We start from the raw sequence: 144,179 nt of genomic DNA, 5'->3' as shown, positions 1-144,179 counted from the left end.
ATGCTAAATCAAAGCAGCCAGTAACAAAAGATCAGTTATAGTATAATTTTATTTATATGCAATGTCCAGAATAGGAAAATCCATACAGAAAGATTAGTATTTGCCAGAGGTTGAAGTACGGGAGTGGGTAGTGACTGCTAATGGTTACAGAACTTCTTTTAGGAATGATAAAAAGGTTCTAAAATGAGATAGTGGTAGTGGTTACTCAACTGTGCACATATTAAAATCCACTTTGTGTACACTTTAAAAAGGCAAATTTCATAATATGTGAGCTATATCTGTACAATAATGCTGTTATTAGATAAATATGATGATAAAAGAGAAAAGACAATCTCCCAACTGAGTTGTTTTTTATATCATTATCATCCTCTGACAGAGTAAAAAACCTAGAAAGGATATGTTTGGTGTATCCACAAAGGTCAAGAAACCCAACATTTTATGCTGTTATCACTGCTTGTTACGGCATAGGGCACAGTCCACCTTCACATTGAGGGGGGCAACTCACCAAAGCCATGGCTTCCTTGCTCAACTTTATCTCCTACCATGGCACCCTACTCCATGTGCCTGCCATAAGGTCTTGAAAATATAAGGACCTCAATAAATAATAGGCGAGTAAATTGGCTAACTGGTGAGTGAATGCAAGAGGAATGTGAGTGGTAGTATTGATGATGATATGATGATGATGTCAATGATGCTGGTGGTGAAGGTGATGGTAAGATGATGATGATGGTGATGGTGATGATCATCATCTTTGTCTGTATTAACAAATGGTGATGATGATAATGATGATGGTGGCAATGATGGTGGTGATGGTGATGATGGTGATGATGGTGATGGCGGTGATGGTGGTGATGGTGGTGGTGGTGATGGTGATGATGGTGATGGTGGTGATGGTGATGATGGTGATAATGGTGATGGTGGTGATGATGGTGATGGTGATGATGATGGTGGTGATGATGATGGTGGTGATAGTGATGGTGGTGATGGTGATGGTGGTGATGGTGGTGATAGTGATGGTGGTGATGGCGGTGATGGTGATGATGGTGATGATGGTGATGGCAGTGATGGTGGTGATGGTGGTGGTGGTGATGGTGATGATGGTGATGGTGGTGATGGTGATGATGGTGATAATGGTGATGGTGATGGTGGTGATGATGGTGATGATGATGATGATGGTGGTGATGATGGTGGTGATAGTGATGGTGGTGATGGTGATGGTGGTGATGATGATGATGGTGATGGTGGTGCTGGTGATGATGGTGATGGTGGTGATAGTGATGATAATGATGATGACAGTGATGATTTTGGTGATGATGATTGTGATGATAGTAATAAGTGGTAGTATTATTTCTGGAGAGGCTGTCAAGATAGGCTTTGAAAGAACTCTTCAGAAATGTTTATTAGTGGTTTTCCTGCTGATATGTAAGAGTTGGCAAAGAAGGTGAACACAAGAAAGCAATTTTAAAACAAATTTTCAAATTTTACTACTCTTTGAGATTTGTTTCCTTTCCTTCCCTTAACATTAGTTTTTATATGTTGGAAGAAAGAGCTCAGGTGAGGACCAGATATGGTCCTCCTGTGTCACTGGGTTATGTCTGTCCTTGGCTACCAGCAAGGACCCCTGCTATTGGTTAGAATTCTGATGTACCCTACTATTTTGTCCTGTTCTCTAATATTTTGGGTAGAGTGAAGGAAAAGTTACCGAGTCTGCATGTTCCCAAATGTCTCACCTCAAAGCTTCTCCTCGTTTTCTCTCTCCACCTACTTTCTCTTCTCCCACTGTCTTTTTCTGTAAGAGAGAAGGGTAGAGGCAGCAGGGAGCCAGCCCCCTTTTCTAATCTCGGAAAACAAGGCTTACCAACACGCATAGAGAATATTTTTTAAAATAAAAGCCAGTATAGGAATGGGTGACTGAGAAAAAGGGATCTACATTAGGGAGAAGATAATCTTTGTCTCTATTAACATTGCCAGTGGCAGTAATTTAATAGCATTCTGTGCTATGTCTGTAGGAAGTTCCTGACATTTTGCAGGTATAAAAATGATTGCAATGGAACAGCAAAAATTAGTGTAAAAAAGGACTACAGAGGTTAAACAGGTGGAGTTGTCTGGCAGTGCCAAAAACAGTCGAGAAATACAGCCCTGGAGTGCAGCAAATTTAGCCTTTGAACAGGTTTATTGTTTTATCAGGTTTTTGTTTAAGAAGGGTTTCATTATATATAACGCTGAGATAAATTTTCGCATAGCAGATTTATTCAACAGGTTTATTCTTTTACCAGGTCTCATAGTATTTCACCATTTGGTGTGGGGTCTTTTTCATCAAGAGTTTATAAGTTATGAATTTTAAAAAAGTTTTACTAATAATGTAGGATGTGTTGGAATTTATAGGCAGTGCATTTATTCTATTAGGAGTTTTATTTTTGAGCTAAGATACACTGGAGGTATAATGCAAGTAATTGCATGGTTTTTTTGTAATGAACAGGCATGGTCTCTGTGGGACCACCTGCTACAAGCAGTGGATTTTACTCATCTTACTGTGGCCTGAGATACCTTACTGGTTTCTGTGAGTCTGGCCATCAGTAGATCTAAAGCTTGGCTTAAAATGTCTGTGGTCCTTTTTTTTCCATAGTGCAGCAGGGCTCACTTCACCCACTGGTGGGACTACAGTATTAGGTTGGCTCTTCCAATCGCTTTGTTCTGTGACTGCTTTAAATCACCGTTTCTTAAAGCAGAGAACATCATGACTGCTGTTTTCTGAGGTCAGCATCAATAATTTGCCCTGGTGATCATCCCTGATGGAGAATTGGCATTCAGGTGAGACCTTTACCTGGACCAAGAGACCTTTCTGAAAGGACACCTTCCACCTACTTAGGGTTAATGGCAGGTGTTTCATCTTGGCAACAAGGTTTAGTCCTTGTATGTGATTTCCAGCAGCCTTACAATTTCTGCAGTGCTGACCTGCCCAGGTGTCCATTATGATTTATTTGCAGCATTTGCCATGATTATCATCCCATCCTAAGTCATCATAAAAAAAAGTTCTTCAGTGTCACCAAACTTTTGTCTACACTCAGTATTACATCACTAGAAGAGTCACCTCCTTTTCAACTCTGTTCAGCAGACAAGTGGCCAAAATCCCAGCATAGCTCTGACTGTTTCAATCATTGAAGAAAAATCTGTGACAATGGGACAAAATTGTAGTGGAAGTGACTCCAAGTGATGATTGAAAAATGACGTAACTGTGTTCTCATTCCTAGGGGAAGTCAGCTCTGCAGGAAGAGACACTGCTTTTGTGAGGCAAGGTTGGCAGTTGGTTTTGTGATCTTGGTTTGCCATTGAAATCACCCATTCCTTGGGGACAAAAAGAGACTTGTGGCCAGTGACTGGTCAAGATTCATTATTCCACTGGCCCCATTTAAAGTCTTATCTCTCATGCCATATATATAGACTGACTCCAGGACCATCTCCACCTTCTGGAATATTCTCTGATCACTTAATTTCCTTGTTTGATTTGCATTTAGTTTTTGCAAGAAGAGCACTGGATAGGGTTAGTTTCCTCCTGAGGATCTCACAGTGGTGTTGCTTTCCTGAGTTCTCTCCATCACTGGTTGGTGCTCCTGACTCTGTAATGTTCCCTTGTCTTCTGCACTTTGCAGAGAGGGCTGTGGCTGGCTCTATCTATGACTGCACCAGTGTGGCAAGGCAAGCAGAGCAAGGAGATATTTGCATCTGTTTTCTCCAGAGGTAGCTCAGGCCAGAAATCCTCTAACAACTTCCCCATAGTTACTATTCCTCTTTCCTGGCCATTTGCTACCCCAAAGCCAGCAAATCTTTTAAACATGAAAGTCTTATGCCGTTCTCCTGATTTAATTCATTAATGGCTTTTCATTTCCTTTAGGACAAAGCTAAAGATCCTTAGCTAAAGCAATTAGGTTCTTCGGGATCCTGGCCTAGTCTAGCTCTCCAGCTCCATCTCAAGCCATCACTCTCCACTGTCCAGGAACACTGGCTTCTTGCTTCTGCAAAGGGAGAAGCTCCTTTCTGTGTCTGGGTCTCTGAGCCTTGGCAGCTGCCATTGCATTTTCTGCTAGCACTCTTGCCAGCTTGACTCACTCCCCAGGTCTCAGTTAACTGTCACTAAAAACACAAAAATTAGCCGGGCATGGTGGTGCGTGCCTGTAATTCCAGCTACAATGGAGGCTGGAGTAGAACTGTCACTTTAACCCGGGAGGTAAAGAGTGCAGTGAGCTGGTATCACGCCACTGCATTCTGGCCTGGGTGACGGAGGGCGACTTCACCTCAGAAAAAAATTGAATGGGGTAAATATATGTTTAAATAATATATGTTACACATATTTATGTATTTTATATTTATTATGTGTAAATATACAATGAATATATGTACAGTTATTATAGATTTATTGTAGATTTAGGGAGTACAGTGCAGCTGTGTTACATGCGTATATTGCATAGTGGTGAAGTCTGGGCTTTCACTGTAACATCATTAGTGTAACCATCACCCAAATAGTATACATTGTACGTGTTAAGTAATTTCTCATTCCTCACCCCTCTTCCACCCTCCTACCTTCGGAGTCTCTAATGTCTACTATTTAATAGAGTAAATACTGACAGATATAATTGACATAAACAAAAGCTTGATCATCTCTGGTCAGGGCTAATCCTATGGCTCTATTTATGAACCGTGATTGCTTTAGCCATAGGCCTGAAATAAGACACAGGAAGGAGTTTTGCTAGGCAGGAAGGTTACTTTTAGTGACACACGAGAAAGAGATGGTCTCTTTTGGTCCACTGGCCATCGCTGGGTTGGCGTGTGACAGCTAGAATTGTGGCAGTCTCTTCGTATGACCGCAAGCTGACACAGGGAAGGTAGTCAGTGGAAGAGTGTAAGTAACCTGGGATCTGGCCGACGTTGTTGAACTGGAGGATTAAGCAGCCCTGAGCTATCTTGTCCCTAGAAGTTTCTTTAGTTGCAATAATAGGGCTCCTCTATTGCTGAAGCTGTTTGGGTACAAGTTTCCCTTCACTTAATAGCCAAGAGCATTCTGATATAGGAATTTCTTCCTAAACTTTAAACTTATAAAGTAACTCACAACCAGAGTAGTCTTTTTTTTTCTCCTGTTGACTTTTTTTTCAGTACAGAGCTCAAATTCATATCAGCCTCCAAGATCATTAGTGCTATATGCCCAATCTCTTGGTTTTATATACTGCAGTTCATACGTGGGTATATGGCTTTTCCTCCTCATAGCCCTTCTCACCATCCAAACCAGCAGAAAAATAAATAGCCATATAAAAGAGGTAAATGTTATAGACAAAAAAAACTGCCGGGATCTATGCCGCACTTCCCCCAAAGAGTCATTTCAGTCTATTAGGCACATAATGCATGTTTTAAAAAAAGAACCAGTTGTAAATGCGTATTTGTTCAGATGGACTGCAGCACAACAGAGAATCTCCTGGGGAAAGAGGATGTATTTTACAACCTGCCAAAAAAGATCCTGCGAAAGGTAAAATCAGGACAAACGGAAAGGTGGAGAACCCCTCTGTCCCCGAAAGGCTGCAGGAAGCCCAGTCCCTCCACAGTGCTGTTATGCTTGGCCTGATATTCAAACGCCCGGACCTCAGAGGCAAATCTGGGAGCCACCTGTCCCCTTGATGTCTGAGGACCTTTCAGCCTAAATGTGGGATTTTGGGAAGGATGATGGAGTGAGTATTCAAGTGAAAGCTGCTCCGGGCAATGTTCTTGAGCCCCAGGAGGGAGCTGATATCTCAGGTGAAGCTGGAATGGGCTTTTTGTGGCTGTAGGGGCATGAACAGATGTGAAGCACCTCAACTCATCTGGGGTTGGTTCCAGTTGCCTCCATCAAACTCAAAGTAGCTCAAGACCTACATTTTGGGTCTGAATGAGGTGTCCTTATGCCAGACTACTGTCTGTTATCACGGTTTTAAATAATAGCTACAGCCAGGACCCCTAGTGCCTTACACTGTAACATGCCTAGGAAGTGGCATTAGCGCAATCATCAGTCCCATTCAGGAGGAGACCATCTTGATGCAGAAGCAGAGTGTCTAGTGCTGAATGTGAGCCCCCAGAAGTGGGAGTACCTTCTCCTATCTTCACTCTGTGGATATTCCATGCCCCCTCCCTTCTCCATTTTGCCAGGGTTCGTGACCTTTGGGGTACAATTGGAATCTCTCTAAGAGTACTAACTTAGTTGAAGATGTACATTTCTATGGAGTCAGGAGGAATGTGACTGCTGTTGGTCCCATTAAGTGATGATACTGAGGTTGTTCACCTGGTGAAAGCAGTGACTGCCAAGATAAACATACGTTTGACATTTTATCTTAAACTGTGTTTAATCTACTTCTTAACCCATTCACTAATTTTATAGACTACATTTTATTTCTAGAGCTCTATCAATTTGATTCTTTTTAAAGCATCTACATATTCTGTGTTCAGAGGATCTTGTCCTGCCTCCACCCCAGGAGTTTAATTCTTTTTAAAAAACGTCTTAAGTGTTAAAGATCATTTTAAACAAATTTACTTTATCTAATACTCTTTAAATTGACATTCCATTATCTCAACTTTGGGGCTCTAGTCCACCTGTCTATTGGTTCTGAGGACTCTCCTTTCTACTCTGTGCGTTCTTGTCTGCTTGGTAATTTTGGATTGAGAGCTCATTGTCACTGTCAGTGTGTTTTTCTCATGAGAAGCCTGCAGACATTTTGTGAAATATCATCAGATCTCTGTATCTTTCAAAATAAAACAGTAATTCAGATCTTAATATGAAATCTCCTGATTTGAAAATGTTGGCATCAAGAAAGGATTCAAAGGTTTAAAAAATGCTTTCAGGTCCAATAGCATATGTTCACCTACTACTGGTTTCACCAGTTTGCTAAACACAATTTGATGACTGACTCACCAAAATTACTAGTTTTATAATTTTACCAAAAAGAAAACTACTCTATGAAGCCATGGTGGATTTTTGCAGTTCTCTCTAAACCCCTTTGAAACAATTTACACATTTTCTGTGGGAAAGAAAAGAAAAGCAAATTTTTAATGGTTCCACTTTTCTTTGTTATTTATTTTTTAAAATACAGAGAAGTCTTTGATTCTAAAGGCATGTGTTTCTTTAAGGAAAATGATAAAGAATAAAATTAATTGGAAACAGCCGTTGCTTGACCCTCGAGTTCTGAAAACAGACGGAATACTCAAGGTCAACACTGAAACTCCGAATTTAATTTATTCTGTTGTTTTTCTTCTTTCTCCTTCCCCAGAACATTCCATATTTTGTTAGTGTCTGTCAGAGAAATATAGCTTCAATTTGATCTGCCTCTTTGGGTGCAGGTATTAACCAATTGTGATGCCGAAGAGAGGTGTGATTGCCAAGTCCCTCCGATGGCGCAGTGAAGGTGGTGCCTTCTTTTTTGCTGTGTAATAGGAAGTGAATCAACTTATTCCTGCACTCGAGGGACTGGAAGTCCTCAAAGAAGAGAGCTACTTCACTGAGACTTAACATGCTTGGGTAGCTTGTGTTTTTAGGGGTCAAGTCTGACCGCTATCCCTTACTGCAGGATGGAGGGGAGGAGGTGATGATTGCCCAGATAGACTATACTTGTGGTCATGCCACTTTCATTCCTTATGGCTCAATTGAAAAAGCAGAGAGCTCTAGATGGCCCTCACTGGACCCATCCAGCCTCTAAGAGATGATAGAGACACAACTTGACTGTATTTATTCATTTATTTATTTTTGAGACAGAGTTTCTCTCTGACACCAGGCTGGAGTGCAGTGGCATGGTCTCTGATTATTGCAACCTCTGTCTCTCAGGTTCAAGTGATTCTCATGCCTCCACCTCCCAAACAGCGGTAATTACAGGCATGTGCCAGCAAGCCCAGCTAATTTTTGTATTTTTAGTAGAGACAGGGTTTCACCATGTTGGCCAGGCTGGTCTCAAACTCGTGACCTCAGGTGATCTGCCTGTCTCAACGTACCAAAGTGCTGAGATTAGAGGTGTGAGCTATCACTCCCGACTGACACTGGTTATCTTTCTTGATATCTGGTTTCGGGCGGTGCCTCTGACAGAATTTGTCTTTCCAAAGTATTAAAGAAAATAATCTTTTGGTATAAAATGTATTCTACAATAAATATTAATCCCAGAGCATCTGAAAAAATAAATTGATATATTCGACTACCTTAAAACAAACAAAAATCTGAACAAAAAACAAATGATGAATTGGGAGAAATATGTATAACATATATAATAAAATGTTAATTACTATTCCTAGCTTGTAAATCACTCCTAAAACTCAGTAAGAAAATGAAATAATTCCATGAAAGGATAGACAAAGAAAGTGATTAGTCTATTCAGAGAACAGAAACTTCAAATAGCCAATGCTTACATTGGCTTTGGCTTTCTCTTTCAGAATATCAGAGAAATCCAAACGTAAACAAGATTGCCTCTTTGTGCACATTAGAACAGTAAAATTTTAAAAGTCTGGTAAGTCCTGAGCAGGCTGGAATACAGGAAAATATACTGTATTATCTACTATTAGGGAAATGTCAATTAGTCCTTTTAGCGGAAAGAGCCTGCATTTAAAATGCACACAGCTTTCAAACAAGTAGTTTTAATTTTAGAAATCTAGTCTACAGAAACACTTCCAGGATTGTTCAAATACTTAGATACTAGATTGTACACCAAACCCTCATTTGTAATAATGAAAAATATTACAAGCACCTTAAATATTTTGTGAGTTATGGTATGTCCATGGTACGGAATACTAAGCAGCTGTTAAAGAGAATAATGGATATTAGTTTTGAAAGATCTGTGAAATACATTAAGTGAAAAAAAAAATCAAGGTATAGGATATTATGTATAATAATGTATTCTCATTTATGTGGAAATCCAATTATATATGTGTATATATAATATATACAACATATTTATAGAAATGAGTAGGAAAAATTACTCCAAAGATGCACATCTAATTGTTTTATAGTGCTCACATCTGAATGATGGGCACAGAGGGAGGGTTAAAAATATATTTGGGGGCTTTCACATTTATTTGGTGTATTTCAGTGATGTTTAATTTTTTAACTATTTTGTGATGATGTATTACTGAAGTTAAATTTTTCAAAAAGGTATCCAATGTTATTACTAAATATTAGTTATTCCTAAATGTTAGTTATTCCTATTTTTATTATATCAATGCTGAACAAATGTTTCAACACATCAGTTTGAAGGGGCCTCTAATCAGTGACTTGCTGAGGGCACCTGCAGGTCTCCATCTGCCCTACTTACACTGGGCTGCCTCCAGGTGTGGCAGGCGAAAGGTATGTGGCCAGGCCAACTGACCAGAACCCTGGGGTGACATATAAGGCCTGGATAGACACATAGGAACACCTACTCGCAGGACACACACAGCACTCCACGTGGGTGAATGCAGGCAAGCACCATAGTGAAAAACAGCTTTTTGCTGACTCAAGACAAGCGAACCTTCCAGGGGTCACAGGTGAAGGAAGTGCCACAGCCCACCACCAAGCCCCTAGGAGTGGCTGTGCCCAGACTCCCTGTGAACGCAGAGTGGGTGAGACCTTCAGTGCTTCGGAGGCCATGACCCCAGGGGGGAGCCTCGTGGCAGGAGTGAAGAGATCAAAGACGGCACTTGGACCAGCATCCTTGATGAAACTCCTGCTTCATGTGGATTCGGTGCCTTGAACCCTGTACCATCCACAGGGCCTCCAGCATGTGGGCTGATTGATGATGGCCAGATGCCTGTGGGCATTTTGGGAAGCCCTGTGTCATTAAAGGAGCTGGGAGACAACAGAGCATGGAGAAGCATATTCTGTTTTCCAAAATGCTTTAAACATCACCTCTCTGCTTTGCAGGCACACAGAACCACCGTGTCCCTGCGTGAGTCCTTGAGAGCTGGCTAGCATCAGGGACCTCAGATGTCTTGCCCTCTCATTTTCTTTGGCAGTTTGGCAACCCAAACAGTCACACCTTCTAATGAGCTTGGCCAATAGAATGAATAAACTCTTATTTCTGACCTTAGCTCCAATTTTACCCTCCACATACTGGGCTTTCTATTTGCTCTCTCACTACGGAAAGAGATATACCTTGCTACAAAGAAACTTCCTGCAAAAGCTCACAGATGGAGACTCCAGAAATGCATACACGGATGTGTGAATTCTGCCCATTGCTGGCGGTGAGAGTTCAAGGGCACAGTATGATGTCATACTTGAGTCACGGGCTATGGAGTTCTTGAGACCAGAGCTGCATCCAGCCCCGCCCCTTGCAGACTCTGTAGCTCATGCAAATTACCTAGCGTTTCTGAAAATGGGGATACTAATTTCGACTCTTCATGGTTGGCGTTCAGATGACAGACAATGTGCAGGAGCTGCCAGCATTACCTGGCCCTCTAAAGCCCTATAGACCACGGCTGTTATGCTATTATGCCCAGGGCTGCCGCTTGCATTTTTAGGCCTCTTTCCATAGGCCAGATCAAGGCCCTGGGAAGGAAGACCAGAACAGTCTGAGAAAGCATACTTTTTTTCCTCTGAGAGACGTAGACATGAGCTTCTAAAAGTGGAAAAATGTTTCAGTCCAGGGCACTTCCCCAGGCTCTTTGGAACTCCAACAGATAAGCTCACAAGCAAACAAACAAAGAAAGCTCATTTGAGCCAGGTATTACTATAGCTCACACCTACAATCCCAGCACTTTGAGAGGCCGAGGAAGGAGGATTGCTTGAGCTCAGGAGTTCAAGACAAGCCTGGGCAACATAGTGAGACCCTGTCTATACACACACACACACACACACACACACACACACACACACACACACACAAACGTGGGCAACATAGTGAGACCCTGTCTACACACACACACACACACATACACACACACACACACACACACACACACACAAACGTGGGCAACATAGTGAGACCATGTCTCTGCAAAAATTAGCTGAATGCTGAATGTGGTGATGCATGCCTGTGGTCCCAGCCACTCAGGAGGCTGAAGTGGGAGGATCACTTGAGCCTGGGAGGCAGAGGCTGCAGTGAGTCATGATTGCACCACTGTACTCTGGGCTGGGTGACAGAGTGAGACCCAGTTTCAAAACAACAACAACAAAAACTCCTCATTCATTAGAACTATATGGTTTCTCATATTAATACCATTCATGTAATATTCTATTGAAAATAAACATTTTTTAGGCTGGAAACAGTGGCTCACGCTTTTAACCCCAGCACTTTGGGAGGCTGAGGTGGGTGGATCACCTGAGATCAGATGTTCGAGATCACCCTGGCCAACATGGTGAAACCCCATCTCTACTGAAAAAAAAAGGTATCCTGGTTTGGTGGCGGGTACCTGGAATCCCAGCTTCTAGGGAGGCTGAGGCAGGATAATCACTTGAACCTGGGAGGCAGAGGTTGCAGTGAGCCGAGATCATGCCATTGCACTCGTAAAATGTATTTTGTTTTGGGAGGGGAGGCGACAGCATAATGTTGCCCTGAGAATAAGGCAAGTCTCTCACCATCGTGTTTCTCTGACCCTATACTGAGAGGTAATGAGAACATGCAATTCAGTGGTGAGGAGTGTATCTTAGGGGAAGCCCTTCATGTTAGGAGGAAATTGTGAGCGTTGCTTCATTTCTTTGATTTTATGGAATTTTTATCATTCTTTCTCCATGGTATATTTTGAGGGTGGGAACAGTTTCAATGAACTCAACTTGTATCACATTTCTGTTTAGTGATCCGAATATGAAGCAATCATTCTTCTCTGATTATCTGAGTCTTTCCAACACTTAACAATTCTGTGGCCCTGCTCTGCTGTCTCCTCCCACAGCTATTAAATATTCCTCCTTCCTCTGACTTAGAGAAGATTTCCTGAATTTAAGGTCCATTTGGTAGGTGTGGTCCTAATAAGAAGTGTTTTGAGTACAGAAAACACAAAACTCCCCAAGCTTGCTTAAGCAAGACAGGGGTTACCTGGGGGTCTATAGAGATATTTTCTAGGGAACACGGGTAGAAAATGTCTCCGAAAGGCAAGGGGGGCTGGAAAACCCGAATTGAGATGGTTCAATCAGGAAATACAGCCACCTGTGTTGAAGCCAGCTGTTCTTGTATTCTGACTTCTCTCTACACATCTGGATTCTTTGTCTCTGTTTCTGTCTGTCTGCCTCCTTCTCTCTCTCTCTCTCTCTCTCTCTCTCTCTCTCTCTGAGACAGAAACTTGCTCTGTCTTCAATGGTTCGATCTTGGCTCACTGCAACCTCTGCCTCCCGGGTTCAAGTGATTCTCCTGCCTCAGCCTCCCAAGTAGCTGGGACTATAGGCAGGCACCACCATGCCCAGCTACGTTTTGTATTTTTAGTAGAGATGGGGTTTCACCATGCTGGCCAGGCTGGTCTCAAACTCCTGACCTCAGGTGATGCACCTGCCTTGGCCTCCCGAAGTGCTGGGATTACAGGCGTGAGCCACCATGCCAGTCATCTCTCTTATCTTACCCTCTTCTGCCTTCCCCAAACCCAGTCCAGCCTAGACCCTACTTACCTCTGAAACTAAGAGGCATAGAGACTCGACTGGGCCATTCTGTGCTCGACTTCCAAATCCCCAAGAAAAGGAACTTAAATTGCCTAACCTGTCCTTTGGGTTGATTCTTACTGAGTCAGAGAAGCTGCCTAATCTGTCTAATCAACAGCCACAAGGAGGGAAGGTGCAGTCCTGTTTCCCCAACTAGTAAAATTTCCTTAAGGGCAGGAACCAGTTTTTCCATGTGGCCTAACACCCAGTAGGTACTCCGTGAAATTGATTGATTGGTTGATTGATTATATACCACACACCCAGGCTTGAAAACTCCTACAGCGTGAGCACAGCTTTCAGGTTGTCACTTGTCCCCTCTAAGAATAAATGTCAGATGATCCAAGCTGGATAGAGTGTTGGGTTCATTCATTTTACTTTCTATAGACCTTCTGGGTGAAAGGCAGACTCATAAAACACGTGCAGGAGATGGAAAATTTGGGGTATTTGCAGGGATGAAATGTAAAGTGTAATTTAACAATGTTACACGTAGCTTACAGGCTCCTGGTAGGATGTGGTGGGTGCCCAGCTGCTGTGTGTTTTGATGTTGGAACTGCAGGTCCTTTAAGGAAGCAGTCCCAACCTTTTTGGCACCAGGGATCAGTTTGGTGGAAGATAATTTTTCCATGGGCTGGGTAGGGGGTGGATGATTTCAGGATACTTCAAGTGCATGACATTTATTGTGTACTTTACTTAAATTATTATTATATAACTCATCTTCATGTAGAATTGGGGGGATCCCTGAGCTGATTTGCCTGCCACTAGATGATCTCATCTGGGGGTGATGGAAGACAGTGACAGATCATCAGGCATTAGATTCTCATAAGGAGTGTGCAGCCTAGAACCTTCACATGCCCGGTTCACAATAGGGTTGGTGTTTCTATGAGAATTGAATGCTGCAGCTGATCTAACAGGAGGCAGCGCTCAGGCAGTGATACCAGCGATGGGGAGTGGCTGTAAACACAGAAGCTTCGCTGCCGGGTGGAGTGGCTCAAGCTCGTAATCCCAGCATTTTGGGAGGCTGAGGCTGGTGGATTGCCTAAGGTCAGGAGTTTGAGACCAGCCTGGCCAACATGGTGAAACCCCATCTCTACCAAAATTACAAAAAAAAAAAAAAAACCACCCAAAAAACAAAAAGCATTAGCTAGGCATGGTGGCGGGCACCTGTAATTCCAGCTACTTGGGAAGCTGAGTTAGGAGAATCGCTTGAACCTGGGAGGCAGAGGTCGCAGTGCAGTGAGCCGAATTTGCGCCACCATTGCACTCCAGCCTGGGCAACAAGAGGGAAACTCTGTCTCAAAACAAACCAACAAGCCAAAAAGCTTCGCTAGCTTGCCTGCCCACTGCCCATCTGCTGTGTGAGACACTGGTCTGTAGCATGGGGGTTGCAGACCGCTGCTTCAAGGTGCTATTTTCTCTCCCAGGTAAGATATTGAGAGAAGGGAAAGAAGTGAATGGTCTTTCTTAATCATCAAAAGGGGCCACACATTCCCAACCTGATCCTCTTCCCTTCATGGCTCCTCTGAACTTTGTAGAGAAAGAAGAAACAAGTAGAAGGAGAGAATAAGAAATGGCAGGGGAGGGCCGGGCACGGTGGCTCATGCCTGTAATCCCAGCACTTTGGGAGGCCGAGGCAGGTGGATCACGAGGTCAAGAGATCGAGACCATCCTGGTCAACATGGTGAAACCCCATCTCTACTAAAAATACTCAGCCTCCTGAGTAGCTGGGCGTGGTGGCGCGTGCCTGTAATCCCAGCTACTCAGGAGGCTGAGGCAGGAGAATTGCCTGAACCCAGGAGGCGGAGGTTGCGGTGAGCTGAGATCGCGCCATTGCACTCCAGCCTGGGCAACAAGAGCGAAACTCCGTCTCAAAAAAAAAAAAAAAAAAAAAAAAAGGCAGGAGAAAAAAGAGAGGACCAGAGAGGGCCTCAGAAGCATCTTCAAAGGGCTGGATTTACACTCCACCGCCTGTCTCAGTGCCTGGAGGCTGGGTGCAGTCAGGCTCCCAGATGAACCACAGCCCTTGGCCTCTTGGGTCCACACCTTCATGTTAGCCAACCCTGATGTCTCCATAGCTCCCAGATAAATGGAATCGGGCCATGGTGGCGTCTGAGGGCTAGGCAGATTAATCATGTGCTTGCTTTCTTTTTGGAAACCCCAGAGGAAATAACTGCAGATTTAATTCTCAGTTAAAGGTGGAAGTGTGGGTTTGAATCTTCTATCAGGCATTGCCCTTCCTGCTCAGCATATCTATGGAAAGGTCAACTCTGGGAAAGATTGGAGTGTCGATGTCTTCTCCCTGGTGCTGTATAAAGACTTCTGACCTTTCAACGGTCCTGATTCCTCCTCTCCCTTCCTTCTTAACGTTCACCTCCTCCACCCTTTTTTAGCACTATTATTTATTAAAGTGGAAAAGGTCTCGCATTCCCCACCCCCGCATATATAGATGCTAAATTTTCAAAAAAAAATGACTTATCATAAATGGCACATATGAGTACTCCTCAAAATTGGCAAGGTTATCGTAGACAAAGAAAGTCTGAGGAATGGTTGCAGCTGAGAGTCTAAGAAGACATGACAACTAAATACAAGTGCTATCCTCAATGGAATCCCGGAAGAGAAAAAGGACATGAGATCAAAATGAAGAAAATCTGGGTAAAAGATGGACTTTAGTTAATGGCTGTGTTTTAATATTGGTTCATTCCTCGTGACAAATGGACTCTACTAATGTAAGATGTTAATGATAGGAGAAATGGGGCATGGTATTCTATACTGTTTTCTTGATTTTTCTATAAATCTAAAACTGTCCTTAAAGCCTATTTTAAAATTGAAAAACAAAACAAAACCAAGTGGTCCATGCTGCAACCTCACTTCAGCTGGACAATCACGAAGTATCGCCTTGGACATGTGGCTGAGGTGACCAAGGAAGGGGTGAGGGCCCAATGAGCTAGTCCTCGGTAACAAGGAGGTAACTACGCAATGAACTCATTACGCACAAGCATTTCAGGGCTTGCTTGAGAAGCAAGAAATTAACCATTGAAGATGACTCCATATGGTCGATTTCCTTAACCTGTTAAGTTCCAGAGTGAAAACATGGCAAAAATGATTCCTAAGCGCAAGGAACTCTAGGATGAGCTGGAAAAGACAGGCAGTTTCTACCGGAGGGCGACTTTCTTTTCTGAGACATGAGTGATGCAAAAGATGCTAGAGATTTTCCCGCCAGTGTCAGGTAGGTAGCTCGGATGGGTTCGGGTAGCCCGAGGCATCTGAACTACCCAGTCTAATTTTACACATTCGGGATATTGAAGTGGGTCGCAATGGAAGTTCTGTTTATGTATGTATGTATGCATGTTTGTATGTATATATGTATGTATTTAGATAGAGTCTGTCTCCCAGGCTGGAGTGCAATGGCATGATCTTGGCTCACTGCAACCTCTGCCTCCCTGGTTCAAATGATTCTTGTGCCTCAGGCCCCTGAGTAGTGGGGACTACAGGTGTCCGCCACCACGCCTGGCTAATTTTTGTATTTTTGGTAAAGATGGGGGTTTCACCATGTTGGCCAGGCTGGTCTTGAACTTCTGACTTCAGGTGATCCACCTGCCTCAAGCTCCCAAAGTGCTGAGATTACAGATGTGAGCCACTGCGCCCGGCGTATTTGTCGTTTTTGAATGTTGCATTTCAATAACTCACTGATCACAAGAAATCTATAGCTTTTTCTCTCAATTCCTTCAACCTTTCCCAAATCGAGCACCTGTCCTGGCTCAGTCAGGCAGTACCAGGGTGCTGGCTGGTCACCTCCTTAGAAGTCTGCCTTGAACTCCCCTCTGTATGTGGTGTGGGGTGTGTGTGTGTGTGTGTGTGTGTGTGTGTGTGTGTGTGTGTGTTTCTTTCTCATTGACATTCCAGCCCTTGAAACAAGGTCTTGGCTCCTTGCTCATTTCAGGATTTCGTTTTGGGGGAGCTGGAACACCTGTCCGATGATCGCCTGCCACTCCGCATCTGGGCCTGGCTGACAGGCTTGTCTGCTTTGACTAATGATGTGATTGATGGACAAAATAAGGAAGAACATACAAAAAAACATTTCTGTCTGGTCTGGTGTGTCAGCAAGCCTTCATCAAGTGGCTGCTGAAGGTATATTTTGCTGCATGGCTCATTACACAGTAATGGCATTCCCAGGCAAAGCTGTTTCTTTTCATGACACAAGACAGCAGGCAGCTTTATGGGCGTTGGGCCACCGAGCCCGGAGGAAGGAGAGGCGTACTAAAGAGCGGTCATTTCCAAAAGTGCCTCAAGTTGCTTTTTTGTTGTCATGAATTTAATATGAATCAACACAATATGAAATGGGCATGAGGGATTTTAGTGACTAGTGATTTTTTAAGACTGCTGTCTAAACAGCCATCAAGAAAGAAAGGGGAGGGTGAAACCACAACATTTTCTTTCTCCAAACCTGTTGCAAAAAGGAGTCATCTGTCAATTTTATTGCATTAAAAAAGTACACAGAAGCATATAGTCCAAACAAATGTCTTCTTTCAGGCTAAACATGTGGGAAATGCCACATAGCTGATGCCAGAATCATCTCACTCAGCAAACGGAGTATTCATAACCCCCATTCCAATGGCCTGCTGTGGATGAGGGTGACATTCGTGAGAATTACGAATGTTACTCTGTTGCCTCTTTGTGCATATAATAATGATCTGAACATCAGTTCTGGCTGGAACAGGAGAGAAGGAAAGGAACTGCTTCATTCAGCTAACAAGATACCTGTGAGTTACAACCCAGTGCTGGAGGATGAAAAGAAATCATGATTAAAAGTAAGAAATAGAGTAGGTAAATTCTTGGCCTGATTTTTTTTTTTCCTCCTCTTTCTTCATTAGGTTACAGTTGAAAGTAGGAACGTTCAGTTTGGTCACAGAGTTCCTACTTCATTTTTGCAAAGTATTTTAGCTGTCCTTGATATGATTTCTTCTTTCATTTTTTTTTTTTTTTTTGTGGCAAATTTTCTTTGCCAAGGTATTTTATCGCACACACTCTTTTCTTTAACTTGTTGGACTGTCTCCAAAGAGAAACGCTTAAAATGAAGTTTCATTTTACAAACACTTTTTATTTCTTTCTTGCTAGCATGATGAGTCTTTAGTGGTGGGTTATTGTGAATAATATGTGATTTTAATGAGTTGTGATTAGACAAAACTCTCTTCCTATAATAAATACCAGATAATAAATTAGAAAATGTATATGAGATCTTTATTCCTATTTTAAAAGGAAGAAAGACATAAATGCAAAATCTTGTTATAATAAATATAAAAGAGAATCTTTTAACGTGCATTTAATTTACTATGCTTGTAAGAGGCGGCGGTTTGAGTTCTGTGCTGACGTTAACATTGCACAGCTCCAACCAGTGCAAACTGGCACTGGGATGACAGCCGCTTTTCCACCAGGGCCATTAGCCACCAGGCCTCCAGGGGGCAGGGTTTTTCATGCAGGGCAGAGACATTTAAGTTTAGAAATGAACATGTTATCAAATCCAAACAGTCAGATATATAATACTGAGTATAAAAAGGCAAAGAAGGAGGAAGAGGTATTTTATGTTTTGTTTTGTTTTTTCATTGAACCAAGGCAGAAGTAGTTTTTCAAAAGCGTTTGTTAATTTCCTAGATCCATCCATATCGTTCATTACGTTTCAATATCCAAATAGCAAACTGTAGCACAAAAGGGCCACGGTGTCCTGTTGTCCTAAAAGTTAAAGCGGAGGGACGTGTGCATCAATGCAGTCAGAGGGTAGGTTTAGCCGGAATGAGCACACACACCTGCCGAAGCCAGGAACTCGGCCATTTGGAATTGGGAGGCAGGTGGGTGGTGCCATGGCAGAGGCCATTTCATCAGGTACACTGTTCTCGGCTAATCTTGGAGTCGGGGCTTGGTGTCGGGGGATGCTGCGTACCCCCACTTCCTGCACTTCAGGTCTAAGGACCATTAACAAGTCCTGGGTTTTTCTAGAAGCCCCCACTCTGTGATGTCTTTGTGGTCTGGCAGGATGTTTTGCTGCCGCTTTCTTGAGTGACAACTTCAAAGCTAAGCAGCGATAGGCTTTAACCTACACATCCCCTCCCACTGCTTGGACCCAAAGGCTTCCTCTGCAAGTCAGGGCCTCACGAGAGACCCAGAACTTTTATTCCTGTCCTGACTTTCTGTTTTAGAATCAGGACCTTTTCAAAACCCCAGGAGCAGACAGCAGGGATGTGGCATGGGCTCTGTGTGGGGGGTCTCTTGTACGCGAGGTTGCCATCTATCCATTCTCCAGCGAGGTTGTTTGTTTCAGAGCCAGTGGCTCCAGGAACCACTGGGGAACAAGATCATTTAGCAGCAAAAATATTCTTTCTCAGCAAATTGCTTGAAGCCAGGGGGAAGAAGCTTCCAGGTTGGTGATGCTAAGTACAAGAGTGGAAGGGGAAGGAAACCCTAACCTGGGGTTATTTTCTTTAATCTTATACGAACCAGCCACCCGTACACAGACGGCCCTATATATTACAGCATACATTTCTTCTGTTCCTAATCAGGTTTGTGTATCTTCCTGGATTGATTTTCTTTCACAAAACTCTTAATATTTTTCCAGATGCCTCCTCTCCTACCTTTTGTCCTTCCCAACTGCCATTCACTAAAGAAAGGCTCTTTGGAACATTTGGGACTGGAATCCTATCTATTCCTATTCTAGTTTCCAGATCCTATCAACAATTTTTACTTGTGTGATCTCATGAGTCTTATTATTTTAATTGAAGTGGTGGCATTATGCAATTTGGTAAAGAACTCCACAAATCTGCTTGGTTCTGGTCTCCATAATGCAGAACAAGTATCTGATGGGTGTGTGACTTTTAAGATCAATGTTACGATTGTTGGTTTAATTTGTGGGATTGATTTGGTAGATGTTTTCATGTTGAAAGAAGGCTCATTGGTTTTGATTGGGAGATGGAATTCTATTGCTTTCCAGAGAGGCTGCCATCCAGGGCTGGGCAGCTTCCTGGAAACTCTGCCCCAAGCAAAGGAAAGTGCTTTGTCTCAAGTGCAGAGTCTGGGGGACTCTGGGAGCTGCTCCCAGATACTTGCCCTCACAGTGCCTTTGACACACTCTATAAAGCAAGGTGACCCTGAGAGAGGAGAGGTCCCCACCTGAACCCACAGGTTGGGGGATTCTGCAGGGAGAGGTTGACATGCATCTCTTTAATACATATACATTGAAACAAGGGTTGAGTGATAGGTGGATGCAGGTCCCCTGTCCCAGAGGACAACTGAAGATGCCATACACGATCCTCTCAGCCTGGCTGCAGCTTCAGTGGCTGGCCCTTCTTCACACAGGCGCAACTGACATGATCTCTAACCTCTACCCCAACAATTCTGTTTGTCCCAAATTGTGGAAAGATTTCGTACTTAAATAGCGCCTACATTTGCACATCCCAGAAGAGAGGGAGACTTAATATCGTGTGGGGCAAGTCTTCGAACACTTATTTCAAATTATTTCTTCCATGTCTGTGGTTTTCCCTGCTCCCTGCTGGTGGATGATCTTGAGAAGCGCTGTTATGAGGCTTCTCAGATGACAGTGCTGCACGATTAAGCAATCGGGTGTGCTCCGAGGTCACCAGCTGGAAAATGCACTCTCATGTGGGTTTCACCTCCTTTCTCGCCTCAATTCCCTTTGCTCTCACTTCTGCTTCCTAGGTGTCTACCCCGGAAGCGTTGGCAACACTTGAGCTGTGTGGGTGCTCTGGGGGTGACCAACAACTGGATGCCCCGTGGTATCAGAACTCCTGGGCTTGGCAGTTCCTAATCAGTTATTCTGTTGGAGCTTCCAGAGACTCTTAGAGGGTGAATGCTCCATGCCCAGTGTGTACATTTGGAAGGACTTCAGGATATGAGAAAATGGGTCAGGGAAGTGTGGTACAAAAAAAAATACCTTGTTTGTTTGTACCCGTGTCAAGATACCGCAGACCCAAAGGCTGCCTGGATCAAACATGTGGCTTGGTCTCCAGGGTATGTCAGATGGCAAGTGGGCCAACCCTGAAGAGGCCAAGACCTCCTTCTGCTCCAGCTGCACACATCTGCTCTCCACCTTGGAAGCTCCATTCTCATGGCTGCAGTCTTTGAACTCTGATGAGGTGTGTGAAACACCCCATCGACACATCATATCAGATATCTTTTGAAATAAAAATCTCTTAGATCAGTTTCAATTCATTCCAAATGTCACATGTATCCTCCAGGCTGGAAATCAATCTTCCCTCTACCCTCAGATTTGTTTGAAATGCCGTGTGGATTTTGGGTGAAAAGCTCACAAATGATGAGTTGGGGATTTGAGTCGGGGCTTGATTCTGCCAGTACCATGCCTACCAGGGCACTGTTCTTTCTCCATCCTATTTAGCATCCCTCTAGCTTCTCCTCTCTAAAGTCTGGGACCCTCTGTCAGGCATCGTCCCCATTTCTTGACCACCTCTCTAAATTCCCTTTGTCCCTCAAGGGTCAGCTCAAGCCCTCTCTTCTGCATCAGACTAAATATGATCCTTGCATTCCATTCCAATCACCCCCCAACACATATGATGTGAGCTGCACAACGCAGCCCTGCCTTGCCATATTCTTCAACTGGTTCATGTGTGTGAATCCATCTCTCCAGCAAGCATCTTTCTTCTGTGTGCCCACATCCGTGCCCCGTTTATCGCCAGGCCCTGGGAACTTGGCAAATCTTTATGAACTGATTTATAGGCATTTGGAAAAGGAAAGAGATGGTCTCCATATTTGCTCCCCCTTCCATCCCATACGGAGTCCCATGTCTCCCTTTCTATTCCTGCCACGTGTTTACTTGTGCGGATTTATGCAGACTCACCCCTGACCCCGGGGATGGCAGTATCAGACTCACTGTGGGAGAGTCTGGTTAATCACCTGATATTTCTCCAAAGGCACTTGGCATAAAACAAAACAAATCAAATGCACAAATCATGTCATATATAAAACAAAAATGAACACCATAAAAAGGGAGGAAAAAAAAATGTAAGCTACAATGCATACTAACTTTAACCTCTAAATAAGACCAGGGCTATTTTCTGATCCTCTTTTGCAATGAGAGTTATTGTAAAATACAGAAAGAAACTTAAAATAATAGCAATTTAAGGCAAAGTGTGTGTTATTAAAAGTTCGTGATGCTGAAGAGCCAAACTCCTATTCCAGTACTAAGATTTAATATGTACTTCACACAAAAATAAATCATGTAATATTTTCATGGCAGGCATAGAATTTTATGGCTTTTATGACTATCATGGAATTGGGATTCATATTTTATAGACAGCTCTAATAACATCAAGAAAATGCTCTGGGAGAAATGGGGGCTTAGAGAAAGACAAGTGATCACTCAACAGAAGCTGGAATCAAGCGTAATTAAAGCCCAAAGGTAAGGATGCTTCTCTACTGCATGGGTTCTAGGCAGGGCCCAGGGAAGAAGAGTAGGGTGTGGGAAGATGGTGAATCCCTGGAGAGCGATCTTGGCAAAACAGGACTCCCCCTGGTGCTGACTTGGTTGATCCTCCAAACGTCCACCGCGGAGGTGGGAGGATAGGCAGAACATCCCGCCCAAGACACAGATACATGAAGAAGGGTACTCTCACGTTTGATTTCCTGGATCTCTACCCATCTTCAGCAGGGGAATAGGCTCCATTTTTGCAGGGGGAGGATGCAATTCTGGAGGGGGACCGTAGGACCTCCTACCTCACCCACCCACCATCCCAGCAAGCTTCTGTTTCCTCGCAGCAGGACGGTCTGAGAAATTTCGGGAGCCAAAGATAATCTGACAGCAATCATCAGTGGTCAGGTGCTTTGCTGAGCTTTGCAGGGATGGTCTAGGAGAAGTCTCAGAGCCATCCCACGAGGTGGAGAGCTGGAGGTACCGCTCTGTCTCCCCCACCTGGGCTCGAGCTCCCTGGATGATGTGCTGATTGGTAAGCACGGTGGAGAACCTATGTCCTTGATGAGCCGAGCTTTGACACATGATTCTGGAATTCTTTTCCCCTCGGAGGCACAGATTGCAAAATAACTTCTAGTCCTGCGGCAGGCTGACCCCTCACTCTAGCTTCAGGTTGACTCTGACCCCTGCCGCGTCCCACCATTCTTCCGCAGGCCCCGGCAGAGCCCTCAGTGCGGTCCTCATGCAAGTACAGCTGTGGTCCAAAGTGACACCAGAGAACTGCGCCATGGCCACCCCGCATCTGTCTACAACGGATGCCACCTTTCCGTGATTCTCAGAAACCTTCCTTGCCATATCCTTTGGATGCGTATTTCTCTTAAAGCTTCTGAGGTGCCGAGCTTGTCCCACGTGGGTTCTAGACCCAACTCCATGACTCTGTGACCTTGGTCAGGTCCCCTCATGCTGCTCGGTCCCAGTCACCTCCCCTGTGAGAGGGGGATGACCTTCAAGCTCTTTCTCTCTGGGACATTGCTGTGAACATCAAGGGTTAGCCCAGGTGAAAGCTCTGTGTAAATTGTAATGTACTGCAGGCACAAAGCGTCCACATGTAATGACTTGCGTAAGTGTTCTTTTTAAGTTCTTTTTACAAATACGAATCCAGGCAAGCATAAGCCAGGCAGGGGTGCAAAGCCAGAGTATGCCTTGGGAAGCCTTTGCCTGGTGTTTCAGCCTCTCCAAACCATTTCAGATGCAACTCCTCTGCCTATCGGATACTGCTGTGCATTGGTGAATGGTATTTTGCAGCAATATTTGTGCTCTGCTCTCGGAACAATGTGAGCCCATGCCTATAACAGCATCCGTAGAGACGCACGAGGGAGGGAGCTTCGGCTCTGAAGGGCTGAGAGCCAAGCAGTCCCCTTCCCCAAGCTGGGCCCTGGCCTGCCTTCCCATGTGGCGCTCTTGTAAGGCCTGACCTCCTCATAACCCTGGTGAGCAAACCGTGATGAATGGGAGGTCATGGTCTCAGCAGAGGCGCTGGGCACAAAGGACAGCAGTGGCCCTCATTCCCCAGGAGCACAGGAATCACATATCCCCATGAATTGGATTCTAGAAGGGATGGAGTCCTGCCTGGGGCCGGGGCTGGGGCCAGAGGTGCAGACTCTTCTAGAGGCTGCAGCCCCGGACCTCTGCCTCCCCCAGATCCTGACTCCTTCTAAATAAAGGAAGAGCTTTCAATGGCTGGCTGGGTGGTATAGCTCTTTAGGATACTGAAAAACCTCTCTTTAAAGGTTCATGGTCATTTGCATTCTTATTAAATTGCTTGGATAAAATATTCAGCCACAACCCCCTCCCTTTGACTCGTAACTTGATAAGACATAATTTGCAATTGATTATTGCTCAAACATTCCTGGTACCACATTACGATCCGCTCATACATCTCACCCTCTCTCTGCCAATTTAGAATGAAGGAAAAATGGTTTATTTGACCTTTGACCTGTCTGAGGTGGGACTGTTAGGTCATTAGGGCCATTAGGAATCAAAACACCCCAGTCCATAGCCAACAGAGACAGAAACGGATGTGTGCAGCTCTCTCTCTCTTTTTTTTTTTTCTTTTCTTCCTCTTGGTAAGATACAGGTATTTTTCAGAGTTGGAAAATGTCTTGAATAAATGAGCTTCGTATATATATGCTTTTAATGTGATTTGCCTGTATTTATTTGGGTGATCACAATTTATGCCAAGTGAAAAGGTTAAGAGTCCTGGAAACTGAATTATTCCATTTATTTGCAGACATGATACAGTGCAGGGCAGCAGAAGGGCTCATCCTCATCTTGCCCTGCCCCTGACCTCACCCCTGACCTGGAGATGGGCATCGCTGCTCCGCACGGCCTCCCCGGGGCCAGAGCCATCACCTTCAGGGGCTGGCTCGGGAGCCAGGCAAGTCCCCGGGGCAGGCAGGGGTGTCCATCTGTCATGACTGACCTGAATAAGCTTTTATTGAGTAGCTTCTGTGCATTCTCTTCTTCCTATCCTAGGGATCATTCTCCCAGGCCTATGCCCCTGTGAATTCCCTTTGAAGCGCTGGCCAAGGAGTGACACCCACAATGGCTCATTCCTTCACTGCATTTCAGTTTGCAAACTTACCTTCCCATGGGTTATTTCTTTGCATCCACTTAACAGGCTTTGAAAACTGCAGGCAGGGTTTGGCCCTCACTGCACAAATGAGGGAACAGGAGCACAGCAAGATGTCCCACCTGGTTGGGGGGTGAGGTCTCAGGCCACCGTGGATGGGCAGGAACTCCGGTATCCCAGCTCCTGGCAGGGCACAGTGCGTTCTCTCCCCAGTCCTCAGCAGGGCCTCTAGCAGACACTGCGGACTTCTGACTCCAAGAAAAAGCTCTCATGGTGAAGGAATAGCTTAACAGGAGCACTGGTTGGAGACAGAGTCTTCGGCTGTGGACTCCCTGTGCCCCACCCGCCCCACTGTGCTCCATCACACCCACCTCCTGTGTGCTTAGCCCTGTCTCAGGGCTGGAGCCGAGCCTCCTGCTTCCTCTGTGTGCCTGATGGTCCCGGGGCTGCTCCCTGTTGGCTTGCTTGCCTTCTCATCACTTTCAGATTGCCCTGGAGTAATTGGATATTGGCAACCAATTTCTGAATTCTTCACATCAGCTTCATCGGTGACTCTTAGACAACTGCCTCAGAGTTTCTTTCAATGAAGAGAAGAATTAGAATAATTTGCATTCATGTTCTATGAGACGTAGAAAGCCGAGGGGCTCGGCCTGCCGAGCCGGGGAGGGTGGAGGCTGGAGGCTGGAGGCCCTTGGTGCAGGGGTGTCAGCACCCTGCCTCCCTGACAGTACCCTAACCCCAAAGCTGTGGCCCTCTCCGCCCCTACCAGAGCGCTTACTTTTTCGTCCTTCCCTTCTTCCTGAAGAGAGCAGGTGCCGCTGCCCCTGGGTGGAGGACTTGGGGAAGGCTTCCGCAAGTCACTACGTGAAACCGGGCCTTGGAGAGGAAGAAAGTGGACCTGCAGCTGAAAATATGCTCATCTGTTGTAGAAGAGGACACAATGCGAGGCAGGACATGGTGACACATGCCTGTCATCCCAGCACTTCGGGAGGCCGAGGCAGGCGGATCGTGTGAGCTCAGGAGTTTGAAGCCAGCCTGGGTAATATGGTGAAACCCCGTCTCTGCTAAAAATACAAAATATTTGTCTCTACTAAAAATGCAAACATTAGCCGGGCATGGTGGTAAGTGCCTGGAATCCCAGGTACTCAGGAAGCTGAGGCAGGGGAATCGCTTGAATTCACGAGGCAGAGGTTGTAGCGAGCCGAGATCATGCCACTGCAATCTGGGCTGGGTGACAGAGAAAGACTTTGTCTAAAAAAAAAAAAAAAAAGCAATGGAAGAAAAGAGTGGGAGCCGAAGACCTAGAGGGAGCTGATCTCGCAGGCCTCGGCACATTATCCCCAGGCCCGCCTCGGAGGGCACTGGCAGAGAGTCTTGCAAGCCCACGGCTTTCTGTGTCTGTGTTGGAGGGGGTTCTCTGGCTGAGGAAGTATGGGTGACCCACACCCAGGGCAAGCCAGAAGGGCATGGGGGTTAAACAGCCAGGGGTAAGGAAGGGAGCTAGTGGATAAACACCCCGGCTTCTCCTCTCTCCCTGGGGCAGTCCCAGAGACTGCTCCTCCCAGCTGCTCAGAGGTTGCCCAGCAGGATTGGGCCCCACTGACCCACCGTCTGTTGGATTTTTTCTCTTCCGTAACTTGGCTCCCTACCTTCTCAACAGTGCTTCCTGGCATCCTCTCCCAAATCAGCAAATTGCCCTCATATCCTTCTCTTAGGATTTGTTTCTGGAGAAACTTAAGCGAAAGCTGTCTTGCATGTCAAGTGCAAGGTGTTCCAGGTTGAGGTGATACTGACTAACTGGATTGCTGGGGACTTTTTAGCCTTGGGAACGGCCTCCCCTCGGATAGCGCAGGGGCCCCGCGAGCCCACCTTCCCCCATCCCACAGACTCTGCCTATCCGCTCTCCCCCAGCCTGCACGAAGTCCACACGTGCTTTGATGGTGGGTAGCCTGATTTATCTGGAGAGTCTGGGCTGAGGAAGGAAGGTGAGCACTTCTCGCTGGGAGGGATTTTCAGCTCATTTCACAGATAAAATCAATCAGATCTAAGCCACATTCACTCTGGCCATAAGAGGAGAGTCCGCACAGCAGGGGCGGAACGGGAGACCCTTTCCTTCCTTCCCATCTGGCTCTGCCTTGGCCTAGGGGCAGCAGGAGCCCCAGGCCTCTGGGCTGTGGGAGTTACTGTTACCTTCCAGGAGTGCTGCTGCGGAGACACTGGTCTCTGCCCCAGAGCAATTGGCATGACCCTGACTTGGGAAACACGGGCAGAAGAGAGGGCTGCAGCTAGGGCATGGGGACGAGGCCAGGCCTGTGGAACCCTTCCATCAGTCCCACCAACACGCATTTATTTTCATTTTCCAGATGGTAAGTTACCCGGGCATGAGGAGTAGGTGAGGGTACAACCACAGGAGCAAAAATGTACTAATTCCTTTTGCTTTCCTCAGTGATACCGAACGGCAGACAAGAGCAGCAGACGCTGGATGGCTGCATGGCAGTGCCTAGAGCCGCCCTGCTGGGCTGTCTGAGGCCTTTGGTTATTGAGTTGGGGGCGGGGGCGGATTTCTCTGTGTTTCCCAATTGTCCTCATTGAGGAAAAATGTTGGGCCGTCCAGCTCCTTTCTAGGATGGTTTGAGGTCAATCCTGCAGCTCAGGAAAGGCGTGAACTCGACCCCCTGTTAAGACTTGCGTCTCCCTGCCTGATCTCTCAGCGTTATCCGCACCTGGAACTGGTACATCTGGAGCATGCCTTTTCTCTCCTGCAGTTCAATGTCCCCAAACAGTGCAGCAACTCCAACCAAGCAGCTCAGGAGGCTGAGGGAGCAGGCACCCCATTTCCTTTCCCAGCTGGAGGATGATGGCCTTGGTCTCATTCCATTTCCAGCAGGTGGGAGGGAGACCACTGCTTCCGTGTGAATGATTTTCTCTATCGTTTCTTTATAGACCCAGATGGGCTAAGCTGGAAAGGCCAGTGTCTCCTGTTCTCATCTGGGGAAACAACTGTGCTCTGTTACTTGCACGTGAGGGGCCAGGGTTAGTGACCTTGAAGGCACCAGCCCAGTGAGTGTGCAGGGAGTGAGCTGCAGCTGCCTGTCCAGCATCCACACCCTTCCCTCTAATACCAGTACCCTGGTTTATTCTGCAGAACCACTGCTTCCCTTTCCGCTTCATCGGTTTCATCTGGACCGCCCCAATCATGGTCAGCTGAGCTCAGCCAAGCCAATCAGAACACGTGGTTCTTTAAAGGGAACAACTGAAAGGGAGAAGTCGTCTCTTTTCCAGTTGCTGGAAGGATTAAACGCAAGCCGAGTGCTCTGGCAGTCATGTTGGCATCATGAGGCAAAGGTCTGCCTGAGAATGGAGCTGAGGCAGAGGGAAACAGGGGGCACAATGGAGAGAGACAGACTTGCATAATATTGTTTGAGATCAGGGCTCCAGATCTGGTCTTGGACTCATATTATGTGAGCTTACAAATTCTTTTTTGCTTACAGCAGTTTGATGTTAAATATTCTTGTCATTTGTAACTGGTCTATGGGCAAATACCCAAGGCTCAAAGGTAGCCCATCATATTCCCATCCATCCGTTTCCATGAAATTTATTCCATTCCATTCAATTCAACTAACATTTATTCAGCTCCTTTCAAGGCCTGTTCTAGATGCTGAGAAAACAAATCAGATTTTTATCCTTAAGGAGCTTATAGTCAAGAGCAGGAAGCAGACACATTAAGAACTACCTCCAATCTAAGCAAGCAGATACTCCAAATGTGCTCTTAAAGGAGAGCATACAAATGTACATATTAATTAATACATGCTAATTAGAAGCTGAACACAGTATGGTATGGCACAGGAACACAGAGGGGTAAGAGATTAATTCTGACTAAAGAAACCTAAGAAGGCTCAAAGGAGGCAGGATTTAATCTTGGCTTTGAAAAATGAGTAGAACTTTGAGAAGAGAAGAAGGAATAAGTGAATTAATAACTTAATGCATCCTAGGTTTAAATGATCTATCACGTGCCTGGTTGCCTTGTGAAACACTAGTAATGAAGGGGCATTGTGTATAGGTCATGCCTGCTCCAGGCGTCCAATCTAGTAGAGCAGGTAATTCCTACTGACTATTTATTTATTTATTTGAGATGGAGTTTCGCTCTTCTCGCCCAGGCTGTAGTATAATGGCGCTATCTCAGGTCACTGAAACTTCTGCCTCCCAGGTTCAAGAGATTCTCCTGCCTCAGCCTCCCAAGTAGCTGGGATTACAGGCACCTGCCACCACACCTGGCTAATTTTTGTGTTATTACTAGAGATGGGGTTTCACTATGTTGGCCAGGCTGGTCTTGAACTCCTGACCCCAGGTGATCCACCCACCTTGGCCTCCCAAAGTGCTGGGATTACAGGTGTGACCCACTGTGCCTGGCCCCTGCTGACAATTTATAATGGAAAGTAGATCATGTGGAAGAACAGTTTCCAGCTAGCAGCCTAGGAAAGGCATCTGGGGTGCGGGAAATGAAGAGGCGTCACTCATTCAGAGATGAAGTGGGTCATCCTAAGATTAGAGACCAGTCCTGGAAAATATTCAGAATTGAAGAAGTGAGGGAAATGGGAAATAGGTGGCTACCTTGAGCTGGAAGCTGACTGTGAGAAGGAGAATGGTGGGTTAAGGGTCTCAGAGAGGCGTGAATGTTGGGCTAAGGATCGTGATGTTGTGTGATAGGCAATGGGAAGCCACTGGAGACCGTGACCCTGAGCACCTTGCTAGAGTCTGTCTGGGAAGATTTGTCTGTGCAGGGGATAAGGAGGCACGGAGTGAAGGAAGGCTGAACTCTTCAATGCAAGTAGGGGAAACCCAAGCCAGACTGCACAGGGAAGGAAGTAATGTTGCTGGATATTCCTGGCTGGGGGCCTGGCGAACTGGAGCCTTCCTTTCACTGGTGGCAACCCAGATTTCTCTGCCCAGTGGGTGGGAAATGAGCCCCCCAGCCCTTCTGCTCCCATATCTTCATTTCAGCACAAGAGAGAAAGGGATTCTCCTCGCTGTCCCAGTTTTCTGTCAGTCTGGAGAAGCGTACTGACAGGTTTTTCTTAGGTCTTGTGTCTACTTGCTGAGGGAGGAGGCACCAGGAGGGAGAATCGCTGATTAGCCCAGCTTGGGTCAAGTGACTACCTTTAGCCAGGACACAGCAACCAAGGATGAGGAGAAGTCCTTGCTGAAGACTCCTCTCTCCCTAAACCGACAGATCTCCCAGGCCTGGCTGCTGGGGAGGTTCTTATGAGTCATGAATCCCTGGTGATTTCTGTTTCCCAGACATGGGCTTGTTCTAGGAGGGAGTTAGTTCTTAGGAGGGGTCCTCAATAAGATTTGTGGGAAGGGGGACTGAGAGAAGTGAGGGCTAGGGAGGGGCAGGGAAGGTGGCAGTGTGGGTGAATGATGAGTCCTTGAAACCTGGTGTCTTTTCCCCCTGCCACGTGAGCCATTCAAAGTCTGTGATGAAGCTGGGCATCTTCATCTGCTGTGGCGTCTGCAGGTGCCTTGTTCACAGTGGAGGGGGCCACAGCTTCTGCTGTTTGCCTTTGAGCCTTTGAGTCCTGCACCAACAATTTTAGAAGGGGAATGAAACACTCTTGTTAGTCTGTTCAATATTTTGTAATATGACTTGGATGTTACTTATTCAATTAACGGAAGGGCATAAAGGAAAAATCACATTTAATGGGCCACCTCCTTATCTCATATGAGGCCAGTCTCCGTGGAGAAATGGCACTGTTTTAAACAGTAGGAGCCCTGGAGGAAACGCTCACCCATTTTGGGTCCTAGGGCCAGCCTTCTTATAGCATACCAGCCGGAATTATCCCCTCCATGTGAGGTACCAGCAATTAGGCCAGCACCCCCAGCCCCAGCCCCGAAACCTGCCTGACAGACACATCAGATTAATACATCACCAGGTATGAAAGCGCAGTTAGAATTTGACTGAGGCACTTCCAGCCTGAGAAAGGGAACGATTTATCAATGCAAACTTAATAACATCTATTTGAATCTAACTAAAAATCAATATTTCATTACCAAATTGTTAGTGAGAATGAAGAAAAATTGCGGAAGTCGGGCAGTTTGGTGCTAGGGAAGCGTCAGGAGTTCAATGTGAAGACGGAATGATTCATGAGGCCGAATCGGAGTAAGGGTGAAGGAGGACGAGTGAGTAAAACTTGGAGGGCCCCCCTTGCTCATGACCTTGGCCGTGACGGGGGGAGCACGAGAAAATAAAAGTGACTGTCAGTTCCCTTCAGGGATGGAGCCCTCCATAAATCACAGGGAGAGGAGAAGAGAAGGCTGGGGTGGGGGTCCAGGAATTGGGGGTGGCAATTTAACTCTTTGGATCCTGACATCTAAGTGGTGCTTCCTAGGATGGGAAGAAAAAAACTGACCGGGTAGAATCCAAGGGGTGGGGGAAGTGTTGCTTGTGGCAAGTTTCTGCAAAATAGAGAAGAAAGAGCTAGCCTGTGAAAGGTTGTCAAGCAGTAGACACAGCTAAACTCAAGACCAGCTCACCTTCCATTCCCATCAGAAAACTGGAAATGACAGTCTGTCTTGTCTGACACGAACATAAATCAGCTATTTGGAAGGTCTGTTCTAGGTGAGGGTTTGGTAAAGATTTTCGGCCTGAACATACTGATCTGAAAACGCTGTGTGGCACCACGACTAGCGGAGAGTCCTCATATGAATGAGGTCCTTGCATTCCTTCCCAAATCTGAGATGGGGATTAAACTTCAGGGCTTGCCTGTGCTTTGATTGTTGATCCCATGCTACCCTGTGTTCGCTCTCACTGTTCTGGCCATGTTTGGCCGGCAATTCAAAGAATATGCATTTGTCCATTAGCAAGGAATGAAGAACAATCATGTAAGATTTACGTCTTCTATGTAGTGCCCCATAAATTAAAAATTGGGCCTCTGCTCACTTTATTCATTGAATAGTTATGTGTAGGGGCCCAGTGGCACCTCAGATGAAGATCACAGCGTCCACTTACATTTTGGAAATCATGGGAAAGGAGATGTCATTGGTCCTATTGGCCTGAATCTCAGGCCCTAATTTCAGTATAATTCCTTTTAAAAAAAAGTGAGGCTTAGCCTCTTGGTCCCAAAAGAAAATAGGGTGTATTTTGACAGAAGATGGTAATGCACTGTTTTAGTCAGATTTTTAAAAATCAGAACTGGTCTGCATGAGATCCAAGGATTTAAAGATGTGGGGTGGGGTGCCTTAAGTAAGCTGGCATTACCCCGGAAATATGATAGGCAAGGCAAGAAACGTATTCCACATCTGCTCTTCATGGGAATTAAACCTGTTCTGGGTCACACTGTGAGAAGGGGTGCTGGGGTGTGTGGAGGGCTCAGAATTAAATTTCTCAGCAGCTCGGGTTTCTTCCACTCACTGCTAGAAGTGACCCATGCTGGGCTACATCTCCCCCTCGAGAGCCGTCCCCAAGGTTGGGAATCTGTTTAAACTTCTGAGTGTGGAATTCCTTGTGACCTGTCTTACCCTATCCTAACCCTTGTGATACATATGGCCATATAGCCCACAGGAACAAAGCCCTTACATCCCACACACCCTGGTCATGAACATTTGGGGAGCACTGATTCAATGCTAGGAACCCTACTAAACTCTTCCGTGAACTTCCTCATTTACAACCCTGTGAGATAAGTTCTATTACTGTTATCTCCACCATACAGAAAGGAACTAGGATTTAAGGAAGTCGGGTGACCTGCCCCAGCACAGACAGGAAGTGGCGGAGCAGGATTTGAGCCCCAGTTCACCCTCCTGGCACGTTGCCCTCCCGCTTCCACTTATGAAACTGCCATGCGGTCCAGGCCGGGTGGTTTTGGCTGTGACAATGTCCTGGTTGTCTTGAGCCTCTTTAACGGGATGTGCTGTTGTCCTGAGTCAGTGTCCCATTGCTGTGTGAGCCAGCAGCCCAGGTGCTACCACACAACTGAACTGCCACTGAATGTCCCTGCTCATCTAGTTCACTGTCTGCAGTGGAGCCAGCCCAAGGATTGTTGCTGAGAGTCTTCAAGCCACTGCTTGTACCCTGGCCCCAAATACACACTTGAGTGACAAGGAAAGGAGCCCAAAAAGAGAGTAGAGTCACCATAGCTCTGCCAAGCCATTTCTGAGTACATCTCAACAACGGAATGGCTTCCCACCTCTGCGGCACAAACAATCCCTCAGTTTATGATGTCTGCCCAAGCGTGTTCTGCAGAAACCAGTGTCTGTGACGTGTTTCCCAGGATTCGTATGATGGGAGGACTTCCCCTGTGGGATTTAGGGCCAATATCTCAGGGGTTGGCCCATCAGAGTTTGAAAATGTGAGTTGGAGCAGACTCTGGAAATCAAGACGAGTGGTACCTCTGAGAATATTCTTTATAAAAGCCTTTTTCCAAACTTTAGCGTCTTGGCACATTTTTCAAGATGGCAGCAATTGCCTGGCTGGGAATATGCAATAGAGTTCCTGTAGAAATGACTTCCATTCATCCTCAGGGACATGGCACTGGGGAGCCCTCAGGGAAAGCTCCTATTGCTAAGGTTCGATATCCAATGACTGACACTAAGGGGGATATCCGTTGCTGAGCATTGACTGTAGAATTCCCATTTGCACTGAGATCTTGACTTGCTAGCTGGACACATAACTATTTCAAAGTAGAAAAAAGCAGACAACACAGTAAGCATCGAATGAAATAATTTTACCTTAAATCTGATGTGCACAGGAGGCTACATTAATAAGCAGGAACTTTTAAGAGGCATGGGAGATCCACACCACACACGAGTGCAGCTCAGACTCAGCGGCTGCAACCCGTCAAATCCTGGCTGAGCATGCTGAGGAAAGGGTCTTTGGGAAACTTGACCTGGCTGAAGCTTATCAACACCTGCCTGTCAATGATACTGTCTTGCATTCATCACTCACCAAGGGCCATTTTGAGCTAAGTGTCTCCGGTTGCAAGGTACAGAACTCTTTGGGAAAGTTTGGATGTGTTGGGTATCACTGAAGAAAAGAATATTTGAACCTGGGCCTCCCACAGTGTCCTCAGACTGCTATATCCACATGGAAGAGGGTATGTTTCTCATGTGTCATGTTTGCATTGTGAAATGCTGCAGATAGCAAATCTAACAAAGTAACAGATGCAAAGCACTTACCCCGGTTCCTGGTGCAGAATAAGTGATTGATACGCAATACCAATAATAATTGCTTCATTATTTCTCTAACGACTGCCACTATTCCTACGAGTACTTCTATAATTACGACTTCAACTCAAGTCCAGGTTTGCTTCAGCAATCCTTATCTGAATTCACGGAGGCCTTCCACAACCAAAAAAGGCTGTGCTTAAATGCTACACTTCATGATTTGTAGCACTTCACTCTAGATGGCTCTCTTGGTTTTAAGAATGAGGGGCATTCCAAGAGGGAGGACTCTGCAGCTGTAAAAAAGAGTGTGGTATCTCTATATTTCACAGTGATCGCCAAGAAATACAGTTCTGTAAAACAAAACAAGATAGAGAAAAGGGGGTACGATATGCTCTTATTTATTTAAGACAAGGGGGATGCCAATATATGTTGTATATTAAATAAGTGGAGTTAAAAGTCATAGGTGTGGTTGTAAGGGGAAGGAGAGGGGATTGTAGAAAGGGCACAGAGAGAAGCTAGACTTGTCTGAATAGACCTGGTTTGAGAAATTGATTTAGGAATCCAATAAATACTTTATATAATTATCAAATGTAATTAATTCAAAATTTAAAAAATCGGTTTCTACAAACCAAGGGCAAAAAGAAACAAATGAAACTAGATATGTGTTGATTTGATTATGTAACCTACAGAGATAATTTGCTTTAGGTGAATTTAAAATAGATTCCCTAATGGGTTATATCCTAAGGGCAAAAAGGAACTGCCAACATGATTTTTAGTACCATATTATTCGTAATCATATTGGTATTGTCATCCTGAGATTCTCTTTCTTTCACACATGTACGTAGTAGGAAGAAGCAATGAAGTAATTATGCTAATGACACTAGAAGAGTATTTGCATGAGAAAAGAAATACAAATAGAAAATCAAAATTAAAAGCTGTTTGAATTAAAAATGTCAGTTTAAATTTGTGATGTATTTTCTCTTGGGAAAGGAGAGTTATTTTTTATCCGTTCACTGAAAAGAGCTGAAGATGATGACCAACCCAGGAGTGCTGAGTCTCTGCAGACAGACTGTGGTCTCAAAATACCACTTTCACCAAAATGAATCAGGGCTCCTGAGAGAAATGGCTGATCCTAGGTTCAGGGCAAGTCCTGTGACCATCTTGTCACATAAGGAAGCAAGAAGGCTCTCCAGGACACCTGGCATTGTGTCAAAAAAAAAAAAAAAAAAAAAGTAAAAGCCAACATGAGGCTTCTGTTGGCCAGGGACGTGGAAATTTCTACGATCAGAGAGTGTCAATGTGAATATTAACCACAATGGCTGGAGTCATACTAAAGTTGTTAAAATCCACTTGTTCATAGTAATACTTAAAACAATCAAACAAACACCTTATTAGATACCTTTGGAGGCCAAATCATCCATTCATTGTGAAAACCAGCAAAGGAAAATTAAAAAAAAAAAATTCCAGCATTTAACTTGCCTTTGCTGTGAGAACCATACCTCAGGCTAACCAAATAGTTGAGAAGAGAAATTACTCTTTATGGAAGTACAGCAGCCAGTAAAGGAAGGATGAGAGATTGTTAATTCTTGAAAAATAGTGGATTCAGGCAATAGTTATTAATGGCTACTGGCACCACAAGGAAAGAGATACATAGGTGTCATGTATTTCCAAGCCTAAATCACACCCAGCTCCTAAATCTAAGTATCAGTTTACAGGAAATAAATACAGGGGATAGAGAAACATGCTAAAGGACACAACAGAGATGCAATCAGCAAAATCCAGAATGAAGAAATTTCTCTAGGACAAATGACATGGTTTTTTCAAAAAAATAAAAAATATAGGAGAAAAATAGGGAGAGAAAATCTGTGCTACAAATTAATTAAATCCATTGTAAGCCAACAAGTAATAAAATGCTTCCTCTTGTCTATTAAGTTGTTTTAAAATTGACTGTATATATGATGATATACTGCTCTTATTAGATATGATTTAATGTTGTTTTTCTAAAAGTACAAACTGAAATATTTATTGATGAGAGCATGTAATAGCTGGGGTTGGTTTGTTACAATACTTCACTTTGGTGGTGGTGAGGAACTGGTGCCAACTGACAAAACAAGACAGTCCATAAAGATAGATGGTTGTTGGACTGAGCAGTATGTAGATGGGAGTTCATGATGTTATTCTCTTTATTGTGTGTGTTGGAATTTTCCATAATAAATGTTAAATAAATGAAGGAGTGTGATATGTGATACAAGCTTCTTTTGTTTTTTCCTCACACATCTATTGCATACACATATTTTGTCTGGCACTGTGCTAAGATAGTGGATAGAAAGTTTGCTCTGATGTAGTTCTGTCCTCTAGGGGCTTGTGGAAGCTGGAGCGGCAAGTCTGAAGTCCAGGTAGCACAGGGCATGCTGGGATCCTTGAGGAGAGCACTGCTGCTGTGCTGGACACCTGCTTTCTGGTGTGATCTGGCATCAGCAGCAGCCAGTTCTCTGGGGTCCACTGCCTCCTGAGGACTTGGAAATGTCACAGAGTGAAGGAGGTGGAATTATCTCTATTGAGATAAGAACACCCACTTGTATTACTGACCACCTCACCAAGGGTACTCCTGGCCAGATAAACATACACCTTGTAGTATCAGGTATAATACACTGGTGTAGAAACCATGTGCTCACTGACATACATGACAATTTTGAGTAAAGTTCTTTAATTATGTCACAACTAACTGAGCATCACAGCTGCCTGATACTGTAGGGAACCAGGTGGGTAGAGCAACACCTGGTGATGTAATGCAATCCCTTCACGGGTGCTCATGGTGCTCAGGATAATTCTAGTTTGGGGAAGCATGCTTTGAGATAGAAGAGGAAAGAATCATTGTATCGGGTAACTAGGAAGGCTATTGTATAGCCCAGGGGATGCTGCAATCCAATTAAGGCATTTTTAGTTGTTAGCCCTAGTGTGTGCCTTTGACCTCATGCTCTGTGGTTTAAGATGAGCCGAATGGCTGCTCTTAGAGGTTGCTCTGCTCCTGCGTAAATCTCCACACCCAGGAGAAACCTACAACTCACCTTAACCAAGAAGACAAATCCATACACGGTGAAATGGCAGCAGCTTGAAGAAGCAAGTGACAACACAGCCTGTCTAGCACCACCCTGTGCAGTATCTGTTGTGTGCCAACCCATCAGCTTTGCCAAAGATGTCTCTTTGTGGCACAGGGAGTCTAAGGTGGCCATTTTCTCCATTTCTGCTTGCTAGGAGACACAGCTAAAGAGTTAATCAGTGATTAACAAAAAGCCACATTCTAATGTTTGCTCCTCAGATCTCGAGGACACTTTTTTCTTTAAACCCCACCTGCTTTTAGAGGCGTCCCTGCTGGCAGGGAAAAAAACAAAATACTCTTAAAGTAAAAGAAGTTCTGCAGAGGCCCCTGGTGTCTCCTTGCTCACTGAGGACAGGCACAGCTCTGGCATCTCTACATAGTTTCTTTGATGGAGCCTGTCCTCCTGCAATGAAAGGGCTCCAGGTGGGCTTTCCATCCTGGAGCTTGCTCCATGCTCTCTAAGGGCTTGAGGAAGAAAGCAAGCAAGTGGTGATTGTAATAGTGGGAGACCCAGCTCTGCCTTTGGGCATAGTCCTGCTCTTGTGGCTGCAGATTATTAAGCCATTCTCCACCAAGCATAGCCTGGAATTGTGGAGCAGGTCAAGGAAGTGCATACCTTTGAAGAAAAAGAAGAGCATACATAAAGTAGAGGTGGGCTGTTTTCCAGGAGCCAGCCAGGACTGTTGAGGAGAGAATAGACTCATTCAGGGTATTCACGTGCATGTCTGGGTCCTCCAAGAGCATAGACCAGTGCCTGATCTCACTCTGTGCTACAGCCAACAGCATGAAAACTTTGACATAAACCTCTAAGCCTAAAGTTACTCCTCCCTTCTCCTGCACATCCCCTTCCAAATTCTCCTTCCCACCTTCCCCTCTTTAACACTAAAGCTACCCTTGACTGTGAAAGAGCATGAAAGTGTGGGCACTTTCTTGAACACACGTGAAGAGTCCTTGATGGTTGAGGTTTCATTTGATCCCCATACACGGGTCTTTCCACAGACAAAGGAGATTTCTTGGGGATTTCATATGATCTATTTGTTCCTTCTACAAGCAAGTTGTTAGTGAGTCTTCTGGCTTCTCCTTACTTCTCCCCACTGTGTTCATTGTCAAGGTGTCACAGGTTATCATTAACCATTTTAATGTCTTCTAAGGACACACAACCATTTGCATGAATAAGTCAAAAAAAAGAAAGTGCCGCAGTGAACAGTCTTGCTAAGTATCGTGTAGATCACAGTGGTTATTCTGTATATTGGCTATACAGAAACGTGTGTAAATGAGTGTGTGCATGTGTGTGCAAAGTGGACCTATTTAACGTTTATGGAAGACCTGAGAAGTAAGGTTTTTATGTGAGATTTCAACACTTTTATGTCTTGCCTTAAAAGCTGTATGGTTTGATCATCTGTGTGGATGTGATACAGAATGCACCCAAAACCCTTTGACTAAAAGCTTCAGAGTGTAGCCGTCTTAATTTGGTTTTAAAATAGAGATATGGGAGCCCCTGCAATATCAAATTCCAGAATTATTTGCAAATTTCAGAATATGCTTGAATTTTGACTTCTTAAGTATATGTAGTTAGGAAACAATATGAAAAATCCACTTAATCATGATGAGATTAAAGGATTTTTAAAAGCTGAGTTGCAGCCACGTTTACATTCCCTGATAATTTCTTAATTTTCTTTCAAATCACCTTTCATCTTCATAAAATGAACTGTAAAAATCCTTCTGAATTCCATAATGTGCCAAGAAAAATGGGGAAAAATTAAGGAGGCCCCTACCTTTTAATCATTCTGTTCATAAAGTGCTTTAACGGCACGCCAGGAAAAAAAATGGAGGCTCTGGTGTCTGAGGTATTCTGTGCCATAAACTCCCATAATAGAAACAGATGGTGAAACTGCCTTGGAAGTGAAGAAACTAGTGTACACGCAGCTCACCCTAACATATGAAGAGATTCAGGGCTGACACATGAAGGAATGCATTTGGCGTGGTGCCAGCAGTACACTCTAATTCAGCCGTGAGTGTTCAAGCTTGAGATGGGAGACCCACAATTTCAGGATCTGGAATGCCGGCAGCTCCAGGATTTAGAACGCCGTGGAAGGTTCTTGGGCTCTTTCCATCCTGCCATGGAGGATGGCGTTCTCAGTGTTTCAGGTGACCGCGAGTTCCAACAGCGAGCTCATTCTGGCTTTTATAAATGGTTCGTAAAAACAATAGTGGAGAAATGCCAGGTTTGCTGGAGCTTCCTTTAACTAAGTTAGGATTTGCCTTTTACCTAGAGCTGCCGCCAGTGGATGCTGAAAGAAGGGAAAATGCACAGGACAAAGAGACATCAGTGAAAATGATATGAGACAGGAAGGGAAGGACGTCAGTACCAGCCCCACCTGTGACCCTGGTTGATTGGATGGTACATGCAAGCAAAGGAGCCTCTCTTGGATATCACATTTTCCCATGAAAGTCTAACACATTCCCGTGTTGTATACCAAGGCATTAATATATGCATTTTTCTATGTGCTGTATGAGTTAGGGTGGGTTAAATTCTGCTACACAGACCCCACAATGTCGTGATGCAAACACACTGGAAGTTTGTGTGTCCCATATACAGCAGTCTAGGGTGTGAAGAGTGGTGGGGAGGTCTTCTCCCTGTATCCAGGTGGGGGCCAGAGCTCTGTCCACCTTGAGGCTCTTTATCCGGTGGGGTCTTGTCACCTCCTACATCCAGTAGGTGGAAGGAAGAGAGCACAGTGGAGGCCCACTGCTGTCTTCAAAGCTGAGTCCCAGACTTCTACATTCCCCTTCGACTCATATTCCATTGGCCACATGGACTTGGGTGCCACTGCCTTGCACGTGGAGAGAGTTTCGATGGGCAGCTGGAGTGTGGCACGTGGATGTACTAACCAGATGCTGTGTCACCCCTGGAGAGCCTTGCATTTCTCCCTGCCTGGCTGACATTGATGCTCTCTTTTCCCTCCCAGGACATACGGTGTCCTCTGATGGTCCGTACCTCCTGAGAACTGGGGTCCTTACAGATCTGCCAAGTCCAACGGTGCCCAGTGGCCTTGCATTTCCTTCCACCTGAGTCAGCTGAATTCTGAGCAAATCTGAGAAGAATGTTCCTTCCTCCACAGGGTTCAGCCCGGGGGCTGGGGTGGAGCTGGGGAACCAGACCCAATGAAACCCTCATTGTTTATCCTCTCTTCTCTCTGACCTCAGGCACTCAGGTCCCGACACTTCTCTTCCCAGCCTCTACCTCCATGGACATCACTCAGACAATGAGAGATCGCTGTTGTGAGAGGTTGGGAGACTCAAGCTCTACGAGCCAATCTCGGCTGAGGCTGAGCCTGAACTATTCCATGAGTCCCTGCACAAATTCTCCTTCTCAGTCCTGGCAAATATGCTCTTTGTTTCCCAAATGCAAGGAACAGGTGAGGAGCAGAGTGGTATTTCCACTCAGGACTGGGCCTTCCAACAGGTATGACATCCCTCATGACATTAGCCCTCCTTGATCCAGAGAGGAGACAGCCAGGCAACTTTAGTCTCTGCGGGGCCTTGTCCTTAGGTGATTGTGTAGGATTTGGAAGAGGAAGGGGTGGGCTGACCACTCTGATGTCACCCTGAGATGCCTCTGTGCCATAACTGACCGTGCTGTGACCAGGTGACACAGCACACCTGGGGCAGGGCTGTAGGGACACAGAAGCCAATTTCCTACCTTAGGTTGGCCAGACAATGGTTTGGGAGCAGGACTAGGTTGGGGGTGGGGGAGTGGGCACTAAAACAGTTTGAGGGGCCCTCTAAAAATAAGAGGATACAAATATGAGTGCGAAACTGCTGGAGTTCCTCCCAGACCTGTGCCTGGTGGGTGGGGCAAGGGCTTCCCCAGATACTTGAGCTTCATGAGGACCCTACTGTGTACAGGAGTGGGGTGTAGGGAGAGAACAGGTGGCCCGTCTGGGTGGTGTGCACCAACCAGTTTGTGCTGGGAGCGGGAGGCAATTGAGGACATCTGGGGTTGAGAGCCTTTCTGAGAGCAGCTGACGGAGGAAAGGGGGGCCCTTGCAGAAGAGAATTCTTTGCTGCTTAGGGATGGGACTGAAAGGCTGACTGCACAGATTCCTGACCCCTTCAGAGCTGACTCAGCACTTCTGCCCCAGCTGAGAAAGGGAAAGAGCACTGGCTTCCCTTCTACTTCAGCCTTCTTTCTCTGACTGACCGTTCCCTACCCCGGTCACCCCTTCACCTGTGGCCACAGCCTCCTCTCCAGTGAGATTTACGGCTGACTTCCCATTGGCCTCGTGGCTTCCATCAGAGCAGACATTCTCAAGAGTAAGCCCAGCCCTGTCTTTCCAGGAGGCTCTCCTCATCCTCACTCTCCACCCCACTCCCTGTACCTGGAACGGTATGGGGAACAGCCTATGCACAGTACATGCTTGAAAGAAAGAAGCCTGATTGGATGCATGGGAGGATTAACAAGTGGCAATTCTTAGCAGATTCCTATTGAGTGGAAGGATGAGACACTGCCTCACAGCTGCTCCTGTATTTACCTTTCCTCTTGGTGAGTCTTGCTTTGGATAGGCTGCAAGTCCCCCCGTGAGCAGGCTGTGTGTCTGACGGATTATTGTTCATCTCTCAGAGCCTGGTAGAGGGCTGAGTGCTAGGAAGGATCTGAGCAGGGCCGGTGGTGCAACTGACTCCGTCAGTGACTGCTGTTGATACTTCTCTAGTATGGGAAGACAGTGGACCCTCGGTGTGCAAGGGGAAGATGGGCTGCCTCAGGCATACAGGAGGCCGCTCTGGTTGTCATTAGAAGGTGTATCCCTAGAGGACTGGGGGTGTGGCAGCCATCTCTGCAGGCATCAGACAAGGGTAGCTAGGGATCAACTTCCCATCTGTTTCTGCTCTTGTTATCTTCCTGTTCATATCCCGCTCCCTTGAGAGCCTTATTCAAGCCCCATGAGGCTCAGTTAGATTCTAGGGAAGCTTCTTTTATCCCACGCAGAAGGGTCAACAGTGGAGGGCAAGAGGCCAAGTAGGCTCAGAATGTTGGGGCTCTAGGACCCCAGAGGGATGTTTCCCAACTGATTCTCTAGGCCCGTAAACAGACGGGTTCCCTGAGGGCCCTGCTCTGCGTCTGGGGGAAGGAAACACCCAGGACTGGTTGAATTCCAGTGAGAACGATGCCGGCGTTGATTTGCGGCGTGACAGTCAAAAATAATCCAAGCATTGCTTTGCATGTGATTTATACAAGTGTCTTAATTGGCATCTTGATTATATGATTGCGTGAAGGGCTGTTTTCAAGAAGGTGTATCTCTAAATAGAAAAAAGAAGAAATATACAGCTGTGAAGTATGTGTGAAGACCCCCAGAATCTATGCCTTCCCTCTGCTTTCACGCACTGATACTTCGTTTTCCAGTTTCTGCCCCTAGACTGGACCTTTAGCAGGAAACAGTCCCCATATTGCATACATCTTTTCTGCAGACGTGGAGCTTGGTCCACAGTTTCTCTCTGGATCTGCTGCATTTTTCTCTATTACACAGACTCAGAGATGTGGTCTCTCCTAGCCTGATTACAGCTAATTATTTTAGAAATGTATTTTAAAGGCAAGCGATCTTAACTTTATGGCTAATCCAATGGAGAAGATCTAAGGAAGACCTGAAAATCATAAAACGTTCCAGAACATTATATTTTATGCAGTCCAGAATGTGACACATGGGGTCTTTAATAATTCACTGCTTGTTAACATTAAACAACTGTTAACATGCTCAAATAATTAGTTATGCTTGCTTGACATGTTTGCATCTTTAATAATTGATGCATTTATCTTAATTACTAACAGTATTATGGTCGTAATATGCATCTTTTTTCTATCTTAAAATTTTAACAAAAACTGACTTTTTGCCAAAAATGATTATGCTCTAAGTTTTAATTACTCATTGTAATTAAATTGTAAGCTGCAGTATTTTACTAAAATATCTTTCACAAAAATATTTAATGGAAAAGAGGTGATTTGTTGTTTACGCAGCCAAGTTAGTAAATATTTCATAAGTTGGATATTACCCTTTCAGAGTGGATATAAAATAGCATTGCTTTCAAGATATGAGTCAATTTAAAAGTCTTGTGTAGCTAAGATTTTTCTACCATTTCTACCCAAAATGTCATTCCCCTGCCTACCCACCACCACTGTAGAAGCCTGGTACCACTCTTTGTGTGGAAAAGAAAAGTTTCTTTACCCAGCCAGGTAAATAGGAATTCAAACCTCTGTTTCAGGAGGTGGTGTTGACTGGAAATCAATGGGAAAGTGATGTCCACACTTTCCCTTCATTTCCTTTCTGCAGCCCTGTTTTTGTAGGCTAGTCCAGAAGACCAGCACTGGGGTGGCCCTTTGATTAAAATGCACCTGAATAAGGTCGCAGACATATGTCCCATCGTCTAAGTTTAGTCGAGGTGTTCATGCCTAACTGGAAGGTCAGTAGCTGTTTGAGGAAGACCCTTGACTTTTGAGAACATTAACACTGTGAAAGCCTGGGAGATTATGAAAAGCAACCACTTCACTTACTGACAGGGAAACTGAGGCTTGCAGGCCTTTGGCCCAAGCTCACACAGAGTGATCCAGGTAGGCAAGAACCTAGATACTCAGATGACATGTTCAGATTTCTGTCTTGCATACCTAGAGACTTTTCCTTTATCCCGTTGGGCTATTTTTTTTTTTTTTTTTTTTTTGAGACAGAGTTTCGCTCTTGTTACCCAGGCTGGAGTGCAATGGCACGATCTCGGCTCACCACAACCTCCGCCTCCTGGGTTCAGTCAATTCTCCTGTCTTAGCCTCCTGAGTAGCTGGGATTACAGGCACGCGCCACCATGCCCAGCTAACTTTTTGTATTTTTAGTAGAGACGGGGTTTCACCGTGTTGACCAGGATGGTCTCGATCTCTTGACCTCATGATCCACCCGCCTCGGCCTCCCAAAGTGCTGGGATTACAGGCTTGAGCCACCGCGCCTGGCCCATTGGGCTATCTTTGAGGATTCATCAGGGTTCCTGCCCTGGGCAAAACCTATCAGCACAACTGGCCAGCTACACAGAAGGCAGGGTTATGGGCCAAGACCTTGCCATTTCTTACCTTTCTAGGCCCCTTACTGGGTTTCCATTAATCTGGGCTCTATTTTCACTGTTCTGGGGCTCACCTTGTTGGGAAGCATCAAGAAGTACATGTGGTTGAGATTTGGGTGATGCCCCAACATGTTTTGCTGGTTAATTAATTACTGCTGTAAGTCATCAGAGGTTTCAAGATGCAAATAAAGCAATTATGAGGCTTTTTGGAAATGACAAGCAGACCAAGAGTAAATCTCAGCCCTAGCGGAACAAGGCCTGGCCCACTGAGGACCCGGAACTCAACCCACTCTCATCTGCCCTGTCTGCCTCTTGAAGACATGAAACTTCCTTTTCTTCATCAGCGAAACTGCCAGACTTCTTGGGCACCTGGGTCTGGAGCATGGGGAGATGTCTCGATTCTTCACCATCGATTTCAAGAGCACCCACGTCAGTGAAGATGCCTTTAGTCGCAAGGAGCACAAAATCTAGACTTCAGTTGACTTGAAAAAGATGTAAGTTTACTATTTCACAAAACTAAGCCTCCAGAGCAGTGGGGAGGAGTGGGGTAGAATGCCTGCATTCTCAGCACAATAACCGCGTCAAGGACACTGGTTCTTTCCCTCTCCAGTCTACCACCCCAAGATCTGCGTCTTCACAAGTCTTGGCCCCCTTGGGTCACACAGTGGCTGCAGCTGTTCAGCTACCAGGTTCAGACACAACATCCAGAGGAAAAAGGGTGGCGCTGTCTCTCTGTGCTTTCCTTTTAGGAATGAGAAAAATCTTTCCCAGAGACCACAGCAGATTTTCACTCACGTCTTTTTGACTAGTTTTGGGATTGGACACTTTCTCCTGAACCAGTCATTAGCAAATGTAATGAAATGACCAGAACTGGCTTAAACTTGTCATCTTTAGATAGCCTTGGCCTTGTGGAGTCAACCACCATATCCAACATGCTCCTTCATGTCAATCAGTCACCCCTTACTCAGCGGTCATTCTCAGCTGGGTGCATTCTCCATGCTGGGTACAGTGTAAGGCACTCAAGGGTAGGTAAAATAAATAGAGGCAGACTCTGCCCTAAGAAAGTTTTCAATAATAGGGAAATGAGACATAGAAGCAAACCACTAAATGGAAACCTACTGCAATTATTTAGAAGAAGAGCTAACAAATGCTGGGCTCAGCACAATTCATCAGGGATTTTTGTATACGTCTTCTACATGCATAGATATAGCTTAGGTGTTACTGAGGAGACAAAAGAGCATAAAAATGCATTCTTCCTGTTAAAGAGCTTAGTTAAGGAGTCTGGATATGCATACCAGGGACTTTCTCTGTCTTTCCCTTACTCCAGACAGAGGTACAGATGGCTCTTGGCGAGCTTAAAGGAGTATTTATGGGGAGTAATTTCAGAGCTTCTGCTGGGCCTTCGCATAGGTAAGAGAGTGGCCATTAAGACGTGTCTGTCAGTTGAGAAAGCTTTTCACTCTAAGTAATAGAGAACGAGATTAAGTGTGTCTAAAACACCAAGGACATTTATTGTCACGAAGTCTCCGGGTTGTTACTCAGCTCAGCAGTACAATCAAGGTTTGATAAGTTTTCTGTCTTTCCCTTCTCTTACCTTTTTGCCTTGTTAGATTTTCAACTGTGTGTTTTCTGTTTGTTTTTTTTTTTCCCCTCATGGTGGCAAAATGAACATTGCAGCTCCAGGCATCAAGTATGTATTTAAAGCACCCAGGGTTCTACCGGCACACTTTCCCTTTGTTCCTGTTCTTTTTTTTATCAGGAAGCAAAACATGTTTCTTAAAAGTCCACCAGTAAATCTCCCTCATATCTTGCTGGTCAGAACTGGGCCTCCTGGACATTGCTGTGTTCAAGGGAGGCTGGAAGACCACAGTGAGAGGTGGAAAGGGAGTGGGGTGTGAGAAAGGCGGGGGGTTTGCCAACCAATCGTGCCTATCACAGAAGGTGTGGCTCAGTCATATGTCTTTCTTTTATAACAGGCAGGAGGACCAAAGCGGCACGTGGTAAGAGCAGAAAGATGGAGGAGGGGACCCACTGTGCCATTCATGGTCTTATGAGTCATTCATTTCATTGTAAGAGAGTTTCTGTTCAAACTGTGGAGCAGTTGGGCAAATATTTCTTTTCCTTCTTATATTTTACATGACACTGTCCTGAGGATGGTTTTTGGCTTTGGTTTTGTGTGTGTGTGTGTGTGTGTGTGTGTGTGTGTGTGTGTGTCTATGATTCAACCCACTGGGCAATTTGAAGACTCAAAACAAAACAGACCAACAAACAGCCTCAACCCCTGATGCTAGAGAGATCTGTGCATGGATGGCTTTGGTGTATCTAGCCGCAAGGTTCCTTTCCGTCTCTATCCCTCTACTTGCTGCAAATGTAGGGAAGATCCTGAGACACTGAGAAACAGGTGGGGGCATGGGTGATTTGTGGTGGGGAGGGGCATTCTTTCACAGGGTATGGTAGAGAAAGCTGAGCTTTGTGTAAGATTGATTTTCTGATCACATAAAAGGCAAAGAGCCAGCGTTAGAAAGTCTGATGCAACCTTCCCTACCATGATAAAGTCTAAACACCTTAATCTACCACTAAAAACCCTCCAAGATCTGGGCTCTCCAACTTCCAATCTCAGCACTCTCTGCCAGCAGAGACAGTCTTCACCTCCACGTCGCCCTGACCCTGGGTTCCTGTGTGCCTTCACATCCCTCTGCGATTAATGCTCGTTCCTGTGTCTAGAGCTCCCTTCTCCTCCCTCTCCTTATGCAAAGACAGTTCATCTCTCAAGACTCTGCTGGGCCTTCCCTGTCCCTAAGCACAGACCTCAGGGCCTGGGCCTACTGGATCCTCTCACTCAGCAGAGGCATGGTAGCCTGGGGCTGGGATTTCCCTTCCGATGACTCTGCCGCAGTTTGGCTGCCGGATAGGTCTGTCTCCTGCGTGCCATGTCTGTGAGTGTCTTGACTGTGGCCCAGCTGCGAGGGCAGACATCCTTTTGTCATGATGAGAGGAGTGACTCCTGGCCTTGCCACTTCTTAGCTGTGTGACCTTGGATACATGACTGAACTTCCCTGTGCCTACCATTCGTCATCTATAAAATGGAAATAACAAGAGCATTTTACTTGAGTGGGAAGTCCAGTATGGCCCTCTTCAGGTGTTTCCATTCTGTAAATTACTCAAGGGTTGCGTCCACAGGATAGCTATGGATTGGAAAGAAAGTCCCATAAGTTTCCAGCAGCATCCCTTCCACCCGTCTCTCTTCTTTGCTTCTGACGAGGGCACTTCACTGCTGGCCTAGGCTTGCTTCCACTGCAGGGAGGGAAGACAGAAGGCAAGGTGGCCTTCCTTGGCCAGCTCTCTGGGCAGAGCCCTGCTAGTGCCCCATGCTAGGTCTTCACCTTATTGCTCCCCTTGTTCTGAGAGCTTCTTGGTTCTGCTCAACACAACAGAAGGGCTGGCCTGGAAAGGCCTCCTGCTTCAGAGTCCCACTGGCCCAGAGCTAGGTCTTTCTTCTGAGCCAGTGTCAGGCTCCCAGCCCCGAAACATCCCAGACTCTTCCCTAGGTTTGCAATAAGTAGAGGGATAGAGATGGAAAGGAACCATGGGATGAGATAAATCCATCCATGCAAAGATCTCTCCAGCACTTGGAGCTGAGGCCGTTTGTTGGTTTATTTGGTTTTAATCTGATTCTTTAATTGCCCAATGGGTGAAATGCCCAATGGACACTCCTCTTTGGAGACTTCTTGGTCCACCCTGACAGGCTGCCTTGACATCGGTTCTCAGGATGAAGATGTTACAGGGACAATCAATGGGTTCTCTGCCCAATGCACAGAGAGGCTCTTGAGAGAGGAAAAAGTTTTATTCTGAGTCCACTGGCAAGGAGACAGGAGGAAACGCTCACTATGTCTCCGGAGCGGAGGGCTGGGTTGGGTTTTATAAACATAGGGTAATGAGGTGTGACGTGATTGGATCTTGCAATGAGGTGATGACAGGAGGCATTATCTAATTGGATCCTACCATGGGATGATGCCAGGGCTTTATCTGATTGGATACTGGATCCTACTCTGCATGTCCACTTCTTAATTCAGTTCTCACTCCTCTTCCCAGCACTTAGGTTCCTCACGGTGGTTGCATACTTGGCTATCTGGGCATGTCAAGTGATGCCACCTTCCACTTGGGGTCCATGGCAACTGAACAACTCACAACTTTGTTACATGAAAGTTGAGCCACATTGGCCTGGTGTGGTTCCGAAGATAGAGGGAGCTGTCTCTCCCTCTCTCAAATGAGGAAATGGCACATGGTCAGTGGTTTTGAAAAATTATGTTAATCAGCGGAAACCTTTACAAAGCATTTCCAGGCAATTCCATGATGGAAGCTGGAATCTCTGGGTCAAGTAGGGTAAGCATTGGCAGGGGAGAGACATTTCCCTCCCTGGCCTCTCTGCCAACCGCCCACTGGAGGGTTGCTTGGGAAGGTTCTCCAGAAGCAGGTTCTGCACTTGGATGTGTGCGCAGTGAGTTTCTAAGGGAGGACATCTAGGGCATTGGTAAGGGACAGAGAGGAACAGGGAAGAGAAGGAAGCCGTGCAAGGGTGAGAGTTTCTGAGGCCCCTCAAAGGGTAGCCACAGCCTGATCCTGCTAGGGGACTGTGCAGTGTTAGTCACAACTCAGCGTCATTCACTTCTAGTCAAGGGACTGCAGCTTTCATGCCTGGATTAGGAAGGATACCCAAACCCCGTGAGGGAAGTAAGAATATTCCTCTGCATTTCATACTCAAAGGGGACCCCCAAGGCTTGCAGCCTCCCCAGGGTGGCCTGCCCAAGATCAGCTGCTGTTGCCGGCTACTGGAAGAGAAGACCCCCTCAAGTCATGGGGCACAGAGGAAATGATGAAATTGAGTCCCCGGGAAAATCCAGGCAGAACAATGATATCATGCCTCTGTGGGGAAGGTGCCTGAAACCGGGCAGAGGAGGGGCCCTGGGGCAGGGGGCACAGGGAGAGGTGGGCTGCCTCTCTCTTCCTGAGCATCCACCCGCCTCCTTTGCCAAGCACCTAATTCCAAGGATCTGCAGAGCAATGGAGTGGGCACCGAGAGGGAGGGTGAACGGCAGAGTGAGAACAGAGGCTGTGCCCCTGCAGAGCACTTTTTCATGGATGTGTTTTTCTTTCAGACTTTATAGTGAATTTATTTATCTGACCACTCGGGAAGGGAAGAAAAGTACCATTTTATGAGCGCGGGACAAAATAAAAAACAATAGCACATTTAGGTGCCTTAATTTTTCTGTTCCTAGAGATTTATTTCATTTTATTATATTTGACAGCAGTCAACAAACAGCAAAGAGGCAGCCCAGTGCCGTTCTCTCAGCCATAATGGTTTGTATTCTCTGTGCACAGGGCAGAGATTTTTTTTTTTTTTTTTTTTAACCGCATACATCATTTGGAACTTGCCACATCGATCCCAAAAAGGAACATACATTACTTTTGTTCTCCTGACACAAACCAGCAAAACACATCCAGAGGACGGGCGTGGGGTGGGGCCAGACGTGAGGGTGTGACTCCCTTTGGGAGGAGGGAGCTGTGAGTCTAGCAGGTGCGTGGTGACTTCACGGGAATGTCAAGGCTAGTGAGGTGCGAGCACGTCATTAGGCAAGAGTGTTGTGTGAGTGTTCAAGTGTGCAGCATGGTGGGGTCTAGAATTGTGTGTCTGTGGGTCTAGTGGGCAGCAAAGTGGTGTTAACTTTTCTGGTAGACATGAGAAGGTGCAGCCGGGGGAGTCCTCGTGTTTGGGGGCATCCAAGCACCCTGAATCTGTTAAAGCTGACATCATTGTTGAACAAGTGTTCTGGCCTTCATGGAGGGGTCATAATTTGGGCAACTCTTATGCCCCAGGATTGTAAGCCTGGAATTCTCCTGAGGGCCACATCTTCATTTATATTTTAATTCCTCCTGTTCCATGCTCTGAGATTTCAGTCCCCACCATAGAACTCCTCTGCTTATCTCAGCAAATTCCTAGGGTGCCAATGTTTCCCGTGAGTTTCTGCATCCACCAGTCCTTACTGCTATCGTTGCTGGGATCCGTGTGGAGGATGTCTTCTCTGCACACTGACTCCACTGGCAGCTCAGAGGCCACTCACCTTCCACAGCTGACACTGGGTTCTTTCGCTAATGACCTCCGATACAGCTAAAACCAGGCTGCAACTTCTGGCAAGACTTTACTGAAGGCATGAGGACAGCATCAGGAAATGAAGTCACAGCATGGCGAGTAAACGTGGCTGTCTCCATAGCCACAAACTCAGGCCCGTTCTGCCCTAAGAGGCTGGTGCAACCTGCCAACTCCCTGCCAGTGAGTCTCCCTGTGCCAGGAACTGGCTTCTTTTATCCCCACAATGGCAGATCCACATGCATGCCTCCATGTTTTTGGAGTCCAGGTTCAGCTTGCAAAGAGGCCCAGAGGAAAAAACCATCCTTGGGCTAAGTCCGGTTTCTGTTTCTTGACTCTCCCTTGTATGACAGTTGACAATGGGTGAGTCCAGTTCTTTCAAGGGAAACTTCCACCTCCTACCTCCAGCTTCCTTGGATTCTGGCCACCGGAGATCAAGTGCATGAGAGTGAGAGAGACTACTTGGGAGACTGCATTGTTTCATCCGCCCCCCACATTGAGGTGTCAATCATAACACATTACAAGCTAGTCCTCGTTCTGCTTGGTCAGGGAGGAAAGCCTCTTTGACCATCTGCTCCCTGTAGTCGGAGCTCACCCAGCTATGATCCGCTAGCAGCCGCTTATCCCTACCATTCAGCCACTTACCAGTACTGTCCTGTCTAAATCCCAAAATACAAAAGCTGTACTCCCCCTAGAGCAACAAAACCTTCTGGGATTCCATGCCGGATTGATCCCAACTGCCAGTTTACTTCCCTGAACAAACCCCAAGCTCTGCTTTCTCCAAAACACTGAGAGAGTATGTGGTTTCCGTCCACACCCTGCAGGGCCATTCAGGTTGATTTACCCTAAAGGAAATTTTCAAATGTCCTCCTCTTCTAAGAGGAAACTTCTGAAACTACTGAAGGAACAGTTATTCCGATGTTTTTGTTCCCAGGGAAAGCGGAAACAAACCTTGTAAGTCTCATCCTAAGAACCATGTGATGTGTCCATTGATTTAGGCAGGAATTTAATTTTCAGCTGGTATAGAGCAGGCACAGTTTACCTGGTACTGTGCCTGGCTTTTGAGGCTACAGAGATAACCGGCCAGGGTCCCAGCCCACAGAGCGCTCACAGTGTCAAGGAGAGAATGGGTGAGGTAGCAGGTGGCATTTGACTTTGGAGGCAGGGCTCAGACACTCGACCAAATTAATGACCAAAGGTCGGGGCAGAAGTGGCTTTCCATAAGACACACCCACCAATGTGCCATGTTAGTTTATCATTGCCACGGCAATACCTGGATATTACCACCCTCTTCCGTGGCAATGACCCGGTGACCCACACATTACCACACCTTTCCTAGACATTTCTGCACAGATCACCCCTGAATTTGCATGTAATTAAAAGTGGGTATACATATGAGTGCAGAATTGCCTCTGAGCTGCTGCTCTGGGCACACTGCTGTGGGGTAGCCCTCCTTCACACGGAGAAGTACCTCTCCTCCTGTGTACACTGGGGCTTCAATAAAAGTTGCTAAGACTACCGGCTAACCCTTGAATTATTTCCTGGGTGAAGCCAAGAACCCTCCCGGGGGGCTTGCCTGCCCGCATCACAGGCATATCCTCGCAGAGATCTCACAGTGAGTGGCCCATGACAAACGCCAGAACCAGAATCCCAGAGAGTAGCAAGGAAAGGGATAGGCAGAGATAAACCCTGGCTGGGGAGGCAGCTGTTTGTTGTGAATCTTATTTATTGCTCTCTACTTTAGGAAAAAGAGGTACGGAACAAACCAAAGGGGTAGAGAACAAGCTGTCTGTGTACATCAAAGAAGCTCAAGAGCCAACAAGTACCTCTGAGCACAGCTGGGAGTGAAAAACACCTGAACACTGATCACACTTCTTCTTCTCCCCCTCCTCCCCCTCCTCCCCTTCTTCCCCTCCTCCCCTCCTCCTCCTCCTTCCTCCTCCTCCTCCTCCTCCTCCTCTTCTTTTTGAGACAGAGCTTCTCTCTTGTGGCACAGGCTGGAGTGCAGTGGCACGATCTCAGCTTACTGTAACCTCCGCCTCTTGGATCCAAGTGATTCTCCTGCCTCAACCTCCCAAGTAGCTGGGATTACAGGTGCACGCCACCATGCCCAGATAATTTTTTGTATTTTTAGTGGAGACAGGGTTTCACCATGTTGGTCTTGAACTCCTGACCTCAGGTGATCTGCCTTCTTTGGCCTTCCAAAGTGCTAGGATTACAGGTGTGAGCCATCGTGCCCGGCCCCCACTTTTTCTTTTTAAATGACCATGTGGAAATTACTGGAACTTCTTTTATTCTCTGCAGGTACCACTAGAAGTCAACTGTGGAGGGTTACAGAGCAGCTCCACCACCTTCATCTCACACAGACCCTCCCAACCACAGCAGAATGGAGAGGATCCCCCTGAACCTCCACCCGGCCCCTTGGTCTGCTCAGCGTTCCATGCTCTGGGGGAGGGGACAGAGACCACTTATGGGGACACCACATTCTGTTCTCGCTGCCTCACAGGGTCTCAGAAGTTTCTAAATGATATCCGAGCACATGCAGGAGGGACAGGTGACATGGAAAGGTCTCTTCATAGGCACTCCTCCTTACATGCGGCCCTCAGCCCTGTGGCAGGACACTGTGATGTCCATGTCAGTGAAAAAAAAGAGGGCCAGGTTTCTGGGAACCACATGGTGTCAGGCCCACGCTGGCCACTGTCACCACTCAAACTCTGCCTGATGCTCTGGGGCTTCATTCGGAAGGAGAAAGAACCAGTGCTGCCAGAGCCCAGATGAGCCAAGCTACAGGGTCCCTGGATTCCCACAGAGGAGCCAAACGGCTGAGAGATGAGACTTTATTTACAAGTCTCTCTGTACCAAACAGTCCAGGCAAAATGTCGCCGGTGAGCTGAGGAGCCAGGAAGTCGTTGCTCTGCCCTGAGCTTCTTCAGGTACTCGCCAGCCCAGGGACAGACCTGGTATGGGACTCATGGTGGGAGCATTTTATGAGTTGTGGACACACAAAGAGATCTCCATCAAGTCACCTTGGGTCACCTGGGATATTCACGGAAGTCACACACCAGGCTTAGTAACTGCGCTGGCTCCCCAAGACTCCCCCTGCATTCTTCTTGGAGAAACAGACCCTCGAGGGGAAAGCCCAGCAGGGCAGGAAGACCCAGGTTCTTCCAGTGCCATGAGTGCCCATAGCCTGAGGTCTTTGGAACCTGTCCAGGTCTCTGAAGCAGCCTGAGGTCTTTGGGCCATAAGAACATATGTTACCTTGGGCTTCCAGCCCATATCAAAGAGGGGACTCTGAGTCCCAAAGTCAGAGGTTTCTGGGAAGAAAACATTGTCTGTCTTTGCAATAGAGACCCAGAAGTCTCTGCCCTGGTACACCCCAGGGGACAGGCTTTCAGAACCCCTCTGGGTCTGGCATTCATGAAACCCGAGACACTGAAGATGTAAGTTTAATGGTCTCCACTAATTCATGGTCTGCCTTTATGCACTTAAAAAGAGAACCCTTCCTTCTCATGACACCTCCATTTATTCAGAATTAGCATGTAAAATCCTAAATTAGGCATTCTGCACTCGGGTTCTGACAGAGCCATTACTTTTTATGCTGAGAGAGTTGAGTTAATTTTAAATTATTGAGGCCCCAGCACCTGAGTGAAGCAAGCGTCTTCACACAGATTGGGTGCCTGTAGGCTCTGCTAATACAGAAACACAACAGGATTGAAATCCATTTCTCCTCCGCTGGCCAGATGCATATATACAATGGACTCACAGAGAGGTCTGGCATTGCTATTAATTTTGCCAGAATGGATTGTGGGTGGAACCAGGCTTGGGTCTGCTTCTCAGGAACCAGAAGGCTGACTTACAGATACAATCTGCTTGCCCGACCCAGTTACACAGTGGAAGGGCCTTGCCTTCCCCAGCCCCAGTCTCTGCCAGGCACAGTGCTGGCCACCAAGACTATATTCCCAAAAAGTCGTTAGTGGCAGAAACACTTGGGGTGAAGGAGAGTCACATTATAGTTGGACGGGAGAAGGGAACCAGGGCCTGTTGACCCTATTCTCAGTGCGTAGCCTCCTCCCTGGCACCTGCCTCCCAGCAGGGCAGCAGCCAGCTGTCCATGGACTTCAGAGAGTGGCTTGTGTGATCTCCCGAGGCCTCTTGGCATTGTATGTGGCCAGTGTCTTTTACAGGGTGGTCACTGCAGGATGTCTGCTGTTCTCTAGAATGTCTGTGACCTTCCCCACCACCTGGGGTACCCCCAGTCCCCTTCACTAGATGGCTTTAAAATGAGTCTTGCATCTATTGGATAGAAATCGGCAACAGTATTGGCCAACTGGAAAAGGGGCAGCTGCCTCCCCAGCTGCCAAGGCTGCCTCCGGGAAATCAGGAGACTGAGCTTCCAGCCAGCAGATCCCAGGGACACCTGTCTCTCAGCACAGCCTTCCTTCCCGGAGGACCCCGAACTCTGCTGGGGCATCCCTTCTCCACTCCCAGCAGCCGGAGTTTTCTCCAGAGAATTCCCACTCTCCTGGGCCCCTCCCACTTCCTCCCACACACTTCCAGAACTGTAACACTCTCCCGTGGTCTGCCTGTGCTGTCTTCAGGGCCAAATGAGATGGGAGGCCGGACCATTCTAGCCAGATGCTAAACAGTTTGAAATTTGCAAATAATCACACTGTTGACATTAATGGCTATTTTCACTATCTGCCAAAATTTGACCCATTCTCCAAGTAAATCTAACAGAGATGTGCATTCTATCAGTTGGGACTGCCAAGGTATCATTGGCAAGATTTCAGGTCATTGTAATGTCTTCTGTAGGCCCCGGACTCTCTTAAACAGAGCTCTGGCCAGAGTGGAGTGGTCAGAGCCTGGAAGCTTGTTCCACGCATAGAGGCAGGTGTTAGCCTCAGAGAACCGGAGACTTCCAAGTTAAGAGCACTGGGATTGTTGTCTGTCCTGGAGGCTGGGAGAGTCCAGCATGGGGGTCGTGTAGACAGCGGAGCCGTGCTCTAGGATCAGCATTCAGTAGACTGCCTGGAGCAGCACGGGGCCTCCTAGGAGCTTAACTTGATCAGCTTTCAGCCTGAGCTGGAACTAAATCCAATAGAGATTGGCTTGGAGCAAGACACAGCTGGCTGCCTGGGCCCTCTGGACAGCGGCCCCCTGAGAGTTGGCAAATCAGAAACGATGACAGGCAAAGCCCAGCCTCACCCTGGTGTGGAACACGAAAGAGACCCACGGCACCGTGTGGGAGACTCCTGTGGGTTTCTGCTCCTGACCTTGAGAACAGAAAGAACCCAGGGTTCCCACTGCACCTATCCCAAGACGACCACGGTCTGGCTCAGGCCGGAAGCCAAAGGCCTCCTGACCGCCCTGTGCTGCAAAGCACTCACATTCATCTACCGGGAAACAGGCGGCATGGCACCGAGGAGTGTCGTGTTCGGTTTTAAAATGCCACAAATAACAGATTTATAGATTTTTCTAAATACATTATTTTAGCTTGACAGCATTAATCATTCATGCTTCCTTCTTTCATTTTTCTACCTGCAATGGATTATTGAAACAGAAAATAACCACGAGAAAGGCTAGCACCAGTATCAAAATGTCAAGTTTGTACTTACAGTTGTATGGGCAAAGACGGGGTCAAGAGCCCCAATTATTTGTGTATGTACACAGTGGTACGACACGAAAGGTTATGTCACCTGCAGCTATTTTCCTGCAGATTTAAATAGGACTGATATTCAGCTGTACAGTGAGCTGCTGACATGGAACAGAAAATTGTAAAATACTGCAAACTCTGGTGTCAGAACCTAAAATATGAATTGGGTGATTGTAAGGTATAGCTGTGGGCAGTGCTGCGTGTCGTGGTGCAAATCCGCTCAGTTACTTTGGGTTATTCTTAGCCTGCACTCTTTCATTTAAACATAAGGCAAGAGTGAAATCACGGGACTGGGCTGAGAGTAAAACATCAGGTCTGTCTGCTTTGCAAGATGCCTTGTAGAGACCAAGAGAGCACACGTCAACCATGCCCAGACAGAGAGCCCAATATACATGCGAATTTACAAGGGTGCCATGGGGCACCCCTTGGCTGGTGAAGTTGGATAGATGGGACAAGAAAGGCCTGTTATGCATTTTCTGTAATTTTTTGTTTTCCTTTAAAATGTAGCCATTATATGGAAAGACCTGTAGAAACAATTTGCCACTTGGTCAATAAATAAAACTTTTTAAAAAAATTATTGTTATTACTATTATTTTTTTAAAAGGCCAGGTGTGGTGGCTCTTCTGTAATACCAGCACTTTGGGAGACCGAGGCGGGTAGATCACCTGAGGTCAGGAGTTCGAGACCAGCCTGACCAACACGGTGAAACCCTGTCTCTACTAAAAATACAAAAATTAGCCGGGCATGTTGGCAGGCACCTGTAATCCCAGTTACTCAGGAGGCTGAGGCAGGAGAATCATTTGAACCCAGGAGGCTGAGGTTGCAGTGAGCCGAGATCACACCAATGCACTCCAGCCTAGGTAACAGAGAGTCTGTATCAAAATAATAATAATAATAATAATAATAATAATAATAATAATAATTTTTTTAAAAAAGATGGAATCTCATTATGTTGGCCAGGCTGGCCTCGAACTCCTGACCTCAAGTGATCTTCCCACCTTGGCCTCCCAAAGTGCCGAGATTGCAGGCATGAGACACTGCACCTGGCCATTTCTTTTTCTATCTGTGAATTCCAACCTTATGTCTTCCTTATAAGGATTCTGTGAGTATCTATGGTCAATGGATGAATGGGATTGTACATGGGAATAATGCCGTAGAAGACTCTGCAACATCCTTTTACAGATGGCTCAATATCTCATTTGATCTTCACTGCCACCCAATGAGATACGTTTTAACCAAAACAAACGAAAATAGGATAAACACAGATATAGACAGGACATGATTCAGAGAAATGAATCAAATGTTAAAGGCCACTCAGCTATCAATTAGCAGAGAGGGCTCCACCCCCCACGTAGATTTCTGTGTCCTGCGTGCTCTGGATAACTTGCAAGGGAGCCCCTTCAGCCTCTGCTTCAGACGGCAGTGGGTCTGCATAGGCTAACTAGTCCTAGGAGTGGGATATACTCTTGTTCCTGGCCTTCCCACCACTGGGGCTTTGGGAAGCAACTAACCTATTTTAGGTCAAGGTTTTATGGTTTAGCCTACCAATCGAGAGGAAAACTCAGAAGGCAGTTATTTCCAATTCTAACATATTTTGTAGTGTCACGAAAATGCCCCCTCTAGACTGACAGAGATAGAGAGAAGTTGGCTTTTGGACCTCAGCCCTCAGCCTGCTGAGTTTTTTGTTTGTTTGTTTGTTTTGTTTTTGAGAGAGTCTCGCTCTGTCACCCAGGCTGGAGTGCAGTGGCACAATCTCGGCTCACTGCAACCTCTGCCTCCCCAGTTCAAGCAATTCTCCTGTCTCAGCCTTCTGAGTGGCTGGGATTACAGGCATGCGCCACCATGCCCAGGCCAATTTTTGTATTTTTAGTAGAGATGAAGTTTCGCCATGTTGGTCAGGCTGGTCTTGAACTCCTGACCTCAAGATTCGCCCACCTCGGCCTCCCAAAGTGCCGGGATTACAGGTGTGAGCCCCCACGCCCGACCTAGTAGGTCTTTATCCTATTTCTCCATGCCTGTTGCCCCTGTTCTCAACTTCCCACGTGTCGGGTGAGCCACTCTCCCCCAGGGCTTGAAGACACCGTTCACGTCTTTGCTGGTCCTGACTCTAGTCTTAAATGGCTTTCCTCTGCCACTCTACTTTTTTCTTTCCAGCTGTCAATTCCTTGCTCTCTTTTTCCTGGGTCTGCTCAAGACCTCACCTCCTTCAGGAACCTTATAAGGCAATTCCTCCTGAACTACTTAGGACGAATAGAAGAAACCAAAGTGAATTGCTGTGGACCTCCACAAAAAGGTGTACTTATATCAGGATGTGAAGGATTCATAGTTTCCTCTGGGAAACAAAGAAAAAAAGATACTCCCGGGCTTCAAAGCTAGATGAAGTGAATAGATAAGAAGGTATGTTATGTTCACACAGTAAACGGAGGACTGACACATGTTATAACATGGATGGACCTTAAAAACAAGCATGTTAAGTGAAAAAAAAAAAAAGAAGCCAATTGCAAAAGAACATACATTGTATTACCTTATTTACACAAAATGTCCAGAGTAGGCAAATTCATAGAGACAAAAAGTAGATTAGGAGTTGCCAGGGGTTGAGGGGAAAGGAGAATGGGAACTGACTGCTAATGAGTCTGAATTTTCTTTTTGGGGTGATGGAAATGTTCTGAAATTAGTGGTGATTGTTGCACAACTCTGTGAATATACTGAAAATTACTGCATTGTAGAGTTTTAAAAGGCACATTTTACGGCATGTGAATTATAGCTAAAAAATCATGGGAACGGGACTCAGGGACAAGATGTTCCCAAGAACATTTCCTCTTTTTCTCTCATCTGTTTCCTTCTCTCTTCTGAGCAGCTTGTCGGCTTGCTTAGCTCCCCAATCCAAAGGAAAGAAAATGGCCTCCCGTAATTCCTGAGCTTCCGTTCCTTCGCAAGAGACTTAATCAGAATGAGTCAGGAATCTCTTAGTCCTGATTCCAGGTTTCCAGGAGAAAGGCTCATTGGTCCAAATTGGGTCAAGTTTCTACTCCTGGAACATTCTACGGCAATTAGGCAATCTGACTTCTCAATACAATCATAGGAAATAAGGGGAAGAGGTGCTTCCAAAAAAGGGGTAGAGGAAGGATAGGCCATCCACTATATTTAGACTCTCCACCCCCAATATTGATCTTCCAACGACAACGAAGATATGAAAACCTGTTATATAGACATACACAGAAAGAGACACATGGATAATTCTCTTAACTTTTCTGCTACCCTTTAGCACACTTTCCTACTTGATACTTCTTGACTCTATCTTTCTGTGACTCTTTTTTTGCTATAGATCGTTTCAAATGTATTAAATTTTACCCCTTGCAAGGGCGATTGTCTTTCTTTTGTCTCTATCTCTGTAGCATCAGCTGCATCCCCGGACCCTTACACTAGAGTTCAGCATAGGGAGTGGGGTTCTGGTCGGGGATGGTTCCAGATTGTATACAAGCTTATATAACTTCGGAGGCTGTCTTTAAGAATATATTACATATACAAAATTAGAATTGGAAGTAAATATTTACTTAGGATGAGAAAAGAAATCGCCAAAAATACACATTTGAAACAGCTGACAAGTATTGAGATGAAACATCTCAGGAAAAAAAGAGTATTTTATTAATCAATTTTTAAAATTAATTAACATTTTGACACATCTCGATAGTACATTTTTTTTCCTACTGTTTTTTCGGCCTGCATTCTCTTTGATCAACAATTTTATAATGTCATTTTCTATAGTGGGACTGAAAAGATCCTTCCTCTAGCATGCATAAAACATGCAAATTCACACTCAGATGAATTTGCTGAGTGACGTACTGCTACAGATTTGTGCCTTACAAACATATGAATTCTCATACATTCTGTTTCTCTTATTCCTCATCAAAAAGGAAAAGGAAGTCTGGTATGTTTATAATTGTATGTTTTATGTTAAATATATTCCTTATGGGAGATGATTTCCATTTTGACTATGCATCAATAATAACCTATTCTACATTAATAATTTTACATGTCTAATGATTGGAAGAATTTCTGTAGACTAGCTTCCGGTTTCATATACTACAAATCTTTTTAATTCTCTACAACCCTTTTTAGGTGTCATTGGACACACGCATATCTCTATAGAAACTCTGGCCTTGCAGTTTCATCATGGCTTTCGTAGGGGTAGATTGATATAGAAGGCAAGAGGAATATTCCTCAAATCCTGCAAGCCATCAATATGGCACGCATACACCTACACACAGAATTGACTATAGATACATTAATGCATCCCTCCAAACTCAAAATGAATGCATCCATATTCAACCTCTCTTTAGCCAGATCCCAGCAGTGTCCATGGCCTCTCTAACTTCAACCGCCACTAAAGGACTTCTGGTGGGAGGGGTGGAGTTTGAGTGGAAAGAGGCAGTGTTCTCAACCTGTCTCTTTCCACTCAAACTTTCCCTCCACCATAAGTTTAATTGTAGTTAAAACCTTTGGGATCTTCCAAAGCACAGGGCCACATTCCTAAGGCTTAGGGCTTAGAAAGGCACCCATGCAGGCAAAGGGTACTGAAGATCAAGCTGTATCAGTGCCAAGGTAAAATGACTTCTGTTTAGAGTGTAAATATTGTTGGATATTAGAGAAGGGAGAGATGGGTGCATTTGCTGGATGGATTACAGTGGGGTACATCGTTTTATATTCTTCCCAAATGACATGAAGAGCTGGGATTCAAATTCTAATGGTCTTAGCCCAATCTCTTGAAGCACAGTGTTTCTAATAACGGAAGAGGGGATTCCATGTCTCTTGTACCTTCACGTAACTCTGTGTCTACCACCTAGTAGGCCTCCAGCTGATATCTGCACAGTGATCTGCTAGATGGGAAATGAATGAGGGCCGCAGCTCTTGTTGTGAGGATCAAACAAAGTAATGGATATGGAAGCATTTTGCAAATAGAAAGTTTCTGTACCAAAATACGTCTAACAACCAAACTGAATTCTGAACTGAACGAACTGAGGATAATTGTCAGTATTTTTGGAAGACATCTTCACACCCACCAAATCAATTAGAAAGAGGCACACCACTTTTAAGAAAGACTAAAGTCTCTTGCCATCTTCTGTTGTCTCCTGTGATCAGGAGATTGCGAAGAATGGGTGGGAAAAATTCCTGAACCATAGTCCAGGTTTTATACATTACCAGTATTTTTAGAGTTGTGCCTGCTATGAACTGAAGTACATTTGGAAAACTTAATACAAAGCAGATATTAACCCACAAATGTTTCATTTCAAAGTGAGATGAATCTTCTTCCCTGCCCCGTCACCAACGCTCTGCTAGCCTAAGTCTCTTATCCTGGCCAAGATTTTTATTTGTTTAAGGCGACTTACCACAGTAACTATATTGAAGTAATGCATCAGCCGAATATGAGAACTGTTTTATCAGATACTGTGCAAGTGACCAAAGACTCTTCACAGAGAAGCCTAAATAAAAAAGAGAATACTCTTATTGGATTACATAAGTTATATAAATGGAAACTCCAGAGTTAGAGGCTCAGGCACAGCTGGGTTCAGAGACACATGTGATATCGCTGGGACCTGGTCTCTCTCCCACTCAGCTCTGCTCCGTCTGGTGGCAAGGTGGTTGCCAAGAGTTCCAGATCTCCATCTTCTTGGTTTTCAGTACACTGGAAAACAAAAGAATTTGGTCCTCAAAATCCATAGCAAAGTTATCACTGGGATTCTGAGCACCGCTAAGGTCACAGACCCATCCCTGAGCCTATCGCTGGGGACTTCAAAGTGTGATGGTGTCCCCCGCTGGTCAGGATTGAGACATGAGTCTGCCATGGTGGGAAAAGGATTGCCAGCCCCAATGTGAAAACACGGATGGAGAATGAGAGAAAGGTGGTCCTCCAAAACACAGATGCTGGGCAGGGGATCCACCAGCCAACCACCAACCCAGGGATGACTGCATTCCAATCCAGTTTTGAAACAATTGTTCTGCGACTTAGATCCAGAAGGGCTTGGTTCTAGCACTCACTAAAAAGGCCTCTGAACTATCCCCTAGGGTGGTCAACTGGCAAGAAGAAGGATTCACTGCGACAAAAGTTTATCTTAACCTATCTACCCAAGCAAAGGTGTTAGCACCAAGCCCCCGGGTCCACTGTATGTGTGTGTGTAGATATAGAGGATGTACTTTTTCATAGACAGCTGTTAATTACGATGTTTGACCAAGGTAGGATAAACAGATCTCTGCCAATAGAAACTTTTAATTAGATTTATTAATTCCAGAATGCAGTTGAAATGTGGTGAATATTGATTGTAATGGCCTCTTTTAAATATAATTAATTCACGATCTGCATAATTGCTCATTACCTGTATCTTAATTATGGGGCATAAAACATTGTTTATCACTAACATAGTACTAATGGAGAGAGGAGCTTGCTCTGATAACTTAAGATTCTTGGTATTTTTGTTGAAGAGAGCAATGAGACGTTTCATTTTCTTTAGAGGGAGAGAGAAAAAAAAATAGAAAGCTGTGTCTCCAATGACAACCAGCATGCACAGACAACCTGATAAACACAGGGCATTTATGATTCTTTTATGACTACATTTTCTGACAAGATAAAGTAAATACTCTTTTGTGGGACTTTACAACTGCACAAGGCTAAAGCTACTGTCCAAGAAAACTGAAAAATTTGAGTATAAATATACTAGTGTGTTTGAGTCTGGCTCATGGGCAATGAGGATATCCTAGCAGCTTGACAATTTTCATATAATACCATGAAGAATTTCATGGTTTTTCTTCATCTTACTGCTAGTACCAGCACAATACATCTTTTCTAGGAAAAAAAAAATTATACAAATCTATGGCACTTTCTGTTTCTTTCCCATATACCATAAATCCTAAAGATAGTTCGTGTGACTATTACCGTTAGCATTTTTTTTAAGTCCAAGCAACAAAAGCTGAAATATGCCACATATACTCAAACACACAAAAAAATCAGATTGCCAGAAAATCTGTGTTAGGTGAGATTTTAGTGGTTTTTGATTCTGTAAGGTGTTTTGGGGGTGAATTTCTTTTACAAAGACTGTGGTCTACAGACATCTGTCTGCACCTCTTTGTGAGCTCAGCACTTTTCCAGTGGCAGAGAGTTGTGTACCTGTTTATAGGAGCTTGCCAATGTCATCTATGGTAACTGACTTTATTTGGTTATAGAAACAAAGCAAGATTAGAGAGAGGCAGACGGGTCACTTCTAGGCCACGTTTTCCTCATGCTGCCTAGCCCTGTAGAGGAAGCTGGGGAAGGTAACCAGTAATTTTAGGTCATCTTTCCAAAGTAGAGAACTTTTACAACAGAATTTCTCACAAGCCCTCATCATTGACAATACGTTTTGTTCATATTGTTAATGCATGCATATATGTCACAGAGTACCACTACACGTCCTTCATTCTAAAACCAGTTGGCTGCCAGTCACCTGAAGTTGATGACGTAGTCGCTGAAATAATCAACCAAATAATGCACAACAGTGTGCTATTTACTGAGGTCAGTAAATGGATTTATTTTATCTAAACGTGCAAATGTGTATTCGGTCCCAAGAAGCTCTGAAAATTGAAATAAAAACTGAAGAAAAATGGACAGTCGGGAAAAGGGAGAAACATGTTTTGCTGAAATAAAAGCCAGAAAAAGAAGCGATTGCATATTTTTAGCAAAATGCTTAAATTTCATCCATGTGTCTCCAGTTAAGTGTGAGCGACCGGTTAATAGTATCTAGGTTCCTGACAAAAAAAGCAGCAAAATAGGAGATAATTCTGGATAAAGGAAAACACTGTGTTCCAAGCAGGTGCTACGTCCCTCATATTGATCATCAGGGGAGAAGCCTGTAATTTCTCTGAATAGAAAATCTCTCTTTGTCTAGCCCCCAGTAAATACATGCTGACAGATATTCACAGGCTGTCTGAAAGGTGCTGGGGAAGTGTAGGTGTTCTGTCTAGGTTCCCATCAAGTGAGGCGCTCCATGTCTCTGGGAATAGGGTGGTTCCCTCTGAAATGGGAACTCAGTGTGGCTAGACCCATGACCTCGTGAATTACTCTGCTGAAGTGCCATAACAGTGCACTATGGACTGACGGGCTTAAACAATCAACATTTATTTTCGCACAGTCTGGAGGCCTGAAGTCCAAGGTCCGGGTGTCAGATGTGGTTTCTTCTGAGGCCTCTTGCCTGGGCTTACCCGCGGCCTCCTTCTGGCTCTGTCTTCACCCTCCGTACCTGTTGGTGTCCTAATCTTCTCTTCTTACAAGGATATCGACAAATCGGAATAGGTACCACCCTAATGACTTCATTTTAACTGAATTACCTCTTTAAAGATGCGAATACAGTGATGTGAGATACTGGGGGTTAAGACAGCAACGTATGAATTTTGCAGGGTTGCGGGGGGCGGGGCACACATCAGCCCATCATCAATAGTAAGGTGAAAAACATAAGCAGAGGCATGGAAAACTGCTTTGTTGATGATAAACTATTAGGTACCTACAAATGGATGTCCCCACATTCCCACCTGGCGCCCACACTAAAAGGTGCATCTTGAGCAATGGTTCTCAATGGTGCGCGTTGTTGTGGTGGTAGGGTGGGGGAAGGGGGGAAGTTGTCTCCTGGAGACACCTGGCGACATTTGGGGACATTTTTGGCATTTTTGGTTGGCACAGGTGGAGGGGGTTGCTGTTGGCATCTAGTAGGTAGAGGTCAGAAATGCTGGTGCTAAACAAGCCACCATGCACGGGACTGCTCCCTGCAACAAAAATAACCCAATCGCAGATGTCAGTAGCGCCAATGCTGAAAAACCCGGATCTGGAAGGAGCTGCCCCTTTTCCTTTCTTTTTAACCTTCTTCTTTTTAAATCGATGCCCTCACTTTCGCGGAATAACCTGCTTCTTGAAGGCGGAAGGGAAAGGCGACTGCAAAAGAAAAGGCACAAAGCCTCTCCAGGCAGCTGTCCCCAGGAGCTGCAGAACCTGCTGGCGGAGCTCCCGAGTGACCTGCAAGCCACAGCCATGCTCAGGCTGCCTTAGGGCTTCTCCAAGATCATTTCTCTGTAGTTAGAGAAAGTTCCACTTTTCCCTCCGCCAAAATTATCATTGCTTTACTCTTCCGTTTTCTAGAAAGCTCCTCGCAGTGTCCAAAAAGCTAATAACAAAATGTATGCCTGTGACCAGGGGCTACCTCCATGAAAGCCTCGGAGAGCTGGGGATATAGTTCTGCTCCCTGCGTCCAGCCACACAAGCATTAGGGCTGCCTCATTTTTTTCTCCTCCCCTTCCATTTCATCCCCTGTTACATCTAAATTTAGCCCTCTCCCCGGTGACCCAGGGAAAGATCAAAGCTCTCTTTACATTCCTGCAATCTGGTGGAGGGGGCAGAGCAGGTCCTGAGAGTAAATGGGGCAGGAAATGGCAGGAAGAGGGGGGTGCGCACGGGGATCTCCAGGGACTGTCCGACCCCAGGGATATCACTGGAGACCAGAAGCCCAGGGAGGCGAAGGGGAGGTCTTGCTCCTCCACGATCTTTGACTCTGGAGGTGTTAGGGAGTGAATACCTCCTTCCAGAGGACAGGGCACTATTCAGCCCACATGGTGAGATCACTGGCTGGGGCCCTTAGCTCAAGCCTCCCACCTTGAGGTCCCTTCCCTCCACTTCCCCACTCAGCAGATTCTCTGGGGCCTCCTTTCCAGTCCCAGTGAGGGAGGAGAAGCCATTCGTCTTCTGACTGGCAGAGAGAAACAGAGTCTCTGTCTCAGGCTGGATTCCCAAGGATGGGCTCAAGCATTGAGTAGCTCCATGCTAGGCACTAACATTCACAGGTCTCTTGGACATCTTTGAATGAATGATAAAAATGCAAGTTTCTGTTGCTGTGAAATATTGTTCGGTAATAGTAATAGTATATCATGTATCCACCTCATAGAATTCCAGGGTGGAAGGGGGCCTTAGAAAAATACTGGTTCCTTCTCTATCCTTGCAGAGTGAGAAACTGAGGCACAGCGAGACGTCACTTGCCTAAAGCCACATGGCAGCTAATAGCAAAGCTAAGATTAGATCTCTGGATTTCTATCTCTTAGTTACGATCCTTTTCGAGAAGCAAACAGTTTTGGAGGCTGGGGAAAGAGGAGGAGATTACTTGACTATCAGTGAAATTGATCAACAGAGTCACCATTTAATTAAAAAATATATCAAAACCTTTCTTGATAATGATCGACCTGTTACACTGGCACAATTAAAGTGGTGATTTTATTTACTGAGTTACTGCCAACTCCGATGATTTTTTTTTGTAATACCCTTGTGATAACTCAATTGGAAATATGTGGCAAGATGCAGAAGTATGATGCCTTTTCTTAGGATAGCTCGTGCCACAGCCAACCAGGGAGTTTATCTGGTGGGTCCGTTGCAGAACTGAGGTCTCCTTGGTGCCATCCCATCTCCAACGGCTCTAGAGGGACCCATCAGGGACCTTGGACAGGGCCCATATTTGAACTGGTGAAATGCACCCCCACGTGTTCAATAGCTCTGAGGCTGCTGCGCATTAGAGATAATTAGGAATCGATGCTTTTTAAGATTTCAATGTTCACTTTTAAAAATTAAACTTTTACTTAAAATTTCATGAAACAGAAGGACAGCCACTACGGCATAAATGTTCACATCTCCCCTAAATTCATATGTTAAAATTCTACACCCCAGCATGGTGGTTTTAGGAGGTGAGGCCTTTGGGGAGTGGTTAGGTCATGAAGGTAGAGCCCAAGTAAATGGGATGAGTGACCTCCCATGAGGTCCCCAACAGCTGCCTTGCCCCTTCCTCAATGTGAGGATGCAGCCGTCTGCATCAGGTACCAGGCCCCCCCGCAGACAACACATCTGCCTGTGCCAGATATGTCTTTATCTTGGACTTCCCGGCCTCCAGAACTGCAAACAATTAATTTCTGTCGTTTATAAGCACCTGACTTACGGTGTTTGGTTATAGCAGCCTCAAAGGACTAAGATGGCAACACCCCCACGCTCCTAACTTCCTCATCGCACTCTGAGACACTCTCAGGGGACTGAGAGTCTAGAATTCTCTGATCAGACAAGCTCAGATAACTAGTGATGGTGGCTGCTTCTATTCTGATGAGCAAAGGCCTCAAGCCATGTGGATGCAGCACTTTGAGAGTGAAATGATGATCTGAAAAACTGAACTGATTCACATTTCTCGTTTGGTGCACTGCACACTGGTGCCTGAAGACATTCTGTTGGGGGATGGGTAAGAAAGAGTTCCATGATCAATTAAATTTGGAAAATGCTACATACAATATTGCTTCCGTGGATTAACATCCTAAAAGCCCTGGGATGTTCTGAGTCAATGAATCAATTTAATTTTTGGTTCATCATTTTCCAATTTATCTGACCGCAGAACGCTGTCTTCATGTCATACCTATGAAAAACTTGAAGAACCCATTTTCAAAAACTCCTAATTGGGCAGAACTAGACGGAAACTGATTATTAATCAAAGGAGGCTTAGGCAATAGAATGAACCATCTGCCAGGGGTCAGAAGACCCAGATTCTGGTGTAGACTCTCTCATTAATTAGCTGTGTGACTTTGAGGAAATCATGTTCTTTGGGGCCTTGGTTTCCTTGCCTATAAAATAAGCAGCTGAAATTAGATCATTCCAAAGGCCCCTTCCAGGGCTGATATACAATGATTTTTCTGATTTGTGAAGAGGCACCTGCTGGGAGGCTGTCTGCTCTCTCCTCACCTATCATACCCTTCAGGGTGCCCTGGAATCTGCTCCAGGCCAGGGAAAGGGCATCATACTCCCTGAGGCCATTCAGGTAGTATTACTGTGTGTTTCTGGCCCACCACAGGCTGGTGGCTGTGCCAGTCTCTCTCTCTCTCTCTCTCTCTCTCTCTCTCCCTCTTTCTCTCTCAGAACTCTACCCTCTGTGCAGAATTTCATGGTAAGTATTATGGGGTAAACAGGAGACCTGAACCCTCTACCCTCTGTCCCTGGGATTGTGACTGTCAAAGGGGAAAGAAGCCAGGTCCACACGCAGGTGCAAGTGACCGCCTGCAGCAGTAGGTGTCAACAGGGCCGGTGTTTAGGGAGATCTTAGAGGATGCTTCCTCCTCAAGGTCTGAGTCACTGCAGAGATGGGGCATGGAGGACTTCACAAAGCCAGAAAGTCTGTTGAATTCAGGGGTTCAGGGGCCTGGATAGAAATGAGGATGGTCTGAGCGATGCTGGGATAGAACAGTGCCAAGTGTGGCTGGGGACTGATGAGTCTGCATGAGCGTAAGTATTCAGGAGTGGAAAATGAGGTGGGACCAAGGGCATTAGACAAAAGACAGCACCCTGTGAATGCCAGTGTGATTAGCCTCTGGGTCACACAGGTTCTGGGTAGCCATGCTTTAGGAAAAAGAAAACTACAAAATACTAAACATAATACTAAAAATAGAATAATTCAAATAGATGTAATAAAAATAAAGTAAAAGTAAGCTCTCTCTGCCTCTTCTAGATGATCAACCAATAAGACGGGTTCTCATAGAGGTGATTTAGCACATTGCCATGTGCGACATTGAACTTCAGTAGTAATGAATTGTAACGGGAGCTACTGCTTTACATGGTGGAGCAGAGAAAGAGGAGTGAGAGGCTGAGATGAGGAAGGGAGATGGAACCACTGCCCTGTGAAAGACCGCAAGGGGTAGCTGGGCACTCCTGGGGGAGCTTTCCTTTCATTCTCATGAAATAAGAAACAGTGAGAATAAGCAGCTGTTACAGTAAATATTTAAATGGTGGTTGAAAGACCAAGACTGTTGACATCAGTCTTAGCAGAGATGCTGCTACATCTGAGTCCTACCATCAGCGGGCCCGGAGCCACCCTTTGGGGGCACCTGCTTGTTCCTCCTGCCTGTGTGCTTCCACTTAAGAGTCTAGACAGCTGTGCTTGTGTCTCCTGGAAGGGCTGCCCACAGGGACTGTCTGCAGGTCACAGATTGAGAAGGACTCTCCAAATCAGGAAAGACTTCCTTACACACCCTCCCTTGGGTTCTTTCTCTTTCTTCCCCGTGTGCCGGCTTCTGTGCTCAAATCTCCAGTGTACATTCCCAGTGTCCTCTTTTCCCGCCGTGCACTGGCTGCCAGAGGCCTCCACGGGTGTCTCACAGTCCTCACAGTTACTGTTCCACTCACCTGGTGCTGAGTAGAAACCTCCAGCCAAAGTCTCTGGGCACAAACTCCAAACCCCATCCTGGGCGTTCTGTTAGAATGCTGGGTGGATAGACAGTGTGTATGTGTATCTGCAACACTGCCTTTGTTTCCAAGTGACAGGAGCTCTCATTGGTAAGAACAACAGAAGGGATGTATTGGCTCATGCAGTGGGAAATCCGCTTGTAGGGAGGACTTTAGGGCCACTGTGATGCTTTTCTTTCTGCCTCTCTGTTCTGGCTACTAGTGGTGGGAGCTTCATTCAATGCCTGCCTCATCCCTTTGAGAGAAAAATGGTAGCCAGCAAATCAGCTGGAGTGTTTTCTTCCCCAGAGAGAGAGAGAGAGAGAGAGAGAGAGAGAGAGAGCACTTCTGTCTTAGAAGACTGAGAAAGATCCTTTATGAAGCTCTAGGAAAAACCTTTTCATATCTTATTGTCCTGAAATGGAACCCAAAATTTTTATTGCCTTATTGAACCAATCACTGTGGAGCTAGGACTAGGGGCTGCGCTTCTCTTCCTGTTTTGCCAATCAGCATGTACCACCAGGTGCTGGGGAACTGGTCAATTCCCAATACACATCTAATACAAAAGAAGGAGAGGAAACTTCAGGGGAAAAGAAAGGATTTTCAGTGAAAGTTTAAAATGGGTGCTGGAGAGTCATCAGCAGCTGTCCCAGGACAGGAGTTTGGTCCTATGAAGAATACTGCTCAATCAGTTGTCATTTCTGAAATCCTTCTTATACACACAAGCCCTTAACTGGGCCCGGGTGTATGTCCCTAGGTCGGTTAGGATGCTTTCTGTCTGCAAGTAACACAAAATCCTCACTCCAGTTGTCTTAAATAACCAGAGAACATGGAATCCCACATTTGGAGGAAGAGCATCTCCCGGAGACGAACCAGTGAGCTGCTCAGCAGTCACCAACAGTCCAGGGTGTTCCCACCGCTCCTGTCCTCACCATCTGCTTTACCCTAAGTCTTCTTCCTTTTGAATTTTTGAGGTGACTGTTGCACCTCTAGACACGACAATCCAGAACAAGGAGAAACCATCTCTCGTGATTTTCTCTCAGAGGACGTTTTTCCCCAAGCACCTGGGTGGAAATCTTATCTCTACCACTCAGTGGCAGGTGGCCTCCAGCAGCATCCAAGGGTAATAAGAGTCCTCGTGAATATCGGTGGAGTGATTCCACCCAAGCGCTCAACACCAGGCCTGATGCCCTGCTGTTCTCAGAAGCGAGGTGCGTGACTTGCCTGGAGTGTCCTGCTCGTTGACGGGGTTTGCGTGCTCTGGCATGGACTGTCTCCACGTATCCAGTGTTCAGCATGCCTCTCTCTGGTGTCCACAGCAAAAGGAAAGGTCAGAAAGTGGTTTCGGGACTCCTTTCCCTTTTGTTGAGCCCTTTGATCAATCTCACCCTCCACAGTTCCTTTACTTGATAATCCAAGGATGGTCACTTTGCTTGAATCATCATGTTTGCTGAAAGGCCCCAATCTACAATCGCATGTCTGAAAAAAAAAGGAAGGAAGGAAGGAAGGGAAGGAAGGCAAGAAAGAAAGAAAGAAAGAGAGAGAAAGAGAGAGAAAGAAAGAAAGAAACAAGGGCCAACAATGTATATTTTTAGTGCTTCACAAGTCAGACCTTCCTTCCCTGCCTCCTCCCGTCCCTCAGGACTTTCAGATTTACTACTTAAATATTTATAAACTGTTACAATTATTTATTAAAGGTTTATGTTGTTATTATATTTAGTGTGGAATATGCATTTCTTCCTCCAAAAATAACAGGACTTTCCATTAAATGACATCTGTTAATGATGCAGTAAATTGTCTCTTAAAGCAATAGAGAAAGTTCTCTTCTCCTTTGACAATGCTAAGTACCCTTATTTAAAAGTAGAGGCCCTACCTCACTGGAAAAGACATTACTGCCGACTCCCCAACTGTTATTCTATGCAGATTTAGGAAATCTGTCGTGCTTACACAGAGAAGTTTTACCCTCAGAAACCACCACCTAGTCAAAAGCAGCAGATGCCTTCATGTTTGGTAGCCCTTCCTTTCCTCCAAGGCTCCTGTTGGTGCTTAAAGATGGGCACACGTGTGCATATGTACGTCTTTGTGTGCATGCGTGTGCACACACGTATGCGTAGGAGAAGTCCTGGCTTCCGTTCGGATTTATTCGTTCGTTCATTCAATTTAATCCACTCCGTGTTAGGTGTCAGATGCAGGGAAATGGATAAGAACTGCCCCGAGAGATTCACAGGACTAACAGAAGAGCAAAAAATAAGTAATAAAATAATAATGGTACGTAAAGAATTATTAAGCAGTGTGGTTGTACATATCCAGTGACATGAAAACAAAGAAGAGCTAACTCTGTGGAGGGATAGTTTTTCGATGTACGTGTAGCTCTATGTGTAATAACAAGGCTTAATTTGGGGAAAATCCTCTGGCTTTTTTTCTTGCTTTCCATCACTAGGTTGCTAACCTAACTTGCCCGTCTATCACTGTTACCCAGACCATGGTCTAGCCTGGTGGTTCTCATCCAGGGGAGGTTCTAGGGATATCTGACAATCTCTGGAACCATTTTAGGTTCCATAAGTGAGAGGGTGCTACTGGCATTTAGTGGGTAGAGGGGAGAAGTAGAGATAAATACCCAGCAATGAACAGGACAACCCCCACACCAAATAGTTCTCAGGCCCCAAATATCAGAGTGTCCAGTTTGAGGTTGAGAACACTGTCTTCCTCAAAAAGGTCCTGTGCCAAGTGGGAGTCATTCTGAAGGAGGCCAGTGAGATTGGCCCAGGTTTCTCATAGGAAAGTGGAGATTTGGCCCAGAGAGACAGTCGGGCGTCTTAAAATGACCACTGACCCTTCCCTTTGACTTGGTAATTTACCATCCAGAAATCTGCCTGCAAAGAAACGGTCAGAATGGCTGATACCAAATTCCGCACAGAGATGCTCCAAGTTGCAGGAAAAACAGAAAACAAGCAAGTTGCAAACAACCTAAATAGGCCGAGCGTGGTGGCTCACGCCTGTCAGCCCAGCACTTTGGGAAGCCAAGGTGGGCAGATCATGAGGTCAGAAGTTCCCGACCAGCCTGACTACCATAGTGAAACCCCATCTCTACCAAAAAATACAAAAAAATTAGCCAGGCATGGTGGTCCATGCCTGTAATCCCAGCTACTAGTGGGGCTGAGGTAGGAGAATCACTTGAACCAAGGAGGCGGAGGTTGGATTGAGCTGAGATTGTGCCACTGCACTCCAGCCTGGGTACCAGAGCAAGACTCCATCTTAAAAAAAAAAAAAAAAAAAAAAAAAAAAAATCGAAATAGCTAACACGAATCGGTTGATTCAATAGATTAGAATACATGATAGATTTTAAAGATGTCTGCAAGTAACTTTAATGACATATACAATGAATGTAATTTTAAATTCATTGAAAAGGAATATCCCTCCCCCAATGTCTCATTTTCTCTTTTTTTCCCTCACACACATAGGAAAAAGAATGGAGGGAAATAAACCTATGAGTTAATACCTGTTAGTAGCTGTCGGCATTAGAGACACTATTTGTTTTTAATTTTACTTTAATTTTTCGGTGTTCTTCAGGTTCTCAAAAATTAACAGAAATCATTTTCTTGGTTGTTTTTGTTTTTTAAAGATTACTTTAGACTGAGCACAGTGGCTCACACCTGTAATCCCAATACTTTGGGAGGCTGAGGCAAGGGAATCACTTGAGGTCAGGAGTTCGAGGCCAGTCCAGCCAACATGGCAAAACCGTGTCTCTACTAAAAATACGAAAAATTAGGCAGTGTGGTGGCATGCGCCTGTAGTCCCAGCTGCTATGGAGGCTGAGGCAGGAAAATCATTTGAACCCAGGAGGCAGAAGTTGCAGAGCTGAGATTGCCCCATTTCACTCCAGCCTGGACAGCAAAAGTGAAACTGTGTCTCAAAACAACAACAAAAAAATTAAATGCTGTTATTTTCTAAAGATGGCAAGATGGCACAACAGTTTAGAAGCCAAAAGACCAGGATACTGGGCTTGGCTCATCCTCCAATAGATGCTATGATGTCAGTGATCCACAGCCCTTCCTCAGTGGACCCGAATGACCTTCCCCTTCCTGTCTTTCAGAGTGTCTCTAGGAAGCCCATGAAACACCACACGAGGAAATGAAAAGCTGAATAAATGAAATGGTTCAAGATTATCCTTCTTGATAATCTTGAACCATTTTCAAGGTTCAAGGAGTGAAGGGGAGTGGAGGGCAGGAGAGGGGGAGGGAAGGGAAGAGAGAGGGAAGGGAAGGGAAGGGGAGGGGAGAGATGTAATCTGATTTCCTCCTTGATCTTGGCAGGTCCTAAGGCACCCAGAAGCCGCCACGGGGCATCACACTTTACAGATGAATTCCCCTACCTTTGCAGGAGGAAAAGCTATGGCCCTCTGGTCATTTGGTTGCCTAGGATTTAAAGCTGGGAGTAGACTCTATAGTGTGTTTTTGCTGCGGTTCGAATTTTCGAGTAATATACTCCTTGGGCTGTTAGCTGAAGTATTAGCACATCCTTACAAATAATATCCATCCCATAAAAGGGTGGCTAGAATTTCCAAGAAAGGCTGTCTTTGCCCTTCCACGTATTTCCTAGATGGGGGTTCCCAAGCCACTATTCAGAACCTGAATTTTACCAAGTGATGCCTGCCTGCTTCCTGCTGCTCAGGGGCCCTGGAGCTGCCATTCTTAGGCACACACAGGCATCATTTGCTCCCTGGAGACTGGGGAATCTTGCTTGGCAGTCACTAAGAAACTAGCTTAGGAAAACAGCCTCCCTGGCACCTGTGCCAGCAGGCAAGCATCCACCTGCTTTTTCCAAAAGCGTTTGCCTGTAGGGAGACTGCCCGAGGCCCACGTAAATTCAGAAATTTCTGGGGTTTGGCTTAGCAGACTCAGAGGGCCAGGGAAGGCATTGAGCAATTTCCCTCTGCGGTGGCGGTGACAGTCAGCGCGGCTGCCTGTGAGTCCATTTTTCCCACTCAGAGAGTTGGGGCACCCCCTAAATAATTGAAGTATTAGTAACAGTTTCTTTCCTCTTCTGCAGGCACTCCCAAAGGTCTGCCGTTTTCTTTGCAAGAACAGTTGGCATTAAATATGCTGGGTGTCAGTGCAGCACTGAGGTGGTTAATTTTGACTGAATATTATGCTATATAACCACTTGGCATTTAACTTGAAAAATGGCTTTCTGCTTCACCTGTCAGCATACCCAGTTCTCATCAAATAAGTGAGTGAGAAAAATTTTTAAATTTCAATTTCCTGATGCTATTAGACACTACTTCTTCCATACTTAAACAGTTTAGCAGTGCACGTACAGGTTTTGGTATTCAGACCATGCCTCAGACTACATGCTATTACAATAGCTTTTTTGTTTAAAGGGTAAAGAGATGCATGGATCTTTATCTTGAGGTTAGGAAAACGTATTGCAGGAACATGGCCAATCAGGTTCCGAATAACTTTGAAACATGGTACCGTCACCTCAGTGTAGTACAAGGAATTCCAACGCCTACCGGAGAGGATTGGAGAATGTCAGAAGAAAGCCTTAGAAATGAAGTAAATGTGCAGAGTAATCCCACACGGTACTTCAGGGGGAAATTGATCACTCATGTTAGCATTAATCTATTTTTACCGTTTCTTTTGTCAATTATAATTCAGTAAACCATGCCAGGGACTTACATTCATGAACTCTCTATGTTTAAGATTAAAACCCCAGGCTCATCCACTTATGTGAATTAGACATCTCCAGTTATTGGTAGTTCAAACAGGTTGATTAGCGTCATCTCATTTTGTTTAGACATCCCTAAAATGAAAAACTGGCAGAGGAAGATGACAGTATTTGATTTCCATGTCTCAGAAGTGCTTGGTAATAACTTATTTTTATGGTGGGTGTGTTGTGAGCAGCATGGGAAGTCTGCCTTGCTGGTTCAAGAAGAGGTCAGCAAGCTATGACCTGTTGGCCAAATTCAGTCCGCCTCTTCCCCTGTTTCTGTAAATAAAGTATTATTCAAAGAGAACCACACACACTTGTTTACCGGTTTATCTGTGGCTGGGTTCAGTCTACAGAGCTGAGCTGTCCCAACAGACACTGCATGGCTCATAAAGCGTTCTTATCTCATAAAGCGTTATCAGCCCTTTACAGAAAAAAAGTTGTCTCCCTGTAATTTCAAGTCTCAAATGCCCATTTTCTTCCTTTTCTGATTCTGGATCTAATTTTTCCATAGCTTTAAAGGGCATGTTTCTAGAAAGAATGAATGGCTTGAGAAGTTTTGTACTTATAAAGAGGTGGTGGTTGTTTTCACTTAAGCCGGATGGCGGGGGATGTGAAATCACTCCATTTTAAAGGTAAGAAGACTGAGGTTCAGCAGGGTTCAATGACCTGCTACAAGTCACACAGCTGGGAATAAAAACACAAACTCCATTGTTCATGGGAGCTGTGGGGATTAAATACATCAGTAAATGTAAGTGAGTTGAAAAAATGTTCCCAGCATAGAGCAAATTCACAATCTTTGCTAAATACGATTATTCCCTTTATTTTTATTATTCCAGGGCCCTCACCCTGGTATACCAGGAGGCCAGGAAGAAGGGACGCCTGCTGCTGTCAGCCTGTGCCAGCCACACAGAGACTCAGGCCTTCAGCCCAAGCGGGGCTCTGTGTCTCCATCGGAAACATGAACCAGATTTCCCTGTAATGGGCTCCATATTTTGGCCCAGCAGCCTTAGATGTCTGTCCAGTAGGAAAGCTGTGTCCTTCCTGCACAATTTCAGCCCTAAGAATCTGTGACTCTCCCTCCCTGGAGGCCCAGAGAACAAGAGGAGGGAGTGCTTGAAATCAATAAATGGATTGCACACCTACAGGGCTCTGCCATTTGTCATCTGTGACCTACGTGGCATTCTGGGGCTTACGCTATCCTGAGCTACGTGTGTTTCCATGGTCTCTCATTAGTCTCCACTTTGACCCCTCAAAATATTGTTTCAACTTCCAAGAGGCTGGATGATGGGGAGAGAGAGACGAAGAGAGAGGGAGGGAGCGGAGCAACTAGCAGAATGAGAGAGAGAGCATGTCCAAAAACTCCGGCTCCAGCCAGCTGTATCGGCTGCCAGCTGCCAATACCCCTCCGGTCCCCCTGAGGTCAGCCAGGTAGCTGGAGCCCCACCTTGCCTTCCAGGCAAACAGGCTGCCACTCCAAGGGAGAACGGCTCTCAAACGCAGCCCTGCCCGACTTCTGAGAAGGCCAGGGAGGAGACGGGGGATTGAATTAAACGAGATATTCAACATACGGTCTCCGGGGTGAAGTGCAAACTCAACAACCTGACCTTTAAGGCCACTCATTCATTTGCTCCAAAATACATTCTGTAGGGGCCCATGGTGGGCCCCGGAGGAGACGGGAGGTGGACGGACAGCGCCTACCCTGAGGAGCTTTGTGTCACCATGTCCTCGGCCCAGGTGCTGGCTTAATAGACGGAACTCGTTCTAAAGGCATCAGAGTAAATAGGAGATGATAATTGCAGGAGGTGATGGCAGAGGGAAGAAAGTGGTATTTTAGGAGCAGGGTCTGGGGCTGTTCCCATAAAGTAGGTCCATGGAGGAAGGGGTGGCCCATGAGGGTTGTGAAGCCACAGTGGCGATGCAGCTACAGACAGATTTGCTGCCCCTCCGCAAGTCCAGGCTCTCTCGGGGGTACTGCAGACAGTTATTTGGGCTCATTCTCTAAGGGCCCTTTTAAGGAGAGAGCCTCAGGACAGCAGGGCAGGGAGCATGTGAGGCAGGAGGAAAGTTCCAGCTAAAACGACAGTCCCTATTGGTTCAGCTGAAACTCTCAAGGAGATGGGAGCTTTTCTAAATGCAATGAAGGCAAGGCATAAGGACGGTGGGCTTTCCTCCCAAGGCTCCTGGGAGCTCACTTGGTAAATATGGGTTGATCTCTTTGCCAGGCTGGGCCTCACCTCCCTCACCTGTCATGTGGATGGCTGGGTCAGCTCCAAGGTGTTACCCATCCACGTTATCAAAGGGAACAGTTTTAAAGCTCAGCACTTAGAAGATGGAGCTTTAGAGAAAAGGCAGTACCCAAGGCCTCTCAGGAGTGTCGTGCATGGGGCCTGATACAGCACCACAGTGGCTGGGATGGGAGGACTCTGGAACGAGGGCTGAGCCTGAGACACATGGTGTGGGTGTTTCTGAACAACGCCTTGGCGAGTGTGCACGTGTTGATGTATGACAGTCCTCAAACCCTGCTTCTGCAGAAAGCACAGTGACCATGGCAGATAGTGGCATCTGTCGTGGTAGGGACCTGGATCACCAGGGCCTCTCTTGGTCCCCAGCAGCCTGCAGCAGGGCGTGCTGTGCCCCTCCCCAGCCCTCACCCCTCCCAGCCAGTTAAGAGAGTCTCCAGCCAAGAGCTGATTTGTGGACGTGCCTCAAGGTCCGCCAGAGTCACAGTCCCGTGTGATTTATCGCCTGCACCACACCTCACACTTTCTGTTGTGTGCTAATGTCCTGTCCTTCATATCTTTCTTTAATCATGAGAGAGTAATTGCAGATATTTAAGCACTTGAGTTTCCTGCAGGAATTTTGAGACTGGGTTTTATAGGCCTTTTATAACAGAACAAATCACAGTTTGGATGAAATTCTGGGAATTCTCTTGCAGGATAATCATGTTCAGATTGCCTCCCTACTGCTAGCTTAATGTGGCTGTCCAAGTTTGGGATTTACTGGGGAGCCAATTTGTTTTAAGAAATTAACAAAACCAATACCTAAGTACCGCACTGAACATAAAGTTTTTATTCATTTTGGTGAAAGGGAAAAAAAAAATACCCAACATTCTTACTGCTCACAAAACAGCTCTTGAAAATCATTTTTATGAAATTGAATCTCTCTCCCCAAATGATTCCCCGATGCTAAGCGGGATGGCCTTGTAATAATCGCTCCCTTGTATTTGTGTGTTAACCGGTTCGAACTTCACAGGCTTTGCTCAATCCGAGAGTCTCAAGGCACCGACTTTACACTTTAAAAATTTTTATTTATTTATATTTTTACAGAATGCAGGGAGCCACACAGATGAGAGAGAATTCTCAAGTGGGGAAAGTCATATGTGGACTGTGAGATTTAGACACAAAAAAGGAATGTATCTCTCACACCCCACACCCCACACATACACAAAGTGGATTTTTTTGTTTCCAAAAATGTGGTCTGGAAAAAGGAAGGAAGAAGGTTGTCTTTGACTGAGCTGGATGAGTGAAAAGCTCTTTGGAAAGCAATGGCATTTCCTCCTTGAGGGACCTCGTGTTCTCTTTGCACCTACCTGGCTCTGATACAGGAAGTTCATGCTCTCCCTTCGCCATCGCAGCTTCTTGGGAAATAAACCACATTTAAAGCAACCCCTTTTTGTCTGCCTGCAGCTGCTAGGCCTCTGGAGGAATGTCTCCTCTCAAATCCCTTTTGCTGAGAAAAAGGGAATTTGCACCCAGGCAGGGGAGGCTACTTGCTGGGCACCGGCTCACCGAGCGCCCTGACCCAGGGCAGGTGTGGTGAACTGAAGGGGTAGGGGGAAGGGCCCTGGGATTCCGTTTCCCCAAAGGGTTTTATGACTCTAAGGTACCTTCCTAGTCTGCCTGGAGAGTGGGGAGCCACCGTGGGAGTCAGAGGCCACTGATCAGACCACAGAAAATCATTGCTAGGGCTCATTGCCTTTGGGCAGCCCCAGGCAGTTACAACCAGGATGGCTGTGTGGCCGCAGAAGGAGCTTACAGCCAGTGGCTCTTGTGCATGGGCCTCTGTGCAGAGCAGGGGCAGAAAGAAAGAAAGCAACGTACTCAGCAAACAGTGCTCGGTGTCTCTGCTGTCAGGGCCAGTGCTGAACTCCTCAGGTGAGACAACTCGATAAGACACTACTGCCCTACCATTGCCACCTATGGCACGTGTCACCCATGTCCCAAGACCTGCATGGGTTGACTTGCTCTCTCTAGGCAAGGATGCTCCTTGAGATTGTCACCGCCTGACCTGGCCTCCCGAATATGCAAGACGGAGCGTGCCAGGAAACAAAGTTGCCACATTTCCCACCTGGTCCAGCCCCGGGTAAGGCATTTCCTGGGCAGTGCAGACCTCTGTGCCCTGTTCACCTCGCTGCCTGGAGTCTTGTTCCTGCTCACATGCCCTGCTGTTCCCTCTGCTGCCTGGAACTCCCAGCCGTCTCCACCAGTCAGGGCCTCACCAAGGGTCCATGCAGATGTTAGCTACTCACACAGGATTCTCCTGGAGCCAGGGAGTGACCCCTCAGACCTTGGCCTTGGTCCTTCGTGGTCCACAGTTGCGGCAAGCTTCCATATCTGTTCCTTCCCAGCTGCTGCCAGGTCTCGGCCCTGAGTTCTGGGGTAGAGGCTCCCTGGGCTGCCTGCCCTGGTTGTGACACAGATGGCCCTGAATGTGCTTGGCCTTCCAGAGCCTCCGCCACACCTGTGCTCTGGTCCTGCCTGGGCCTGTTGGTTGCGACTTCCCCAGGTGGCCCAGGCTCACTCAACAGTGCAGCCTAGAACCTACAACCTTGCTGGCGTTACGACAGTCAGATAGTGGTGAAATAACGAGGCAGGGCAGCTGTTTGCTCCCTGTGGGCGTGGGGCCAGCTTCAGCCTGGACCTCACCACGGCTTCCTCCAGCCGCCTCCTCAGCGCCCCCTGTCTACCCATTGCCCTCTCTGCAGCCTTGAGCGGCACCCACATCCCTTGGTTTGTGGGGGTACTCACCAAATCACAGGTTTGCCGCTCTGGAGGGAAAAAGTCTCAGGTGGAGCCGCTTCTGCCTTTCTGTGATCTCTCCACAAGCATGCATTGAGCACCTACTGTATCCCTTCACAAGGCAAAGAGCTGGGGATACAGCAGAGACTAGACTACGCCCCTGCTCTCCTAAAGGCTAGAGCTCAGCAGCAGTGACAGATCACCCAGAAAAAAGGCAAATAAAGATCATTTTCGAAAGTGAGAAGGGCCAGAAATGAAATGAAACAGGGTAATCAGGATGGAACGTGGGGGTGCAGGTGCCCATGTTAGACCTCATAGTCAGGGTGAGTCTCTCTGACGCTTGAGGGGGTGAACCTTGAAAAGGGGCAACTAAGGCCAGGCACGATGGCTCCCACCTGTAATTCCAGTGCTTTGGGATGCTGAGGAAGGAGGATCACTTGAGCCCAGGAGTTCGAGACCAGCCTGGCAACATAGCAAGACCTCATATCTAGAAAAAAAAAAATTAAAAATGTGCAGGGTGTGGTGGCACACACCTGTAGTTTCAGCTACTCAAGAGACTGAGGCAGGAGGATCACTTGAGCCCAGGAGGTCGAGGCTGCAGTGAACTGTGATCGTGCCACTGCACTCCAGCCTGGATGACAGAGTGAGACCCTATCTCTAAAAGAATAAAAATTTAGCCGGAGGCGGGGGCGGTGGTGGATCACACCTGTAATCCCAGCACTTTGGGAGGCCGAGGTGGGTGGATCGCCTGAGGTTGGGAGTTCGAGGCCAGCCTGAACAACATGTTAAAACCCTGTCTCTACTAAAAATACAAAATTAGTTGGGTGTGGTGGCGCATGGCTATAATCCCAGCTACCCAGGAGGCAGAGGTTGCCGTGAGCCGAGATCACACCATTGCCACAGCCTGGGCAACAAGAGGGAAACTCCATCTCAAAAAAAGAAAAAGAAAAAGAAAAAAAATTAAAAAGTGGTGGCTAAGTGAGTGGGGCAGCGAGCGTGCAAGGATTTGTGAGAGGGAATTTTGCGCAGAGGAAACCTCAGCAGCAAAGAGTGGGAGGTGGGACAGAGCCTGCCTAGGGTGGTTGGAGCTTTGGAGGACAGGGAAAGAGCCTGGCCACTGAGGCCTTTCCGAGTCTGAGAGGGAGGCGGGGGGCAGACCGCAGGGCACAGCCAGCAGCTCGAGGAGAAGTCGAGGCTGGGCTCCGTCTTCCTGCCCTGCTCCTGGCTGATGTGAACCCGTTACAGCGTGGAAGACACACACTTGACACAAGCCCGTGCCAGCAGGGATTAGGGGAACATTGCTGTCTCCGAATACGTTTTTAATTAACAGGTTTTATTTACCACCGCCGAGTTCTCTCTTGCTCACACGGCCCTGTAATTTAAGAACATTTTAAATTACCAGCTTTTAGTTATCACAAGAAATTCTCCATGCTAGGGGCCCTTTCCTGGTGTTCCCCATGCCGGCCTGAGCAAGCAGGGAGATGGGGAGACCAGGAGCTGAACGCTGTCCCCTGCGGGCCCGGCCCCGGTCTCAGTGGGAGACAGCCTGAAGCAGGGCACTTCTTCCAGATGGCCACACAGGGTCTTCTCCTCTCCACTTTCCTGGCTGCAGACAGCGCGCACGTTTTTGGATATGGTCTGCCCAAGCAGTGTTTGAATTAAACCTCGCCCGCTGAAGCCCGCCGGGGTGCTGCTGGTCTGGAGAGCTCACTGGAGCTGGGCGGGAAGCACTGTGGCTTTTGCGCCCTGGCTAATTTTATTTTTCAGCTTTCAGTGCCACTCTATTTAAATCCCCATCAGAAAGCCTGTAAGGACAGCCAGTTTTATTTACTGTCAATGCAACTGCTCCTTTGGTGGATACTGGCCTAAACACGTCCAGGAAAGAAAGCTCAGGCACCTCCATCCTGCCCAAGGAACAAAGGAAGCTTCCTCCTCTCCTTGGCGTATGTCCATACTGAAAAATTTACTGAACCTATTTTAATATCCTTCAACGAATGGGAGAGTTTTCAGACCTTTCTAAGTGTACTAGTAGTAGTAAATCCTGCTGTGTATTTCACCCAAATATCCAAAATAAAAATACCTTTGACTGGGAGAGGCGCGTCGCCCACTGGGGGCCATACCTTCCGTTTCAGTGGCTCAGTTCAACATCAGACAACCACAACAACAGCAAAAACCACATTGTAGCAATCAGCCCTCTAATAAGCCTCTAACTCGGTTTCCACCTTATCCCAAAGGTATAGGAAATAGTACTGCTTTTTTTAAAATATCAAGAAAACATCATTTGCTCTAAAACGTCCCTAAAAGCAGGTCTAAATTGCCAATAAAGGCCAGGTAATTGTATCAGCATGGATCAGAAAGCATTTCTCAGGCCCGATGAAAGAGTTGGTAGGGCTGAAGAAGTCCAAAGCGGCTCCCTGCACCGCCCACCCCCGCCACCGACGCTGGGGTAACAGCCCGCACCAGCGGTTCGAAGGGAGATTTTCAGCACAATGCAATTTCCCTTTTAAAGCTGAACACCTCTCTACTCCCCCCACCCTCATTTTGCTCTAATTTGTGAAACTTGATTTCTTCTGAGAAGTTGTCTGGAAGCTCGGGTCACATCAGAGAAAAACTTTCCGGCTGTTTGTTTTTGAGAAGCTGACTGTTCTTCTTACGCTTCTGGGTCTGAATTACTTAATTATTCTCTCCTCCTTTTCCTCCTCATCCAGGTTAATGATGTATGCACTGAAAAAAACCAACCGCATGGGTGGCTTGTCTTCTTAACTACATCACCAGCCTTCCTCCCTACCTTAGGGCTCCATAATCACTTGACTAGCAAACACGTATACAGTATAAATATTTAAGAAAAAGTAAATTCTATTAAGCCACTGTGTGATAGATGCAGTGGTAGGTACTTATCTTTGAAATATTAAACTCTAGACATTTATATCCATACAAAAAAGAGTTTCCTGCCATTTCATGAGAATTATGTGCCTGGCACTAATAAAATATTAAACTCCAATTTAAAAGATAAGTATCTTATCCACTTTTTTCATAATAAAACATTTTACAGTGCTCCAGAAAGCCAATATGCATCAGAATTTCCATACAATACTGTATTTACAAACTTTCATAAAAGTTTTGTGTCTGCATTTATCAGTGGCTGGTTTCACACTGGCACCCTGATCATCCTCCCTAATGATACAATGCATTTCAATAATGCATGATGGAAGGTGTACAAACAGCCCTGTGTTTTTGTGTATGATCATTCCCCGTTTTTGGTTAGTGGTTCTCCCTGGCAGTTAATTAAACGGAGGTGGTCACTAAGATCGCATTATCCCTTTTGGTTCCCCATTATATAAATTAATGTCAAACTGATGCAATGCTTCATGTTTAAAATAACAGATACGAGTGTTAAAAATTATAGCCTGCAGTTTTCCTATTTGACAATGCATTATTTTCAGCTGCAAATGTCAGTTTCTAACCCCTGCCAAGAATAGTGTGGAGAGGCAGTGAGTAATAAGTGTTAGTTATCAAATTTAGTGTCTTTTGAAATTTGCCCGGTGTTGCCAGGGTGGGGGTGGGGAAACAGCCGATGCACACGTGTAAATTTATGGAAGCTCCACTTCCAGAGTCCTGTGGGGAAGGAAAGTCTAGCAGGTGGCTAGACTTTCCACGGCATCAGCTGCCTCCAGCCACAGCACATGGGTCCTGACAGAGGCCTGCAAGGGCCAGCGTTGCGTGTGGTCCCATGTCCCTTGGGCTGAGGATAATTAAAAGGTGAGAACAACTAAAACGTATACGACTTTCCCAAATGGTAAACCATTTTCAAACGGCCTCGTCTAATTGGACCTGGATTGCATAAGCCCCAGTCTTGTGTTTTGTGTTTGTTTGTTTGTTTTTGAGACGGAGTTTCGCTCTTGTTACCCAGGCTGGAGTGCAATGGCGCGATCTTGGCTCACCTCAACCTCCGCCTCCTGGGTTCAGGCAATTCTCCTGCCTCAGCCTCCTGAGTAGCTGGGATTACAGGCACGCGCCACCATGCCCAGCTAATTTTTTGTATTTTGTTAATAGAGACGGGGTTTCACCATGTTGACCAGGTTGGTCTCGATCTCTTGACCTCGTGATCCACCTGCCTCGGCCTCCCAAAGTGCTGGGAATACAGGCTTGAGCCACCGCGCCCGGCAGCCCCAGTCTTTTAACTGAAACCTGATGTCAAAAGCTGCCTGTGTGAAACTTCCTTTGCCTCCGATGTTGCCGAACTGGACTTTGGCCATGAATGGGATGTTCCTGAGCCCTCGACCATTTTGGTCTCCGGCAGTGGGAATCACATGGGAAAACTCCCCTGTCCCCTGGAGATCGGCTCTGACAACAGGATTTCTATTAGCAGCCTCCTTCTCTTCCCTCTTTGTTTTGATAGATGTCAAAAGACAGTTCTGCCTTAAGAAATGTAATTACTCAAGAGGATGATAGGAGGTAAAAAGCTGCATGAGAGGTAAGTTGCATGATGTTTTAAAATAAAACAGAAATCACCATGGGCGCAAATCCCCTATACACCTCCTTCCTTAGGTTTGGGGTTGAAAAACGGAGGGTGCATCCCAAAGCTGCTTCAGTTGACTCCTGAGCCAATAAAATATTTAGATTGTGTGATATATGTAGAGCAAGACAAACTAAATGGTTCTAACATCCGGAGATGTTTTCACTTCTCAGGGCAATGCTGGGTACCCTGAAACAGTGTTCCATTGGAAGAGACCCTTGCTCTCTGTGAGCCTGGGTCACCGTCAGAGAAGGGGTGGGTGGGCACATCTGTCCCCTCCGTAGACCAACTGAGACTTGGCCAGAGGTTGCTAAATGGTCTTGTGGATATCACCCATTCCACGCCACAGAGAAAAGTACTGTCAAATTTGAGCAGGGAGCAGAGGCGTCTCTCCAGAGATTTTTTTTTTTTTGAGAATAATTATTTTCTTTTTTTTTAAATTGCATGTTAGGTTTTGGGGTACACGTGAAGAACATGCAGGATTGTTCACTGCAGCACTGTTTACAATAGCAAAGACCTGAAAGCAACCCAAATGCCCATCGATGATAGACTGGGTAGGGAAAATGTGGCACATATACACCATGGAATACTATGCAGCCGTCAAAACCGGTGAGTTCGTGTCCTTTGTGGGGACATGGATGAACCTGGAAGCCAACATTCTCAGAGATTTTGAAATTAATATACGCCCTGTAGCCAAAGGGATAGCTGATTAACAGGTCTTCTTTCTGTTGGGCAGACGTCCTGATGCAGTAGATGAAAATATGTTTTATTTTATCCTGGGAATGTTATCGTAAGCTTGCTTTTGCAGATGCAAGGGATGGTGGCTAACAGTGACTGGTGACTGCTGTATCGTTTGGCCACAGACATCAGCTACATCCTGAATGAGAACTGTTTCCATTTCTTCCAGAAGTGCGGTGGTAGAGTTCCTTATCTCTGTAAATTACTGTAGAAACAATAGGCTGCAATTATCATCACATTTGAAAAGCATCCACTAATTACACTCAGGATAAACTGCACTTAATATCTATCATATCTATTGTGAGCAAATCAGTGTGATGCCCTCCCATGCACTGATACCTTGATCTTCCAATATTTGGAAGAAATAATTGCTGTGAAAAGAATGCCTTAAAAGCTTGTCCTGCTGGGCTTCTTTTCAGCAGCTGTTTCACAGACTGGGGTTTGACGGGGCAGGACGCAGCATAGACTCCTTTATTCTGGGCTAGGGAGCAGAGACGGAAGAGTTCTGCCTCAAGTACTTGACACTCACTAGCTGTGTGATCTCAGGCGAGCTTCCTAACCTCTCTGAGCTGCTGTTTCCTTCTATGTAAAATAGGGATGAGAATAAGTCTCACTTTGTAGGGGTGTTAGGAGGATTAAATGCATCAATACATTGAAAGCATCTAAATTGTCCCTCCTGTGTATGATTTCCAGGATCCAGAAGACTTGATCCTGGAAAGTGTTCTCAAAGAGCTTCTTGTCGCAGGTGGCACTGTCAGGCGAAGTCAGTGCTGTTTAGAGGGGGAGGTAGGGGTGGAAAATGGGGGAGGTGGGGGGCTGCTCAGAGCTCCAGAAATCGATTGGCTCCGGGCTCCCGTGGCGTTCTCCGGAAGACTTCGGCAGGGTTTCTGCTCAGCCTGAGTCTGCACTCCCTTGGGGAAGGAGACCCGAATTTTGTTGTTAGCTGCTTTATACCTGGGATCTGTGAAGCTGAAATTAGAACGCTGCTCCCCTGGTCTTACCGGGAGACCTGAATAAAGCAAATCACATGAAAAGCAGCATTGAAGTGTGAATGGCAGGCAAAAAAAAAAAAAAAAAAAAAAAAGAAGACACTGGTAACAATAATGCTATATCATTAAAAGCTTGGCCCTAATTTATTATTTCAGGCCCTCATTTCCAGCCACTGCCTCAGATGAGACCTGGAGACTCATCTAAAGGCTTTTCTTTGACCCTTCCCCTGACACTCACACGCAGAGCAGCCCTCCTAACAAAACGGACTGCCAGCAGCTTCACTGAAACCTTCGCTTGGTTCTCCATTGCTGCAGGCTCAAGTTCAAGCTCCTGGGCTTCATTCTTCCAACTCGACTATCGTTCCAGTCCCAGCTCTACAAAAACTCCCCCTTTCTCATACTCCAGCCAGATGGCACCTTTTGTAGTTTTTCAAATGTGCCACAGTGCCCCTCCACTCCTCCACGCCACTCTTTTCAGAGCATGGCATAGTTACAGGCAAGGACTCAAGAGGTAGACCCCCTGAGTTCAAACCCTTGCCGAAGTCTTCCAGCGAGTGCCATGGGAGCCCCGGAGCCAATCAATTTCCCCTTGGAGCTCTGAACTTGGAGAAGCTGTGTGACCTTGGGCAAGTTACTAAACCTCTCTGTGCCTTAATTTTCCTATTGGTATTATAGAACAGGAAAGGTGGAGAGAAGTATAGTTGTCTGTAATGTGAGAAGAAGAGAAGGAGGAACGAAGGAGGAGAAAGGAGAAGAAAGAAGGCACAGGACACTGAGAAGGAGGAGGAAGCGATTAAAGAAAAGGAAGGAAGGGAAGGGAAGCTGAGGCCTCCTGCCTGGCTCTCTGAGCCCCCTGTGTGGACAAGCTCCCTGTCCTCTTTCTAACTTAAAGCTGATCTCATGGAAAATATGATAACTCAAATCCGAATTATTTGTTCTGTATGTCAGGGACAGGGTGGGTGGCTTCTGTCTGCAATTTAAGGTAAAATTAACGCATATGCTTCTCCAGTATTTTCACAGTATAAGTCTCCCAGCCAAATGTGAGTGTTTCCACACACTTCCTTCTTGAGAAGACAGATTTGCATATGCATTAAGGCCATTTTATCAGAACGCGCACACAGAGGAATGACACATCTCACTGACAGCGCCGGGGTGACGGGATAACTCCACACAAAACATACATTTGAGAGGAAAATAGGAGGAGGAATAGAATTAAGGGCCGGTGTGTGAGCGGCATCGTGTTTTGAGTGAGGCAGCACAGATTGGATTGTTTGATTCACTTCCCGGTGCTGCGGCAGTCAGGTGGCGACAGGTGCTCCTGCAACTACCTTTGCGGGGGAGGGTCGGGGGCTGCTGGGCTCTGCAGCCTTAATGCTGTGTGACCTCATCATCGAGGTCCACAGTGAGCCCCTTCCCTGGGGCAGCTGAGGTCTGACCCCTGATCACCTCACTATCTCGCCTGTGTCTGTAACCATGCTCAGGTACTCTGGCCACATGGACAAGGCCTTTGAACATCCGGATTCCACTGCCCCAAATTCTCTTCCTGCAGACCGTCCTGTGGGGGTCCCGAGAAGCTCATGCCAGTTAAGCTTTGGGGCACCTCACTTGCTGGCCCTATTAGTGCCAGGGCAGGCAGAGGGATCAGGTGAGGGGTGGGGACCGGCTGGCAGTCGGGAAGCCCCTCTATACTAACATTTCACATGAACACCTACAGGACTCTCAGGAGCTCCCGAGTCTCCAAGACCCAGGAATTTGTTGTGCTTTCTTCTTATTCTCAGTAAATATTTACTTTCATGTGAATATTTTTCTTTTTATTTTGTTTATTTATTTATTTTTATAGACAAGATCTCATTCTGTTGCCCAAGCTGGAGTGCAGTGGTATGATCACAGCTCACTGTAGCTTTGAAATCCCAGGCTCAAGCAATCCTCCTGCCTCAGCCTCATGAGTACCTGGGATTACAGGCATGCTACCATACCTAGTGAATTTTTGTATTTTATTTTTTGTAGAGTCAGAGTTTTGCCATGTTGCCCAGGCTGGTCTTGAACTCCTGGCCTCAAATGACCCTCCCCCCCAGCCTCTCAAAGTCCTGGACATAAGGACCATGACTGGCCTATAAATATCTTTCTTAAGAGGATTCCTCAAATTGTAAAAGCCTCAGGATCCGCAAATCATCGATCTGTCTTCTACAATTTCTTTCTGTTAATTTCACATGTATACCACCTTCTCCTAGGGTCCTTTTGCAATATTGCTCCCATCTCTATGTCACTCCACCCTTTACCCTGGTTTGTAGAATTTAACTCTTCTCAAAAATTTCTTAGTTCATTTACTTATTTATCCGTGCATTCATCTGCGTTTTGGTTCTTCATCTGTTCCACATCTGGACTCCGTGTGACCACAAGTACCTGATATGCTCACTAACCAGCATATCTCTCTGTCTAGATTCTCCATGACCACAGGGGCCTGGTCTGCTCACCCACCTGCATATCTCCGCATCTAGAACAGCTCGTGGTAGGTCTGGAGCGAATGGTGATTGCGTGTTCCACATTTAGATTCTCCATGACCACAGGCGCCTGGTCTGCTCACTCACCAGCATATCTCTCTGTCTAGATTCTCCATGACCACAGGCGCCTGGTCTGCTTACCCACCTGCATATCTCCGCATCTAGAACAGCTCACAGTAGGTCTGGAGCGAATGGCGATTACATGTTCCACATTTAGATTCTCCATGACCACAGGGGCCTGGGCTGTTCACCCACCTGCATACCTCTCTGTCTAGAACAGCGCACGGTAGGTCTGGAGTGAATGGCGATTGCATGTTCCACATTTAGATTCTCCATGACCACAGGCACCTGGTCTGCTCACCCACCTGCATATCTCCGCATCTAGAACAGAGCACAGTAGGTCTGGAGCGAATGGCGATTGCATGTTCCACATGTAGATTCTCCATGACCACAGGTGCCTGGTCTGCTCACTCACCTGCATATCTCTGTGTCTAGAACAGCTCATGGTAGGTCTGGAGTGAATGGCGATTGCATGAGTGAATGGCTGCCCTGCCTGCCCATGCCTTGCCTGCCCTCTGGAAATGTTATCTGCTTCTCTAGAATTGCAGGCTTTTTTTTTTAATGAAATCTGAAGGGATTCCCTAGATGTATTAAACTGCTCAAGCCATGTCTTCTATGCCTCACAAACTGGGCTGGGTTCAGGGGTCTAGCAAAGAAAAGAATACGATGTAGCCTTTGTCTTTATGGAGAGCGCAGTTTGTGAAAGACACAGACATGAATAGAAAATCACACGTTCATTCAGTGAAGGTTGAGATGGGTCACCGGAAGGCTTACCTGAGAGAGCAGCAATATCTCTGTGTCTGCTGAGACACAAGCAGATGTCTCCAAACTCTGTCCAAATCTACCATGCATTTCTGATGCTGTTCTTCACCCACCAATGAGAGGCTGGGTCGTGCCGTGGTGTCTAGAAGCAGGGGCACCATGTCCTTTGGCATTCCTGAGGCTCTCAGCCTCTGTCTTCCCTGAAAGCTGGCATGGGGAGGAAGGGATTTTCTGCCACCCTCTTACCTCTCCCCAACATACACATCTCCAAGTCTAAGGGTCCCTGGACCCCCCCAATCCTGGCATGTTACCCAATGAGGTACCTCATTCTCTCACTTGCCAGCTGAGCGATTACTTCTGGTGACTAAGAAGAGTAGGAGTGAACAGAAAAGGGTGTGGCAGACATGGAGTAAACCTATTTGATAGAAAGCTCGGTACCAACTTGGATAGGGTCTAAACATTTGGGAAATGCAAGTTGAAAACTTAAACATAGGCAAGGTCTAAACCAAGGTTGTCCGATCTTTTGGTTTCCCTGAGCCACACTGGAAGAAGAAGAATTGCAGGTCCATACAAAAACCACACTAATGCTAATGATAGCTGATGAGCTTTCAACAAATCACCCACATACAAAAATCTCATAATGTTTTTAAAAAGTTGACGAATTGTGTTGGGCAGCATTCAAAACCATCCTGGGCCATGGGTTGATCTAAGCCTTTCTTTTTTAAAAAAAATTCGATTTCTATATGATAAATATAGGTAACCAATGTGCATTTGTTTTTTTAACAAAGCACTGGATGAGCTGTGCTGGCCGTCTTCTGTTTATTGAGTCTGTGCACCTAACTTTCTTGGGAACCCCCTTGCAGAGTTTCACCACCTTGATTCCCTCAAAGCCACCAGTGGCCTGAAGAGCAGCAGCTCAGTCACCTGGGCCAAGTTCATGTGCTGATGAAGGTGGTGGCTGGAGGGTAATACCCATAACAGACGCTCAGCCAACTTTGATGCTGAGATGCTGCTATTAGGTGTGCATGCACCTGCTAGGTCCACTGATGTACTGTCCCCAAGTCACTACTGTAGAGCAAACAATGCAACTTGTGTGGAAGGGATGGACCCCAGCAAATGATAAGCAATTAACCGAATTTGCCCTACTGTTAATCATGTTAGTTCTCATTGCCGGTTCATACGACCCCAAAATTGCCAACTCCTGTTTTCAGCTGTCAGAGATCTATATCCAGGCACAAATGACTGTCTTCAATTCTGTCTCCATCCTGTTCTTCAAGTCAGCACCCAACTGAGGCACATGGCTAACAGCGGGAGAGCAAGAATCACCAGAGATCGCCAAGGATCACTGGAGGGTAAAATAGCTGAATGCAATTAAGCCTATTGTCAGTGGCTGAGGTACTTGGAATGACAGGTGTCTCTGACGTGCAAGGTATTAGCACTATTTATTGCTAAGTTTCCAACCTAGAACTCCATCATTTTGCTAAGAAACTGCAGCAAACTCAATTTTTTTTTTCTATCAAGTGTCTCCCTGGGTGCTAAGTCTATCATTGTTACAATATATTAATTTTTTTCCTTTGGTGACATTGATGATGGGGTATGTCCTCACTCTCTCTCACCTGGTACCTTCTCCGTGTCTTTAGGAGAGAATTTGGAATTGCTGGAATATTCTTGGCCATGCTTCGTTTGGAATTTATGTGGTAATTTCAGTGAAACCGAGACCTTGTGCAGCAGTTTTCATCTTTTTCAAGGCTGCCTCTCTTTCTCGAGATGCTGGAGAGTTTCCAATTATTCCTTCTGGTCTCTTTGGATGTGAATTGTAACAGATCAGCTGAGAGTCGCAGTTCAACATTGTTAAGCTTATCAATATAAATATAATGTTAAACCCCTTTTAGATAATTGGAGCTATGTGTGAAAATGTGACCAATTTGTGCATAAATTGGTCCTACACTTCTTCCTGGCAGGGACAGAGAGAGAGAGGGAAAGAGAGACCCACCATATGTGAAGTTGGTTTGCTTCTTCTCGGGGACTTTTCCACACCTTGAATTCTGGATCTGGCTTTGTGGCTGCTGACAGTTGGAAACCTGCACAGGTTATGCCAAAGCCATAAGGTTCTTTGCCCTTTTGAACCAAATTCTTCCGTCTTCAAGGCTGCGCGGTGAATATCACCAAGGCACTTACACATCACACCAATGGGAGGGCTGCAGGCAGTCTTGAGAATCAAGCGTCTCTGCTTGGACAGTTACCAAATTCAAATAACCAAATGGAGAGACTGACGCCCATGGAGGGGGAAGGGAGGGGTGCCGAGGGAAATCCTGGAACTAACTCATCCCGCTTGGAAACCTTGCTGTCACTTCGGGATCCTGGAAAAGCTTATATTCTCCTCCTGGCTTCTCCTTGCTGTGAGTGTTTGCGGTGGGGAGTAGGGTAGGTTGGAGGGTGCACTAGTTCATGTTTCCAAGCGTAAGTCCTCCAGAGAGAGTTGAGGGGCCTGAGGTAATGATTCTAAAACTGCCCACAGCATTTTACAGCTTAAGGCGGGTGTTTAACAAAATCAGTTTCTCCCCACAATACTGAGCTAAATATTATTATACAATCTCTGCAGATAAGGAAGTTGAGGTTCTCAGAAGATTAAAGCTAAAAAGGAAAAGAAACAAAAAAGGCGATTCAAGGATACTTGGAACCACTTCTGAGGTTCACTCTGGAGTCTGTAAATTTTTAAGAAGTGTATTTGTTCACCTGTAACAAAGCTGCAATGATATTCTAATCAAGGAAGAAGATTGCTGAGGCTCTGTAACCTATGAAACCATCGAGCAGGTTTCTCGCTGGGCTGAACGTGGAGGTGACACCCTGTTTCCACGAACTGCCAGCCCAAGATGTCCCTGGGGCTGGAGGGGCTCAGTCAGGGGCAAAGGCTCCACCCCTCAGGCCTTCAGCGCTAGACTGCCTTTCAGGGTGCAGAATGAAAGACTCACCCAGGCATTACAGAGGTCTGGGGAAAAGGCTGACAGGACTCTCCAGCAACTGCTGTCTCAGATACCAAAGGACTCTATGGGGCTGTGGTCTTTGCACAGAACCGAGCTTCGCAAGAAAGCAGAATTCTCATTTCCTCAACTTCAGCTCACCAGAAAACACAGAGGGCTTGCTACCTGCCATCCCTCTGGGTTTGACTTCTGACTTTAGGGGTGCTCAGGGTGGAAGGACATGTGACATCCTCCTAAAATCCAAAAGATGCCCTGGCCAGGCACAGTGGCTCACACCTGTGATCCTAGCATTTTGGGAGGCAGAGGTGGGAGGATTGTTTGAACCTAAAAGTTCGAGGCCAGCATGGGTAACAGGGTGAGACTTTGTTTCCACAAAAAATCCCTCAGGCATTATGGCGTGCACCTGTAGTCCCAGCTACTTGAGAGGCTGAGGTGGGAGGAGAGCTTGAGCCTGGGAGGTTAAGGCTGCAGTGGTCATCCCACTTTATTCCAGCTTGTCACTTTTAAAGTGACACCTACTTAAAAAAAAAAAAAAAAAAAAAAAAAAGATGATGCCTCACAATCTCATCTTTTGCCCGGTTTTGCCCTGGAAAGAGTTGCTTTCTGGGAAGAATCAAAGATCGCTGTTTAAACTCACGGTTACATTTCCAAGTGGACCCCAGGATGTAATAATCACAAGCATTTTCTTGACTCCTCACCTTTTCCCTCTCACTTGGGGAGAAGGAAGTGCATCGAGAGGTTCCTTGGGCACCACTTACTCTGTTAAAGCAGCATCACGAGTTAAGCACACATGAATCGGAAAACATATGGATCCAACTTTGGTTTAAAAATTAATGGGAAAACACATTCTCGTCAAACTCAAAACAATGAAAAATATTTTTTAAGCAGGCAAAAAATCCAAAATACAGCTGGGGTTTGCCTGATCCACACAGATTCCTAACCCCCGTGGTCTCCTTCCTTGGTTTTCAAAAATAGCAAGTTGTGCTGAAGGTTGCGTGAAACCAATGAGGACAGCACAAGTGAGGTGTGGGCTTCCAGCAGAACAGACCACCCAGGGCAGGGGCCCTACAAGGCATTGCTGGGGGTTGATGCTTTATCTCTAGACCCTCTGGTGGTGGGAGTGGACAGGGTGAGTCCCCAGTACAGAAGAGATATCCACACCGTGCCAGAGTGAAGAAACCCCAGATGTGTCTGTGACAGGTAAGCTAGATTCATCTACTGACCAAGAAGCTCACGAGATGGAAAAGGTCAACCAAACCCAAGTGAGGTTCCTCGTCTGTCAACCATTAGATGTGACCTTGCCCTAAGGGAAGGACAGTTTATTCATCAGGCACCATTCTCAGCCTGTCCTCCCTTTGGTAAAATTCTCCTCTTTCTTTCCCACGGTCCACCAACCATGGACCCTCAACATCCTGGTTGCTTTGAGCTGCCCCCTGGGATGGCTTCTCTGAACCAAAGCTGTTCCCTGGTGCCCCAGCATGTCCTGCCAGAGCATCTAGGATGAAGCCATCTGTTGGCAGAAGTGACAAGTGATGGGAGGGTAAATCAGAAATGTCATCCTCTGTGGGAATCCAGCCAGCCAGACCGGAGGCTCTAAATGGCTCCAGCTCTTTCTAGATTTTCCTGGTCGATGACTCCAGGTGTCCATCCTCTTTGAAGCCCTGTGTCACCTTCTCAGTGAGTTTGCCTTTCCTTCTTGGCAGATGATCTTGCTTTTTACTTTAAGGACAAAACAAAAGCCACCCACTGAACGCATGGCGACCATACCTACCACTCTTCCCAAATCCAAATCCATTGTTTTGTCTGTCCTTCCATGGCCCTCCCCCTGTGCAAAATGAATTCCTTCAACTTGGCATTGAGTTCCACTCTTGTTTCCTCCTCTGGGACCCTGATAACTTCCATCCTTTGCTCGTAGACTGCTCATTTCCATATGAGGCATTTTCAGCCTGGTGCTTAAAGGTATTACCTGCAGGCCAGACTGTCTGCCATTGTATGGAAGGGTTCAGGGAAAACCCAACTTCCCTGTGCCTGGTGTCCCCATCTGGGAAGTGCAGCTAATAATAATTCCCACCTAATGGACTTGTTTTGAAGATACAAAGGTTAACACATATAAAACACTTATACAAGAGGCTAGCACATCATAAGCATAAAACAAATGTAGGTTATCTTATTATCCCTTCTTCCTCCCAACATTTAAACGTGATCATCTGTCATATTTAAGAAGGAATTCTTTTCCAACTTGCATCTACAGCCAACTGTTGTCCTCTCTAAAACTTCGTTATTGACTTTCTTGGATGAAACAACTGTGTGTACCTGTGGCTTTTCCCTCCTAATTTCTCCCTCCTTAGTCAAAGGTGGTCCAGTCAGGTGAACAATGATGGCAGTGCCCTTCCAGAATCATAATGAACCTTGACTGGGTTCTTGGCATTCCAGTTTCCTTTGGCTCCTGCTTGATTCCTCAGACTTCCTGTCCTTTTATAAGCTACTTAATATTCTTCCAAGAAATTACTTTTCCTCCAAAGTTAACCAGAGTCAGGGTCTAGTACTTGTAATCAAGAACTCTTGACATGTACGCGAAGTTCCTTGCAGACCCTCTAGCATACACGGCATGTGTGATGCTATCTGCACATGCTTCACTTAGTTTACTCCTACTCTTTTTTCAGACCTGGGTTTAAGATTCCTTCTTCATCTGAAACTTTACCCATCCCTGCCTCACTGAGACCAGAGTTGGTGCTCCCGTTAATGCTTTCTGCAGCACAGTTTTTCTGTCTGTCATACCACGAATCACCCTAAAATGTAATTGCTTAGTCAATTATCCCCCACTACTAGAAGCGAGGTGTTCAAGGACCCCACTTCCTTTGCCTATGACTCTTATATGCCCAGAACACAGAACCCAGCATAGCATCTGTCACATAGTAGCTCTCATTAAGTGGTTGCTAAACAAGTGAATGTATTGCAGCCTCACCCCCGTACCCAAAGTTGTGGCTGGACCCTCCTTTAAATTCAGATGTCTTTAGAGACCCTCAGCTCCCAACGTCCTACTGTGAATTACTTTCCAACTCACCCCCAAGCCCCACCTCCTAGCCCTGTTTACCCACGCTCTTTTGTAGAAGTCCACTGCCCATGGCCACATTCACAGACCTGGATTCTGTCCTGGGAGGAGCAGATCTGTGATGTGCCATTTTGCGGTCTTATGCATGAGATGCTACGGAGGCATTTGACCAAAAACCAAGCTAGAGTGAAACATCCTGCCAGAGGCTTTGGAAGGAGAAGTGCTGTGTAGGGATGGTAGGAGTGAAAATACAGAAAAGGAACAAGGAAGAGAAGGTGTCAGTCTCTCCCACTAGAATGCCAGTTCCATGTGAACTGAGTCCCTTTTTTAACATCACTGTATCCCCAGGCCTAGAGCAGAACTTAGCACACGGTTGGTACTCAATATGCATTTGTTGATTGATTAACTGATTAGCTGATGGAATGCATATTACCTACAGTGACGCAAGATAAAATACACATGCAAATGTCTTGATACATCCAGCATGAAGGATTCAGGAAACATTCCAGAGAGGAAAACACGCACAGGGCAATGCTCGTTATCACTGACTGAAGAAGAACAAAGTGGAATTGTTATGCCTCTATTTAGATAACACCAGAAATACTTAGTATGAAGACTTTCACAACGTCATTTAAAAATGTGGCCTTCGAATTCTCCTTTCTTCACACTACCTTAACTCATTGCCCGTGCATTTTCCCAGTTTGGGGTTTCTGTTTCGGAAGCGTGTCCTTCTGGGTAAGGGTGCAATCCTGTCCTCTTTCACCTTCACCCTTGGCCCCCCTCCACATAACACTGTCTGACACTCCTTCCAGCCCACTTGTTTTTTGCATTGCCTTCGCAGCTGCTCCACCCCACTCCTACCAGAAGTCCTCTTTCAGGTCTGACCCCCTCTGAGAAGCCTCTCTTCATCATCTTGGCCCTCATCTCCTGCCCTTCTCTGAACATTCACAGGACCTGGTTGTATTTTGACCACACCCACTCTGGGGTTGTGTCATTCATGAGTTAAATCTGTCAGAGACAAAACTAAGTCTGAGACAAAACTCACAGCCTATTTATTTATAAATACGTAGTAAGGAAACCCATCAGCTGTCACTTTTGTGGACAAGTGTTCAGGGGTGTTAAAGGAGAGTTCGTGACGTAGCATAAAAAGAGAAAATACAGAGATGGTCTCTGACTGGCAAACATGTGACGGTGGGATTTGGGAGGCTGCGGAGACTTTCTCATTGGTCTTCAGGTACACTTGGCCATCTTTGCTTGGCCGTAGTTTGGGGAGATTTCAAGAAAAGAAGTGTTGTTCAATATTGGGGTGGGAGTTTTCTATAGCTGGTCATTTCCTAAAACTGGTGGGTGGGGTACTCGCCGCCACGGCCAGCAGTCTCTCAAGTCTGATACTGTAGCTCAGGGCTGCCATGAGGGAGAAATCACGTCTCACACGTTCCTTGTATGTGCTTTCCGTCTTGGCGTACAGCCAACGTTCAGTCCTATTTCTAGACTTAACATGAGGACTTGTTGAATCGGCTTTGGGGAAGGAAAGGTAACTGTATAGATATATGCACACCCACTGTGTGTGCATGCATGTATACTCCCTCCAGAAAATGAATGGTCGATGTAGGAAAGGGATATGAATTGATAGGTACTATATATACTTCTCTCAGCATCTCCATCAAATAAATCCATCATGTCTGAGACAAAACCCACAGTCTTAATTCATCAACATGAACTCATCAGCCGTCACTTCTGGGGAGGAGGGTTTGAGAGTATTCCAGAGTAAAAAGAGGAAGTCATGACTGTATGTCCCTAGTGTCTGGCTGGTTTGGAGGTGACTGGGAAAGGGACAATCAGGCTGATGACGTCTGAGAGACTGTGCTGCAAGCAGCATCCCAAGAGGTGCAACTGTGCTGCACTGGCTGGGTTTCTAAATGAGCCAGTGAGTATCTATCAGGACGGGGACGCTCTGGCAGAAGTAGGAGTCGCCTGAACGTTTGGAATAACCAGAAGCAATGTATAGAAAGGAACTATCGCTGTAGCACTGCCTATGTGGATGAAAATGGAAATTTCACCATGGTGTCATAGAGCCCAATGTCCTATCGCTCCGCTGGAAATACTCATGTGAAACAGAAGTCAGTGGGTAGCACCCACAGAGAATTAAAAAGAAAAAAAACTTTTGAGAAAACAGATGTTCAAGAAACATTTGTTGATGGACAAAAATTCTTATCAGTGAGTACCAGGTCACTGCCTCCCAGCACTGCCGACGCCATTTTTCACTGGCCGCGCTGTGGATGTGGGGGCTGGTGGCAGCGCAGTGGTGACCAGTGAGGAATGGCCTCTTGTCACTGCAATGGCCCAATCTGGTGAGACACTGAGGCACTGGGGTGTTGGGCAACAAGGCAACACCTAACATAGCCAAACTATTTTGCATTTCAGTGACCAAGCACTTGGGGGTGGGAGAGGAGCACCCCTGAGGGTAGATGGCATTGAATGTGGCTGCCTCTGCAAACAGAAACCAGGGGCGGCACCAAATCTCACCAGTGGCCGGCTGTGACTTTGCGTCTCCCTTCAACATTTTTTTTTTTCCTCCTCAAAATTAAATGACAGAGTCATTGTGTACTCGGAGTTTCCATGGTATAAATGCAGTGGTCAGTCTTTTGATAAATAGACTTTGAAATGCTCTACATATGCCTACCACAAGCTTTTATCCATTTGGCTAATTTTATTCTTTGTAAGCCACGGAAGACAGGGGAAAATGGCCCTGTGATTAGATCTAGCTCAGAGACTGCGGGAGAGAAGTGGAATTTGAGCTGTCCTGCAAAACCTAAGTAAAGCGTCTTTTGTAAGAAAGGTGGAATCAGAGCATCAGAGAATCTCGGAGCTGGGAAGGACCTTCAGGGTCCCCAAGCCCTATGACTCTTAACGCTAACCCTCCAGGCTGGGTGTGGCTTTGGGTGCGTGGCTGTATGACAGAACCGGCTTGGCATCATGACACTGGATTCAGATCTATGTGGGTCTACCACTGCTCTGTGCCTCTGTTTGCTTTTATTAAAAAAGGAGGAAACGTATCTATCTCCTATGGTTTTTGTAAATAGAACACGTGAGTACCCCGGTAGGGTTTTTAGAGCAGGATCTAGCATAACATGACGAAGAGCAAGATGAAGAGGAAGGGCTAAGTTGACAAACCGCTGATTCAACCTAGCTGCTGTCACAGCCCAGAAGTGGCATCTTTGGTGTCCTGAAGGTGTCACGTTCTCCGTTCCTGCTGCGGATAGCCTGGCTGTTGGAGTGTGTCCTGATCTGAGCCTGTCTGTAGCTCTGCCTCTGGAGAGGGTGGCCAGCCAGCCTGGGTCCTTGCTGTTGTGAGAGCTGTTGCAGAAGGCCTGGGCTATGCTGGGTTTGACTCAGGATCCTGCAGGCTCACTATTTCCCTAAGAGCAGAAGCTCAGGAATCCAGTATCCATGGATGGCAGGTTCTCATAGGTAAGACCTCAGTGCAGAACGTTTGCAGGGTCCTCTGCTGTTAGCATGCAGGGGTTCCACCCTATCCTGGTGTCTTAGGTCAGGTTTCGGCACCACCTCCAGAACTCTCAACTCAGCATGTCCCATGAGCTAGTGGGAATGAACCCTGTATTAGTCTGTTTTCATATTTCTGGTAAAGACGTAACTGACACTGGGTAATTCATAAAGGAAAAGAGCTTTAAATGGACTCACAGTTTCACGTGACTGGGGAGGGCTCACCATCATGGCAGAAAGTAAAAAGCACATCTTACATGGAGACAGGCAAAGAGAAAATGAGAGCCAGAAAGGGGAAACTCCTCATAAAATCATCAGATCTCGTGAGACTTATTCACTACCATGAGAGCAGTATGGGAGAAACTGACTCTATGATTGAATTATTCCCCATTGAGGCCCTCCACAACACATGGGAATCATGGGAGCTACAATTCAAGATGAGATCTGGGTGGAGATGCAGCCAAACCATATCAAACCCCTGCTGTGGGATGGTAGCCAATGCCTGTTAGGCTACGTGACTCTTGGCCCACAGCGCGCACATTTTCTGGGGAATCACATGGCATGAAAACAAATGTGATTTCATTAGATGGACCTTTCCAGCATTTGACCCAATGTTAAATTTATCCGGCCAATTTAACAGACAGTTATAGCATACTTCCCGAATCTGAGACACAGAGCCAGGCACCGAGCAGGGAGAAGGTGGTGGTATGACCAGCAGAGCAGAAAAGCAGGAGTCTTGTAGTGATGGTGTTGCAGAAATGGTGGAAGGTGAAGTTTCTGCATGGGTTAGGTATACATTGGTGAGACACAGTCAGGGCCAGCCTCATGGACATGTTACCTGTGTAGTCCCATAGGTCTGTCACTAGGAACCCCCCCATACCTGGCTTATTGTCCTGTTGTTGCTGTCTTGAAATTATTATTATTATTATTATTATTTGAGATGGAGTCTTGCTCGGTCTCCCAGGCTGTAGTGCAATGGCACAATCTTGACTCACTGCAACCTCAACCTCCCAATGTTCAAGTGATTCTCCTGCCTCAGCCTCCCAAGTAACTGGGACTACAGATGCCTGCCACCAAGCCAGGCTAATTTTTGTATTTTTAGTAGAGACCAGGTTTCACCATGTTGCCCAGACTGGTCTGGAACTCCAAACCTCAGGTGATCTACCTGCCTTGGCCTCCCAGAGTACTGGGATTATAGGCATGAGCTACTGTGCATGGCTGAAATTGTTAATCATCTTTGAACAAAGGTTTCTGCAGTTTCGTTTTGTAGCGGGCCCTGCAAATTTGTAGCTGTTCTGGATTTGATTGTAAATGTCCATAGCCTGCTCACACCCACTGTATACTGTACCTCTTCTTCCACCTCCCAACTGCCCAAAACATTGGGTTGTCTCGGAGTTAAGGACACCAGACTAACCCACAATCTCTGCTTCCAGACCCTGGTTGTCAAAGGCTATGAAATTTTTCTGTACCTGCCCTGAAGTTGCACAGGAAAAGCCCCACGTCCTGATGTGTGCATGCCCATGTGTTTAAGGTTTAAGAAGCTTTGTTCTGTTCTTTTGGAGAAAAAAATCAGGATGAGTGAGCTTCCTACTCCGGGCTACAGTTCCCCAAAGCCTGGCTCAGGCTGGCGACTGAGGTGCAGCATCGAGGAGGCCATTTATGACTTTGATTACTGCTCATCACAAACGTTCACATCCAGACTTCTCTTTGCTCTTAGGCAGTAGACAAAACAATCATGCACATCTTTGGAGAACAGCACCTAGGCTCTGGAAACAAGTGCTTGTTTGCACTTCCTGGTGCTTTGCTTGGCCACAGTTTGAGATAAAGGAGAGGGAAATCCCACCCACAGACTGTCAGGGCTGTCATTTCAATGCCTTTCTCAGGTAGAGAACTGAGCTAGTCCATCCACCTTTGGAAGGAATTGCCCCCTGATTTTAAGGAGAAGTCTGCACATTGCAGGGGTTGGCGGAGGGGAGCAGTGCTGGGAAAGACTGGAAAGGCTCAGCTTCTTGCCAGGAATTTCCATTGGAACATGCCTCGTGCAGACTCTGGAAAGACAAACTGGTTCTTAAAATATCTTCAGGTCTGGATGGTTGGGCTCGCCAACCATTCCCTCCACGTGGCAGCTCCTTCTTGACTAGCATGTTCTCTGTGGTTCTTAGAACATTAACATAGAAAACCAGCCACCACTGGGGATGGTAGGAGGTGCATAAAGAATTGCAGTATTCCATTGTCAAAGAGCTTTAAAGGGATTCTGGAAATGACAGCCCAGGCTAACTCTCTCCTTGTATAGGTCAGCAGCCTGCAGCTTAGAGAAGAGGAAGGGGCTCTTACTCACATAGACCTCTTCAGAACTCTCCTGCCCCCAAATTGTTCATGCTCTGATGGCTGTGAGGGATTGAAGCCTGGTTTCCAACCCAGCGCCTTGTGGTTTGGACTAGGGGCATGCGCTTACCTCAGTGGAACTTCCACAGTCTTTCTCCTGAGACTGTAAATCTGGATTCAACCTCTGATTGACTGGTGGCAGCTCTGGAGCTTTGAGATCATATAGAGGGTGGTGCAACCCTCCTCCATCCCGTGGATGTGAAAGGAGGCAAAACCCGTTGACAAAGAGCATGGATGGAAGCCAGAAAACAAACAAACCAAATAACAACCCAGTTGATTTTAGAGAGGCCATGAGTGAGGGTCCTCCTGGTACCTTCCACTTCTAAGGATCTCATTCCACCCAGTGATTTCGCCTGTGGGTCATCTTCAGGTTGCAGTGGGCACAGATTGTACAGCATAGCCTGGGGAACTTTGGGTTCCAGCAGCCTTATCTGGCAGCCCCTCCAATTCTGTTTCATATTGCTCTGACACAGATGCAGAATGTTCATCCTTTCTTCAGTTTCCACAATTAGAACATTCTGTGCACTGACTTCCGTAACATGGTTTTGGAGAGTTAATATGAATGGTGAATGTCCTCATGTCATCACCCTTTGTTTAAAAAAAATAAATAAACAGAAACAAGCAAAAATAAAAACTGGGGAAAAATGATTGGGGTTAAAAAGCAGGAATTTGCAAATTAGAAAATCCATTCATTCCATGCTCAATATCCATCTATGACACAGCATTCTCTTTTAATACCCTTGTCCCTAAGAGAGATGTGGCCGCCTCCCTAAGTACACCACCACAACCGTCTTCTTGCCAAGCTGTGGCTCTCCTACCACTTCCAAGGGTCTGTGCCACTGCCTGCCACTTCCAAAGGAGCTATTAGGCAAGGGAGGCTCAAGCTGTTCTGACCTGAAGTTCAGGCATCCTGCCATAGCAGACTTGAGACCTGACAATATCAAGTAGGTTGGAATTTTACTCATTTAAGTGTACAGTTTTGTGAGCTTTTGTCCGTGCATACAGTCACGCAATTGCCACAACAATGAAGACATTTAAAACTTCCATCACTCCAAAATTCCCTTCGGTAGTTCTGCGGTTAATACGACCCTCACCCCTAGCCCTGGAGAACCACCGATCTATTTTCTGTTGCTATAGAATTGTACATAAATGAAATCTGACAGTATGTAATGTTTTCTGTTGTATTTCTTTCACTTACCTTAATGCCTTTGCAGGTTCATTTATGTTGTAACATGTATTGGTGCTTTTTCCTTTTTTATTTATTGCTATATATTATTTCATAAGATAGTTATACCACAATTTATCCACTCAAGAGTTAATAGACAGCCAGGTTTTTTTCGGGGTCTGACTATTATAAAGAAAGCTAGAAAAGAAATGTGTGTACAGGTCTTTGCACAAGAATACGTTTTCATTTCTCTCAGGTAAATAAATATCCAGGAGTAGAATTGCTGACCACAAGGAACATTCATGTTCAGTCTTACAAGAAACTGCCAAATTGTCTTCCAAGTGATTATGCCATTTTGCATTCTTATCTTCATCATGTGAGGGTAGCAGTTTTTCCACATCTTCATCAACATTTAATATTGTCAGTCTTTGTAATGTTAGCTGTTTTAGTGAATGTATTGTGGTATTTCCTTATGCTTTATTTAATGAGAACTATATATAGTTTATTGCACCTGCTGATTTACAATATACTACAAAGATACATAACATATAACAGGTTCTGACAATTGTCTAAGTTTCTTCTTACAAAAACTAATGATTTTATCTGATTTTTTAAAATTTTGACACAAAATAATTGTACGTATTATGGGATACAACGTGATGTTTCAATACAAGCATATCTCATGCCATGATCAAATCATGGAAATTGGCACATCTATCACTTCAAACATTCATCATTTATTTGCATTGAGAACACTCAAAATCCTGTCTTCTAACTATTTTGAAATATTCTATATATTATGGTTAACTACAGTCCCAGTCCTGTGCAATAGAACACCTATTCTTCATATCTAATTGTGACTTTCACCTATTGGCTAATCTCTCCCACGTCTCCTTCCCCACATCATCCTCAGTCCCTGTCCTAGTCTCTACTTCTCTGAGGTCATCTTTTTAAGTTCCACCTATGGGTGAGATCATATCCTATTTGTCTTTTGGTGCCTAGTTTATTTCACTTAACAGGCATGATATCTTCCAGGTTCATCCATGTCATCCTAAATAACAGGATGTCATTCTTTTTCATGGCTGAATAGTATTCCGTCATGTAAATACGCCACCTTTTCCTTAATCCTTTGTTCACTGATAGATATTTACTTTGCTCTTAATTAATTAATTACTTTTCATTTCAGTAGGGTTTGGGGGAACATGTGGTGTTTGGTTACATGAATACATTCTTCAGTGGTGATTTCTGAGATTTTGGTGCACGCATCACCTGAGCATTGTACACCATGTCCAGTGTGTAGACTTTTATTTCTCATCTCCCTTCCTCCCTTTCATTATACCTCTCTTACATCTTTGCATCCTGATAGCTTAGTTCCCACTTACAAGGGAGAACATACAATGTTTGGTTTTCCATTTCTGAATTACTTCACTTAGAATAAGGGTCTTCAGTTCCATCCAGGTTGCTATGGATGCCATTATTTTGTTCGTTTTTACGGCTGAGTAGTATTCCATATACCAGTGTTATTCCATATTCCATATACCATGGAATATACCAGTAGTGTTCCATATACCAGTATTACATATTCCATATACCATGGAATACTACTCAGCCATAAATATCACATTTTCTTTATCCAGTAATTGATAGATGGGCATTTGGGCGGGTTGCATATTTTTGCAGTTGCAAATTGATTGATTAGCTCTTAATTTGATTGCATATTTTGGCTCTTATGAATAGTGCTGCAATAAACATGGGAGTACAGGTATCTCCTCAACATACTGATTTTATTTCCTTTGGATATATACCTAGTACTGGGATTTCTAAATCATACGGTAGTTCTATTTTTAATTTTTCTAAGAAACCACCATTGTGGTTTTTATTTGCATTTCCCTAAAGGTTAGTTATGTTGAACATTTTTTCATATACCCATTGGCCATTCTCATGTCTTCTTTTGAGAAATGTATATTAAGGTCTTTGCCCATTTTAAATCAGATTATTTGATTTTGTTTGTTTTTTACTATTTAGTTGTTTGAGTTCCTTATGTATCTGAATGTTAACCTCTTGTCAGATGTACTGTTTGAAAATATTTTCTCTCATTCTTTGTAGGCTGTCTCATTGCTCTGTTGATGGTTTCTTTTCGGTAGAAAAATTTTTGTTTGATGTAATCCCATTTGTTTATTTTTCCTTTTGTTGTCTGTGCTTTTGGAGTCATATTCAAAATATTCTTACCCAGTCTGATGTCACAAAGTCCTTCCTACATGTGTTCTAGTAGCTTCACAGCTTTGGGACTTACGTTTAAGTTATTAATCCATTTTGAGTTGATTTTCTGTTTGATGAAAATAAGGGTCCAATTTACTTCTTCTGCATGTGAATATCCAATTTTCCCAGTGCCATTTATTGAAGAAATTGTCCTTTATCCATTGTATGTTCTAGACATCTTTGTGGAAAATCAGTTGACCATAAATGTGTTTTTCTCCCTAGGGTCTTTATTCTGTTCCATTGGTCTATGTGTCTGTTTTTATGCTGGGACTGTCTTGTTTTGATTACTATAGGTTTGTAGTACATTTTAAAGTCAGATATTGTAATGCTTCCAGATTTGTTTTTTGCTCACATCATTTTAGCTATTTTTAATCTTTCATCTTTTATTTGTATTTTATTTTGTTTTTTCAAATTTTTATTCACATATTTTTTAATTTTACATTTATTTATTTAAATTATTTTATTAAATATTTGTTATTTTATATTTATTTTTATCTTTTGTGGTTCCGTATACATTTTAGGATTTTTTTTTTCTGTTTTTGTAAAAAATATCCTTGGAATTTTGCTAGGAATTGCATTGAATTTGTAGATCACTTTGGGAAATATGGATATTTTAACAATATTAATTTTTTTAATTCATAAATATGAGACAGTTTTCCATTTATTTGTGTCTTTTTGAATTTTTTCTCATCAACGTTTTATGGATTTCAGTGTACAGTTCTTTCATCTCAGTTTCAAGATACAAAATCAGCATACAAAAGTCAGTAACATTTGTAAATGCTACTAGTGAACTATTTGGAAAAAAAATCAAGAAAACAATGTTATTTTCAACAGCTATCAAGAAAGTAAGATACTTAGAAATAAATTTAATCAAAAAAGTGAAAGATCTCAACACTGAAAGCTGCAAAACATTTACTACAAAAAAATTCATTTAAAAAAACTGAAGAAGACACAAATAAATGGAAAGATAATATGTGTTTATAGATTGGAAGACTTAATAGTGTTAAAATGCCCATGCTATCAAAAGTGGTCTATAGCTTCAGTGCAATCTCTATCAAAATATTAACAATATTCTTCACAGAAATAGAAAAGTCATCTTAAAATTTATACGGAACTACAAAGACCCCCAATGGTCAAAGCAATCTTGAGTAAAAATAAACAAAGCTAGGGGCATCACACTGTTTGACTTCAAAATATACTACAAAGCTATAGTAACCAAAACAGCAAGATATTGGCATAACAACAGACACATAGACCAGGGGAACAGAATAAAGAGCTAAGGACTAAATTCACATAGTTATGGTCAATTGATTTTCCACAAAGTTGCCAAAAACATGCATTGGGAAAATAACAGTTTCTGCATTGTGATTTTAGCTCGCACTTCCTGAAGGGTTAACAATATTAAACTTCTTTCCAGATGCTTATTTGTCTTTCTTATCTTGGTTGAAGTGTACGTTGAAATTTTGTCTATCTTTTAGTGGTTTTTTTTCTTTTATTAATAGTTTGTGTGAGTTCTTTATTCTTGCCTTTTGATTTTCTCAGTGATCTTTTAATTAGAAAAAGCTTTAAATTTTGATGAAGCCTGTTTTATTATGTTTTCTTTCTTTTATGGTTTATGCCTTTTGTGTGCTATCTAAGAAGTCTAGCTCAAGGTCACACGAAGTTTCTCCTTTTTTTTTTTTTTTTTCTAGAAGCTTTATGGTTTTAGCTCTTATATTTAGGTATTTGATTCATTTTGAATTGCTTTTTGTGTATGTTATGAGGAAAAGGTGAAGGTGCTTTTTTTCCCCCAATCTCTATCTAGTGATGCCAGCATCATTTATTGAAAAGACACTCATTTCCCCCATTGAATTACCCTGGCACCTTTGCCCCTAGTATCTAACCTTTACTTGAAAGTTGGTCGAAGCAATCACAAAAGACTGCTTTATTCAAGGTAGAAGGACAGTTGAAGAGGAGAAAGGGGACTTTCCTTCTGAAGTAGAGGCAGTGTCTATGACTTGGGCCTCCGTTCATAAACTGTCAGGAAATGTTTTTGCTAAGAATGCAGCTTTCCATAGCTTGATATCATCCTCTTATATAGTACAAATGCTTTTGCCTTTCCCCCTCCTCTGGGTAGCCCTCGATGTCATAGTTAGAAGTTGAAATAACTCACAGGAAACCAGGGAGGAGAACTTAGAGTCTTCATCTATCAAAGCTAGAAGGAATCAATAACCTAATGAAGCACACATTCCTCATTTGCAAAAACCAGAGAGGTTAAGTGACTTTCCCAGCATCACACAGCAATGCAATGGCAGAGAAAGGAGCAGGTCCCAGGTATCCCAACCGCTCCCTGGTGTCTGATGCTGACCTTTCCCACCATAGCCTCTCTTCTAGTGATTTCTCCAAAGATGAGTGGTTCACCACGTATTAGAACTTCACAAAATCATCTGCAGGAGGAGTGACCCCAAGGGGAGTTTGACGTAGCCCTGGCTGTGGAAGGTAAGGAGGCTTTAGTTTTCGGCACCAACTCCTTGCCATAGTGATCATCTGAAACGACTCAGTTGCCTTCTAATTGCTCCCGAACTGTTACATAGGCCAGGCTTTGGGGTCTTCTCATCATCCAGGTTTCCCCAGCCCTGGATCCCTTCTCATTCATACGTGGCTGCTCCAGGGCCGCCATCCCTTGCAGACAGAGTGTGTAGCAGGCGTGGGTGCATCACAGCAGCAGCGGGCATGTGTTTCATCCTCATCACATGTCTTCAGAGTCTGCAGAGCAAGTACAAGGCCAGGCTGGAGAAGCCACCCAGGATGGTGGCCACCCACTAAGGGGGTGCATTGTCTGAGATCTCAGCATTGGAAATATCAGCCCTGACAGTGACATCACAGATCTTTGTGTTCCATTCCCTTCTTTGCAGATGGGAAAACTGAGTCCTAGAGAAGATAGGACGTGTTCCCAGTGTCACACAGCAGAGTTGCATAGCACGCACTTTGACAGACAGAAATTCAACTCCGTACACCCCTGAGTCTTTGCTTTTGTTTGATGAGACTTAAAATGAAAATTATATTTTGTATTTGCACTCCTTATTATATACTTCACAATTGCATTGGCATTTATGCATCCAAATGACTGGATGGTGTTATCCACATAAATCCATGTATACTGTGCTTTATGAATGTTTTATAGTACATGCAGCCAAAATAACCCTTGAAATGTGATTTTCGTCTCACCCAGTGTCTTAGAACCTCGTTCCCGCTGAAAGATGTAGCTTTAATGTGGAGCTATTTAATTGGGTGGGGAAGGGGGGATCCTGACTCCTAGTTAAGCACTCTTTCCCCAGCACTAAGCTGCCTTGATCTTCCAGTGAAATGTCCAATTTTTGTTGGAGTTTGCCCCTCCCTGAGACAAAACAGAGGAGTGCAGGATGGTGGTTTTGCCAGGAAGTTAGCAGATGAGGGAAAATGCAAGTAGCAAATGTCCATGAAATGGAGTTTCTCAGGAACTCAACAATAAGGATTTAATTTGCAAAGCGCCCCACCCCCCCACCCCCCCCACTGCTTTCCAGCCAGCTGCAGCAGGGCTTCCTGGGGCTGGGAGCAGCCAGAGCCCTGTCTCTTTAATGTGGGGTCCTGCTCTGGGCTCTTCCTTTCTCTGGGAAGTGACTGTGCACAGGGAGAGCGTAATTGTCAGGCTGTGACACTCCTGTCTGCAAGTGTCTCTCTAAGTGGAGCGCATTTCAGCTTTATCTGGTGATGTCTGCTACCTGAGAAAGGCCCTGGGCCATCTCAAAGGGCTTGTAGCAGCTAATTGTGCCTGTTAGGACCAGCAATTAGCCAGGGATCTCTGGACTTCCAAGCTCCAACACCCACCAGCTTTCCGTTCCTTTCTCCCCCTTTCACTTAACTAGCCCAGCCTAATAGAGGCGGTGAAGGACAGGCAGGTGAGGGGCAGACTCGACAAGGATGGTGGAGGCTGGCGGGGCCTCATCCTACACCCCTCTGAGCCCTGCACTCCACCCCCACCCAAGAGAACCCGCAAAAAGAAACAGGCACCAGCTCTGGTCTCATGCTGTAAATACATCCTTTTTATTGCGGGACCGGGGCTGGAGGCTTATTAATCGGTATTGGGAGTCATGCTGCCCCTGTTTGTACAGTTTAAGCGGGAGTTGGAAGATGACAATAAAAAGCTAATTAGGCGCAGGTCATAAAGGAGATCGCACATGCATGGTGTCTGCCGGTTACTATGGGCACACGACGCTTTCGGTGGAAACAGGAGGCAGAACGTCTGAAAATTAAGACAATAAATCAGTTTCATTGAATAAAAGCCATGCATTTACCCATTAATTAAGGATAATGGTATCCTATAAGCTTTTTGGGTACCACAGGTAATTTGTTGTACTTTACTGTAATAATATACGTTGAAGATTAAAAATTCAGTATACCTTGCAAGTAATGGATGCACACGGCTCTTCCTCTATTCTCAAACAGAGCTAAAGGTTCGTGCATTAGCACAATCCCATATTCAGGCTCACCCGATCCGCCTTTGTCCAGTGACTCAGGCTAATCACTAGGCATTTTCTTCCCCTGGTGGCTTGCCGTGAGAGCGGAGTCACCTCCCGTCCCACTGTGTCTGCTAATGTGCCATTCGGGTTTTATTTTTTAACAGCTTATCTTTCATTTGCTTTCTTCACAGCACTGCACCCTTATATTTTAGGAGGAATTTCCCCCCAGGTTTGCAGTCTTGAGGGGCTGTCAATCAAGGTGGCCCAAGGCAGTATGTAATCAGAGCTCAGCCAATCACCCTCTGCATCCCAGGACTCAGACCCAAGCCGAGTAATGCAAGGGCAGAGAAAAACAGGGTCCCGTGAGCTCCCACTGGACAGGATGATCAACTAGATTCTGCCTAGGAGATCTTTAAGACTCCCCACGGTCACTCTTCAGGGTAGGCAGAACCTTTGAAGGTGAAGATGGTACCTGACATGGAAAAAGCAACTTCACAGTTGTGACTATACATGTGCTGACTTTGAGACAGGTAGACAATACAGGGTTATGTAGGAGGAGCGCATGTCATCACATGAGTTGTTAAAAATGGGGAACCTGGACTGGACATGGTGGCTCACGCCCGTAATCCCAGCACTCTGGGAAGGTGAGGCAGGACAATGGCTTGAGGCTAGGAGATCAAGACCAGCCTGGGCAATCTAGTGAGAAACTGTCCCTCTAAAAAAAATAAATAAAATAAATTAGCTGGGTAGCTGGGTGTGGTAGCACATGCCTGTAGTCCCAATTACTTGGGAGGTTAAGGTGGGAGGATGGATGGTTTGGGCCCAGGAGGTCAAGGCTGTAATTGCACCACTGCACTCCAGCCTGGGCAACAGAGTGAGACCCTGTCTCTGAAAGAAAAAAAGAGAAGAAAGAAAGAAAGAGAAAGAGATAAAGAAAGAGAAAGAGAAAGAGAAAGAAAGGAAGGAAGAAAGAAAGAGAGAGAGAGAGGGAGGGGAAAGGAAGAAAGAAAAAATAAAGAAAGAAGAAAGAGGGAAAAAGAGAGAAAGAGAGAGATAGAGAAAGAGAAAGGGGGGAGCGAAGGACCGTTTTTGAAGATGGGGGAAGATGACCACAGCCACGGGATGTGGGCAGCCACTAGGAGCTGGAAAAGGCGATGAGATTAATTATCCACTGAGCCTGCAGGGAGGCGTGCAGGGCTGCTGACACCATGACTGTAGCCCAAGGACACCTGTGGCAGACTTCTGATCTACAAAACGGTAAGATAATAGATTTCTACTGTTTGAGCTATTGACTTTGGGGAATGCGTTACCGCAGCAAGAGAAAGTTCATAGTGTTGAGTCCTCAGACCTAGCCAGAGTGCACGGCTGCTACTTGTAGCCAGCTCTGCCTATCGAAACCGGGGAAAGCAACGTTGCCTTTTGGTGCTTCAAGTAAATATGAACGGGCCATTGGTATAATTCACAGCTCAGGTGAGGCTGGCTGACCTGGCAAGGAAACAGAGCCGGAAAAGAAAGGTGCCGCTGATTCTGTTCTCCACCACACCCCAGAACATCCATGGACACGTTGATGTCAGAAAAACCTCCTGTTCTCCCCTTCCCTCTCCTTCCTCTCTCTTCCCTCTTCTTCCTTCTTCTCCTTCCTCTCCCTCTTCCCTCTTCTTTTTTGCCCTCTTCATTTTTACTCTTTCATTTTCAGAACATGAATGCCTGGATTCCCCAACCCTTGAACTCCATGCACTGGCTCTGGGAAGGCAGACAGATTCATGATTTTTATAAAATAAGCTCACATGAGAGTCAGGTGCCTGGGAAGGGCCAATGGCCTAATTTAAAGCCCACGTTTCCTGACAACACAATGAAGACTTTGAGGATGTAAGTTTCCTGTCAGAGGTCGCACAGCTGGCCAGGTGCTCTCCAAGTTCAGTGCTTTTCCCATGACCAGGAGCTGCTGCCAGCTAGAGGCCTTTCGAGAATTCAGTGTGCCCTCTGAGATCTCTGTTTAGAGACCATTCTCTTAATGAGAGCACTTCATCCGTTTACATTTTAATGTAATTATGTTACATTGGGGTTTAAATCTACCATCCTCCTAGGTGCATTTGATTAGTCTGCTTACCCACTCAGTGCCCCTTTTAGTTTTGGGGGATTGGTTATTTCATTAGTTCTTCCAGTGTTTCTTCTATACTTCAGAAGATACACACCCAGTTGCTACCCTTTCTGCTTACCTTAGAGCCATGGTTGTCCACTGTGGCAATTTTGGTCGATGTCTGACGATGTGTACAGACAATTTTGGATGTCACTATGGCAGTGGGTGGAGGGGAGGGTGTTGCTAGTGGTGATTAGTGAGTAGAGGCCAGAAATGCTGCTAAACTCTTTACAGTACACAGGAAAGTCCCTCCCCATCAGGAGTGTATGACCCCAAATCTCAATAGCACTGAGCCTGAGAAACTCTGCCCTGGAGATGACAACTTTTATCTTTGACTCATGAAAATTTAATGTCAATTTGGTAACTTTACAAGTTTCCCAGAAAGTGCAATAGAATACTGCAACTCCATTGCCCAATTTCAACTCATGTGCTACCAGTATTGGGCATTCTCCATACATCTGAAATCCTACAAGATATCATTGTTAATTTTGATATAGTCAGTTCTTCATTTAGACTTTCCCAGAGCTGTGCATTTCTCCTGGATCTCTGACCTTCCATCTGGAATCCTGTTCCTTCTGCCTAAAGAACTCCCTTTACCATCTCCGAGAGTGTGGATCTGTCTGCCAGCAGGAAGTTCTTTCAGTTTTTGTTTGTCTGAAAATGTCTTCATTGCACTTGTTTCTTGTTTTGATGATTACTAGTATGTTTATTGATGCCCACATGTAGAAAACACTGCTGCCTTCACAATGGAAGTGTCCTGCACAGCCGTAACACTGTTATCACACTTAAAAGAATTAAAATGGATCAAATAACATCTAAAATGAGTTAATATTCAAATTTTCACAGTTTCCCCAATACGTTATTATAAGCTGGATCCTCTTACAAAGATTCACCTGATTGTTAGGTCTTCCGTCTTTTTCAAAAGTCTAGAATATACACTTTACTTATTTTTTAAATTATTGTGATTCCATTTGCATTTTTTGGAAGACCGAAGTTAGTTGTTGAGTAACACGTCTCACGTGCTGTATTTTTCTGATGATTTCTCCATGATTTGGTTTATGTGTAGTACTTCTGGCAAGAATGCCACATAGGGAATACGTGTACCTCTTGTTGTCACGTGTCAGGAGGCATATAATATCAGGTTGTTCTACTAGTGAGGGTCACTTGGTTAAGTTGGTTACTGCCAGGTCTCTTCCATGCAAATACTTTCCTTTGGTGGTTAGTATGCTAATAAGCAAATATATTTTGTGATCAGTAAAATGGCTTACACTTTGAGACCGTGACATATCACCATCTCCGACAATCTTTCACACAGAGTTTTTAGCACCTACCTATTCATGATTCTTGCCTGAATCAATTATTGGACTAGGGGTGGCAAAGTGGTGGTTTTCTCATTTTATAATCCCTTCTGTATTGGTTGGTGGTTAATGCTCTTTGGAAGTTTTTAGATTCTCTGCACCTGGCCAGCTGTGTGACCTCGGACAGGACACGGATATCCTCAAAGTCTTCACTATGTTATCAGGAAATGTTGGCTTTAAATCAGGCGCTTGGCCCTTCCCAGGCACCTGAATCTCGTGTGCATCAGAATTCTCAGGTGAGCTATCTTGCTTTATGGAAGAACAATATATCTCAAGCCTATTTTTATTTCCCGTGTCCCAGATCTGCAATCTGTCACTCTTCAAAGGAGCCTTGGAGTTCTTTAATGGGAAATGGTATTTAGAAGACAAGATCTGAGCTGTAGGTGTGCTCCTCATCAACCAGCTGTTATTGTCTCTAGCCCATGTTAGGGAATTAGGAAATACAACTTTTTCCCTTAAAATTCTGAATTCATATTGATAACCTCCAATTCAACGGGAAATTGATTCATATTTGCATTTTCCTTTTGCCACACTGAGAAGCCTACTTTACAGCAACATGTTTACACATTTTGTGTAAAATCCTGAATTTATACTGATAATCTACAATTCAATAGGAAACTGATTCATATTTGCATTTTTCTTTTACCACACTGAGAAAACTACTTTGTGGCAACATGTTTATACATTTTCCCTTTTCGATAATGCACAGAATAGTTTCAGAACTGCATACGAAGACAACTACCATTAACAAACCCCCCAAGCAAAGGTTAAGACTCCTTTGCGGAATTAAAAATATATATATTTTTTAACTTTAGCATATAGCCTTCCTGTAGAAATCTGATTAGAGTACTGTGTTCGAAAGTGACCCGAATTAATTATTTATCTCTGTGGTTACCAATTTGAAGTACAATTTTATTAATTTGCATCTGTGTGTGTATCTTCACATTTGCTTTTTATACTTTTGATATAATTTTATTTTTGCATACATAAAACATTTACAGGTTTAAAATTCAAAACTATATAAAAGGATAATTATTTTGTAAAATATTTCTCCCTTTGGTGAATGCTTCCCAGTGATTTAATTTAGGTGATATGTTTGGGACTGAAAACATATATAAAAAGACAAACTCAGAGGAGTCTCACACATAAATTTCACCCAATTTTACTCCTACCCATCACCAGAGGAAAATTTTTCTATTATTTTCTGATATATTTTTTTCTGTGTTTCTTTGTGCCAAATAAATAAGGATGTATACATTTAAGTATACAGAATATATATGTATACATATGTATGCATGTGTGTGTGTATGCATATATGTTATTTTCCAATTTATTTTTATAAAAGTATGGTATCCTTTACATTAGCTTCCTTTTTGGCATGATAAATATTCAGGAAATTACTTCATTATTCCATTATGCTTTATACAGATATTTCTCTTTCTTCGTTTGAATATTATTTTGTTGTATGGATACAACGAAGTGTATTCAAACACTTTTCTATGAACGAACACTTGGGTTGATATTGCTTTGTATTACTTCAGGGTAAATTCCTTAATGAGCTTGCATTGCCTTTTTTTTTTTTCTTTAAGGTTTTGTGGGTTTATTTTGTTTTCCTATTTTCATCTGAATATTAAAACCCTTGTCTGGATGCAAGAAAAAGTTGTTGGTTTGCTCAGTGTGATTACTACAAATTTATGTAAGTTGACTGGATGATATCTTTAAGATATTTTAATTTATCTTTCTGTCCAGGAACAAGGAATGCATTTCCACTTCTTTGGATCTAATTTCAGGTCTTTTCAATGTGTTTTTAGATTTTCCTCTTCTAGGTTTTGCACATTTCTTATTACATTTATTCATAAAAATTTATCATTTTGTTGTTATTTTAAGCAAGGTTTTCTCTTTTCTTACATCTATTAAATACTTATTATTTGTATATTTAAGGCTATTGGCTTTTATACTAATTTTACATCATCCTACCTTATTGAATTCTGTATATTTGTGTGTATCTGTGTCTGCGTATTGGTTTAACTTTGATTTATTAGCATTTCCATTGTACATTGGCATGTCGTATACAGAGAACAAGATTGACTTCTTTTCCAAGCCTCATGCCTCTTCTAATTCTGAAAATATTAGCCAATCAAGGCAAACAAGAGAAAAATGTACATACGCATTTTATCATTATGAAAGTTTTTATAAATCCTGATTCTATTGAATATTTTCCTGATGACAACAGGAAACATTTAAGTATTTATTCAAATATTTCATTAAAGCATTTATAAAAATTTCAGACTTTCCAAGCGTTTTTAATACAATGAAGTTTCTTTACTCAGACTCACTTGTTGTTGTTAACAGTTTGTTACATTTGCAAGGGAGTGTTTTCTAAAGAAAAGGACATTTTGTGACATGACCACAGAGCAACTAAAAAGTCAGAAAATTTAACATTGACATAATACATTATTTAAACTACAGTCTAAATTCCAATTTTACCACGTGTTTCAATAATGTCCTCTGTAGGAGTTTTTACTCAGTTCCGTATTCAACTCAGGACAATTACCTAAAATTTAGTTGTGTTATCCTTTTATTTTCTTTAATTTGGAACATTTACTTGTTCCTTAATTGTCTTTTACGGCATTGACACTTTTGAAGAGTAAAAGTACAATTATATTGTAAAAATGTCCCTCCCTTCGGTGGATGCTTCCCAGTGATTGGATCTAGGTGATGTGTTTTAGACTGAAAAACTAAAGAAGTTATTTTAGTTCATTTTGGTGCATTGCTTTAGGAATTCTCGTGCTGTCAGTTGGTTGCATTATTGGGTAACTTTGTTCACCAGCCTTCTCCACTGTAAAATTACTATTTTTCCTTTATAATTACTAAACACCTTTCTGAGATAAATTTTGGCTGAATTATTTTGTACTATGTAAATATCCTATTCCCATAAAATATTTACCCATGGTTTCAACTTTCATTGATTTCATCAATTATCCTTACCTAATCAATTGAGTGTTTTTAAAATCGTGCTTTTCTATCATTTGTTCGATGTTTAATAGCTGGCATTCTTCACTGTAGAAGAATGTTACTCTGCATTTAAATTTATTTTTAATGTATTGAATTATAATCCATCTCCTTAACTATCGTCTAAATTTTTCCTATATGCAGACCTTGGATGCCCCCTGTAAGCTGCTTTTTCTTGTTGTAGTTTTGACAATCCTCATCCTTCTTTGACTACTTTCATCCTTTTCATTATTTTCATGTTGTCTCATTTTTCCATTCTTTTACTTTCATTTACCTATGACTTTTTATATTTAAAGTGTATCTGTTGTATCATTTGATCTTGCTTTTATTAATCCTTTCTGATAATCTCTGCCTTTTAATTGAGTTGTTTACTTATTTATACTTAATGTGATTATTCAAGCTAATTTAATGGTAAAATTTAGATCTTCCATTATACGTTTTGTTGGGTTTTTGGGGTTTTTTTATTTTTTTATTTTTTTCATTTCAATCTTTTCTACTTTTGGTTTTTGATCTTCTTTTCCTGCTATGTTTTGGCTCAGTTTAATATATTTTGTGATTTTATTCTAATTTATTGGTTAGTTTTTAGCAAAACTTTGCTGGTTTATTTTAACTCGGTATTAAAGGCTTTAATATATACATCTTTAATTTTTCACAGTCTACTTAAAGTTAGGCCAGTCTATCCCCCTCTGTCCCCCCTCTGTTATGATATAGTTGTTATATATACATATGCATATTACAGTTAAATAATTTAAAAATCTCCAAATGTAATGTCATATGTTTTGCTTCAAATAGCCTTATAGGTTGTTTTTAAAAAATAAAAAGTCTTTCATATTTTCTACATATTTACCAGTTATGGGAATCTTTATTCATTCTTAGATATCTAGGTGCATCTAGTATTATTTATCTTTGACCTGGAGAATTTCCTTGAGCATCTTTTATGCTATTGTCTATTAGTAACAAATTCTCTTAATTTTAATATATCTCAAAATGTCTTTATTTCATCTTCACGCTTGAAGAATATTTTCACCATATAAAGAATTCTATACTGAAAGCTTTTCTTTGAACATAGTCATGTGTGGCTTAATAACAGGGATATGTCTGAGTAATGTGTTGGTAGGTGACTTTATCATTGTGTGAATATCATAGTGTGTATTTAAACAAACCTAGATGGCATAGCCTACTATACACTTAGGCTGTATGGTATAGCCTATTGCTTCTAGGCTGTAAATCTGCACAGCGTGCTGCTCTGCTGAGTACTGTAAGCAATTGTCTTTCATTGACCAAGACATCATTATGCATTGCATGACTACATTTTAAAGACATCATTCCACTGTCTTCTGACTTCCAGAGCTTCTGACCAGAAGTCATCAGTTATTTACATTGTTGTTTTCTTTAATATAATGGCTCTTTTTCTCTGATTTTAATATTTTCTCTTTTTAAAGCTTTCTATAATTGACACATAATATTTGTATGTATTTATAAGGTACACATGGATACATCAAGTCAGAGTATTTAGGATATCCAACACCTCAAACATTTATCCTTGATTTGCACTGGGGACATTTCAGATCTTTTTTAGATATTTTGAAATACATAGTTGTTAACTGTAGTGACCCTACTGTGCTATCAAACGTTAGAACTCATTCCTTCTATGTAACTCTATGATTGCGCTCATAAACCTATCTCTCTTCCTCACTCCCCTCAAACACACACAGAACCTTTCCAGCCTCTGATTTTTCTACTCCCGGCCACCATTGGAACAACTGATTTTTCCTTTGTGTTAGATTTTTATTAGTATGAACAGATACGCCGAGATGGAATAATTTTCTCTCTTTCTCTCTTCTTCCTGCCTGCCTGCCTGCCTTTTATCTGTCCTCTCTCCCTCCCTTTTTCCCCTCCTCCCTTTCTCCCTCCCCCCTTCCCTCTCTTTTCCCTTCCCCCCTTCCTCTGTTGTTTCCTCTCTCCCTCTTTTGCCCAAGTTGGAGTGAAGTGGTGTGGTGTGATCACAGCTCATTTCAGCCTTGACCTTCTGGTCTCCAGTGATCCCCCTACCTCAGCCTCTTGAATAGCTGAGACCACAGGCCTGCACACCACTATGCCAGCCTAATCTTTGTATTTTTCATAGAGATAAGGTTTCACCATGTTACCCAGACTGATCTTGAACTCCTGAGATCAATCAGTCTGCCCCCGCCTTAGCCTCCCAAAATGCTGGGATTGCAGCAGTAAGCCCCCATGCCCAGATGAAATTTTCTTTGCATGGCTTTTCTTGGCATTTGTCGAGCTTCTAGAATCTATAAATCTGTGTCTTTCACCAAATTTGGATAAATTTGAGATGTCATTCATTTCTTCAAGTGTATTTTTTAGTTCCACTTTCCCTTTATTTTCATTCTGGGATTCCAATGCCATGTGCGGTAGAAATGTTGGTATTGTCACACTGTCCTTGTCCTTTAAACAATCACTATTGCTCTATCTTCAAGTTCAGCAGCTCATTTACATGTCATCACTAACATCCTGTTAATCACAGCTGGTGACTTACAAATTTTTATTATCTAGACTATGGGTCTATCTATGAGAAAATTGGTGCAAAGGAACTACTTTACCGTTACTGAAAGCAGAATTCTACTGAAGAAAAAAAAAAGATACTAATGCATTGCTTTTAATTTTCACTCTCATTTTCTAAGAATATTTTAAGGGGTATAGACATCTTTTTTGGAAGTCATTTTCTCTTAGCAGACATACACACAAAACAAATATTTGTTTTCTGACTTACTTTTTTTTTTCTTAATTCAGAAAGTATTTGTCAGTTTTATCGCTGCTACTCTGAAGGTAACCTTGTTTTACTTGGCTCTTAAAGGATTTTGTTTGTTGGTTTACTGTTAGGTTTTATATTTACATGCATAAATATGAGTCTATTTTTTATTTATCTTCTTTAGCATTTCTTAGGCTGCTTTTTAGATCTGTACTTGATGGCTTTTGTCAATTCTAGAGAATTTTCAGTCTTACCTACTTCAATTCCTCTGCCACATTCTCTCCTCTTGTTTTGTAACTATAATTAAATGTATATTAGGCTTCTGACTGTAGTATCTGTCTCTTAGCCACTGCATTTCTTTCTTTTCTATTTTTTTCTATCACTTCCAACTATTTTTTCTATCACTTCCTATTATTTTTCTCCATCCTGTATATTTCTTTTGATACGTCCTCTTTTTACTAACTTTCTCTTCAGCTACATGCTATCTGCTGTAAAACTCATCTACTGATTTTTTAATTTCAGCTACATTTATTGTTCCAGAATGTCCTCTTAAATCTGTCATTCTGGAAATTTCTGTTTTCCATAAAAAATTTCAATATTGTCTTTTTTGAACACAGAAAGGATAATTATTTAGCACAATTATTTTAAAGGCTGTGTCTTACATTTTCCCTGTGAGCCCCTGCGAGTCTGTTTCTAATGTATTTTTTCTGCTAGTTTCCTTTGATTTTGTTTTGCCAAGCAATAAAACACAATCTCTTATCTCTTTTCTATGTAAGGCATCATATGGAGCAATATTTGTGATCCTATTTGACTCTCTTATCAGCTGTATTATTATACCCATTCTGAAAATGAGAAACCTGATGCTTAAAGATGTTGAGTAACTTCTCAAAGCCACATGGCTATAAGGAGATCCCTGGAATTCAGAACCTGCTCTATTTGTATTTAAAGCTAAAGGCTGAGCTTTTAACCCTTGACTACCTGGAAGAAGTTGGGCTAATGAGATCCTATTTTTCCCCATTAGCAGAATCAAAACCAATGCAAACCATTGCTATGGTTGGATATGGCTATCAATGCCAATGCTACCTCCTTTTTCAAGTTCTCTTTGCAGAATGATTTTGCGGCAGTCTCTGGCTGTGAGCTGCTTTTGGTGATCTGGGGCTGAACAGCTGGCTCTGTAAGTGATGAACTTGAAATAAGGAAAAGAACAATTTTATGATCATTTTAAGGCGACTTCTCTGAGACTTGGGGTTGGGCAGTGGTAAGTCACCTAACACTTTCCGCCAAGGCCAAAAGCAGCCAGTAACAGCAGCACGACTGACCCCAGGGCTTGCTTTCTTGTAACACTCCAAACTTCTCTGTATAGGCTATTGTCAAAACAATGGCAGCAACCACAGCAAAAAAAAAAAAAAAAAGGATAACTGACCACATCAACTGTGTGCTTATCACTGTTCTAGAACTTTGTATTTATTGATGCATAAACATCCCTGTAACAATGCTATGAAGTGCATTGTATGAATACTCAGATTTTGCAGATGAAGAAATCAACACACAGAGAGGTTATGTAACTTGCCTAAAGTCATATGAAATAGCACAGCTATTTAGAGTGAGACACAGAGCTCACATTCAGGGTCCATCCCAGAGCCCACACTCTGAACTAGTGGTCAATTATGTTATTAATTCATTCCCTTTTGTGTTGATGGTCCCATGGTGAGAGAGAAACTGTGTAACTAGAAATAAAATACAGGATGCAAATGGGAGTCTGAAAGAAGTCAAGCCCTGGATCAATGGAGAGCCAAGAGCCAGGATCTCAGGAAGGGTCAGCGGTGAGTGGAAAGCTCCAGATTGCCTAGCGTGTTGGTGCAGTGGTTCACGCCTATGGTCCTGGTACTTTGAGACCACCCCAGGAAACATAGTGAGACCCTCCTCTCCACAAAAATAAATAAAAATTATCTGGGCATAGTAGCATGTGCCTGTGATCCCAGCTAATTAGGAGGCTGAGGTGAGAAGATCCTTTGAGCTCAGGGGTTTGAGACCAGCTTGGGAAACACAGAAAGACCTGGTCTCTACAAAAAATTAGAAATCAGCTAGGCATCGTGGTGTGCACCTATAGTTTTAGCTACTCGAGAGACTGAGCTGGGAGGATCACCTGAGTCTGTCAGGGATGACTGAGCCTGGGAGGTAGAGGCTGCTGTGAGATGTGATTTCATCAACGCACTCCAGCCTGGGTGACAGAGCAAGACCCTGTCTCAAAAAACAGAACAAAAACAATTGTTAAAACTCTACATGGTCCTAGGTGGTGGGGTATAGAGGTGAATGTACCACCAAAGAAGATTTCAGGAAGACATGGAAATAACTATCAGCCATGATCAAGCCTGGAAAGCTGTAGATCCGACTCTCTTATTTTTTTTTTTTTTGCTTTTTTGTTTTTCTTTTTTCAAGACAAAGTCTCATTCTGACGTCCAGGCTGGAGTGCAGTGGCACGATCAAGGCTCACTGCAACCTGAACCTCCCTGGAGTCTTAATTTCTACCTAGCTACTCCGAATAAAAATATGTGTGTCTTTTGAAAGCTGCCTTTTATGACAGATTCTAAACCAATTTTTTTTTTAAATAAAAAATTAAGGCTTTCACTCAGAATCTCTAATTCTTCCATATGTAGATAGATGTGTCAGAACTGACTCAAGTGTTTTATTGGTGAAAAATCTCAGAATCTGGGCAATTTTCACCTTGATAAAAAAAATGCTACTTTATTATTTAATTACGGCTTTTCTCCTAATTTCCCACTTGCTTCCCTTCTTTGTCTGTTTGGTGGTGGGCCTACCCACTGCTATGGGCTCCTTTCAGCTGATAATTGTCCATCAGTTTTTACTTACAATGGGTGGTGGTTCTGGAATCAAGAGGCCCAACTGGGTTCCTAGGTAATAGCAAAAATGTCCTGTGGGTAGACTGTGGAGGTTCATGCCCTGAGCTAGGCATCCTCACCCAGGTGTTCAGGCTGAGCCAATAGTCTAGTGGATACGGGGCCTGAAAATAGCACCTTTGCTCAGAGCCAGTAGATGGCTGGATCTCTCAGGAAATGCCTCTCTACTTGGGGCTGCCTGGCCTCCATGGCTGTGTGGGGCTGGCTCTCCTTTCTTGATGGGACCCGGGAAATTCCAGCTTCCCCGGGCTCAAAACTCCCTGCCCCTGCTAGCTCTAGAAGACAGAAATTCACCTAACAGCTAGAGTCAGTCTCAGCCAACACTCTCAGTCTGCCGACACTCTTGATGTCAGATGAGGCCATGTGGGGTCATCTAGGCTTGTTCAAGGCCCCTTGCCAGGCTCCATATAAAGCAGACCCTTGTGTGGATGCGGCATGGGCACAGATGGTGCGGGCAGTGAGTGGGGAGGAGCACTGGGCTGGGGATGGGGAAGTTCAAGCTTGGCTTGCCTCTGCATTAACTCTGGAACTCCACAGGTGCTGAACTACTAGAGCCAAAGACTTCCTCATATCTGGCCACGTGAGAGAGTAGCAAGGTGCAGAAAAGCAGGCACTGACATGAGTCCTACAGACCGGGGCCCTCAACCAAGTGTGCCCTCAACTCACTCGTGGTTTCGGCCAAATCACTTCGGTGTCTTCATATATAAAACGGAGCTGATGGTGCCTGCCCTGCTCCTCAGGTGCCCAACCAGGAGACCCTAAGACAACATTTCTCTAAGTTCCAAGCAAGATCTCGACACAGACATGGACTGTCATGCATCCCTGGGACATCATGACCCCATCCAGGGAGTGAGGGTGTGGATTGTCAGCTGTAGATCTCACTCACACTTCGCAACCACCGTGTGGGGCAGGTTTGACCACGCCTGGCAGGTTTCAGATGGGAACCCTGAGAGCATAGTAGGCTATGAACGCTGTCAGAACCGGAAGGATTATTTTCAAGTTCCATTTCCAGCACACCTGTAGGGTCTCGATGCGTGTTCTGTTGAGTGAAAGAAGGAATTTCCTCACTCCACTCATTCTATCTTCTTCTGGATCAACTATTCAGCCTTGGAGGACAAAGAGCGGGGCAACTCCTTGGCCTTGTTCTACCGGCACTTTTTATGGGGAGAGTGCCCTGCTTCTGACCTCCTGAGATTCCAGTCACTGGCATGAAAACCCATCCTTGCCTGCCTCACTCCCTGACAGGTGGGGAGTGATGCCTTTTACCATTTATGAAAAAAAAAAAAGATGTAAATGGTGACAAAAGCTATTTTTATAATGTTTTTATCTATTCCATGGCTGACATCAATAACACATAACAGTTTCATTGACATTGTATCACATCCAATGGGCTCAGTGACCTGATTCAATGTCAGTAGGAAAGCCTCGTACATCATCGCCGTGGCTGAATTGCAACAGATCCATTACCAACGCTTCAACCCCAGAAGCGTCCCGGAACTGATGCCAAGTCCATTTCAAGTCCTCCTTCCCGATCCTCCTTTTTCTGTAACGGCCTTAGCTCTCTTACCATGAACTCAGTCGCCCTTTGGCTCACCCCCTTACATTGTTCCATCCCTGAACTTACCGAGTTTGGAGGGTCGGTATGGGTCTGTTCATCGGTACTCGATGTGTCACGTAGTAGGAGCTCAGTTTATGAATAAATGAGGGGAAATGGCGAGAAGCAGGAAAGAATGGAATGTGGGTCTACACCTCAGCTACAATGTGAGTGCTTGTGCACGGTGGCAGCACTAGGACCAGGCTAAGAACACCCATAGCACCTTAGTCAGGGTTCTTGGAGGTGTACAAGTTATTCTTATCTCAGGAGCTGGTGCTAGTGGTACTGAATCTAGGCAGGAAAGAGAAGGCTTTAGAATGTATTTGTAAAATGAAAACCTACTGTGAGAGAGAACTCCCTGCCCCAGATTCAGCCCCAGGACCTGGAAGCCGTCCAGCACCTGAGGAAGAAGAGGTTGCCCAGCCAGGCACATGTGCTGGACTCCCAGGGAGAAGCCTCCCAGCCAGATTCACCCTGGGTTCTCTTCATCTTCTCAGCTGCACAAATGGGAATGAACATCGACTCTGCGGTCTTATTACATGGGTTTAAGAGAGCTCTCACTAATATTGCAATATATGTGTCATTTGTCTCACTAGTAAGGCTGTTTAGTAGTCAAAACTGTAGAAAATTGAATATACACTTATGTATAAAAATGATATGCTTGGTTAGTGATAGTTTAAAAGAAATAAGTACATCTATCATAGAAGAGTGGGCTGTCAGCTCTTTATATGTAAGAAAAATATTGAACACAAATGTGATAAATGTTGGGCACTATTTTACAAAAGTTGTCCAACAAAGTTGGTTTACAGTGAGTTCTCGCAAGCAAAGAGGAAGGTAAGCTGAAAAACGAAGGACGATGGATCAAAGAAAACAAGAGAAAGGGGGTGGGGAACAAGGAGAGAGACCGAGGGAAGGAAGAGCTCCAGAGTGATGAGAGAAAAGGGCCCAGGCGCCGTCCCCGTCTGGCATCGCAGCAGCCCTTGCCTGCTCCTGCATCCCGCTACTTGGGATAAGTTTCCTCCCCAACGGGAGCTCAGATGGAGAGGGGTCAATCCACTATGTAAGAGTCCACGTCATGGAAAATGGCTGGCGAACACTCATCCGTTGCATCCCCAAGCCACCAGAAAAGGCAGGCAGAATGGATCTTGCTATGGCCCAGAAGGGAGAGTCGGGTAGACTAAGACAAGAAACCTGACCCAGTGATTGGCAGTCGTACTTGGGGAGTGGCTCCATAAATAAGGAAGTTCCAGGTGGGAAGGGAATTCTAAAACAATGTGAGGAGCTCCCGGTGGGGTGACGGGGTACTAAGAAGGCTGGACATGTGACTTCTAAGCTGGGCCCTGGGATGGAGGTGGGTCCCTCTCTGGGGAGAGAGCAGTGAGGAGGTCAACAAGTCCATTGGGGTCAGCTCCAAGGAGCCCGGGGACAGGGAGTGTGGCAGAAGAGGACGAAGACGACAGAGGAGGCTGGAGGCTCATTCCTAGAGGACGTGGGACTTGACTGAGCCTTGAGCCTGAGTGGGTAGAAAGTTTTCCAGTTGGAAGAGAGTTTGAGGAAGAGGGTGCCCATCTCCATTTGATTGGGGCAGAGAGGGTGCATTTGAGGGCAGGGGCCACAGAGATAAGACTAGCAAGAGCTAGAGGGAAGCCTCTATTTTGGCATGAGAGTAGGGCTTGAAATCAAATTCAAACGGTCTCCTCTGAGATCCAGTGGATAGAGGGCAGCCACAGAAGGTGTCCAAGCCAGGCAGAGTGAGGGTGGGAGTGTGACAGGGCAGGGGAACTCAGGACGGGCTGGGAGGTGCCCTTCCCTGCCCAGGGCTTTGCTCTCCAGAGATCACAGGATCTGCACCAGCATGCCCTCCTCTCCCACATGCGCCCTGCTACCCCGCTGCACTGTCTGGGCTCCCCATGCGGGCAGAGCTTCAAAGTGGGGCACAGGGGCTGAGGGGAGAGTCATAAGCGATCAGGAGAGGAAGGTGCAGGGATGGGCCTGTGGCAGCTCAGGAAGGTGAGTATCTGCTCTGGCCAGACTCTGTTCAAGCTTAGGCGAAATTAGAAAGTGAGCTGAGAGTTCTGTGCCTCACTTTACCTCTTCCCTATTTTCCTAGTCTTTCCTTCCTTCCCTCCTTCCTTCCTTCCTCCCTCCCTCCCTTCCTCCTTCCTTCCATTCTTCTTTTTTCTCTTCCTTTCTTCCTTCCTTTCATCTTTTTCAGTTTGAACCAACATCAGCTTAGTACTCACTACTCAATAAGAATTGTTAGAAATAACTTATGGATACCCATAGCTTAGCTCCCACTTATAAGTGAGAAGATGCCATCTTTGCTTTTCTGTTCCTGAGTTACTTCACTTAGGATAATGGCCCCCAGCTCCATGAAAGTTGCTGCAAAAGACATTATTTCATTCTTTTTTCATGGCTGAATAGTATTCCATGGTGTATCGATATCACATTTTCTTTGTTCGCTAACCAGCTGATGGACATTTAGATCAATTCCATTCTTTTAATTGTGAATTGTACTTCAGTAAACATAGGGGTGCAGGAGTCTTTTTGATGTAATGAATTCTTTTCCTTTGGGTATCCAGTGGTGGGATTGCTGGATGGAATGGCAGATCTACTCAGAGTTCTTTGAGAAATCTCCATACTGTGTTCCGTAGTGGTTGTGCTAATTTACATCCCCACCAGCAGTGGATTAGCTTTGGGATGTGTTTTTTAAAGAAGGGAGGACAGCCTCATTACTGATGGATGATAAGTCCCAGCATGGGTAGAGCCCTGGGCCATGCCTGGAGGAGGAAAGGGAGGAAAGAAGACAGGTGTCTCAGTTTCAAAGGAGTACTTACTTAGGCAGCCCAGATGCTCTAGAAGTCTGAGGGTTCTCATCAGAGCTAGGAAATCTGATAAAGTCGTGAAGTTGACTTCCGTCTTTTCAGCTGGGGAGACAGAGACATGTGATGGGTTGGTCATTGGCAGGGCCAATTTGGCTCGGCAGGATCAGGGCTTCCCACGTGTCAGTGCAGACTCAACATTTGAGCACACTCAGCTCATTCCTCAATGAGGCTTCTCCTCCACAGGAAGGCTCCCTGCATCCCTTCTGGCCAAGCCCTCTCTGTCCTCATCTCCAGCACTGAGTAGGGGAGGGAGGAGGAGAGGAAAAGGGGTAGATGCCAAAACCCTGGAGCACACCCAATCCAAATGGAGGAGATTCTGTCCTCACTTCGCACAAGGGATGGAAGAAGCCAAAAGAAGGGCCCAGGGTGGGGTAGGCAGTTGCTCAGGCAGAGTCTCCATGCAAAGTGCTCACATCACTCTTGGGACAGCCCGGACAGCAAACCTGACCTCAGTACACCAGCGACCTTCTCCTGGGCCCTGGAACCATCCCATCCTTGCTGGAACTCTGGCTTGCTTGCATAATAGTGGTGCCTCCTGAGACGTCCCCTTCCATCACTGCCCACTCCTCCTCCACACAGGGAAATTGATGTGTAGAGTGGGATTCATGAAGTGGGATCCTCGGCCTTTTTCTGGGAGAAAGTCCTGCCCACCGCTGGTCCTGCTACTTGTGTCCCTTCTCTGGTCTATCTTGGGCCACACGGACCCCAGACCACTGCCCTGAGGTCCCTTCTCTTCTGTGTGGCTGACTTTCCATCTGGGATCATTCTTACCTCCATCCTCCCACCCCACAGGTGTTCCAGAACTGTCCTCTTCCTCCTCTTCTCTTATCCTTTCCTATTTGTAGGAGTTCTTTATATATTCCAGTTAATAACCCTCTGTCAGTTGGATGTCCATTTGCTACACAGCCTGCTATTTTAATTTTGCCTGTAATTTTTCTGTGGTTCAGTTTTACAATTGTGTTTCACTTATTCATTCAACAAATATTTGTTGAATGCCGATTGATGTCAAATTAGCAGCTTTTTCTTTGTCTTTTATTCTTTTTGTTTGGAAAGAACTTTCTTATCTTCTTCTCTGATTTTATAGTAGTTTTTTATGTTTAGATTCTGTAATGCCTACATTTATTTTTTTTCAAATGGTATGAGATAGGAATTTCAATATATATTTTTAAATGTATACTATATTTCATAGGCCCTCCTGTCTCTAGTCTTATACTAAGTTCTCATATGGACACAGATCTATTTCTGAATTCACTTTTCTGTTCTACTACTCTGTCTATTCTAGTGCTGATACAACTTGCTTTTTATCAAAATGGGATTAAAACATATTTTGGACAAACCCTCCTTCTCTTTTATCTTTAAATTTTTTACAGTTTCTTGGCTCTTCTTGCACAGAAAGTCTTCTATTTAAATATCAGAATCAGATTGTCAATTTCCATGAAGGATTTTGTTTGTCTTTTGATAAATTCTAGGTTGAATTCATGAATTTATTTTGGGAAAATGGGTAGCTTTTCCAAGCTGAGGCCTCCCTTTCATGAGCATAGTTTCTGCCTTTGTAACTCTGGTTTTTGACCCACCTCCTCAGGGTCTTCTTGGGCAGGACCATCTTCCTCAGATGTCTGTATTTCTGAATCTTTGCTTTCCTATTATTTATACTGTCTCATCTCCCACTGTGGTTATTCCCAGGCAATGAGGTGAATGCAAGCACCCAGGGAAATTCAATGGCCCATTTATAGTTACAAAACAAATGACAAATCCAAGACCAGAACTCAGGTCCCTTGACATTCACCCACCTCATGGCCAGGCCCCCGCCACTGGACTAACCTTGTGGTCACTACCTCTGCCAGTGCTTCATCTCCATCCCTCACACCTCACTGCTACCCAGCCCTACAAAACACAGCACTGTAATCTACTTTATATATGCAGATGGCTGACTATGAGGTCAGGACATTTATTTGAATGCTTACTTAGCGCTCACTGACAGCCAAGTCCAATGTTATATGCTGAATACACCAAAATGAATAAGACAAGACCCCCGGCCTAAGGGTGTTCACAGGGAATCAGACGTGTGCACTTAAGTTACAGGTGTCACTGGTATGAGAGGATGTCATAGTCTGTTTGCACTGTTATAAGGCCATCTCATAAATGTGTATCTTATAAACCACAGAAATTTAGTTCTCACAGTTCTGGAGTCTGGGAAATATAAGATCCTGGCAGATTTGGTGTCTGGTGAGGACCCACATTCTGGTTCATATGTAGCACCTTTTTGCTGCATCCTATATGGTGGAAGGGGCAAGGCAGATCTCTGGGCACAAATCTTATTTATGAGAATTCTGCCCTCATAGTCTGATTGCTTCACAAAGGCCCCTCCCTCCAAATACCATTACATTATCAACTAGGTTTCTACATATTGATTTGGGACATTCTGATTATAACGGAGGATGTGTCTGGATATGTCTGATGAGCTGGTGAGTGAACAGCTATGCAATGATTTGCAACGCGGGTTTTGCTGGGGGTGAGGCTGTTTACAAGTATATCCTGAATCAGGATATACTCCCAACTACAGGCTGGACTTTACCCACTGTTTCTTGTGGACTTATAGTTTAGCCCTATGGAGAGAGGCAGAGACAAAAGGAAGGCTCTTCTGCAGCCTTGGAGACACATGGGACCCAGGAAACCCTCCTTGACCATCAGTGGCAAGCACAAACCAGAGTAGGTGAGCTCAGAAGATCTTTGGGCAGTGAAGAGTCCAAGGAACACAGCCACCATGTGTTCTCTAGCAGCCATACCCAGGCTGAGACTGGTACACCACCCACACCTATCTTCTCCTGGAGGCTCTGAGCAACTGCAGCAGAAGGGAGACTCCACTCCAGGGGACATCAATGTTTTTAGAGGCAAACAGACTCAGATTTGAGTCCCAGATCCAATGAAGAAAGCTTGCAGTCTTCATGTACCCACTACTAGGGTACACAAACTGAAGGCAACTCTCCTTGATTCCTGTGAGATGAGGATCAAACAGTAACTCAGTGGACATCTGACTCCAAAACCCTCATGCCTGCCTGGAGTGAGGTTTTCAGTGACCTTAATGACAGATTACTTGCCTCTTTTCTAGTGACCTGGTTCCCACAGAGGGTACTGCCCTGGGGTGACTGTGTTGTTCTACTTGGAATCACCGGTTTAAACCAAACTTCAGGCAAACTTGACTTTTGCCATGTCTCTCTACCACTGGTACTTTGCATTTATTGACATTTAATTTAAGGTTAGAGGAAACTAGTGGATGAGATAAAATAAAGACAAAGGTAAAGGGTAAAATAGATACATGACCTCAACCACAAAGTTGGAGGACAGGGACCGGCAGGAACTGGTTGGCCAGAAAGGGTCCCAGAGAAGAGGCTGAGATAGTAGATGGGGAAAGAGAGAGGTATCCAGGACTGGAAAGCAGCAGGGAATGTGGAGTCAGCCTTGGAGGATAATGGGGTGTAACCTGAGTGTGAGGCCTGGGAGCTGAGGCTGGTGCAGAAGAGCAGAGGGAGGTGTGAGGGGTAGGGGGAGGCTGATAGGGCACAGGATGGGGCCCTGAGATGAAGGGGATGGAGGTTAGGGAATGGGAGCCCTGTCAGTATTGAAACCCATGGGAAAGCTCCAGCAGGGTTACAGGAAGGGAGACTAAGGGTGACTGTGGGTTAATGAGGGACATCAAAGGAAATCAGTAGGTTGAGCAAAGTGGGACCAGGCCTGCGTCAGTAGACAGACCTTCCTAGAGAAAAACTAGTCTGGCTGGAAGCTCCAGGCTGTGGTCTGGAGACCCATCTAGTCAAACCTTGATCAAGGCAGAGACCTCACAGACTCAGACAGAAAGAATGAGACCTCCTGCAAGGAGTAAAAGCCAGCCATGACTTTTCATTCAATATACACGGACCTGCACAGTAGGGCATTCATGAAAAGTGACTGGGAGCAAATTGACAAAGAGGAAAGGGCAAAGTTCTTTCTGCAAAGTGCAATCGCTGTGCCGGATTCCTTTCTACACTCAGGCTCTGATAGGCTGGAAGTCCAAGATCAAAGTACTTGCAGGGATGGTTTCTTCTTAGGCCTCTCACCTTGGTTTTCAGATGGCTACATTCTCCCTGTGTCCTCACATGGTCGTCTTTCCATCTGTGTTATCTATGTCCTATTCTTTTTTTTACAGGGACACTGATGCTATTAGAGTAAGGTCCACTCAGATGGCTCCATTTTAACTTAATTGCCCCTTTAAAAACCCTATCTCAAAATATGATCATATTTTTGAGGTACTAAGGATTAGGGCTTCCACATAGAAATTTGGGGGGTACAAAATTCATCACATAACAAGGACCAGGTGGGATTTATTCCAGGTTTGCAAATTTGGCATGCTATGTAAAAATCAGTTCACATAATCAACTATACAAACAGGTTAAAGAAGAAAAAAACATATGATTGTATCAATTGTTGCACAAAAAGCATTTGACAAGCTTGCACAGACATTAATAATAAAAGATTGCAAAAAACTAGGGATAGAGAACAACTTTCTTTTTTTGAGACACAGTCTCACTGTCGCTCAGGCTGGAGTGCAGGGGCAGTGGTGTAATCGTGGTCCACTGTAGCCTCAACTTCCTGTATTCAAGTGATCCTCCCACTTAAATAGCTGAGACTAAAGGCACACACCACTGCAACTGGCTGATTTTTTGGTGTGTGTGTGTGTTTTTTTTTTTCTGTAGAGACAGGGGTTTTGGTATGTCCCCTAGACTGGTCTCCAACTCCTTGCCTCAAGTGATCCTCCCACCTCAGCTTTCCAAAGTGCTGGGATTACAGGAGTGAGCCACTACACCTGGCCAAAAACTTCCTAAAGAACACACACACACACACACACACACACACACACACCACACCCTATAGTTAATATCAGAGCAAGAGTATCTGCTTACATGATGCTTATTCAACATTGTACTGGAAGTTCTAGCAGTGTGATGATTCCTCAAGAACCTAGAAACAGAAATTCCATTTGACCCAGCAATCCCATTACTGGGTATATAGCCAAAGGATTATAAATCTTGCTATTATAAAGACACACACACATGTATGTTCATTGCAGCACTGTTTATAATAACAAAGACCTGGAATCAGTCCAAATCCATCAATGATAGACTGGACAGGGAAAATGTGGCACATATACACCATGGAATACTACGCAGCCATAAAAACGATGAGTTCATGTCCTTTGTAGGGACATGGATGAACCTGGAAACCATCATTCTCAGCAAACTGACGAAAGAACAGAAAATCAAACACTGCATGTTCTCCCTCATAGGTGGGTGTTGAACAATGAGAGCACATGGACACAGGGAGGGGAACATGACACACTGGGGTCTGTTGGAGGGAACTGAGGGAGAGACAGGGGGGTGTAGGGCCTTGGGGAGGGATAACATAGGGAGAAAGGCCTGATATAGGTGATGGGGTGGAGGCAGGAAACCACATTGCCATGTATGTACCTATGCAACAATCCGGCATGTTCTTCACATGTACCTCAAAATCTAAAGTGCAATAAAATATTAAATAAATAAATAAATAGTTAAATAAATAAATAAAAATTTAAAATAACATGATTCTCTATATAGAAAATCTCAAAAACAGCCTCCATTAAAAAATAAACAAAAATTATGCTTCTAATGCTAACATGTCTGTCATGTTCAGAAGATTAATTAATGCACAGAAATAAATTATATTTCTATACACCAGCCATGAACAATTGGAGACCAAAATATTTAAAAAAATTATTTACAATTGTTAAATAATACTTAGGTTTAAATCTAACAAATTATTTATAGAATATGTTTATTGAAAATTATAAAATGTGATTAAATAAATTTTAAAAGACCTAATTAAATGGAGGGATATACCATGTTTATGGATTGGAAGATTAAACTAGTAAAGATGGCAATTCTCTTTAAACTGGTCTCTACATTTAATGTAATTTTGATCAAAATCCCAGCAAGGTTTATTGCAGACGAAGGCAATCTTATTCTAAAATTTATATGGAAAGAAAAGGGATCTGAACAAATGATCTAAAACAACTTTGAAAAAAAGTATAAAATAGGAAGAACTAGTCTAACTAATGTTAAGCCTTACTACGTAGCCATAGTAATCAAAATAGTCTGGTTTTGGCACGGGGATAGATGCATGAAGCAATGGAATGGAATATATAATGCAGAAATAGTTTAAAATATGGCCAAATGACTTTCAACAAGGTGTAAAAGAAATTCAGTGGACTAAAAATGGCATTTTCAACAAATGGTGATGGATATCCATAGGTAAGAAAATAAGGCTTAATCTAAATCTCAGACCTTATACAAATTCAGAACAAAATGGATCACAGACTTAAGTGCAAAGCTAAACCTATTTTAGAATACGAGGAAATCTTTAGGACCTAGGAATAGGCAAAAGTTCTTAGACTTCACACACACACACGCACACACACACACACACACACACACACACATTTTGTGAAAGGAAAAATTGACATATTAGACCTAATCTAAGTTAAAATAACTTTTGCTATTAAAAAAATTATAAAGATGAACAAACTGAGAGAAAGCAGTTAGCAAATCACATATCCAAAAAAGGTCTCATATTGAGAATGTATAAGGAAGTCTTAAAAGTCAATAGTTAAGAAAATGAACAATCCAATTTGAACATGGGCAAAAAACCATGAACAGACATTTCGCCAAAGCAGACATACAGATGGCAAAAAGAAAAGAACATGAAAGGATATTCAACATAATTAGCTATGGAAGTAATTCAAGTTAAAACCGCAATGAAGAAAACACACATAATATGCACAAGAGAAGACTGTGTAAAGGCAGAGGCAGAGACTGGAGTGTATCTCTAAGACAAGAAATGCCAAGGACGGCCATCTGGCAACCACCAGAGGCCAGGCAAGAGGCATGGAGGATTCCCTCATCCTGGGCTTTCAGAGACAGCATGGCGCTGCTGACATAAATTTGAGACTTCTAGCCTTGTGAACTACTGTGGACGATACATTGCTGTTGTGTTACAAAATTACAGAAACACAATGATATCTCACTACTCACCTATCAGAATGGCTAAATAAAGAATCCTGATTTCAACATAGGATGATCAGGATGCAGACAGCCCAGACCACTCATCCATCGCTGGTGGGAATGTAACGTGATATAATCACTGGTAAACAGTTGAGCATGTCTATGAAACTAGGCATGCACTTGCTATACAGCCCAGCAATTATACTCTTGGACGTCCCAGAGAAATGAATAATCTATGTTTACGTAAAAACCTTTATAGCAGCTTTATTTATTATTGGCAGAAACTAAAAACAGCCTACACACCCTTCAGAGGTGAATGGTTAAACAAACTGGTTTAACCATACAAACCGGTTTACATCCATACCACAGAACAGTGCGCAATAAAAGTGAATGAGCTATTGATGCGTATATCAAAATGGATGGCGCGTAAAAGATTGAGTGAAAAAAATTATCTCAAAAAAGATGCATTATATATGTGTGTTTATATTTGCATATTCATACAGACATGCATGTACACATATACACTATATTTATAAATCAAATATATATATTTGAAATAACAAAAGTTCGGAGCTCAAGGATAGATTACTAGGGTTAGTGGTAAGTCAGGAGTGGATGTAGCTATAAAGTTCTAGCACAAGAAAACCTGTGGTAATGAAATAAATCTTTATCTACATTATGCTGGTTATAGGATTCCACAGATCTGATAAAATTGCACAGTACTACACACACACACACACACACACACACACACACACAAGTAAATAAATGAGCACATGCAAAACTGGTAAAACCAAATAATCTCTGTGGATTCCGTCAATGTTCATTTACTGAGTTATTACTGTATTGTATTTATGCAAGATGTTACCATTGAGGGAAACTGGGGGAAGGACATGTGGCACTTTTCCCGTAAGTTTTTCTTCAACTTCCTGTGAATCTATAATTAATTCAAAATAAGAAGTGTTTTTCAAAATTCAAGAGGAGACTTAGAGAAGACCTTTGTGTGGCTGGGAGGGGTTCCAGGAGAGTTACAGGCTGGAGAGCCACCAGTATTGGTTTAAACCAAAGATTTGGGTAAAATCACTCCAAGAGTCTGAAGACAGCTTCCACCTCAGCATTTGAACATCTGGTGGGGGAGGCCCTGTGGGGTGGAGAGAAATGTTAGGAAAATTCCACACAAGGGAAAGTCCTGGCTCTGAGAGAAGGAAGTATCTCCATTAGGAAAGAGTGTGGGCTGAGTGGATGCGAGTTCAGGAAGTTGGAGTGAAGTGTCTGTGGTCTTTAATGATCTTGACAAGCTGTGTCAGGGTTGTGAAATGATGGAAGCCTCGCTGGCACGATTGAGAAAAAAAATGGGAGTGGTGAGCACAGGTGTGAAAAAAAAAAAAATTGAGTATCTCTAGAAACTGGTCCTTTGCCAAGCCTTGGGGTTGGGGGAGGGGGACAGCTGGACTGTTTATTAGCTTGTTTATTCTATTACTAGAATAAAACTAGCGATATTCTAGGTTTGAGGATCTGAGTGATCCTGGGAAAGAAGCTTCCTGAACAAAATATTTAGGCATCTCAGGCTTTCATGATCTATTACTCAGCACTGGAATTGGAATCATGTAATATGTGTGTGATTCAATAACTAGTTCTGCCATTATCTTGCTGTGTGAGCTTCGGCAAGTTACTTGCCTTGTCTGGGCCTAAAGAGTATGTGTGTTGTTTCTTGTTTTTCAATCCTTTCAGCACTCCTTTCCCCTAACAGTGCAGTTCCGCCTCTAGACGAGAAAGAAGACTCCCATCCTTGCTTTGGTACCCCTGTGGCTGCACACCTCCCAGGAGGACAAGAGAGTGTGGCTGGATAAAGCCAATACCTTCTGCTCTAGACCACACCAGCTAGGTGGGCCCTCCACCCCAAATTGTCCTAAGCCCACTTTTAGAACTTCATTGACCTCTTTCTTGGATCTTACCTCCCAAGAGCAGACCACACACTGGGCTGCAGTTGTAATGAAGGGTTTGCTGTTTGCAAGTGTGGACAGAGCTGGAACTTGTGATGTCTACACATAAGGATTGGAGGCTCTTTAGGAGGCAGGAGAAAGCAGAGGGGGAAAAGGAGTAGTTAGTAAGCTGGAGTGGGAGGGTTGGGTACATTCTCCATGTATAGCTAAAATTCCAAGGTGCTTAGAAATTCTGAACTCAAGCCTGACCTTTCAGGTTGTTACGAAGCTTGGAGTCAAGGTGGGAGGACATCACATTTAAAAAAATAGTTTGTAACATGATCTGTAACATTTGGAAATGTTTGTGCTCTCATGCTGGGCTCTGTAAGTGTTCAGATGGGGCCTGTGGCAGTCCCCTTGGAGGAATGTCGCCTCCCTGATTGTGTGCAGTTTGGGGAGACAGGGACTTCATTGCATGGCCTTCCTTCTACGGAAGCAGCAGAAGACCCTTGGGCATGCCTCCTCCAGAGTCTTCTTTCTTTGTCAGTGATGATCGACATTTCTAATGTTAGTGGTCAGGTATGCGACTTCAGCTCAGGCAATCATATTCTTTCTTCCTGGACTTGAGACTTGGGTGGAATGACTTTGAAAAAAATAAAATTTCAGGTGATGTTCATTCTGGCAGGAGTGGATGCCTGGAGTTGGGCGTGCTGGTTCTGACTCCGGTCCTGCAGCTGGGCCCCACCTCCTGCTCCAGATCCTCTTTCTCATAGGCTCTGGAACCTCCTCAATATCCTTCTCATTTGTGCTTCATCCAGCTGATAGGTTTCTGTAGGTTAACATCAGTTAATTCTGTGGCTATGTTTTTAGGCTTCAGCTTTCTGTTTTGCCCATAACCTCACAGGATCTTCTCAGCTCTGATGTCCAGTGTCTCATATTGCAGAAGTTTCAGAAGCCACTCAGCTTTTCCCAAATGACAAGTCCATACTTGTAAATGGGAGGTTTCTCAGCTACTGATGACCCCCAAACAATATGAGCTGGGTAGAGCTGCGGGGGGTAGGGGCAGGAGAATGAGTGGGTAGGGTATTTATTTTGTGGGGGTTGGGGGGGTAGCAGTGAGAAGCTGATACATCCATGGCCTTGAAGCGGACTGCTATTGTGGAATTTCTGGGTTTGGGCTTTGTATCAAAGGTAACTGCATGACTAACATCGTTTAATGGATTCAAGGTGACCCTAAGTTACTCCACCTGCAGACCAGAAGAATCCAGCTCCAGCTATGTGCTTTTCATTGAATGATCCAATTTAGCCCAATCTGATGAGCTGACATTGATGCCAGTTGAAAGCCCTGACAGTCACTGGATTCTTCAAGGTGGCATGAGTTAGTATCAGCCCCAGGGAGCTCATAGGATTCACACTGGTTTGACAGGCTTTCCCAAAGCATCTCTCCCTTCTTCTTGCTTTTACTCCTTCTGATCAAGAGAAAATTTGCACCAACCTCTAGAGTCTAAGAGATGCAACATATACATTTTAAGAATAAAAAAAAGATTGGACGGGCGTGGTGGCTCACGCCTGTAATTCAAGCACTTTGGAGGCCAAGGCGGGCGGATCACCTGAGGTTGGGAGTTCAAGAGCAGCCTGACCAACATGGTGAAACCCCATCTTAAAAAAAAAATAAAAAAGAATTTTAAAAAAGATACCTGATTTTTTAGCATCCATATAGCCAAAAGTGTTAGACCTTTCTACCCATCCCCTGCCCCATTCCAACCATAAATACGGAAAGAGGGTGATTCAGTATAATTCCATTTGGCCAGGGCTGGAGTGGTGTCTGGAACACTCGTTTGGATTGATGGTAGACAAAACCTCTGTGCTATCCAGACTCCAGGCTGCGTGACTGGATTGCAAAGTGGTGGTAGTGCTGTCCTCCTTAAGACAGGGAGGCTCTGGCAGTGAGTGCGGACGGGAAAGTTTGTAGGCTTGATGAGTTTGTTCTTTAATACACGGCTCACTCTGTTCCTAGCCCCCTCTGCAGATGACAGGAGGTGCTAGACAGTGGAAAGTAAGATGTGTAGTGCTATAGGCAGAAATTTGATATGGTGTAATTACTGTACATTAAAATAGATGGAATTTGGATTTGAAAGCAGAGCAGACCATATCTTACGTGATGATGAGAAGGGACACATCACCCCACACTGCGTCGCATGTGCCTGAAAGAGCGTTCCAGCCTCTGAAAATGGCACATGGACCAAAACGTCCAAATAAACACCTCATTGCTGAGTGTGGGAAGGGGAGGAGGCTCTCACCGAGGCAGATGAGAATAGACGTGAATCAGAAACTACAATCGTATGAACCATCTTTTGGTTCAAACTTTTACTTGACTATGAGGCATTTCAATTCTCTTTTCAGAACCAATCTGGCGCCATGCTAATTCTTTTCTGCAGGGAGGACAGATCAAAGTAATTGAATCTCCCAAGACTTTACTGAACCACTTCCGCCAGGCTAGGTCAAGGAGAGATAGGAGGAAGATACCATGTGTTCTAGGCGTTTGATAGTTTATTTGGCAATCTAGGACCAGTGAAAATAATTTTTCAAACGCAGCCTGTAATTGAGTATTATTTCACGTAATGCAAGTAGGGATGTCAAAAACGAGAGGATGTGTTGGGAAGGTTCAACTTGAGTGGATTCAGGTTGACAAAGGGGAGGAGCGTGTGCTATCTGCTTGGAGCGGGTGGAGCAGCTTGAGAAACAGTGCAGAGGCGAACGCCGAGATGCTGGATGCATGCAGATATGGGAGGAAAAGAGGGAGAACACTTTGGTAGCATAAGACAAAGAGAATTGGAATGCCATATGGGGACCCGACTAGAGAGTATAGCGGGTTCTTTCCACCCATATCAACCCTCAGAGCCTCTGATCATGAAATACCAGGTTAAATACTGGGTCAAGCTTTAGAGGGTGGGAAAGAACCATGGGACGTGGTGCATGATGACATGTTATTAGGAAGAGTGCCATCCCAGCAGTACTGATTCTCAGTCTTTGACTGGGTTTCGGATTTTCTTTTTGTTCATCTGTTGACCTTACTACAGCCAATGGAAAGACGGCATAAAGTAGCCTTAATTCCTCTGCAAAGCATCATTGAAATTTCAGGAAAGAAGATGCCACGCTGGGCGTCCTGGCCACCAGAAGACTGGCTTTCTCTGGGTCTAACACTGAATTTCCTGACCTCTCTCCCACATGGCAGAGCTCACAGATGCCACCACTGAGATGCACCTGTTAGGGTGATTTGCTAAAACTGCTCTTAAAAGACATTTTAAATATATAAACGTCACACCTGGAGGTAAGGCCATTTTGAATGTAAAGTGATCATCACATCTCTTGCAATCTATTTTTATACTTCTTTCCTGGAGCCAGAGGAATATGGGCCAAGTAGTTAAGAGGGAACTGAAAATAAAGTTTGGACTGCAGATGCCATCACCAGCACTCACGAGCTGAGGTAATATAATGGACCATGTATTTGCACTTGCACTTTACCTCCCAGGGGAGCTCTCCCCTTTCCTCACCTCCTCTCCTTGAGACCTCTGCCTAGGTTGACACCTGGGAAATGAAGGGTGGAGAGTCAGCAGGCCTGCAGAAGACCTCTTGGCGAGCTTGCTGTTCAAATTGACATCTGGCTAGGAGATCATGATTAACTTCACGCTCCACCCCCATCTCACACACAAACACACACACACAAACACACGCACATGCACACGCACTTCTGCCCAAGTACCAATGAAGACAAATGGGGAGAAGAGGAAAGTCTCACCATCACCCAAAACAGGAGCTAACAGGTATTAATGCCAGCAGGGTCAACAGGCATTGACCCTAATACCAATGTCTTTAGAACTACAAAGAGGAATGGGAAAACACAGTTATAATGACGTTCTTTTACTTGCTTTTATTTGCCTTTAACAGAGCTGGTAGAAAAACATGAGAAAACCTGAAAAATAAGACTTTTATCTTATGCAGAATATACCTTTGTTTCTAACACACATATAGGACCTTATAGTAGTCAACAAAAACTCAGTAAACTTAAAAAAATTTTAAACGTGTTTTACACATAATATTTTTACTTATTAAGTCTAGCTAAAGTAATAATAATGACTATTTTTAAAACAGTAACAATTATTAGGAAAGTAAGCAATACTCTGTGAAATACCTTTTTGTCAAATAAAATTTCAAAATTTTAATTGCATATTTCTATTTATAGAAAATAAACAATGCAAAAGCTTCGTATCAAATCTCAAAACCAGTTTCTCTTTTAGAAAACTTTTAAATGTTATATACATTCATTATTTAATAAAAATTTTAATGAACTAAACATTAACTCAAGGACTTAGAAATATTACAATAAAAACTTCACAGAAAATACAGAACCAAATTGATAGAATCAGGATTTAAAGAAATTAGAAAAAGTAAGTAAAATAAATTGTATAAATACTTATTACATGCATATATATACATACACACGCAATATTTTAAATTTTTTTGTTTTTGGAAATTCTAGGGATTGCAAGAAAGAGGAAAAACGCATGACCAGTATAAATGTTGGAGAAAAAGAAACAAAATTCTCATGATTTGCAGTTAACCACATTGTCTTTTTCTAAATGTTAAGACAACTGAACAATTAGTCAAAGTAATATGAAATGTGATTAAAATAAATGTCGATTCTTTTTGAAATTCAGTTAAAATGATTTAAAAATATATGAAGAAATCAGTATGTAAATGAGCCAAGAAAAATTTATATCTAGTAATGCAGAAAGTCTTGCCTCCATACATTATAAAGCTACAATAACAAAATCAGTATGGTTTGCCCTTTTTTTGACAAGCAACAGGACCAGAAAAAAAATTCAGAGGCATCCCTAGGTTTATGTCAAATGGTATTTAAATCTGTAAAGGTTATATGGCTCGATCAATGTGTTGAAACAATGACCAACCACTTGCAAAAAGAAATCTGATGACTAATTTATGTGAATAAAATATTTAAGTGTAAATTGTAAAATAAAAAAATTAGAAGCAAATGTGGGTGTGTATGTCATTGACAGATAAAAGAATAAAGGTGGAGGTTGAGAAAAGTTTAATTCTAAAATGTATAACATTTTCCCCTGTTTGCTCTTTCTACTTTAATTAAATTTTAATCCTAATACAATTAAAATGCTTTTTATTATAGCAAATATATAAATTAGCTCATTTATGGTATATTTGTTGTCTTGCTTGGAAAATCCTCTGAGTGTGTGTGTATGTCTGTGTGTGTCTGTGTGTGTGTGTACTTGTATGTACATATTAAAAACACCCCCTGAAAATCAGACTAACATAATAACATTTAAGAGTATGGATTCTGACAATGTGGCAGACTTAATTTCCAACTCTGCTTGACCTTAGGCAATTCAATTAATCTTTTTATGCTCAATTTCCTTATCTGTAAAATGGAAATAACATTTCCTAACTTACTGGGGTGTCCTGATAATTAAATTACTTGGAATACATAAAGCACTTACAACAGTAGTTGGCAAATTTAAGAATTATATTTGTGCTATAGTTATTAAAATACTGCTAGTGAACATGAGAAAGTATGTAGAATTGAAAACATGCATGTGACAATACACACTAACATGACTAAAGTTATTTTACCTTTATTTTGTTCAAAGAAATGCAATTTAAACATAAATGAATATTTATTTTTAACCATAAAAATGACAAACCAAAAAATGTCACCTGTCAGCAAGTTTTCAGGGAAATAAGCACTGTTAATTGGTTTAAAACTTATTTTATTTTTTTCTTATTCTTAATTAAAACTTAATTTCAAACTTAGCAGTGGAACTTGGCAATATCTAATAAAATATTAACAGTGCATGTACTTTTAATCCAACAATTCTCTACCAGGAATATATCCTATGGAAACCCTATATGGATGAATGTTTAGCTGCAAAAATGATCTTTCTAGTGTTTAGAAATTGGCATAATTTCTTTTTTTAATGTCTGATAGAATTCACAGTTAAAACCATCTAAGCCCGGTGCTTTATTTTCTGAAAGGTTATTAATTATTTGTTCAATTATTTTAATAAATATAGGCCTATTCAGATTATCAGTCTCTCTCCTTGTGTGAGTTTTGGCAGGCAGTCTTTTAAGAAATTGGTCCATTTCATCTAAGTTATCAAATTTGTAGGCATAGAGTTAATTCTAATATTTGTTTGTTATCAGGGATTGATAGTGTTGACTCCTCTTTCATTTCTACTAATTCTATTGGTAATTTGTCTCTCTCTCTCTCTCTCTCTCTCTCTCTCTCTCTCTCTCTCTCTCATCTATCTTTTGGTTACCCTAGCTACAGTTTTATTGCTTCTAAAAATATGGGCCAGGCGTGGGGGCTCATGCCTGTAATCTCAGCACTTTGGGAGGCTGAGGTGGGTAGATCACGAGGTCAAGAGATCGAGACCATCCTGGTCAACATGGTGAAACCCCGTCTCTACTAAAAATACAAAAATTAGCTGGACCTGGTGGCGGGTGCCTGTAATCCCAGCTACTCAGGAGGCTGAGGCAGGAGAATTGCCTGAACCCAGGAGGCGGAGGTTGCGGTGAGCCGAGATCGTGCCATTGCACTCCAGCCTGGGTAACAAGAGCGAAACTCCATCTCAAAAAATAAAAAAAATAAAAATAAAAATATGATCAAAGTATAAATTTTGAGTCTGATTCTCTCTATTGGTTTTTATTTTCAATGTTATTTATTTCTACAATAATTTTTATTATTATTATTATTATTTTTCTGCTTAATTTGGCTTTGATTTTGTCTTCTTTTTCTAGCTTCCTATGGTGGAAACTTAGATAACTCTAAATCCTTCTTCTTTTCTAATAGACACATTCAATGCTCTAAATTTCCCTGTAATATTTCTGCTGTATTCCACAAATGTTGATAAGTTGTATTTTCATTTTGTTCAAAATATATCTTAATTTCTCTTAGTATTTCTTTTATTCATGCTATTTAGAAATGTTCTGTTTATTCTCTAGATATTTTGAGATTTTTCAGCTTCTTTCTTTTAATTTCTAGTTTAACTTTGTTATGATCTGAGACCAGATGTCATATTATTTCTGTACTTTTAACTCTAAGATGAATTTTATGACTGAGAATATATTATATCTCAGTCATTGTCCCAAAGGAACTTGAGGAGAATGTGTACTCTGCTGTTGTTGGATAAAGTATTCTCTAAATATCAGTTACAGCCAGTTGATCGATGGTTCTGTTCAGTTTGACTGTGTTCTAACTGGTGTTTCTGCCTTATGAAACTAAATTACTGATAGAAGGGTGGCAAAGTTTCCATCTGTAATAGCAAATTTATCTATCAGCTTTTGCCTCATGTATTTTGGCCCTCTGTTATTAGACACTTAGACATGAAGATTGGAGAATTAACATTTTCGTTATTATAAAATACCTCTCTTTATCCTTGATAATTTTCCTTGTTGTGAAGTCTGTGTTGTCTGAAATTAATATCGTGTTTTGTTGACATTCTCTGTCTTTTAACTGGTATATTTAAACCGTTCAGATTTAACGTGATTATTGATACAGATGGAGTAATAGCTACCATATTGTAACTATTTTCTATTTATTGTTCTTGTACTTCGTTTCTTTTCTTTCTTTACACGCTTTTTCTGGTTTGAATTGAGTACGTTACATGATTCCATTTTCTCTTCTCTCTTAGAATATCAAGTATACATCTTTTAATATTTTTAAGTGACTGCACTAGAATTCGCAACATATGCTTACAATTAATCTAGGTCTACTTTCAAATAACATGATACCCCTTCAAGTTTAGTACAATACTGCATAACAATATTCTCATTCCTACAGCTTGCCCCTTACAACATTACTGTCATTCATTTTCCTTATATACAAGCTATAGACACTCAATATATTGTTGGTATTCTTATTTTGAACAAGCAGTTGTCTCTTTTATCAAGTAAGAATAAGGGAAATACAGTATTTTACCTTCACTTATACCTTTTCTAAAGCTCTTCCATTTCGTATGTAGACCCATGTTCCTGACCAATGCTCTTTTCTCTAACTTGATGTTGTTTACAAGAGTAAATATTTGGAAACAGAATAAATATTCGTCAGTAGGATAAAACCATGGTAAATTCATATAATGGAAAATGATTAAGCTGTTGAAAATAATTGCAAGCTTCCACACTTCACCTGTTCTCCACCTTCCCACTGGTAAATGAATCACAGCTGAGGAAAGTTCACGAGGAAAAAAATTTCAGGCATCTTATGAGCATATTTCACAGAGAATTAACCTTCTCTGCTTCCTCTGTGCTTCTGAGAGCGTTTTCCACTGTTGGTGGGGTGAGAGAGGCTGTGAGGAAGGAGAACAGAGTGCCCAACAGCACACAGCAGGACACAGAATGTAGACTCCTGGGCTTGAGTTGTGGGGGTGCTCAGAACAGGGTCCCCATTAAGGTTTGCAAAGTGCAGCTCTCACACCACGGGGTCAGGTAGCTGGGGAAGGGCTATTCCTCTGCCCTGGTAATTACTTGAGTTGTTACTAGAGGAGCTGGAATATGACTGATTTCCCCCACCGAGCATTCACTTTGCCTTCCCCTCATTCAGAAAACTAGGCTTCGTTGTTCTCCTGGCTTCAAGAAAGGGAGAAGACTTTCCCAGAGGAAAAGGGGGGAAAAGTATCTTTTTTTCTTCATAACTTCAACACAACCTAGACCCTTGGAAGAACTTCAGAATTCTAGGTATAGGCAACATTTCAAAGAGAACTTCAGGACTCGAAGTTTTCTCCAGAGTGCAGGTAGAGAAGCAGAGAGCAGTATTCTCTGCAGGGGTTCCTGCAGCCTATACCCTAAGCTGAACCTTAATAGGAGGAAAGTAACCCAGAAAAGTTTCTAGGACCCTAAAGCAGTAGTACCTGGCACAGATTCCTTAACAAAGGCCAGGAAAGGCAAGAAAGTCAATGAAGGCAGGCAAGGCTTTAAGCAAGCTGGCAAAATTTCTAGACAATGGTAAAGCCCAGGAGAAGCTTGCATCTCAATCCCCATGTGCTTGCGGTCAGTGTGATTCTTAGGGATGGACCCACATAAACAGAGAAATGGACCAGTGACTCAGACTAGACAACGGGATAGGCACGTTGGCAAATGTCAGGTGGTATTGAGGATCAGACAGCAGCCTTCACTCTATGAACCCGGGCTCTATATAACCCTAGAAACAACCTGTGTTAAGAAAGTGAGAGAAATCCCTAGTTTTACTTAACTTAAACTTCTATAATTCTTATAAAATGACTGCTCAAAATGAATGTTGAGTTATACAAAATAAAGTTACAATT

Source organism: Saimiri boliviensis, chromosome 14, assembly GCF_048565385.1.
Source record: "Saimiri boliviensis isolate mSaiBol1 chromosome 14, mSaiBol1.pri, whole genome shotgun sequence".
Lineage (NCBI taxonomy): Eukaryota > Metazoa > Chordata > Mammalia > Primates > Cebidae > Saimiri > Saimiri boliviensis.
The sequence above is the reverse complement of the archived record's forward strand: the minus strand, read 5'-3'. Positions refer to the sequence as shown.